Source organism: Rhineura floridana, chromosome 11 (assembly GCF_030035675.1).
Source record: "Rhineura floridana isolate rRhiFlo1 chromosome 11, rRhiFlo1.hap2, whole genome shotgun sequence".
Classification (NCBI taxonomy): domain Eukaryota; kingdom Metazoa; phylum Chordata; class Lepidosauria; order Squamata; family Rhineuridae; genus Rhineura; species Rhineura floridana.
Genome location: NC_084490.1, coordinates 9996725 through 10112262, shown reverse-complemented (window position 1 = coordinate 10112262; position 115538 = coordinate 9996725). Strand labels below are relative to the sequence as shown.

The 115538-nt window shown below is 40.4% G+C and overlaps 4 protein-coding genes and 1 pseudogene across 4 annotated transcripts; all 5 read right to left on the bottom strand.

The window, feature by feature from the left end:
- Positions 1-27529: 27529 nt before the first annotated feature.
- Positions 27530-38834, bottom strand: LOC133367308 (vomeronasal type-2 receptor 26-like). Its single transcript, XM_061591407.1, has 6 exons — positions 38623-38834; positions 34921-35212; positions 33216-34073; positions 31464-31691; positions 30275-30401; positions 27530-28431 (listed from the first exon to the last, which is right to left on the bottom strand). Exons 1-6 carry the CDS (start codon positions 38832-38834, stop codon positions 27530-27532), a joined length of 2619 nt encoding a protein of 872 aa, XP_061447391.1.
- A 3152-nt stretch (positions 38835-41986) lies between these two features.
- Positions 41987-49439, bottom strand: LOC133367307 (vomeronasal type-2 receptor 26-like). The gene is made up of 5 exons (XM_061591406.1): positions 49149-49439; positions 47299-48180; positions 46069-46296; positions 45692-45818; positions 41987-42888 (listed from the first exon to the last, which is right to left on the bottom strand). The coding sequence occupies exons 1-5, from the start codon at positions 49437-49439 to the stop codon at positions 41987-41989; spliced, it is 2430 nt and encodes an 809-aa protein (XP_061447390.1).
- Positions 49440-53313: 3874 nt separating this feature from the next.
- Positions 53314-65254, bottom strand: LOC133367306 (vomeronasal type-2 receptor 26-like; annotated as a pseudogene).
- A 12448-nt stretch (positions 65255-77702) lies between these two features.
- Positions 77703-89443, bottom strand: LOC133367305 (vomeronasal type-2 receptor 26-like). The gene is made up of 6 exons (XM_061591405.1): positions 89268-89443; positions 87772-88063; positions 85698-86573; positions 84671-84898; positions 81620-81746; positions 77703-78604 (listed from the first exon to the last, which is right to left on the bottom strand). Exons 1-6 carry the CDS (start codon positions 89441-89443, stop codon positions 77703-77705), a joined length of 2601 nt encoding a protein of 866 aa, XP_061447389.1.
- A 6253-nt stretch (positions 89444-95696) lies between these two features.
- Positions 95697-97874, bottom strand: LOC133367304 (vomeronasal type-2 receptor 26-like). Its single transcript, XM_061591404.1, has 2 exons — positions 97760-97874; positions 95697-96598 (listed from the first exon to the last, which is right to left on the bottom strand). The coding sequence occupies exons 1-2, from the start codon at positions 97776-97778 to the stop codon at positions 95697-95699; spliced, it is 921 nt and encodes a 306-aa protein (XP_061447388.1). The 5' UTR covers positions 97779-97874.
- Positions 97875-115538: the final 17664 nt, after the last annotated feature.

Sequence of the window (115538 nt, the reverse complement as noted above, 5' to 3'; positions counted from 1 at the left end):
AGTATTTTGGGAACAAAACAAAATACCACAGGGGGTAGGAAACAGGATAATGGTTATGTCTACAAAAGTGAATGTCTAATTAAATGCAATAAAAAAGCAACAATCGTTTGATATTATAGCTCACCTTCATGCTTTGGAAACCTCAACCAGACCCACATAACATGGAGGCTGTAATCAGGGCCAGTCCTAGGATAAGTAGCACCCTGCATGAGGGGCGTCCCCTCCCATGCTCACCTTTGCAGGACCACCCAGAGGGCTTATGGGGCCTGGTGCAGGAGTGATCATGGGGGCCCTGCTGCTTTCCCCTACAAGGCTCAATACATGTGTGTACAAAGCCACATGTGAAAATTATTGTATTTATGGACTACATGTGAGAATCCTCACCAGCAGCTCCTCCTTGCCCTGGGATCAAGCAGAATAATAGATATGCTTCATTATTTTTTCTTACATGGATGTAAGGAAATAGGGATTAAGTTATACTTTCCCTGAGTACCTCCTTCAGATTCCAAACCCTATCTGGCAAAGCTTCCTTCTGCTTCCTAGGGCTCAGTCTCACATGTTTACTGGATCTGGCCTGCTGCTGGCCTTCTTAACTACTCACTCATGAAGGATTCATCCCTTAAGGCCTGGCCTCACACCGCTCCTATGCCTTTCCATGTGCTAACTGGCACAGAAAATTACTCTCCGCTGGCACCTTGCCTGGAAATCTTCACCGGCATTCATTCATTCTTGAATTCTTTCTGCAGTGGGCCTGGAGTTCTTTCTGTGACAAGAACAGGTTGCCTATTCTGCTATAGAATCCCTTCTTGAATCTTGCCATGTTCCTTCTCTCCTTACAACAAGCTCTGTAAATGGGGCTACTTAGCTTGGGCCAATCATTAGCCTGCCTCAACAATCTTATCTCTGTTCTGCCTAGACATAAAGAAGGATTTTACCTTGCCATGATTGCCCTTACAGTTGGGCTGTAAGCCTTGCTAATAAGTAACCCCCCTTCCAGCCTCCCAAGGATACATTTTACAGCCAGCTTTAGCCTCAAATTAGCATATATTCTGTTACACAACTATGTGAAATATTTGCTTCATCATGGCCAGGGAGAGGTCCCATTATGTCACAATTATATATTGAGATTCAGTGCCATCCTTACACTCTGATATACCATTTCCTCTTGTTATAAAAACTTTAAACACAGTACCAAGAATTCTGGTGAGCAATGTGGCAGGGCCAAAAGGGTTAATGGTATGCACAGGCACTTAGGCGGGGGGTTTACTTTGTGGAGACTTGAGGCAAATGGCCCTAGTTGCCCCCCCCCCCACAAGCATGCCCTGCAGCTTTGCAGTGTTACCAAGTTGTATGGTTTCTGTTACCATATGGACTTCAAGTCAATCCTGACTTATGGGGACCCTATGAATAGGGTTTTCATGGTAAGCGGTATTCAGAGGTGGTTTACCATTGCCTCTAAGGCTGAGAGGCAGTGATTGGCCCAAGGTCACCTAGTGAACTTCATGGCTGTGTGTGGGGATTCCAACCCTGGTCCCCCAGGTCATAGTCCAACACTGTAACCACTACACCACCCTGGCTCATGACTTCTGTAGGATTGCAAAATGTAGCAGCTTATGTATTCCCGGTCTTTCCCCCAGCAATGCCCATGAAAAGGGACTAGAGTGAGCTATCTCTTATTTGCTGCTCTGCTTTCAGAGCACTCCTGGCTCCATTTCTAGGATCCCAATGAAGTCTCTGACATGTGGTTTGGCTGGCTGTCAAAAGACTCTCATGGAGTTGTAGGACCAGTGGATTTGTAGGTCTACATTCTTTATTATGTTCAGCACACACACAAATGGCTCCTGCTGCAAGCTCTCCTCCCTAATCTCCAACACTCTCTCCTCAGTTATTATATCTATACAGTGCTGTGAAAAAGTATTTGCCAATCCATGACACTGCCACCACCATGCTTGACCATTGGTATGACATTCTTCATGTGGAATGCAGTGTTTGTTTTTTGCCAGACATAACGGGGCTCATGTTGCCCAAAAAGTTCCACCTTTGACTCATCTGTCCTCCTGGATGATCCTCAAGAGTTCTGGAACAATGTTCTATGGACAGATGAGTCAAAGATGGAACTGTTTGGGCAACATGGGCCCCATTATTTCTAGCAAAAAGCAAACACTGCATTCCACAGGAAGAGCGTCATACCAATGGTCAAGCATGATGGCAGCAGTGTCATGGTTTAGAGATGCTTTGCTGCATCAGGACATGGACAATGCCATCATTGAAGGAACCATGAATTCTGCTTTGTATCAGAGACTTCTACAGGAGAATGTCAGGACATCCATCTGTCAGCTGAAGCTCAAGCACAGCTGGGTCATGCAGCAAGACAATGATCCAAAACACACAAGCAAGTCAACATCAGAACGGCTGAGGAATCAGAAATGTAAAGTTTTGGAATGGCCTAGTCAAAGTCCAGACCTAAACTCCATTGAGATGTTGTGGCAGGACCTGCAACAGTTCATGCTCGAAAACCCACAAATGTCACTGAGTTAGAGCAGTCCCAATCCCCTCATGTGATAAATCATGACAATGGAACTTTGTCAGTGATGAGCCATTACCTGCCAGGGTTGCAAATTCCAATGGCTTAGTCTTGTTCCATTACCCATTCTTCTGTAGTTGGAGCTAGTTGAGTACATGATATCTAAGGCATGTGCCACAGCATAAACAGCATTATAGATACTGTAACTGTGGCCTGTCATCTTCAATTGGAAAATTTGCCAAGGAAGGCTCTCTAGCTTCTCCTCACCAGTACACATTTCAAAGATAGGCTCACTGGACTGTGGAACAAAGCAGTCAAATGCCTGCTCCCAGAAATCTTTGATAAAACCATCTCCTTTTGCTTGAGCAGGGTTTATACGCTGAAGAAATGTTTGGAAACCTGGAGGATCATTAGAAGGAATTGTGAAGGAAATAGCACCATGGAACATTTGGATGTCCCAGCTCCTTTGTAGTACAAACAATGCAAAATCAATCTGGGCTGTCGTAATCCATACCTTTCCAAAATATGTCTTCTCAATGTATTGAAGATCAGCTGCAAGAGACTCCTTTATGCCCAAGATAATGGCGGCCAACCACCTAACGTTTGCAGTTTCTCCATATATAACAATTGCATTTGCTTCACTGGCCCTGAAAACTGGAATACTATCCATAATGTATTTGTTCATTTCACTCATTTGTAATATACGCATATAAATTGGAACTTTATTTGTGAAGGCTGAGCAGATTCCATTCTTGGAAAGTATTGGCTCCATGGTCTGCAAGAAATGTTCTCCACCATCATCATCAAAAGTCATCAGCCCGACCCATTTCCAGCTGAAATGCACAAGTAACTCAACCATTCCCTGATACTGGAGGGCTTCATTGGGGACCATGCGATAAAAGGAAAGGAAACCAGTTTGATCATTCACTGCTGGTTGAAATGAGCCATATGAAAACTTAAAAAAAAAGGACAAACTTTCAGTATAATAAAAACCTGATTACATTTTTGCATTGCACTCTGTAGAAATGTTCTTGGTGTTTCCATGGCCAGGGAGACACTTTGAAATATACTCAGAAATCAATTGGGAGTCAGTTGAGTGACTTACAAACAGCTGTTCTATGTTGTGTAGGGTGGGCACCCAATAAAAATATGACTATTGGCCATGCTGTAGTTCAATTTGCATTTACTTGTTTATTTTATTTGTTAGTTGCCTCATACCTAGTGGTCTCTAGGTGACATACAACACATTTTGAAAATATACAATAAAAAACTAATTTTAAAAGCATATATGTGTTCTGAAAGTCATCAAGACATGAAGGGCAGAGATCATGGTTATCACTGGCGCAGCAGTCAAGACTGCTGAAAAGAGGGTTAGGAGAGGCATTCTTTTGCAAACTTCAGTTTGATTATGTATTTTCCTGGAGTCCGCTATGCAATTTGGCAAACAAGATACATATTTTACATAAAAGATATATTTAAAATGTGTATTTTACTGGTGAATGCATTGAAAATATTGAAAGGTGTGCATTTTATGTAAGTGTACACATAAGAAGTCTACACAAAATGCATATAATGGTAAGGGTTAGGAATAAACATAATGAAATATCATGCAACTGCATAAAACAGGATGGAGTGGGATGGAACAGGCTTATGATTTAGTGCCAGCAAGGCTTCAGTGGGATGGACTTGGGTATTTAGCCCATCCCTAGTATGCTCAAACACAAATGCCATCTGGGCATCCACAATAATATTTGACTGAACAGCACCTTCAGGATGAGACAGCAAACTAATCCAAACAATGCTGAATGTCACCTCCATTATTTATTTTTATTTATTAAATTTATATCCCTCTTTCCTCCCAGAAGGAGCTCAGGGTGGCAAACAAAAAGCACTCTAAAACATCTTAAAAACAAAAGACTTTAACAAATCTTAAAACAAAACATCTTTAAAAACATATTTAAAAAACCATCTTTTTTATAAAAGCATTAAAACATCTAAAAAAGAAATTCCAACATGGACATTGCCTGTGATAAAGTCTCTACTTAAAAGGCTTGTTGAAAGAGGAAGGTATTCAGTAGGTGCTGAAAAGATAACAGAGATGGTGCCTGTCTAACATTGAAGGTCAGGGAATTCTAAAGGGTAGTCACCACAACACTAAAGGTCTGCTTTCTATGTTGTGCGGAACAGACCTCTTGATAGGATGGTATCTGCAGGAGGCCTTCCCTTGCAGAGTGCAGTGACCGACTGGATATATAAGGGGTAAGATATCTTTAAGTATCCTGGTCCCAAGCTGCGTAGGGCTTTGTACACCAAAACCAGAAACCTTGAATTTGGCCCAGTAGCTAATGGGCAGCCAGTGCAATTCTTTCAGCAGCCTGGTAACATGTTGGTGATACCCTGTCCCAATGAGCAGTCACGCCACCACATTTTGTACCAGCTGCAGCTTCCGGCCGAACTTCAAGGGCAGCCCCACATAGAGTGCATTACAATAATCCAACCTGGAGGTTACTAGTGCATGGACAACAGTGGTCAGGCAATCAACGATCAGTTGAACAATCTAACTACACTATCCACATCTTACATGGTTTCAGTTTCTGTTTTTTTAGTTTCCCTTCATCCTATCAGTGACTCAAGACATTTTTTCAGAGCATTGCTTCATCTACATAATATGAGTAGCAGCAATGGAATTTTTACTTCTGATGATCTTACCAGTTGTTTCAAGTAGTTGCTACACCTTACAAAGAAAACCTAGCAGACCTAATGGCACTGAAAATCACTGCAAGGTCATTGAGGTCTGTAAGGTCATTGAGGTCTGCAAGGTCTGCAAGAGGCAGACTCCTCCACAGAATTGTTGTGGGTAGTAATACCATGCCCCATGTGCAATCTAATTTAGTACGTGGGATATTTTATCTCCCCCTCAATCAGAATGCTCAGGGAGATCTTGAGATGAGAAATGAAACTGAGGAAGCATCCAAACTAGGAAAAGTTGTAGTAATGGGTAACTACCCTGACCTAGACTGTCTGCATATGTGTTCCAGTCACGACAAAGAAGCAAAATATCTAGATACTCTAAATGACTATGCCTTAGAACAATTGGTCATGAAACCGACCAGAGGGATGGCGACTCTGGACTTAATCTGGCACCCAAGAGCCAGTGTGAGATGTATATAAATGTTGTTGAATGGATTGGGAGCAGTGGCCATAGTGCTATTAAATTAAACATACATATAAATGGCCAGTTGCCAAGAAAATTGGCTTCAAAAGAGGAAATTTCCCAAAAATGAGGGGATTGGTAAAAAGAAAGGAAAGTTGAGGAAATCACTCCAAAATGCTTGAGATCTGTTTAAAAACACAATAATAGAAGCTCAATTGGAGTGTCAGGAAAAGTATTTAACTTGTCCCTCAGATTTGCCTCTATATCTGAGGATTTGGAAAGTAGCCAATGTAACGCCAGTCTTTAAAAAAGGGATCCGGGGGGATCCTGGAAATTACAGGCTGGTTACCTTAATGTTGTCCCAGGAAAATTAATAGAAATTGTTACTAAAGACAAATCAACCAAGCACACAGAAGAACCAGGCTTGCTGAAGCAGAGCCAGCATGGCTTCTGTAAGGAAAAGCCCTGTCTCATAAACCTATTAGAATTCCTTGAGTGTCAACAAACATACAGATAGAGGTGATCCAGTGGACATAATGTACTTAGGCCTTTAAAAAGCTTTCCGCAAGGTACCTCACCAAAGACTACTGAGTAAGCTTAGCAGTCATGGAATAAGATGAGAGGTCCTTGTAATGTTCCTCCCACTGGCACCACCTGTCAGGCTCCCACCCGTGGCTCCCACCAGGGAGAAACGTAGTTTTTATTTTTCTTTAGCTCACCCTAGCACAGATCTCACAAGATCCCACTGCTAGGCAGCAGTACCAGTCACTCCCTGTAAACAATACTGCTAGAGACTTTGCCTAAGTCTCTCTATAGCTTGTTACTTTGTGTCTGGGTGCTCTTGCTGTCCACAACCCCCTTGTATCTTTGTCTATATAGCATACAATCCTGGGTTGCTCTGGATACTTGACATTGTTACAATATCTCCCTTCACCACTGCCTCAATATATTTGATACTGTTTCCCTCCACCCTTGGTAATTACCCTGCCCTCCCTTCTGGTCTATGAATCCCCAGCCAAGGATCAGGCTTTTGGTAAACCAATAAAAAGTATTTATTTGATAACACCAGGAAATAACAAGATTACTTTAGGAATGTTCAGCAAGCGTATGGTTTCATATAGTGTCACTCTTTATGTTTCCAGTCATATATATTCTGCCTAAATACCAGCCAAATATAATCCAACCCACAACCAACTCCAATCCACACTCCACAACCAACCGCCAACAACTCCCCCACCCAACAGAACCCTGAACCAACTGTCATCCTCTCATTTATACCTTCAGCCACTCAAACGCTCAGCCAATCATCATACAGCATTCTCCAGCATTCCAGCCCATGTACTCCCCCCTCTCACTCAGTCACTTACCATATATTGCCTAATAAACCTGCACTTACCATATTTACAGATATTAAAATACAGGGACATCACAGTCCTGTTCTGGATCAGGAATTGGTAAGTAGCAGGAAGCCAAAAGAAGGAATAAATTGACAGTTCTCCCAATGGGGGGCTGTAGAAAGTGGAATTCCCCAAAGATCAGTATTGGGACTTGTGCTTTTAACTTGTTCATAAACAGTCTAGAGTTGTTTATTATTATTATTATTTAATAACAACAACAACAACAACAACATTTGTATACCGCCCCATAGCTGAAGCTCTCTGGGCGGTTTACAACAATTAGTTAGGGGTGAGCAGTGAGGTGGCCAAGTTTCCTGATGATACTAAGTTGTTCAGAGATTGCAAAGAGCTCCAAAAAGACCTCTGCAAACTGAATGAATTGGCAGTAAAATGTCAAATGAAATATTGGAGGGAAAAACCTTTAATTTCACAAATACACTCATGGGGTCTGAAATGGTGGAATGAAACCTTGGGGTCATAGAGAATAGTGCGATGAAGATGTCAACCTAGTGTGTGGTAGCTGTGAAAAAGGCAAATTCCATGCTAGGGATCATTAGGAAAGGCATTGAAAATAAAACTGTTGATATTATAATGCCCTTGTATAAACCTATAGTGCAGCCTCATTTGGAATACTGTGTACATTCTGGTCACTTAACCTAAAAAATGATATTGTAGAGTTGGAAAAGGTTCAGAAAAGGGCAACCAGAATGATCTAGGGGATGGAGCAACCTCCCTATGAGGAAATGTTGCAGCATTTGGGGCTTTTTAGTTTAGACAAATGGCAAGTCAGTGGCAACATGACAGAAGTGTATAAAATTATTCATGGCATGGAAAATGTGGATAGAGAAACATTTGTCCCTCTCTCATAACACTAGAACTCAGGAACATTCAATGAAGCTGAATGTTGGAAGATTCAGGATAAACAAAAGAAAATACTTCTTCACACAGTGTATAGTTAAAATATGGAACTTGCTCCCATAAGAGACAGTGGTGGCCACCAATTTGGATGGCTTTAAAAGAAGATTAAACATATTTATTGAGGATAAGGCTATCAGTGACTACTAGCCATGGTGGCTGTGCTCTGCCACTATAGTCAGATGCAGTATGCTTCTAAATCCCAGTTGCCAGTAGCCAAAGGAGGGGAGACTGCTCTTGCACTCAGGTCCTGTTTGTGGGCTTCCTATGGGCATCTGGTTGGCCGCTGTGAGACCAGGATGCTAGACTAAATGGGCCACTGGCTACATCCAGTAGGCACTGATTACATTTTTTATGTTCTTATATTCTTTAGAATAAGCAGGGTTGCATCCCCACCTGACTATCTCCGAAATCATGCCATTCATAAGCATAACACTAACTATAGCCATTGCAAAACCTGGTCTAAAATGAGAATGATTATTTGCGTATGATTAATGATACTCTACCTGGTAATTTAGGCAAAGGTTTAACAAGAAATGTTGCTGAGTGAGCTCTCTATGCATGAAAAGCCTCCATCTCCAATAATCATTATAATCTGGAATCTTTTATTTCCTCTATAGCTTACATTTTCTCTGAGAAAAGTTGCACTTCCATCACTCTTGAGAAACATGTACAGAACCTCCTTTGACAACCACTTCACCAGATACAAATCCCTAACAACTATGAAGCAACCCTTTTCTGTTTATTCTATTTATCTGCCATCCATATAGGCTTCAAAGCACTTTACAAAAACCAATTACACAACCTTGTTAAAATACACAACAATTAAAAATGCACAATTAAAATACACAGTATAACAATCCCATCAAAATATTAAAGTATAAATGTTCAGAATTTAAATAAGTACTAAAACAATCCTATTAAAACAATACAATGTTAAAGCAGGAGACTCAAGTAGATAGATCATTGATAATACAGGTGAGCAATGCATCACTAATTTCTCAGCAGGGAGTTTCACCTCCTTTTTGTTCCGTTCATAGCTTTGTCTCCAATTGAACAATTAGATTGCTAGCAAAAAGATAAAAGAAGAATGTACTATTTCATATAAAGGAAATCCATAGAGCCTACCTGTGGAACCTTAAAAAGACCTAAGACATTTGCCATCTGTGAGGAGGTATCTGAGCTAAGTCCACCAATGATTCCCATTAGATTTGTCTGGGTGCCACATTTGTAATTAGGGAGAAAATGATGTAATTTGAAGAGAAGGTCCAATGTGGTGCGGTAGGTCATCCTTGCATCATAGTAACTGTCATAGATGTGGGATCCAAGACTGATGTTTAGCAAGATATTTGGATTCCCATTTATTTCATGGATGGCAAATGCTAAGGCAAGAATGTGCTGGTAGAACTTCGGCACCATCCTGGAAATAGATTTACAAGCTTTTTTATGAGAACGTTCAGCAGTGCATTAAATTATGGGTCCACTCTGGCTCTAAGATAATTTAGCTGCTTGAATGTTAATGTAAGTCTAAGTGTAAGATATAGTTCCCCCCTCCCCTAAATAGTCATGACTAATATTTCCATTGGACACAAACAAAATTTATTGTGGCTCACTTTTGCTGAATTGTTCTCCTAGACATATATACAGGAACACAGGAAACTTACTTACACTCGGTCAGACCATTGATCCATCTGGTTCAGCATTGTCTACACAATGACTTTTATCAGCTCTCCTGGGTTTCAGCCCAGGTTCTCTCCCAGTCCTATTTGGAGATGCTGGGAATTGAACTATGGACCCTCTGGCTGCAAAGTAGACCTTCTGCCATATCATATGTGCAGAGCTTGGAAAAGTTACTTTTTTGAACAACAACGTCCATCAGCCCCAGCCAGCATGGCCGCTGGATTGGGCTGATGGGAGTTGTAGTTCAAAAAAGTAACTTTTCCAAGCTCTGCATATGTGTCGGACCATGTACATTGTTTAATTTTCATATAGAATGATATTCTTCCTTCAGGTGCCTCTGTGCAAATCTCTTGTGCTCTTCACAGCATAATCAAAGGCCAGAACAGGGGATATATTATTTTCCAGCTCATTTTAGGTAACAACAAATATATGCTGTGCAAGAGGGCTATGCTAGACTGAAAGCAACTACTTCATAAGCAACTAAATCCCTGTATTCCTTCAACATCTCACTGTTTATAGCTTAAAACCCATGCAGCAACAAATAGGTGAAATTGTGTGTAATGTTTTACTGCTCTGGTTCTTAGTGTTCCTGTAATAGTTCTTTTGAAGCCACAAGCAGTTAAAACCATCATTATCTTGTATTTGTTATTCTTAGAAGTTCCACAAGAACTGCTGTAGTTGTCTTCATAAAACACCCAATTCCCCAGTAGCCATCTTCCTCACTTATCACATACTATGAAATACAAATAAAGGAGTAAGTATTTCTCATTTTAAGTTCGAAATTGGTAAGAGTAACTAGGGGTAGTGGGGTGTCAATTTCGGTAAAGAAAAGAGCTGCATCCCATTTACAAGTTACACCCATCCAATGTATGTTTACTCAGAAGGTACAAAAGTTAAAAGTTAAAGTCTGTTCTTAAGATGTTTTGGAGTGTTTTTAGTGTTTTTGCTTGCCATCCTGGGCTCCTATTGGAAGGAAGGATGGGATACAAATTTAACAAACAAACAAACAAATAAATAAATAAAATAAGTTCCACTTAATTCCGTATACCTGACTCTTAAGTAAATAGGCTTCGACTGTAGCCAAGTATCTGTCCTACTGAGTGACAGCTCCTTTTCAATATTGCTTAGGCAAGCATTTTAGGTATGTATGTAGAGATCTTGATAACAGTTGTGATATTGATAGATAGTGTGATCATGTCATATTGACTCCAAGGGAATAATTTAACTGAGTAATTTAATATAGCAGCAACTTAATACAGCTTTTCTACATTTTATGGAGGCTCTGCCTCCATAGGCGGAGGTGATATGCTTCCAAATACCAGTTGCTGGAAACTACAACAGAGGAGAGTGCTCTTGCTTGCCAACTTCCCATGGGCAGCTTGTTGACCATTCTAAGTACTGACTGCTGGAGATGGACCATTGGCCTGACCCAGCATGCTCCTCTTATTTTCTTACGTTCTTTCACTTTATTTGTTTAGTTATTTTGCCAGTTTTTGCAAATGCAGAACTATAAAAAGTAGCACATCTGTACTGTGTAAATATTTTGTGCAATTTAAAAACAGACAGACCAAAGTTACCATGGTACTTGGCCAAACATTTCAGATATGAGAAAAGGGTGGCCACTGGATATTAAATCCAGTTAGCTCTGAGTAATTTAGTTCTTATTGCTTTTCTAGCAGACTGAGTGATGTCTACCTGGAACTGAAGATCAATCATTGAATGAAAATAATGGTAATAGAAAACACTCAAGGAATTTACAAACTGATTTTTAAAGCATTTTGTTTTAACTATGTATATATTGAACTTTTTTCTAGATACTGTGAAAGGAAGTATAAAAACATCCTTGATTATGTGTTAATTTTGTATGAGTTAAAAAAAGAACGTAATAAGACATAAGAACAAATAAGCCAACAAAAAAAATGTCCATGCCCCTTCTCTACTAAAATGGGAAGACTCAGCATATGTGCCTATCACCTTGCTGGAGTGAAATCAGCTTATAGTCATTCAGTGATTCAAATGTCCTCTTAACAGTGTACATAGAATCAGTGTGTGCTGTTCCTTTTCAGCATTTCATCAATCACATTAACAATGCATACTGGCCAATATTAATTTACTTTTTGCAATCATAAAAATATAGAGACACACCAAAATAAAAGCAAAGCTTGTTGGTGTGGAGGAAAAAAATAAGTCCTTACAGTTGGGCATTAATCTCCTCTTCCGAAGGATGTTTCACGAAATAAATGTCAGGTAAAAGAAAATAGATATGAGACATTATTCCACCAATGAGGATTTCATTTGACTGGTGCCATTCATGCGGAATGTGTACTGGATCGTTTCCAGTGCAGTTGGAATTCTGTACTTCGCAAGCCACGTGAGGTAGCAACAGCAGTAGCAGCAGCATCACAAATCCCAGCCTTCTGATGCTAAGAGCTACCTTTGGACCCCGATTCCTTTCTGATACTCTACAGCATGATTATCATTGCCAGCCTGGTTTGAAGAAAGTAGCTTGGATGCCTGCCTCCTCTGAAAATACACTTCTTGGAATCTTAGTCCATTTCGTCTTTGGGTGAATGCCCCTTGAATGTCTATTGTGAGACAATGATTTGAATCTTGAACTGATAGATGTCAAGCCTTAACTCCTAATTCCTAATTATAGCTGGCAGTTGTGCAGTGGGGTTTATAAAATAATTTCAGACATGCTTATTTACTTACTTCCCCACCCTCCACCCCTGGAAAGCCCCTGGAGCTAATTATAGGGCAAATAATCACTATTATTATTATTTTTGGCTCTAAGTGTCATTGGCCTTTGCAAACCCTTTGATGCAAAACATGTTTATGAGATGTCAAACCAACCTTCTGGTTCTTCCTAGTGGAACTTCAACTGAATAGTGACTTGAAAGTGACCCACAGTGGTCCCCAGGGATGGAATAGGTCTACAGAGTGGAATATTTATATTAAAAATGGTAATGCTGCAATCAGACTCCTCCACTCTAATGACACCACAGCAGGTAACAAAACATTCCAGATGATATGTCACTATTCCCATTCCCCAGCCTGTCTTCAATTTCCACTGGGCATTGCAAGCTAAATCCTCATTTTGAAATGTACCTTAAAATATATTAATGTACTGGAGGAGCGCAGAATGGCAGTCCTGGGTGATTTCAATGTCCATGCTGAAGCTGCCTCTAGGGTTCAAGCTCAGGACTTCATGGCCTCCATGACAACCATGGGACTGTCTCAAGTTGTCACCAGTCCAACACATAGGGCAGGGTACAGCCTCAATTTGATTTTTGCTCCACATGGAGGAAAGGGTTTTCTGGGGATGGGGATGGTGGATGTCATTCCATTGTCATGGTCAGATCACTGATGAAGTTTAGACATATAGCTTCAATCCTCCCCTGCAGTGGTGGTGGACAAATTAAGATGATCTGCCCCCCGAGACTAATGGAATCTACTAGATTCCTGAATGACCTGGGTTAAGTTTCCTATAGATAGAGCAGGTGACCCTGTTGAAGCCCTAATGGACCTTGGTACAACAATGAACTAAGGACAATGAAACAGGCTGGATGAAGGCTAGAGTAAGTGGTGAAAGACATGCTATGAGGCTGATTGGGCATGACTAAAATATTGTAACCATGCCTACTGTGTGACAGTGAGGAAAGCGAAGAAGGCCCACTTCTCTGCCACCATTGCATCCTCAAGTACCTGTCCAGTGGAGCTGTTTCTTATTGTCAGAGATCTGTTAACATCAACTCCAGGAAATGGTGCTTTAGACTGTTTGGAAGCCCACTGTGAATTTTTTGCAAGGCACTTCAAGGGTAAAGTTGCTCGCCTCCATAGCAATCTCGATGCCCTATCTACATCTACTGTAGTCCCCAGTGAGGTGTCTGGCAAAATGTCTGCTGTAACTTCTTGGGATAAGTTTCAGTTGATGCAGCCTGATGATATGAACAAGGTGCTTGTGACAATGTGGACAGAAATATGCCTCTCAACCCTTGCCCTTCTTAGCTTATTAAAGTTTGCTGAGAGACTATGACCAAGTGGATCAGGGTGTGGTCAATTTGTCTTTGTAAGAGGGAGTGGTCACACACCCTGAAAAATGTGGTGATCTGACTGCTCTTGAAAAAATACATCCTGGACTCATTGGTTTCTTAAAACTACCACCTGGTCCCAAATACTCCCTTTTTAGGGAAGGGGATTGAGAGGATTGTGGCACAGCAATTGCAAGTACTCTTGGATGAAAGATGATTAACTTGACCCATCCTAGTCTGGATTTAGGCCTGGTTATGGGACTGAATTGGCCTTGGTCGCCCTTATGGATGACCATTATTGGGGGAAGGATGGGGGAGTGTGTCCCTGTTATTCTTACTTGATCTCTCAGCAGCTTTTGATACCATTGACTATGGTATCATTCTGGACTGACTTGGTGAGATGGGTATTGGAGGCACTGTTTTACAGTAGTTCCGATCCTATCTCCAGGGTCATTTTCAGAGAATAACATTGGTTGATTGTCTTTCGGACCCCTGGCAGTTGTACTGTGGGGTGCCACAGGGTACCATCGTGTCCCCCATGCTGTTTAACATCTATAAGAAGCCCTTGGGAGCAGTCATCAGGAGATTTGGGCCAGGGTGTCAGCAGTATGCTGACGATACCCAGCTCTATTTCTCTCTAACATCTGAATCAGGAGAGGCTGTGCAAGTCCTGGACCAGTGCCTGGACTCTGGTGGGCTGGATGAGGGCCAATAAACTGAGTCTGAATCCTTACAAGATGAAGACGCTGTGGATTGGTGGTTTCTGAGTTTGGATAATTGGTCAGTTGTGTGCTATGGATGGTGTCGTATTCCCTCTGGAAGAGCAGGTTCGTAGTCTAGGGGTGCTCCTGGAACCATCTTTGTTGCTAGAGGCCCAGGTGACTTCAGTGGCTAGGGGTGCCTTTTACTAGCTTTGGCGGTAAGACAGCTGTGGCCATTTCTGTACCGGGATAGCCTGACCACTGTTCTTTGTATATTTGTTTTTAATTGCTGTAAACCACCCAGAGAGCTTCAGCTATGGGGCGGTATATAAATGCAATAAATAAATAAATAAATGATGGCGCCTGTCTAATATTTTAGGGGAGGGAATTCCAAAAGGTTGGTGCCACTACATTAAGGTCTGTTTCCTATCTTGTGTAGAACGGACCTTCTGATAAGAAGGTACCTGAAAGAGGCCCTCACCTGCAGAGTGCACTGATCAACCGGGTATGTAAGGGATAAGACAGTATTTATTTATTTGAAATATTTCTATCCCACCCTTCTACTCTATAACAGGGAACTCAGGGAGGCTTACAATAAAATCGGACATGTACATAATAAATATTGTACACCATAAAGATCACAAAACATTAAAATAAATTAAAATATATAAAATATCTCCAGCCACAATCTTAGGTCACCTCACCCCCAACAAAATATCTCCTTGACATCTGTTCTGGCACCTACATCACTTCCACAGCAGATGGTTTGTATGGAGGGAGAGGTTAATGTCACAACAGCCACAGCTCCCCTGGCAAACAGTTTGGGTGGCTCCTTGGTGGCGAATCTTGGGTTCTCCAGGCCAGACCCCTTCCTCCTTGCCATTGCCATCTGTGTGATGCGTCCCTCCCCCTGGGTGACCACTTGTTACAGAGCACTAAGGAGAGAATTTGGAGAGGGGAGTGCATTGATATTTTTATACTTTTGTTTTAAGAATCTGAGGTTAAACCAAAGGATAGGAGGGCAAAAATAAGGAGGTGGCTAAAAAGAAGAGAGTTGACAGCATTTGGCCTAATTGGCTCAATGCATATAACATTTATATGAGAGTGATGACGCAGGCTTACCCTTCCTGTTCCCTGTCCATGATAAAATATCAGGACATAATTCACCAGGCTTTTAGGGATTTCTCTGGTACAGCCTGGTTGAGATATGATGAGAATTTTAGACAGCAGGCAGCTCTGGACCAGACGTTGCGCCGGGATGTCAAACATCCAGGTTTCTGGCTATGTCCCATGACCTCTGCTAGGCCAGCTTCAGGTGATAGGGCAGATAGGAGCATTCCCCTAGCATCTATTTATATAAAGGGAAAGAGAATTATTTCATCACTTTTTAAGTCCACTTTAGAGACCTCCAAACTATGTCTAGCAGCTCTGAACTCCAACACTCACCCTAGGCCAGGTCTCAAACCACTGGCTTCTGTTATGTTCAGCTTTCAGTCAGATCTCAGTGTAACAGGAGATGAAGAAATATGTTTGATGAATACTCATATTTTAATCTTTTAGGAGGTACTTTGGGACCTTACTTAAGAACACCACCCATTTCCCACACCACTACCACTCAGAAAGAGTTAGAGACATATTTATCAGAATTCTCTCTTATAAACCTTATTTGTTTATTGCTGTATTCCAAACAGGAAAAAGATGCAGGAGAAAGAGAAATTTGTTTATTTATTTATTTATACTATTTCTATACCACTTAATATATAAAAATATCTCTAAGTGGTGTAAAAAAAAACCCCACAAGAAGTATTATAAAAAATACACAACAAAGCCATAATACAAATAACTCATGCTTAATACAAATTACTAACAAGTAAATATACCAACACAGCAAATTCCATCACACCTCCCCACTTATCCCCTGCCACGGTCTGTTCCAGCAACTTGGAAGAGAGTCCTGCTGTAAGCCCTGGTACATTCAAAGAGGCTACCCTTCCTCTTCTGTTGTTTCAGTCTCCAAGTCAGCTTTGCAGTACTCCACCTCCTTGAGAAGGAGACCGTCTGGTGGCACAATGGTGTTCTGGGGGTAAGCCATCAGGTCTCTGGTCTCCAGGAGCTCCTCTACTTGGTGAGGGTGCAGCCGGTTCTGGCCAACAGACCACCAAAATGCCGGCCATGCACCTCACCAAGGGTCTCCCCACCCCACCGTGCTGGGGTCTGTGAGTGCAATGAGGCTCCGGCCGCTCCACTTCCTGCACCGCAGGAGTTGAAAGAATTATGTCAAAATCTGTATTTCCTCCCCTCTCAATATTGTGAGAGAAGCAACTCAGCTATGGTACATAGTATGGTGGGTCTAAAATGTGCCCTAAATAATATGTTATGTGGGTCACAAGTTGCCTACCTAATAATCTCTAGTGAAAGAAAAAAATGCTCTCAGCTTTTTCATTCAAGTCCTCTCACACCAGCCATTAACTTTTTTTATGGAGTGAAGAGTGGGTGTGTACATGTGGCGGAAACACTGAGCATGGTGATACCATTCAATGCTCCTTTCTTTTGCTAGATATTATCAAGGTGTTGAGCAGAGTACACACACATTGAAGGGAGCCACATATCTTCTGCAGTGTTAATTGGCACCCAAGAGACTGGCTAACATCTAGGAAGTCTCCAATTGAAATGTCACCTCTGTAGTGTTGTTGCTGTGGAAATGTGTATCCATGCATATGGTATCCATGCACTAGGCATTTTCTCTCCCTCCATCTTCAGTGACAACAATATACAAAAATCCCTTCTACAGTAGGGCCCCACACATATGGCGTGTTACGTTCTGGACCCCCACCAAAAAGCGAAAACCGCTGAAAAGCGGAACTCATTGAATAGGATGGCGTGCGATGCCCCAAAACTGCTGTTAAAGGTGAACAAGCACCATATGAGTGGGGCTTTAGTCTAATTGCATCTAACTGAGACAGCCGCATTAGCGAAGTGCCATAAAGCAAAGCACCATACAGCGGGGCCCTCCTGTACTTTAAAAGTTTATAATTATAATCAATGCAGTGTCAGATGTAGTGAATATTTGACAGTGCTATGTCAAGTTTTACTTCTTTGGTGCATGTGAGGAAAACAGAAAAGCTGTTTCAACAGAATAGCAAATGATCCAACTTTGCACAGACCCACTTATTTATTGCCAACACACCACGGAAGACTCGTGACACATATATGGTTGAAATGTTATATTTATTAAAATATAACACATAAACAAATCAAATTCCAATTCCAATTCGCCAATTAATAAATATAAAATCCTTCGGGCAGGTGAGGCTCCACCTATCTATGAGGGTCTATACCCTCCAAACCAGGAGGCAAGTCAGTCACATTGAACTGCACTCCCCAGACAAGGATGTGGGAAAACTTCTCCCTCCTTGCAATTGGAGTCAGATATGTGGTTCCAACCTCCGCACCCTGGCCCCGCCGTACAGGCATTCACCATGATGCGCAAGCCGGTCCCACGTGGACACCCCCCAAATCCACACCAGACCTTACGCCTTGATGTTTCACCAGGGGTGCCCTTTACCAAAATGCCTCATCCACCTCAATTTTAACCCCAATTACCTCACCTGCCCGAATTCAACGCCACAAGAGGGGATCAGCTCAAGCTTGGTCCCCTCAACCCAAAGAAAACAAAGCCCCCAAACCCAACCTAAGATCCTCCAATAACAAATCACACCCAGCATCCGAGAGATGAACACCATCATCGCGAAACAGATGAAGAGCGTGAAAACGAATCCTGTCATGTGGAATATAGGCCCCTCCCAATGACAAGACCAAATTCCTAACCTTCCTATTCACCCACTTCCTGGCCCTATCGATCCTGTTAGGATGCACAGGACCCCTCCAGACCGGTCTCACAAGCATGTCAGACCACACTAAAACAAGGTCCGGATATGACTGGATGAGTGTATTAAAATCCCGTGTGATCTTAAGCAGCAAATCCATACTGGACTGCTGCACCAAATCATTCTCCCCCAAGTGAACCACCAACACATGTGGCCGGCTAGGCGAAGCCATCAGCCGACCCACCACAGGCATGAGCGCATTCCATAGCATGCCTCTCTGAGCCTCCCAGCTAACCATAGCGCTGAGTGAAAGCTGCAGCTGTGTCCCGGCAACAGTAGAAGAGGCTCTCCGATGGGCCCCAAACAAAATCGAGTGGCCACACAGGACGACCCTTGCAGGCACCGGAAGGCTCCTCATACCTAAGAAGAAAGAACAACATTACAATCAATATCTGATGTAGAACCTGAAAGCGGAAGAATGCCACCTTCCAATCGCCTGGATATCCTCCATGCTCATGCCCACGAGGGCGGCGGCCGTAGCCGCCCCAATCCGAAATGAGTGCAGCCCATAGACTCCAGCGTCACGACCACTGGCCAACAAGGCCCGCCGAACAACAGCCCAAAATTGAAATTGAGTCAGGGCAGAACCATCCGCATGTACAAAGAGATAACGCTGGCTCGCTGGCCTCAATAACATAAATAATTGCACTGCAGCCACAGGGCATAATTCAGGAACCTGGCAAACTTTCAATGAAATAATACTGCCATGGCCCTTTTGATCCGTCTTAGAGACTTGAAGGGAAAGCCTAACTATATCTGCACCTAGCGTGCAATCGCCAAAGCAAAAGGCTCGATAGGACACATCGCGCTTTGAGGAAGCTAGCACTTCACTAGGGCGAAAAGCACCATAGAACATCGTCAGAGTTACTGCGGCGAACAGGTGCGACTCATACTGAGATGAGCACAGAGACCTAAATAAAGGCAGGATCTGAAGGAGAACATCGGGCGTGATTGGCCTCCTTCGGTCAGTGGGCCTGTGAGTGGAACGCAACCAACCCTGAAGGACCTTCCTGACCCTAAAGTTTACAGAATGATCCTGCATTCCTCTTGCCTGGGAAATAAAGGCCAGCGCAGAGAGGTGTCCGGCGATGGTAGAAATATGAGATTGCCCATTCAGATATAGATAAACTGCAGCCAATGTGAACAAGAATAGGCCATACAGGAGGCAAAGCACTAATGGCACGGAATGCCTGGAACGTCCCCAAGGCAAGCTGGTACATCCTCTGAGTGCTGGGAGCAAGGGCAGAAGTTATAGCTGAAGAACGCCACATGCCAATCACCTGGACATCCTCAATGCTCAAGCCCACAAGGGCAGTGGCCGTAGCCACTCCAATCTGGAAGGAATGCAGCCCATAGACTCCAACATCGCAACCACTGGCCAACAAGGCCCGCCGTACAACGGCCCAAAATTGAAACTGAGTCAGGGCAGAACCATCTGCATGTATAAAGAGATAACGCTGGCCAGCTGGCCTGAAACACAAACATTGCTGCATAGCGGAAAATGGGCATAAGTCAGGTACCTGGCAACTATAAAGAAGCAGAACTGCCATGGCCCTTTTGATCAGGTACCTGGCAACTATAAAGAAGCAAAACTGCCATGGCCCTTTTGATCAGTCTTATAGACTTTTAAGGAGAACCTCACTAAATCTGCACCTAGCGTGCAATCGCCAGAGCATAAGGCCTGATAGGACACATCGCGCTTTGAGGAAACCAATAATTCATTAGGGCGAAAAGCACCATAGAACATCATCAGAGTTACTGCGGCGAACAGGTGCGACTCATACAAGATGAGCACATTGACCTAAATAAAGGCAGGATCTGAAGGAGGACATTGGGCATGATTAGCCTCCTCTGGTCAGAGGCCCTAGGAGTGGAACGTGACCAACCCACAAGGACCTTACTGACCCTAAATCCACAGAATGATCCTGCATTCCTCTTGCCTTGGATTAAAGGCCAGCGCCGAGAAGTGTCAAGCGATAGTTATGACAGAATTAAGTTTTTGCCCTTTGAATACAGCATAAATAGCAGAATACTTCCAGAACACGTGCCCACGATGGCAACTGTTACAGCTGCTCCTGTATGAAAGAAATGTAATGGCCTTGCGAATAACATAGCAATAATCAAAACTGAATCAATGCGTAGCCATTGATACATGAAAAGGTAGTACTGGCCCACTGGCCTAATCAGAGAGAAAGGTCCCTCAGCAAACCAGGGACAAAGAGGGTGATGGGCAGCCCCTCAGCTTCACCACTCAATCACAAGCCCACTGGTCCGTCTTAAACATATGCGCTGACAACAGCACAGCAATATAAGTGCAGGGCTCAAATATTACAATGACTTGCCCGGAAAGCTAATTTTACCAGGGCAAAAGGCTCCCTAAATTATTGGTAAGGCCACCGCCCAGGATAACCGGCCTGGAAGAGGGGGGGCACTAAGAATCATCGAAGGCAGGAACATCAACAGTATAACAGGGGCCACATAGGACCCGGCGGTATCAGGGTGGAATGCGACTAGCCTCATTTGGTTTTCATAAAATGGGTTCTTGAATGCCTTTGGCCTGAAAATTAAAGAAAAAAGGCAAAAAAGAGGCAGGATATATTCCCAACGGTAATGTCCTGCCCTCCTTAGTAGAGCATGGGCTGCAACAAGGTGTACATCAATCATACATGGGGGGGATGGCCTCATAGGATCAGGCGGCATTCGAGTGGAATGCAACGGTACTTTGCGGAATAAACGCATACACAAGGCGCATAGCTCAAATCACGTTGAGGTTCTGGGGATTTACCACATAACCATAGCCAAGTGCTGCACTGAACGTATCATGCGGATCAGAAGGGCAGAAGGACACATATATACCGCAAGCACTGTTGGAAAATAGTCCAGAAATTAAAATCTATTGTGAGCCCCAGGCCCCTTAAAAGCAGCCAGCCATTATTCGGCACACCCAAGATCCTAAATTGACACCAAAATACCAACCACTGACTGCATCAAAGCTTACCTACAGTTCAAGCTACAGGAGCAAGTCCTTTGTTCTTGAAGAAAGAATGGCCGTTGAAGTCACATCTGGCCAGCAGCACTTGCACAACCCAGTAGAAGTGATCAGGATCTAGGTGACAACCTGGCCATAACGCAAAAGCCCACACAACCTATGCAGGTTTCCCACAGAAGGTTCTTCTTCATATGATGTAAACAAGTGCTGCCATCCCGACGTATGAATGAATGTGAATCTAACATGTAGCAGCGCCTAGTATGCACGAGACCGTATAAGCAGCTGGCGACGCAATCACCGCAGGTGTGGCAACCTCAGAAGTAACCGGAGGATGAACTTGCATATCAGGGTGACCTTGCTGAATTTGATCCTGAGGAATACCAACACCAGCACTGACCGGGGAGCCGGAAGAGATGAGTGCCGAAGGCACCCCTGACGTGCCAGCTTGGCCCGAAGGGACGTTGGGGTCATCTCTGGGTGCAGCCGCCTCCAGGTTACCAATTCTGGTGACCAAATCAGAGAGAATACCCGATTTAGACGCTTTGGCAGCCAAACATGCTGACTTCTTACCTGAAGGGGCAGTGCTAGGCCCAGCTCCTGGCTCAGAAGGACGGCTGCTCTCTCTCTCTCAAGGGCCTCCACTCTTGCAACCAGAGCTCAAATTGTCCCCATGTCGTCTTCATCATCTGAAGAAAGACACTCTTGCCGTGAGGGGGGGCACTTAGCCGCTGGCTTCACCACTTGAACCCCCCTCTTTTGTTGAACCTTCTTTGGAGGCATGTTGAATTCCAGCAAAACTTGACAATAGTAACAACAATAACAACAGCAATTATAACAATATACAATGCAACCATAAAACGCAAAGGAAGTAGCCAAGAATAAAAGGACCCCAAACAGGAATTATGAACAAACAATGGCACCCAAAATCCAAGGCCAAGGAGTGTTTTGAGGAAATGAAATGCTAATGAATTCCCAATATTTATTATTTATTTATTTATTAAAAATGAAATCCTTAATTTATATCATTAACACCACGTACTAATTATAATTAATTAACTATATAACCCAATTAACAATTAAGTTTTATTTCATTTTATTTTATTTTTATTTATTTATTTGTTTTATATTTATTTTATTTGTAAATTATTTATAACAATTCAAAAGACCAATTAATTAATATCACAACAACAACTATAACAAATGAGAAGGGGGGACGTTGTAAGTGTATATGAAGGATCAACTGAAACTGAGGATTCACACCAAAAGCAGGAAATTCAAACAATACAAACGGCTGGAGGCAATCCAAGGAAAAGCCTCCTGCACCGCCTTACAGCTGATCCAGCCACCCAGCTGATTCGCGGAGAAACAAAGCTAATGGAGGGGGTGGGTTTGAATTAAGCTGCTCTATGCTCTTAAACCCAATCGGCTGAACTTCCAGTGGCAGCAGAACAACAAATGACAAAACGACGGTCCAACAAACAACCAAGCCGGAGACAAGCCCTGTGCAGCGACTTTAACGGCTGCCCGCGATGCAAGCCAGCCGCTCGCGGGCGTCACCCCTCAGTTAACGCCGCAATTAAAGCTTCCCACTCAAGCGCGGCAAGCCTGCAATGCCGGAAATAAGGCAAGGGCTACACTATAGACTCAAAAACAACAAAGCGCAGATCAACGAACGACGAACTTATATTATTCGTATTATTTTTATTTTATTTTCTTTTATTTCCATTCATTTATTTACTTATTTATTTTTGTAAACAGGAAATACGCAGGTCCACGGAATCAACCTACAAAACAAACAAACAGGCTATAGAGCTAAAAATTAAGGGAAAGCTCGGGGGATAACGCTACGCTTACTTCAATCCCCAGCTAATGGATGGAGAAACGAATATTGCGGGGAGGGGGCGGGGGTTATAGATTAAAAGGGGGGGTCCCCCCTCCCACGTAAACCGCAGAATTAGATATGATAAACAACAAATTAGAAACAATAAAACTCATCACCCAATACAGTCCAACGAATCAGGAGCTGAAAGAAGCACAAGGCAGTGAGATCAAGAACATTCACAGCCTTTCCAACGTGCCGCAAGGCAAAAAAGGCGCGTGCCTAGGGTGGAGCAGTCTATATATAGCTGCTCAAACCCTTGCCCAATTGGACAAGGTGCACCACCTGACCTATTACAAACCTGAAACTTGGCTTCATTGAAACTGTCTGGCAACTACCTGGCTAGGAAAGCCACAATGAAACTGACAGCAGCGAGAAAGCCCATGTAGCCCAAGACAGAATAGAACATGGTGACCAACTCTTCATTACATTCAGCTATGATTTCTCCATACACTGAATTCATGTCCAAATCTGGGAATGGAGGAGAAAACCCCAACCAAACAGCACAAATGACAAACTGGACAAGGGAACAAGACAAGACAAGACCATGTGACAATCTTTTCCCCATCCATTTCCTGAAAAAGTTTCCTGGCTTGGAGGCCATGGAAACTACAACCACTGTAACAGTTTTTGCCAAAACAGAAGAAACAGCAATTGAGAAGATGATGCCAAAAGCTGTTTGTCGGAGGAGGCGGGTAAACTTATTGGGCTGTCCAATGAATAACAAAGCACACAGGAAGCAAAGGAGGAGAGAAGGTAGGAGAAGGTAGGTGAGGCTTCAGTTGTTGGCTTTGACGATGGGAGTGTCCTTTTGCTTAATGAAGATTCCAAGCACCAGAGCAGTGATCAGGAAAAACAGAAGAGACAAAATAGCTAAAGTAACCCCTAAAGGATCTTCAAAAGACAGGAAACTTCGAATCTTGGGAATGCAGTGATCTCTGTGATTATTTGGAAACTGTTCTTCTGGGCATCTGATACAGAAATCCAAGTCTGGAAGAGGAAGTGGATATACAGTATCTATTGTAAATAAAGAACCCACTTTCTAATAGTCTGGCTTAATCAGTAGTTGCAACTCTTACTGGAAATCTCAGAGAATATCCAGGAATTAAATATCTGGACCTACCAGTGAACTTTAGCTATACATTGAAATGAGAGTCACAGAGTGAAAGAGCATTAAAGTGGCATATATAATTCAGGGTAAGTAAGTATAAAGTGATACCCAAATACATTTTTGGGGTTTAAGCTGGCAGTGATTGACCAGGAATGAGACCTTATGCTCATAGTGAATAGCTTGATGATGATATTAACACAATAAGCAGCAGCTGTGAGAAAGATGAATTCCATGTTAGGGATCATTAGGAAAAGGATTGAAAATAAAACTGTCAATACAGTTAAACAAATCTATGGTGTTACCTCATTTAGAATAGTTTGTATAGTTCTGGCCAGCACATCCCAAAAGGGATATTGTAGTTCTGGAAAAAGATCAGGAAAGCACAATCAGAAAGACCAAGAGTTGGAGCCATTCCTCTAGGAGGAAAGGTTACATTTGTGACTATTTTGTTTTTTAAAAAAGCAAGTAAGTAGAAACATGATACAGGTATACAAGATTATGCATGCTGTGGGGAAAATGGACAGGGAGAAGGTTTTCTCCATCTCTCATAATCCCAGAACCCAGGGCAATCCAACAAAGCCAAATATTATGAATTTCAGGATAGACAAAAAGAAAATCGTTCTTTGTACATCACATAGTTAAACCCTGGCATTTGCTATGACAAGATGTAGCAAAGGCCACCAGCAGGATAGCTTTACAAGGGGGTTATGGAGGAATTCATGGAGGATAAAGCTATCCATAGCTACAAGCCATGATGGGTGTGCACTCCCTCTTCTGTGCCTCACCAGTTGATGGGTATGACAAGGGGGGTGAGTGTTGTTGCACTCATATCCTGCTTGTGAAATTCCCATAGGCATGTAGGCCCCTGTGACACTATAGTGACCAACCAAGCTTATGTTCTTATAGCAACATTTCTCTCCTTTTCCTTTCTCTGTGCTTCCTATTTTTTCCTTGTGAACTTGTTCCTCACTGTTGCAGTCAGCTTGAACACCCCCCACAAACACCGCTGACACCTCCACACCTCATACTGATTGTAAGACATTCTGGGGCCTGATCTGCTAGCAGCCACCCTGTGACATTAAAAATTGTGATGTGGAAACCTACTGTATTCAGTGGTTGGTTGGCTTTTTGCAATATTTATTACAGCTAGTTTTGAGGAATTCAGAAATAACCCTTATTTACACATCAATTTTATTTGTAACTGTGTACCAGATTATTAAAAAAATATATATTGGGGCAAACATGGCTTTTCTGGTCATTTTAAAAATAAATCAATAGCATGGCATATGGCATGCTGCTGCTGCTGCTATTATTGAAGTAACCATGTCATAGGTACACTTACAAAATTTGATCTATCTATACCATTTTCCCCATAGCTAGGATACTTCCAGACTCACATTGTTTGTGCAAGCACATATGTGCATTTTGTTCACCCTTGATTTCCTGACCTGCAACACATCAGCCAGCTGGGGCACTTCCTTCCATTTATAGTTGGGAGAAGAGCGGCTTCCTGTGAGGACTGTTGAAGAGGCAATTTTTAAGACCACTTTATATGATAAAGCTGCTATGAAATGTGTGCACCTTCACTTTTAGTCTCTCTATATTCTTTATTCACTTTAGTTTCCAGTTGGCTCTTGGTGTCACAGAATATGGGGATCTGTATTTCACAAACACCAGTATTTTGATAGCATAGGAAAGTTGGGTCCTTCTGTTGTCTCCATGCTGAAAGGGATTTCTATATTAATATATTTGGGGAAATGACTTTAATGACTAAAGATACATGACACCAGCACCCTGCTCAAGCTAAGCAAGTCTGTATGGTCAGTGCTTAGATGAGGGAGCACATAGGAACCATGGTAGTATGAATTAATGCTTGAATTAATGCTACTACCCATCTCACACAATGACACCATCCAGAACAGGTGTGGGGAATCCAGATGTTGCTGAACTACAACTCCCATCATCTTTGGTCACTGGCTGTGCTTGCTAGGGTTAATGGGAGTTCAGCAATATCTGGAGGACTAAAGGATCCAGATGAAGAGAACTGGGGGGGGGGTTGTGTGTGTGTACGAGATAATTCTCCCATTGTGAATCTCCTGTGTTTCTGCTGTATTCTAGAAAAGTATAATGCAGAGGAGAAAGAAGCTGAGGTGTGTGAATTCAGAATAGTGTCAAAGTCTGTCTACAGTGGGGAAGGAGTTAATTTTTACCCTGAATCACTGCTCAGGAGACTCTCATCTATAATACATGAGCTGGGGGGTGGAGGAGGTCCTAGAAATGAAAGGATTTAAGAGTAGAGTGGCCTAGTGGTTGTGGCCTAAATGTAAGGGATTCAAATGACATTACTTCTCCCATGCAATGTCTAGGGAAATAAGGAATAAGACAGAAACCATTGCTCTCATCTTTTCCCATCCTGGACTTCCTTCATTGATTTCCATTTATGAAGCAGAGAAAGGGTATGAGCACATTTATAAAACTGTGAGCTTAGTGGTATCTTGCAATGTATCTTTGTTTTGCTAGACATTGTCAGGAGATGCCCAGAGAAGATACAGAATGTTAACTACTACATGTCCTCTGTAGTGGGTAGTCTGTGACTAGGAGAGAAGATTGAGTTTAGAAAATGTGCAACAGAAATTTCATTTCCATCATGAAAAATAGTAGTGAGACTGTGTGTATCCTTACTCAAGGCACATTTTCTCACCTTCAGACCCTCTATCTGCAATTCTGGTATAATATAAAACAGCTCTAACTTTGGCATTTTAAGCTATAGCCCGCAATATACTTGTTTATGCCACTACTATGTACATATAAACATAGGAAGATGTGTAATACTGGGATCAGACTATAGCTCTATCTGGCTTAGTATTGTCTACACATACTGCCAATGGCTTTCAGGCAAGAATCTTTTCCAGATCTGAGAGAGGTTAGATTGGGCCCCTGAGACATCCTGTCTCCAGGTATAGCTTAGGTAGGATTTCTCTTTAAAATACTCACAACTCTTCAACACTTAATTCCAGAATTCGACAGCTTACCTCTAACACAGCAAGGTAGTGAGAAACAATCAATCACAGAGGAATGTGTTCTTCAGTCATACATATGAGGATTTCACTGTATCTATGTATCAGATTTTATTTTTTTGGTGTGTAGGAAGAGAACAGATAATACTTTAAAGAGGGTAAGATCAAACCTCACAGGCACACCTTTTTATATAACACTCTTCACAGGAAACAGAAATAAGAGTAAATGAAACAGACTAAAACATTAATATTTTCTTCTTATTAACTGTTCTCTTTTGTTCAAACCAGGTCTGAACACAATAATGTAGCATTTGGGGGCAAAGATGCAACACAATAACCCTGCACCAGATGATAAAATAGAGAAGATCTCCACAGCCACCATGTATTTTCCCTTGGTGCAGAGGTAGGTTGGAACAAAGGAGACCCAAACACTGCAGAAGACCAACATGCTGAAAGTGATGAATTTGGCTTCATTAAAACTGTCAGGCAACTTCCTGGCTAGGAAAGCCACAATGAAACTGACAGTGGCCAGAAAGCCCATGTAGCCCAAGACAGAATAGAACATGGTGACTGACCCTTCATTACATTCAGCTATGATTTCTTCAGTTACTGAATACATGTTAAAATCTGGGAATGGAGGAGAAGAACCCAACCAAATTGCACAAATGCCAACTTGAACAAGAGAACAGCACAAAACCACAGAATGTGCCAATCTTTTCCCCACCCATTTCTGAAAAATGTTTCCTGGCTTGGAGGCCATGAAAACTACAACCACTGTAACAGTTTTGGCTAGAACACAAGAAACAGCAATGGAGAAGATGATGCCAAATGCTGTTTGTCTGAGGAAGCAGGTCACATTACTGGGTTGTCCAATAAATAACAAAGCACAGAGGAAGCAAAGGAGAAGAGAAATGAGGAGAAGGTAGGTGAGGTTCCGGTTGTTGGCTCTGACGATAGGAGTGTCTTGTAGCTTGATGAAAATGCTAAGCACCAGAGATGTGATCAGAGAAAAGAGAAGAGACGAAGAAGCTAAGGTAATGCCCAAAGGATCTTCAAAAGACAAGTATCTTTGAATCTTGGGAATGCAGTGATCTTTGTGAGGGTTTGGAAAGTGATCTTCTTGGCATTTGATACAGTAATCCAAGTCTGGAAGAAGAGGATATATTAATATTATATACCATAATTATTCTGAGTAACAAGAACCATCTTTCTAACAATCCACCTTAAAAAAAACACCTTACTGGAAACCTTAGAGAGTATCCAATGATTAAATTTGCTGGATTCTATAGGCACCTTATGTGGTCTAACAGTAATCATTAACCCTTTAGCTATGCATTGAAATTAGAGAATTTCAATTCCCATTGCAGTGGCAGGATATTTCAAGACATAGAAATGAGTTAATTTCAATGTAGGCTGAGGTACACTGAACCCTTTCCAGAGTTGACATGGGCCTGCCTGCTACTTTTTTTCACCACTGGCTCTCCCCCAGGAAATAATAGGAAACTATGAATCCTACATGATGAAGCAACTTGGACCTGCTCACAAAGTATCTATGTAACAAGTGAGATTGGTAGCTGTGCAAGGAAAGGGGAAGCCCATTTCTATAATTTTTAAAGTATCACCTTAAAGGAGCTAGGAGCTCAATTCCAGTAGGATAAATCTTGCAAAAAGTTATAGCTGAGGAGCTAAGTCCTAGGGGTGATAAGTTTACAGAATCTTCATATTCAGCTCCTACCTAGCCAGAATGTATGTGAACTAGAACCAATAATTTAAGCTAAATCTCATTTGTTTAAGAGGGAGCATTAAAAAAAAGCTTTCAGTTCAGGTTAAAACCAATGAAAACTAGTTTAAAACTTCCTAAAGTCAAACCCTTATATTCCCAAAGAGGCTTCCACTGCCCACATTCTCCCCTACATTTCCATTTATTGTCCACCCCCTAACAAAATCCCCAGTCCTGAAGACTTAAATTAACTAAATCCACCATTAAAATTTCAACTGACTGGAATTCATTTTACCCCAGTGGTTAAGCCACACTTCCATGTGTTTTTCAAACAAGGACCTCTTGATCTAATTGCCTACAGCAACATCTGGGAGACGCTAACCAGGCTATAAACATAGAGCAACCTTGGGTGAGAACCTGTTTTATGAGCAAGAGGGTAGCTGAGACCCATTTGTTAAAACATTTTAGCCTCAGCAAGAAAGTGCCAAGGTAGCGAAAGAGTTAGGCAGCTCGATGGTTTAGGCAGAAAAGCCAGGAGGGCAGGGCACATTATGTCGAATATGGCATGAGACTCCCTCACATCAGTCCCACCACACCACACCACCAGAATGCCCCTTTGTGGGGATTAACACTGGTTTACAATGGCTTAAATTACACCAGTTTCAGCTGAGCTGGTTGAGTCCTGGCTGAGCTGAGCTGAGGAATTTATGTCAGTGAGGCTGGTTAAACCAGACCCAGCCAGCTCAGCCAGAGATGTGCCACATCCTGAATCTTCTCAGCCCAATGTTAATGCCAGTAGGAGTGTGGCCTAAGTGTTAAGGAAACTTATTAATATGGGGAAACAACTTTATTAAATATCTCACACAACTACCCAGGACTTAGCTAAATGCCACAAATCGAAGATATTTAAAATAAATTTTAAATTTGATCTAATTTTAATAATGTTTATTGTATTGTTGATTGTATTTTAATATTATTTTGTTATTCATTGTATTTTTATACTATTTTATGTTCACCGCCCAGAGAGCTATCGCTAGTCGGGCGGTATATAAATTTAATAAATAATAATAATAATAATAATAATAATAAAATATTTAAAATAACCTAGAGGTCACATCTCATGCCATTATTCTCAAAGAACTGTCCACACTTTTCATTAGAAACCTTGTGTGTTTGTTTGTTTGTTTATTATTTGATTTCTATCCCACCCTTCCTCCCGGCAGGAGCCCAGGGTGGCAATAGTTCTAATACAGTAAGTATTTCTCCTACCTTCCTGGTTTGAAATCCTCTCTTCTGGGCATGGAGAACAATCATAGCAACAAAATTTCTCCCCTTCCTTCTTTTTCCTGCTGTACCCAGGATAGCACTGATCATTACATAAGGACAATGGAGGCACCTATTCTTGGACAAAGGAAGGGTTTGTATTATATTTGGGGAAAACTTTGCTTTCCAAATAAATATCAGTAAGAAGGAGCTGTTCAGACAAAATATTAACATCTGTGGCTCCAGAAATGGCACATTCAGTTTAGGAAATGCTTACAAATAGGGAAACTTTAATAACAATAACAATAATACCATATTCTTGACCAGATCAACCTTTCTCGATAGCCAGCGGGGTACCTTAGAATATGTAAGGCATGATGGACTAAAATATCTGTGCTCTGTCGGCCACCAGCACAATATTCAAAGGTGTTACTTTTACTGTCATGGTGTTTTTCTTATAAGAATCCCATCCTACATAAAAAATTCTTGTTCTTTTTAGAAAGCTTTACAGAGCAATCTAATCAAGATCCACTGGGATGAGCAGAGTTTGGAATAGGTGGATCTCTGGCTGAGCTGGCTGAGCCTGGGCTCAGCCGGGGCTACGTCAGCTGAAGTCCCTCATCCTGGCTCAGCTGGAGATACACCAGAAAATGTCTTGGATGAGCCAGGACACAGCCAAGGATCAACTGGCTGAGCCCAGGGTAAGTCCCCCCAAAAGGGGCATTCTGGGGAATGGAAGGGGTGGGATAGGGGAAGACATACCCTATTCCAAACCTCTTTTAATGCAGTCACATGACCTAACAACCCAGCAGAAGTCACACTGGCAAAAAGGGTGGTGTAAGACAAACTCTATTTTTTCCTTTTCTAGGCTTGGGCCAGCTCAGTTGGCAGTAGCCCTACTCCTGAATTGACTACACTGGCATAAATACTCTGACATAAATTCACCTGGCTTCCTGTAGTTTGGATTGCTCTGTCCATTACTTGCCATTGCATTATGCCATCCCACTGAATGCCATTGATTAATTAAATTTTGTATGAATAATTGTTCCTATTTATTTTATCCCACCCCTGAAAGATGACTATGCATGTAAACTGCCCAGAGAGCTCAGCTATGGGGCAGTATATAAATACAATAAACAAACAAACAAATAAATATGCATATCATTCTTTGAAGGGCAATGACAATCTCTCATACCTCTGACAAATCTCTGTGCCACTTAAGTCTCTCCTCATTAATAGTGAGCATTTTTCCTGGAAGAGCCTGAGGATCCAGCCTTCCCACTCTGACTCTGACATAAGAGTTATTTGGGAAAGTGACTGTGTTTGTAATATCAAATCCAGCTGCAAATTCTCCATGTTGGTTAAGCATAACTTCATCTCCAATACTGTTGTTGAATGGGTTATTCCTAAGCAATGAATGGAGCTAGATGATGAGACAAATAGAATCAAGAGCATAGTAAATGCTGGAATATTCTCAATAAGATTTCTGTTAATCTGAGTTAATGGGAGCTATTTATTTATTTATTTATTATTTAATTTGTATCCCACCCTTCCTCCCAGCAGAAGCCCTGGGCAAACAAAATGCTAAAAACACTTTAAAACATCATAAAAACAGATCTTACAATACATTAAAACAAAACAGCATTAAAAACATTTAAAAAACACAACAACTTTAAAAAAGGGTTTAAAAGGTTATTAAAAACATATTGAGCAATTCTAACACAGATGCAAACTGGGATACGTCTCAACCAAAAAGGGTTGTTGAAAGAGGAAAGTCTTCAAAAGGTGCCGAAAAGATAGCAGAGATGGCGTCTGCCTAATATTCAAAGGGAGGGAATTCCACAGGGTAGGTGCTGCCACACTAAAGGTCCATTTCCTATATTGTGCAGAACGAACCTCCTGATAAGATGGTATCTGCAGGAGGCCCTCACCTGCAGAGCGCAGTGATCGACTGGGTATATAAGGGGTAAGTTGGTCTTTCAGGTATCCTGGTCCCGAGCTGTATAGGGCTTTGTACACCAAAACTAGAACCTTGAACTTGGCCCGGTAGCAAATCGGCAGCCAGTGCAATGCTTTCAGCAGCTGGGTGACATGTTGGCGATACCCTGCCCCAGTCTCGCCGCTGCATTTTGCATTAGTTGCAGCTTCCAGACCAACCTCAAGGGCAGCCCCACATAGAATGCATTACAGTAATCCAGCCTGGAGGTTACCAGTGCGTGGACAACAGTGGTCAGGCTATCCTGGTCCAGAAACAGCTGCAGCTGTCTCACCAGCCGAAGCTGGTAAAAGGCACTCCTAGCCACTGAGGTCACCTGGGCCTCTAGCGACAAAGATGGATCCAGGAGCACCCCCAGGCTATGGACCTACTCTTTCAGAGGGAGTACAACCCCATCCAAAACAGGCAAAGTCTGATTGGGATAGAACCAAATTATGTGTGCAAATGTTTTTCAGCTAAAGGATCATGAGAAGTGGCCCCTGACAGCATTCCACTTAAGGTACCAACCCCACCATATGTAAGGGGCAACATGGGGAAGAGCTCAGTGGTAGAGCATCTGATGTGCATCCAGCATCTCCAGACAGGGCTGGGAGAGAACCCAGACTGGAATCCTAGAGAGCTGCTGCTAGTCACTGAGCTAAATGGACAATGAACTGACTCAGTATAAGGCAGCTTCCTGTGTTCATATGTTAGTAACATGTTTGCCAATGTCACTTCACCAAAAGTGATGAAATCTTCTACAACTATTGATAAGTAAATAGGCTATAAAGCTATATGATAGAAACCATTTGATACAGTGACACCAGTATCTGGCAAGGATAGAAAGGAAAATTGTTCAGAAGTGTTCCAGATGAATGTTCTAAAGCATTTTAGAGACCAAAGGAACAGAAACCACTGTAATATTCTACCCCAAGTCATGATAATATATATTTGTGAATGATAAGATATTACCTGCCAGGGTCCCACTTTCCAAGGGGTTAGTTTGCTTCCATCGTCCATTTTTCTATGGTTGGATGAATGCCTGATATGTATAGTATGTGCCACAGCATAAACAGCATTATAGATACTGTAGCTGTGGCCAGTCAGTTTCAGTTGAAAAAATTGCCCAGGAAGATGTTCCAGCCTTTCTTCACAAGTACATGTTTCATCTGCAGGCATATTGGGATTTGAAATGAAGCAGTCGAACGCTTGCTCCCAGAAGTCTTTGATAAAACCATTTCCTTTTGTTTGAGTAGGGTTTACAGTTTGAAGATACTTTTGGAAACCTGGAAGCTGTTTTGCAGGGATTGTGAAGGAAATAGCACCATGGAACATTTGCATATCCCATGCCTTTTGCATTGTGTAAAGTGCAAAATCAATCTGGGCTGTTGTAATCCATACCTTTCCAAAAGAAGTCTTCTCATTGTGCTGAAGAGATTCTTTTATCCCCAAGATAATGGCGGCCAACCATCTAATGTTTGCAGTTTCTCCATATATGACAACAGCATTGGCTTTGCTGTCCCTGAAAACAGGAATACTATCCATAATGTATTCTGACATTTCATTCATTTCGAATATACGCATGTTAATTGGAGCTTTATTTGTGAAGGCTGAGCAGATTCCATTCCTGGAAAGCATTGGCTCTATGGTTTGCAAGAAGTGTTCTCCACCATCATCATCAATAGACATGAGCCCAACCCATTTCCATTTGAAATGCAGAAGTAACTGGACAATTCCCTGGTACTGAAGGGCTTCATTGGGAACCATGCGGTAAAAGGAGGGGAACCCAATCTGACCATTCACTGCTGGTTGAAATGAGCCATATGAAAACTAGAACAGATATTTCAGAGAAGAAATGATTGTGACAGACTCTTCAAGGAATCACTTCAATCTAACACTGACAACTTCCTGATTAGATTCTTGCAATTCAGTTGTGTGCATTTACACAGGATTTCCAATGGCAGAGACAACACATAGAATTGTATTCAGAATGAAATTAGGAAACCCAGTGAAGTGACTTCAGTTTGATTCTTACACATTCTGTGTAGTGAACTAAACCTCTCAAAAGTGAGGTGTAGTCAGAGCTCGGAAAAGTTACTTTTTTGAACTACAGCTCCCATCAGCCCCAGCCAGCATGACCACTAGATTGGGCTGATGGGAACTGTAGTTAAAAAAAGTAACTTTTCCAAGCTCTGGTTCTGAACATCTATTTTCAATAGTAGCCCCATACTAATTGTCATTTGATTATTAGAGAAACAGATGGCTGGATATGTGGTGGATATGCAGACTACACAAAGGTAGAAAGTGTCAGGAAGGAGTCAGTTCTTATGGTGCATGTTGGCACCGAAGCTGTGGGAAAATGTCGTTGTGAGGTCCTGGATGCATACTTTAAGCTGCAAGGTAGGAGGCTGGGAGCCAGGACCATTCAAAGTAGGGTCATGAGGATCAGCTAAACAGTCACAGCCATGTGGTCTTTATGGGTGGACGAGACTTATAGAGTTCTTTGGGAGTGTTTAGAAGCATATAGAATATAAGTGATGCAGTTGACATTGTGTATTTATACTATCAGATTTTTGTGTTTTTAGTCATTATTTTCTCTAATCAAATAATTAGATTGCTACCAGAAAGAGTAAGAAAGAATGTTCGATGCCCCACGAACTCCCTGCATAGATCCTACCTGTGGAATCTTGTAAAGGCCTAAGACATCTGCCATCTGTGAGGAGGTATCAGAGCTAAGTCCACCAATGACTCCCATTAGATGTGTCTTGCTGCCACATTTATAATTAGGGTAAAACTGGTGTGATTTAAAAAGGAGGTCCAGTGTGGTACGATAGGTCATCCTTGCATCGTAGTAGTTATCATAGATGTAGAACCCAAGAGTGATGTTGGGCAAGATGTTGGGATTGTTGTTGATTTCATGAATGGCAAACACCATTGCCAGGATGTGCTGGTAAAATTGTGGCACCATCCTGGAAACAGAAATTTACAAGCTCTTTTTTTATATGGGAGAATTTAACATTTTATTAAAGTAATGGTTTGCTCTGCTGACCGAATGTGAGAAGGTGCAATCCACATAAAATAGTATTACAGCACACACAGTATATCAAATCAAATCATTCTTTATTATGGTCAAAGACCAGAAATAGCATAAAATGAATTATCAATAATATAAAATAGGGGAAAAATAAATTAAGGTAATATAGAATAAGATAACATACCACTGGATAAAACAAGATATAGATATCTGCACAAAAATATTACAGAAATTCAATGGAAATCACAAGCTTCAGAAAATATGGTTGTAGTGTGGCTGAAATTACCTCTTGACAGATTTTACATGCTGCAATATAGAATTTAGCTACACTGAGAGAAGTAGCTGCATTTTGATTGGAGGGAAGTGAGGAGATATAAAATGCATCCAGTCATCCTGACAGTTTCAGTATGAAGGATTCAGTAATGATTTTGTGTGTAGGTCTCAATTGTAGAGACAATACAAAAGACCATGGATCACCTATTCGACCTCTCCAGAGTCACAGGGACAGTTGTGTTCACAGTAAGGGATTTGTTTGGTATCTTCCCTCCAAAATTGATGAAGGGAGAACACTAAGGTGTACCAGTGTAAAGGCTCTACAATAGGGTTGCCAGGCTCAGGGCCTGAGACTGATCCTGTATCTTTAGAAGAAGAGAAAGTCAGCCAAGTGCAGGTGTTCTTGCAACACTATAATGATAAAAACCACAAGGTGGAATTCTTTCTTCCCACTGCACAACTGTTAAAGATACAGAAGACCTCTTGGTTGCCAGGCTCAGCCTCCAAGAGGTCTTCTGTATCTTTAAAAAGTTGTGCAGGGGGAAGGGAGAATTCAACCTTGTGGTTTTTCCCATTACAATGTTGCAAGAACACCTGCACTTGGCTGACTTTCTCTTCTCCTAAAGATACAGAATCAGTCTCAGTCCCTGAACCTGACAACCCTACTCTACCATACTTTTGCACTGAGAGTATATGTAGATAGTTTGGTAGTTTGAGCACTTATATTATTTCAAGATAAATATGGAATTGGACAGTTTCATCATTTCAGTATTTCCTTCAATATTTCCTGTAGTCATCTCAACACTATGACAAACAAGTAGTACATGGAATATATTGTTTTTCATTACAGTATCATTGGAGACACACATTTTCTCTGCCAGAGGGCTATGCCTTTATAAAACTACTGCACCTTTTGGCTTGCTCCTGAGAGTGCAAATTTAGGTGAGCAATCATGATTAACTCTGCAACACCATTCATCCATGCTTATTGTGTAAAAGGCACTCAACAGTCCCAACAGAAGAAGGCAAATAAAGCTGCAATCTATTATACAAGCTCTGTTATAGATATTTCTAGCTTTTAACATCAGAATGCAATTGCATCCTGTAAATTACATGTTTGAAATTGCAAAACGCATAGAAAACATTCTGCATATTTGCAAAGAACTGCCTTCCAATACATTTCCCTCTCTGCTTTAAATGTACTGCAGAAGGTGTTGCAGAGGACGGAGATTCAATTGCACACTTTGAACAACATCAGTTCCTTCTCCCCTTTCATGCTGAACAGTTGATGATTGGAAGGGGAACCTCTGGGCCAGATGAGCGGTGTCCATCCTGCAAGGTGGGGGATCCTACTTTTGTTGTGAACCTTCAACATCTAACTGTTCATAGCTTAAAACCCCTGCAGGAAAAGAAAACAAACAAACAAAAGAACCAGGAAAGCTGTGTCATGGTTTGCTAATCTGATCCTGTTTTTATTTTAGCAAGATCTCTGCTTTCATGAATGGTACAAAATTTCATTACCTCCTCTTTGCTGCATTTTAAGTTGTCACAACAGTCTTCATTCTTCTAGTTTTTAGTCTAGCATGGTTTAACCAAGTTCTTTTCATAAGCGCATGTCTTTGACAGTAACCACTATCCCCACTGAAGTATACACTTCGAGGAGTAAAAAGTTGTCATTTTCCATTCCAAAAAACCTAAGGGTAACTGGAGGGGGTAAGTTGTCAATTTAGTTAAATCTCCCCCTCCCTGTTCATGGCAATGCACAGTCCTATCCATGCTTTGTCAGAATTAAGCCACACTGAATTTAATGATTTTTTTAAGAGATTTATTTTTACTTTCCAAAAGTGCTGTCAGGATTAGGGACATTCTTGGGCAATACCCAGGGAACTAGGCATTTCAATGCTGAGCACAGCTGGCTACCATTTTAATGCTGCAGTACTATTTACTTATAGCATATCTTTGGAGAGGGATGTTTAGAATGAATTCAAAAGAAATTACTCCTTGTTAAGTGAGTTTAGGATGCAATCTAACATTCCTTGAATTGGATGACAGCACTTTTTCAACATTGTTCAGCCAAAGAGAAAAGAGACCAATTACTTCCTATTGACTCCAATGGAACAAGTTAGCGCTGACTATTTTAAATCTCATTGATTTTCTAGGGACTTACTCATGACTAATTTTAACTGAAGTTCATTGTTCGTGTGGAAATTATGACAATAGATGAATACATGATAGCTAGACAATGATTTTGTTCCTTTTATTGACAATGCTTGATTTTGTACAAATTTGCAAATACTTGATTTTGTACAAATTGGATGTGATTTTAAAACAACACAAAACAAATCAACCAAAAATGTACTATGGGGCTCCCAGCTCTAGATATGTGAACATACTGTATATGTTAATAAGATGAGTGGAGAGAAATTGATTCATAGAGATTTAGGGAGCAACCCTAATCATGGAAAGCCACTATCTTTTATACTGGTTTTAGTTAAGGCAGTGTGAAGTACACCAGATCCAAATCCTATTCAGGAGTGGGGCTACTGCCAGCTGAGCCAGCCCAAACCTGATAGAGGGAAAACAAGCCTTTAAAATAGAGTTTGAGTTACACCACCCTTTTTCCTGGTGTAAGTTCAACCGGGCTGTCAGGTCATGTGATTGAGCTTACTGGAGTTAGGATCCATCATAAGTCTATCCCCTGCCTGGTCCTGCCTGCACCATACACCCTTTTTGGGACTTACAGCAGCCTCACCTGTTCTGCCTTCAGCTGAACCAGGATAAAGGACTTATGTTGGCATATCTCTGGTTGAGCAAGAGGTCAGCTTGGTCAGCCAGAGATCTGCCACATCCTAAGTTGTTCACCATGGCATCTCTTGGGTTTGGATTGCTCTCTTAATGAATGAAATCTCCTGCTGCCAATGTAGGTAGAGTTGATGTGTGCTTTTTCTTCTGAGCATCACATTTATCATATCCACAGTGGTTAATGCCCGATATTAATCATTTGTCATTTGCAGGCATAAAAATTAAAGAAACTCCACAGTAAAAGCAAAGCTCATTTCAAAAAGTTCCTTACATTTTGACATTAATCTCCTCCTCTGAAGGGTGTCTCAGGAAATAAACTTCAGTTAAAAGAAAGTAGATATGAGACACTATTCCACCAATTATGATTTCACTTGGTTGATACCATTCATGTGGAATCTGTACCGGATCATCTCCAGTGCAGTTATAATCTGGTGTGCAACCCATTTGAAGTAGTAATAGCAACAGCAGCACCACAAACACCATCCTCCTGTTGACTAGAGCTTCTTCCAGACCCAGATTCCCCTCTGATGTCCTACAACATGATTCCTATTGCAAGTTTGGTTTAAGCAACCTGGTTTAGGTTGTTTCCTGCTTCAAAATTGGGACCAAAATCCACCTTACCTTTACTATCTAGAAAGTAACTGAAGCGTCCCTTGAATGTCCATTGCGGGGCAATGATGTAAAACCTAACTAATTGGATATCTAGTCTTGCCTCTCTCTAAGCCTAATGACTTCTGGGAAATGCACCGTGGGGTTTATAAAATGATTTCAGACATGTTTATAGATTTTTTCTCCCATAGAAAACCACTGGTGCTTTGGCCAGCTGAATTAAGTATGGTAATTTGGGTAATTATAGGGCAGATAATCAGTACTTCAAAGTGTTTGGACATGCTGATGGAAACATGTCCATAAGATGTCTCTCAAAGTTTTGCTGCTCCTTAATCCCAAATGAATTGAGACTGATTCACAGTGATCCCAAAGACATATTAGGACAGTTCATTGGAATATGTGTATCAGAAAAGGCAAATAGCCTCCTCTTCTCCAAAGACATTATAGCAAATAATAAAGCATTGTTCATTATATGTAACCTTGCCCACTCACTCCCACCCTGTTCCAAATTCCAGTTGGACATCCTTAATAAATCCTCCATTTAGATTATTTACAATCATTGGAGGCCTCTAGATTTCATCAGGATAAGACTTAGCAGGTGGCAGACAGGGGGTTAAAATTGGAGAAAATTAGGTAGCTAGGAGATGTGTTTTAGGGGAGGCTTTTCCTTTCACATTTTTCTGTTGAGTTCTGTCACAGTCTGAATCTTGTGCCATGCTTCCTGCAGTAGGCAATTTTTTTCCCACCCACTTTTGGGGGATGAAGGCTGAGGCACTGTTTCATCAGTAGGGAACAGGAATTGCCCACTACTCTGTGGGAAGATGCTGGGAGCCCTCAAATGCTAGCCTATCATTCTTCTCCATGTTTCCCTCCCTCACTGCTTGTCTGGAGTGCCAGAGATGCCACTTTGGGAAATAAAAATTGGCTCATGCTAAGACCTTCTGGAGCTTGGCTGGCAATAACTAGGAAGAAATGGTCAATGGCAATGGAAATAAGAGCAATGCTAAATCAGCAGGAATTGGATAGGGGCTCTTTAGGACTGGATCTAAGAACTAATAAAACAAACTATCTTAAATAGTACACTTTTGGTTGCCTAGGAGGTAGTTTAATAGCTGGGGAGGAAACAAGTAGCTTGCAGAAATCATAGTTCTCAGCACTGGAGTATGAAGGGTTATGAGCAAGCTTCTAACACTGATTCTTGTCAAGGCCCAGGATACCAGGGCACTTCATGGATCAGCCTGTGTCTCATTATTTACACACACACTTTACTCAACACAGATTGGCAATGAATGGGCCCTGTATGATGGTGTTATCACTTGCACCCCCTACCCTTTGGGCCAGAGATCATGTATGAATCATTATCATCATCAGTGGTGACATGTATTATCATTGTAGTTAAAAATGCTAAATGAAGATTAGATAAATTGATATGGGATATGGCTATTAATGTCTACTAGTATTGATGGCTATATTCCAGGAGTGTGTACCAGCCACAACATTTTCTTTTCATCTTTGTTGGTAAGCAGCCCAATCTGTGTGGACTTTTTATTTAGGTCTGAATCAGATCTCTTAAATCCAATCTTAAATGCAATCTGTTTCACTCCAATTGAACACAGTTGGGAATTTTAGGCTATAAATGTTACTTTCCACAGGAGTGGGTTACATTTGCAGGTAAATGAGCCCATCTAGAAGCCAATTCAGTGTTCCTGCTAGCATGTTTGCACTGACCTCATCTCACCACCACCTTGCCCCTCCATTTCCCAGTATGTACCAGTGATGAAGTCAAAGGGAAGTCAGGTGAGTGGTGCATAAATTCTAAAGCTTACCTGAAATAGTTTGAACTGCCTGTTATGCATCCATGCACAGATTCAAGATTCATCACTTTTCCCTTAAGCCTATAGCTGTTTAGAGTCCTTGTATGTAGCAATTGCACTTGTCTGGGCTCATGCAGTGCCTCAGCAGTAAATCTAAACAGGCAGACTTAAGAAGAAACTCCCACCAAAAGTATCTCAAAACTAGGGATAAATCAGGATAAAAAGAATGGAATTCTGAAGGGATTTATGCTTTTTATTGACTACACATTTCTCTATAAGTGATATGAGCATACTTAGTCTGGTCAAAACCGGTAAATGAATAAATTAGAATTAACAACACAAAAATCAAGGTTATTAAGCAATATATTTTTATACAGTCTAGAGATCTTAACACACACACATATAAAAGAAAGTTTAAATCTCACCCACGGTGGCTTAGATGTCTCAGAATAAAACTCAGCAATTAGGCAAACTATGCAGCAGAATGAGGTAAACAGCTAAATTTGCGACATCTCTTTTATAGCCTCTCATCTAGATAATCTGACCTGCAACTACATCATCTTCCCATTCCCACAGTCTTTTTTCACAACCAAATGCATACAAATTCTCACAGACTTTTCATAAATATTCCTATGGGACATTCTTACAGATCACTCAAATCCTTCCAATCATTCTCACAGACTTGTCACAAACATTTCCATAGATCTCTATCTGAGATCTCACCTAAGGTTAATATAGGACATCTGGAGAAACCTAATATGGTGTTTCCCAGTCTCTTCAATTATTTACTTTTTAAGCCCAAACTTGTTGATGTAAAAGCTACTATCTTGGCTGTACACCCGGACTTCTTGGAGGGGGAAGAATGGGTACAGGAATGCTTATCTTTTTAAAATGCATTTCATTTCAACTCTGAAGGGGGCAAAACACTTTTACCCTATGGACTTATATGATACATACATTATTTTAATGAGCCTACTACTGCCTCTGTCACATCAATCTAGAATGGAATAATCCATTAATGAGGAATTTATTTCTCACTCATACATATGAAGATTTCACACTGCATATACAGTATATCAGACTTTAGTTGTTTAGATCATACATTTCAAGAGTATAGCCGAAAATCAGACTTTGCACAGGATCACTTTTGTACTTCTTAGGCTCTTCAGAAGAAAAAGAAAATAAGAGTAAACAGATCGAATGTTTGCAACATTAATATTTTCTCCTTATTAGCTGTTCCCTTTTGTTCATATCAGGCCTGGCCACAATAATGTAGAATTTAGGGGAAAAGATGCAACCCAGTAACCCTGCACTAGATGACAAGATGGAGAATATCTCTACGGCTACCATGTATTTTCCTTTTGTGCTGAGGTAGGTTGGAACAAAGGTGACCCAAACACTGCAGAAAACCAACATGCTGAAAGTGATGAACTTGGCTTCATTAAAGCTATCTGGCAACCTCCTGGCCAGGAAAGCCACAGTAAAACTGACAGTAGCCAGAAAGCCCATGTAACCCAAGACACAGTAGAACATGGTGGCTGACCCTTCATTACATTTGACTATGATTTCTCCAGACATCGAATGCATGTCAAAATCTGGGAATGGGGGGAGAGAACCCAACCAAATTGCACAAATTCCAACTTGAACAAGAGAACAGCATAAGACAATAGAATGTGCCAATCTTTTCCCAACCCATTTCTGGAAAATATTTCCTGGTTTGGAGGTCATGAAAGCAGCAACCACTGTAATGGTTTTGGCTAAAACAGAGGAAATAGCAATGGAAAAAATGATGCCAAAAGCTGTTTGTCTAAGGAGACAGATGACTTTATTGGGCTGTCCAATGAATAGTAAAGAGCAAAGAAAACAAAGGAGAAGAGATATGAGGAGAGCATAAGTGAGGGTCTGATTGTTAGCTTTGACAATGGGAGTGTTCCTATGCTTAATAAAGACTGCAAGCACCAGAGCTGTGATCAAAGAAAACAGAAGAGACAAAAAAGCTAAAGTAATGCCTAAAGGATCTTCAAAAGATAGAAAGCTTTGAATCTTGGGAATGCACTCATCTTTGCGGTGATTTGGAAACTGATCTTCTTGGCATCTGGTACAATAATCCAAGTCTGAAATAAAAAAGTATGTCTCCTTTAAAGGTATCATAGCTGTTTTCAGAAATAAGAGTCATGTTTCTAGAATCCACCTAAATCAGTACTTGCAACATTGGCTGATGACCTGACAGAATATACAGGGATTAAATATATTTGATTCTACATTAAAATCCTGTGACCTATCAGTGTTCATTAAACATGTTGAGAAAGCGAAGCCTATGGGGGTTGTTGGACATTTGGAGATAAGGAAACAGGAGTTAATTTCAGTGTAGGCTTTCTGAGCCTTCCCACCACTTTTCCAGGATAGACAAAGCCATCCTACTGAGAAATAAAAAGAAATACTAGTATTAATATAAGGAATCAACAGACCCCAAGAAAACAAACCCCACACTTAAGAAAATTTGGACCTTGCTCTCTTAGGAAAACTCATTGGACATAAGGGCTAAATTCACACTTGGGGTTTATTTCGTTTGTTTTACTGTTATAAACAATTGAGGCACTTCTGCCTCAATTTTGAATGTTATTTTTACACTACGGTACTGGTTGCATTGTGGGATGGTGGCCTTTTGATCGATATGCCACCATGTTGTGGTACACTTCATTCATACCAATGGGTATGGAGTGATAAAACAATGAGCATCAGACACATCGCTGCTCCCCCATGCTTTCTGTGGAGGTGTGTTTCTGTTCCTCCATGATTCTTCACCATGTGGTAGACCAAAATAGCATGCAAAATCTTATTACATGAATGATTGAGACCTTTGGGTAACAAGTGACTAACAAGTTTAATATATTATCATCATCTATGAAAAATGCAGGAAAGTTACAATATAAAATTCCCACAATATTCAGAGTTTGCAGGGTTGCAATTTTTTTTTCTGGAAACAATTAACATGGAAATGAGCACTAAACTTCCACTAGATTTCTGGAAGTGACTTTTATGCTGTGTGAAAGATAGCATAACTTTTGAAAATGAACAAGCAAGGAAATCTCTGGTAAACTGTATAAATTCCTCTCTGAATGCAGCCCCAGATTGCCATTTCTACCTCTCTGGCAGATTTTCCCTGCCCCATTAGAGGAGGAAGTCTTGAGAGACGTCATCTTGAAATGAGGAGGGTGAGAATTCCTTTGGTCCAGTGGACAAATAATTCCACTTCTGCAGAATCTGCTTTGGGTGGTGTTATAGTTAATGGATTTAACACTGCAACCAATACTCATATTAATAATTTCCTTCAAACTAATGTAACCCAATTAAACTTGTTATATTGTGAATGAAGGTATCATGTCCATTATACAGAGCACCATAGCAACATGACTTCCCTGTTAGGGCATGCAGAAACTGACTTTTTTAAAATAAGTTGAAATACCTTCTGTACCTCCCTCTCAGCAGCCCTGACCCTGAGTCATTCTTGGGTAAAGGACATTCCTTCAACCACTTTTTATTGGCCACTGGCTTTGGAAGCTCCTTGGTTTGGTGTTCTTGACAACTGTGCTGTGCACCCTACTGAATGCTGGACAGTTGTGGTGGGGTGTACAGATTGGCTCGTCATACCCATGGCTCTCCTATATGGGGAGGGTGAATGATTTGCTGCTCAGTACCCACTTGTGGTGATGGACCTGAGCTAGGATGGTTTTGCCTAGGTTTATAGGAAAGAGGCATTCCTTCCCATACCTATGTAAGTTCCACCTGCCCACACTACAAGAGTCTGGGTTAGTTTGTTTAATATAAACTTAAATAAAAGTCCTTCTCTTGAATCTTACTTCCTGGTATGCAGGCAAGGAGATTTGTCACCATTTGTTTGGCTGTTTGTTTGTTTCAGTAGTATTTATTGGAGCTAGCTCTGAAAAACTCAGAAGTATCACTTGGCTTTCCTGTCCATTTAAACTTTGTTTTACATGGCATGGACTGCCTTCAAGTCGATCCCAACTTATGGCAACCCTATGAATAGGGTTTTCATGGTAAGCGGTATTCAGAGGGGTTTTACCATTGCCTTCCTCTAAACTTTGCTTTATTGCATTGTAAATATCAATTATTTTGATTATGTATTATAAAGGTCTAATGTGTCATGCAATATGCTGATTATTTGTTGAAGCAGATAGCTTCAGTCCTACTAACAACTATTTTAATAATAAAGAGTAAGCTTTTTTCATTTCAATTTCAGTTTGGAAACTATTGTTCTTCCTGTGCAGTGACTTGCAAAATTCCATCCAGCTCAGCAATTTTTGTTCAAAGTCAGGATGTCATTTTTCCCCACCCCACCCCATCCTCTTCATTATGTGGTATATACAGGTCAAGGGGCTACAGAAGAAATCAAAGCAAATTTAGCCTATCCAGAGAAAAGGTTCCTGGTGAGGCTTCTCGCCTTACTATAAAACAGTAATTTGCCATAATGGATATCTCACTACTTTCCCCCCCTACCTAGTCCATAAATTCTCTTTTCTTCAGTATTCTGCAGTTTCTTTCCATTGTTATGATATATCAATACATTTGATTATGTGCATGCATTTATATCAAATGTCTTTTATTTGCCCAAATATATTGCCAGATTTATTTTACAAACCCTGGGACCCATTTTTGCTACTCAGGCTTCTTACCCACAATATATTCTGATACGTCTCCATATAACTTAAATGTTAAACAAATCCTTGGTAGTATGCATAATGTGGATACATTTTCTTTAGTCTCTATTATAATTGCCCAGGACTTGGCCAAATCATGTCAATAGAAGGTATTTAAAATAACCTATGTGTCAAATCTCATGCATAATTCTCATAGAAATGCCCTCATTTTTTAAATAGAAACATTTATTTCTCCTACCCTCCTGGTTTGAGATCATCTCTTCTGGACATGGAGAACAATCATAGCAACAAAATTTCTTTCCTTCCTTCTTTTTCCTGCTGTACCCAGGATAGCATCGTTCATTGCACAAGGAGAAGGGAGGCACCTATTATTGGGGTGGGGGGAGATAATTTTGCATATAATTTGGGGAATTTAGCTTAACAAATAAAGGACTGATGAATTTAAGCAGTAACATCTTTGACAGCCCAGACAGTACAGAAATTGTACTATTCGAATAACAGGAAAACATGGCAGGGGAGAGGGAGAACCCAAATAATTCTTTCAAATCTTATAACCCTCCCCCCAAGGATGAATGCAAATGTTATCATTTAAGATGCTATATCAGTGTTCTGCACCTGTAATAAGTCTCTGTGCCACTCAAGTCTCTCCTCATTAATGGTGAACACTTTTCCTGGAGGAGCCTGAGGATCCAGCCTTCCCACTCTGACTCTGACATAGGAGTTATTTGGGAAAGTAACCATGTTGGTAATATCAAATCTGGCTACAAATTCCCCATGTTCATTAAACAAAACTTCATCTCCAGCAGTATTATTGAATGAGATATTCCTAAGCAATGAATGGAGCTATATGGTGTGAAAAATAGAACCGAGGGCATAGTAAGAGTTAGAATATTCTCAATGAGATTTCTGTAATTGGTTTATTGCACATTCTTTACATACCTCTACTCAGAAATAACCCCCACAAAATTCATTAGGACTTAATCCCAAGTAATGCACAGATGGATAATCTTTTTTTAAGCCTGAGGCTCACAATCTCCTCTGGACAACCTTCCAAGGGCTGCATGCCACTGATGGAGGACGGGGAGGCAGGACACAAAATCGGGCAAAGCAACAAATGTAAAAATTACCTTTGTGCAAGTAAGCTAGTTCCGATACATATTCACACATCCTTCTGGTATCCTCCAGAGCTTGGAAAAGTTACTTTTTTGAACTACAACTCCCATCAGCCCAATCCAGTGGCCATGCTGGCTGGGGCTGATGGGAGTTGTAGTTCAAAAAAGTAACTTTTCCAAGCTCTGCCTCCATCAAGGCAAACAAGAGGCATTTTACTGTAAGAGTTCAGGGACACATTGCAACTGGGCAAAACCACTTAGGGTAAACAGCAGGGTCTGTGAAGGGTGTGGCATGCAGAGAGTGGGCATGGCTTTGGGAAAGTTCTAGGGGGCAAATACAGAGGCATGGAGAACCCCATTCAACTTAGTTGTGAGGTACCGAATCCAGAACATCTGTGGGGCAACATGTGAATCAATGTAAATTCACCAAAAGGGGTGTGTGAAATCTTCTTTAAAATCAAAGAAGGGTATACATAAATTTGACATTGTGACATCAATACATGGAAGTGGCAAAAAGGAAAATGATATGATGGGTGAGGCCACTGGGTTTGAACCTATGTTCTAAAGGGATTTATAGACCAAAGGCATACAAGCTACTGTATGTGACAGTGTGATGTTCTATCCCAAGTTATTTTATTTTGTTTATTGGTTTGTTTGTTTATTAGATTTATATCCTGCCCTTCCTCCCAGTAGGAGTCTCCCCATTGCATTACTCATTGCAAGGAGACATTACCTGCCAGGGTTCCACTTGCCAAACATTTGCCTTGCCTTTATTTTTCTTCTTTTTGTAGCTGGAGCTAGTTGAGTACATGATATGTAAGGCATGTGCTACAGCATGAACAGCATTATAGATACTGTAGCTGTGGCCTGTCATGCTCAGTTGAAAAAATTGCCCGGGAAGGTTCTGCAGCCTCTCTTCACCAGTACATGCTTCATGGATATCTGTGGAACCACCAGAATTTGGAGCAAAGCAGTTAAATGCCTGTTCCCAGAGGTCTTTGACAAAACCATCTCCTTTTGGTTGCTTCAGGCTTACACTCTGAAGAAATGTTTGGAAATCTGGAAGCTCATTTGAAGGAATTGTGAAGGAAATCGCACCATGGAATATTTGGATATCCCAGTTCCTTTGTAATATACTGAATGCAAAATCAATCTGGGCTGTTGTAATCCATACCTTTCCAAAAGATGCATTCACATTATACTGAAGATCAGCTGCAAGAGACTCTTTTATCCCCAAGATAATGGCAGCCAACCACCTAATGTTTGCAGTTTCTCCATATATGACAACAGCATTGGCTTTGCTGTCTCTGAAAATGGGAATACTGTCTACAATGTATTTGTTCATATTGCTCATTTCCAATATACGAATGTTAATTGGAACTTTATTTGTGAAAGCTGAACAGATTCCATTCTTGGAAAGCATTGGCTCAATGGTCTGCAAGAAATGTTCTCCACCGTCATTGTCAATAGACATGAGCCCAACCCATTTCCATTTGAAATGCAGTAGTAACTGGACAATTCCCTGGTACTGAAGGGCTTCATTGGGGACCATGCGGTAAAACAGAGGGAACACTGTATGATCATTCACTACTGGTTGAAATGAGCCATAGGAAAACTAAAATAAATAAACAACAAACAGATATTTCAGAGAGGCAATACATCTGACAGGCTCTTCAAGGAATACTTTCCGTCCAAGACTGATAATTTCCTGATTATTTTCTTGCACAGGTTCTAATGATTCCAAGCCCAGGGTCAGTACCTGAATTACACAAATCGGAGCCTAATGAAGTCACTTAAGTACAGTTATATGTTCTTTGCAGAGCTTGGAAAAGTTACTTTTTTGAACTACAGCTCCCATCAGCCTAATCCAGTGGCCATGTTGCCTAGGGCTGATGGGAGTTGTAGTTCAAAAAAGTAACTTTTCCAAGCTCTGGCTTTGTAGAGTGCACTGATTAAACCTTTAACTAGTGCCCTGACTATAAGTTCCAAACTCTTTGTATTGAAATAATCTAATAATTAGGAAGTTTTGAAGGCATGAAGGATAGAAGTATGGTGATCAGCCAAAAATGCATAAGTGAATTCTTGAAGAAAAATGCCACCTCCAGGATGAGGAGTGCAGCCTTATTTAATATAGTTGATTACCACCTCTTACCATCCCCATGTAATAGTGTTTCATGTATTTGATTAACTTTAATCCATCCTATTTGTTACACAGAAAACACATTTTCACTTGCCTCTATAGATTAGAAGAGGCAATGGATCTAGAGATCTGTGAGGACCTTGCAAAATGATTTCAGATACCCCAGCTGTTTAGAGAAACATGCAGTACCTCCTATTTCAGCCATTTCCAAAAACTAAAATGAAATTCTACACTCCCAAATGCTGATCTATCATTGATTGATCTGTTCTCCATATAGAGACACTTTTCAAAGCCTGTAAAGCCCATATTTACTCTTTTTGTTTTTCAGCCATATTATATCTTTTATCTGTTTGAAAAAAATAGATTACTATGAGAAATAAAAGAATAGCACTGATTATGTGCGAGATTAATTTTTTTCCATGAACTCCCTGCATAGATCCTACCTGTGGAATCTTGTAAAGGCTTAAGACGTCTGCCATCTGTGAAGATGTATCAGAGCTAAGTCCACCAATGACTCCCATAAGATGTATGTGGGTGCCACATTTGTAATTGGGAAGAAAGTGATGTAATTTGAAGAGTAGGTCCAGTGTGGTGCGATAGGTCATCTTTGCATTGTGGTAGCTATCATAGATGTGGAATCCAAGAGTGACATTGGGTAGTAGGTTGGGAATTTCATTGATCTCATGGACAGCAAAAGCCAATGCCAGGATATGCTGGTAGAACTTTGGCACCATCCTGGAAACAGAGGTTTATTAACTATCTCTTTTTAAAAAAAAAAATAGGGGAATTTTATCAATATATTGGGCAGTCCTGATTCCCAGATATTGAGCTTCCCTAGAATCAAGTAAGCCTATGGCCATACTACCCTGAACATGCCCGATTTCATCTGATCTCAGAAGCTAAGCAGGGTCAGGCCTTAGTACTTGGATGGGAGACTGCCTGGGAATGACATAGGCTTAGAGGAAGGTAATGGTAAAGCACCTCTGAATACCTCTTACCATGAAAACCCTATGAATATATCCAAAAAAAGATTCATAGGGTCTCCATAAGTCGTAATCGACTTGAAGGCATATAACAACAACAAAGAATCAAGTAAAGATGGGATCTACCAGAAATACTATCAGAGCATATACGTAACATCAGTATAATAATACGTGGAAAAATCATTTCTTTACACTAATAGTGAAGATAGCTTTTGGGGCCAAAGATCACATTGCCCCATGGGAAAGCTTTGGGGGCTCCATATCAGTACTGGTTAGGATGACACCCACATGCAATTTCACATTCTTAACACAACACTGAATTCCATTTGAGTTTTACCTTCAATTTCTTCAAAGATGTTCCCCCAAAAAGTTTGAAGAGGGCAAAATCTGGTTGTAAAGACATATGACCCTCAGGCTGGGGCTTCCCCATTTTGATTGAAAGCCTTCAACATATAGCTGTATCGTAGCCTTGAAACCCTACAAATGGAACAACTTAGCATATATGTCCCTAACCTGAGTAGAATGGTGATTGGTTGAGTAATTAATAATTTAAATCATAAAAAATTAAGGAAATGTCAAAATAAAAACAAGTCTCATTTTGACGGTGTGTTGGGAAAATAATAATGATTCCTTACAGGTGGGCAGTGATCTCTTCCTCCAAAGGGGGCATCTGGAAAGAAAGTTCAGATAAAAGGAAGTAGATATGAGACATTATTCCACCAATGAGGGTTTTGCTTGGCTTGTACCAGTCATGTGGAATGTGGACCGGATCATTTCCATTACAGTTACAATCTGTTAATTTGCAGTCCATATGAGGCAACAGTAATAACAGTAGCATTATAAAACCCATCTTCCTCTTGCGATCAAGCTTTTTCTAGATTTGGATTTTCTTCAGACCCTCTACAACATGATTATCATTGCAAGCCTGAACAAATTAGCTTAAATTGTTGTCTATTCTGGAAATGCATATATTGGGACCTGTATCCATCTTAACTTTTGTATCTACAGGGTGATCAGTGCATGCCTTGAATGCCCATTGAGAGAAAATAATTGGAAACCTTACCCATACAAATCAAAGGGGAACTATCAGTGTTCAAGCATTGCCTATCTTCAGTCCCTACATGTAGCTAGCAATGATACACTATAGTTTAAAAATAATTTCAGACATGCTGACTGATTTTTCCCTTGGTGCCTTCTGAAAAGTCACTGGAGGTTTGGGCAGCTGCATCAAATATAGCAATTTAGATAATTACAGGAGAGATAATAACTTCAGCAATTTTTGGTTCTGGGTGGCATTATCAATAGCAGACCACCTGGTGCACAAATATTTCTATGATGACACCTCTAACTTTAGCTGCTCCCTAGTGGGACTGCAACTGAGAGATGAGTTGAGGCTGATCCACGGTGACCGCAAGGATGGACATAGCAATATGTGTATCAAAAATGACAATTGGCCTCCTCTTCTCTAAAGATATTATAGCAAATAACAAAGCATTCTTCGTGATTTCTAACCATCCCTATTCCTCACTCTGTTTGTTGTCCCAAATTCTCACTGGACATCCTAAACTTAATCCTCATTAATACCCATTACCATGAAAACCTTATTCATAGGGTCGCATAGGTCAGAATCAACTTGAAGGCAGTCCATTTCCATTTTCCAGAGGTCTCTAGGAATGTATCAGGATAAGACTTAGCAGGCAGGGATTTTTAAAGACAGAGAAAATAAGTTTTCAGAGGAGGCTTTTTTCCTTTATATTTCTGTGTTGAGTTCTCTCATAGTTTGAGCCATGCTTGTACTGGGAGGCAGGTTTGATCTCTCTCTCTCTCTCTCTCTCTCTCTCTCTCTCTCTCTCACACACACACACACACACACACACACACACACACACACACACACACACACCTTTTGGGATATGAAGGCCAAATGCTATTGCAGCAGTAAGAAACAGGATAACTCTTGTCAAGCAAAGTGCTGACAGCCTAAAATGACTAGCTTTGGGGGTAGTTTAAAATTAGGGTGGGGGACCCAGTGGCTTGCAGAAAATTACAGTTTTCCCCAGCATTGGAATATAAGGGCATATGGGCAACCTTCTAATACCCACATTCCCAATCTCAGTCCACAGCACAGTATAGTGTGGTACTCCATGGATAACCCTGCCTCTAATGAATACACACACACACTTCAGTTGCACTCTTAGCAGAGAGAGGCATTTAATAGAATCTGTATTCACTAACAGGCAAAAAACCCTTGTGGTTTAAGAATGTCCCTGTAGCCAACAGATATTTCTATCAAACTTTAAAAAGCAGGAAAACTGAGCAGCTATAGTGAATGCACCAGGGGAGCAGGAGACTTCCTCTCTGAAATATTGTACTGCCCTACAACTTTGTAAAAATGCAAAGACAATTTGAGAAGGTCTTTCAGAGTCCAAACCACTTCCTGTGCAGCTTGGAAGAATCTGGTAACATGTGCCTCTGAGCATATGGTGAGTGTTGGCAACTGGGAAGTGAAGTTTGTGAAAGGTTCTTGCAATTACAAGAAAGAGACTGCCTTGCAGGTTGCATCTTCTTCCTGTTTCTGTATCAGTTAATGATCTACAAAAAAGACATTTCCAGTTACTCCATGATTGCTGAGCTTACTCAGTAGTCTTTAGCAAGAGACTTTGTCAAAAGCTTCAAGAAGATGTACCTGTATCATCACATACTATTTACCTGTATCACTACTGTCTATGTGCTTCTAAAAGGTCAGTAACTAAGGACTAACACTTGCAAAAGATGTGCTAGTTCTGCTTCAGCAAGAATGCTTTGAAATTCTATTTTTAACATAGGTTTCCATCATTTTTCCTGGAACAAGCTCACCCGTTTCATAGTAATTCAGATTTCACAAAGAGCCCCTGCACACTCCTAATATATATTAAATCCAGAAAAAGAAACTCACTGACTCTGGGTATCGTAACTAGGAAATTGCATTTGGTAAGGACTACTGGCATTAGGGCCTGCTCATGCTTTCCACACTATGGCCACTTTCGGAAACAGGACTTTGGACAAAATGGATGTTTGATTTCCAGCAGGACCTTTTATGTACTTAGCTCCTTAGAAAAAGCAAACATGAAGACAGCAATAGGCCAAAGACATGATAATGCAGCCACTGTGGCTGAATAGTAGGAAACTGCTAGATCAAACTTGAAGGGTGGGTCAGGCACTCTCTCTTTATAGACAATGGGGCTGGATGATGCTCAAGAGGCATCTTGTCTCTAGCTACTTCAGAGGACTGATTTTTCCATTAAAAATCAGAAGAAGATGAAAGATTAAAAAGTGCATCAATGAATGAATAAATAAATAAATATCACTGCAAGCTGGAAAGAAAGATTTGATTACAGAGGAATGTGCTCCTCAGACATGTATATGAAAGATTCATCCTTTGGCCTATCTGAGAAGAATAGTTCAGATTTTTCAAGAGGATAGTGCAAGATCAGATATTGCATGGAACTGCATATTTACTTCTTTGACTCTTCAAAGGAGATAATACAAGTGAAAGAAATAGGTGGAATATCTGAAAACTTAATATTTTCTCTTTATTAGCTGCTCCTTTTTGTTCAAATCAGGCCTAAACACAATAATGTAGCATTTAGGGGAAAAGATGCAAACCAGTAACCCTGCACCAGATGACAAGATGCAGAAGATCTCCACAGCCACCATGTATTTTCCCTTGGTGCTTAGGTAAGATGGAATAAAGGAGACCCAAACACTACAGAAGACCAGCATGCTGAAGGTGATGAACTTGGCTTCATTAAAGCTATCTGGCAACCTCCTGGCCAGGAAAGCCACAGTAAAACTGACAGTAGCCAGAAAGCCCATGTAACCCAAGACACAGTAGAACATGGTGACTGACCCTTCATTACATTTGACTATGATTTCTCCAGACACTGAATGCATGTCCAAATCTGGGAATGGGGGAAAAGAACTTAACCACATTGCACAAATTCCAACTTGAACAAGAGAACAGCATAAGACAATGGAATGTGCCAATCTTTTCCCCACCCATTTCCGGAAAATGTTTCCTGGCTTAGAGGCCATGAAAGCCACAACCACTGTAATGGTTTTAGCCAATACAGAAGAAACAGCAACGGAGAAGATGATGCCAAAAGCTGTTTGTCTGAGGAGGCAGGTGACCTTATTGGGTTGTCCGATGAATAGCAAAGAACAGAGGAAGGAGAGGAGGAGAGAAGTGAGGAGAAGGTAGGTGAGGCTTCGGTTGTTGGCTTTGACAATGGGAGTGTCCTTTTGCTTAATGAAGACTGTAAGCACCAGAGCTGTGATCAGAGAAAAGAGAAGAGACAAAGTAGCTAAAGTAATGCCTAATGGCTCTTCAAAAGATAGGAAGCTTTGGATCTTGGGAATGCACTCATCTTTGCGGTGATTTGGAAAGTGATCTTCTGGGCATCTTGTACAATAATCCAAATCTGAAAAAAAGATGTATATCCTTTAAGGATGACATAAGCATTATCAGTAATAAAAACAATATTTTATGAATCCACCTAAATCAGTACATGCATCCCTGACTGATAACTTGATAACTGAGAATCTCATTGATTCCACATGAAAATCCAGATGTCTGTCAGTGCTTTTTTGCCCTTTTGGGTGAATTGGGGTACAGCAGGATATTTGGAGATATGGAAGCAGGGGTTAATTTCAACTTTTCAAAGTTGGACAAAACCCTCCTGCTGGAAAATTAAAAGATGTTACTAGTACCCATATAAGGAATCAATTTTCTTTTCATTTCCCTCCTTCTGTGTTTTTCCACCCACCTAACTCTTTCATTAGGCAGTATCTACAGGTGAAGGTAATTTACCCTGTTCAGGGAAAGGGATGAAACAGTTTTTTGTTCTTATATCTCAATACTTCTTTCCTTCCAAGTCCAGAAATTTTTTTCAACATTTAATTGTTTCCTTCTGTTTTACTTATATCTTAGTACCAAATGGGTTTCATTTCCATAACTATATTGCCAGATTTTTTTACTCTTTTTGTACTCCAGGACAAATTTTCACTACTGAGGCAAGTAGCCAAAAATATACTCTGATGCATCTCAGTAAAATTGCTTGCCTTTCCAGCAAAATGTTTAGGAAGCTATTGGACGTATGCATCATATGGATACACTTTCTTTAATTTCTTTAACAATTGCCCAGGACTGGGCCTAATCCCATCAATAAAAGCTGTAAAAATAACCAGCTAGTCAAATTGCATGCATTATTCTCAAAGAGTTATCCTAAATTTTCATTAGAAACATATAAGTATTTATCGTACCCTCCTGGTTTGCGATCATGTCTTCTGGACATGGAGAACAATCATAGCAACAAAATTTCTTTCCCTCCTTCTTTTTCCTGCTGTACCCAGGATAGCATTGCTCATTGCATAAGGAGAATGGAGGCACCTATTAATGAATAAAGGAACAATTTTGCATTTTGCATTTAATTTTGGGAAAAAATATTTTCCAAATTATAATCATTAAAGAAAGGACTTCAACAAAAGAATGAATGTTTCCTGGCTTAGAGGCCATGAAAACCACAACCATTGTAATAGTTTTAGCCAAAACACAAGAAATAGCAATGGAGAAGATGAGCCCTAATAAATATATTATGTAATACTTCATTGGTGATGCTTTGTGTTTTTTGGGGGGGTTGTTTAAGTTTTTTGTGGTTTAATGTATATATGGTAAGTGGAATGTAAGGTGAAGTGCTAATGTGCATAGTTACCAGCCACTGTGCACATTCACCAGACCTCATGTAGAATGTGCAAATTTACATTCTGTGAATGTCCTGCATGATGTAGGAACAGACATTTAGTGTTGTGGCACCGAACCTTTGGAATTCCCTCCTCTTAAATATTAAGCAGGCACAATCTCTGTTGTGTTTTTGGTGCCTATTGAAGACTTTCCTCTTTCAACAAGCCTTTTACATAGAGATTTTATTCCAGAGTGCATCTGTGCTGGAATTGTTTTTAGATTTTTTTAAAAGATGCTTTTAAAGATGTTATGTTTTTAAGATGTTTTATATATATATTTATTGTTTTTGTTTGCTCCCCTGGGCAGGATGGGCTGCATATATAACAACAACAACAGGCCTTGGAAAATGAGAATGTATCAGCTGAATTTTGTACATTCTGTGGTTATTATGCATAATCTCCAACAGCCCTTGGGGAATATGAATATATTGTCTGAATTTTCTACATTCTTGGGCCATTATGCATAATCCCCAACAAACCATGGAGAGTGCATATATCTTGACTGCATTTTGTACATTGTCTGGGCAATATGACATTCTTTGGTCAGTATGCACACACTTCAAGACACCTGCCTTTTTTCTATCTCTGTTCAGAAGCCTACAGTCTATGCCCTTTGGGCTGCTTCTGCCCAATACCTAAATTTAAATGTCCCACAACGTACCTTCCCACTGACCAGCAAGAAGATGGAAAATAAAGATAAGCAATTAACATTTTGCTGTAGTCCAGCATGTGAAACCTTATGCATCATTCTAAACAAACAATCTTTACTTTCATTTGAAGCATAAAAGTATTTCTCCTACTCCTGGTATTTTAAAGTCTCTTTTTATGATGTTTTAAAGTGTGTTTAGTGCTTTTGTTTGCTGCCCTGGGCTCCTGCTGGGAGGAAGGGTAGGATATAGATCAAATAATACATACATAAATAAACAATACTCTCCATCTATTTGGGGCATGGCAAAAATGCTGTATCCAGGATAGAATATATCATTGCATAAAGTGAATGGAAGCCACTATTCTTGAACAAACAAGGATTTTGCATTTAATTTGGGGAAAGGATTGCTTTACTAGTAAAGGTCAGTAAAGAAAGGGCTGATGAATTGAAATATTGCAACATATAATATTTCACAGATAACATATTCAACAGAAGTGATATTTTTATCACAGAAGAATCTTCAAACAAGGAGAAATACAATAGCCAGAGAGACGTCTCATTATACTAAATCAATGACATCCATCAATTACTAATGCATTTCATGCATTATTCCCCTTTAATCTATTGCTCCCCACTGATGAGAACCAATGCTATCATTTGAGATACAGTCACTGTCTTCTGCACCTGAGACAAGTCTCTATGCCACTCAAGTCTCTCCTCATTAATGGTTAGCACTTTGTCTGGAGCAGCCAGAGGATCCAGCCTTCCCGCTTTGACTCGGACATAGGAGTTATTTGGAAAAGTGACCACATTTGTAATATCAAATCCGGCTACTAATTCTCCATGTTCATTAAGCATAATTTCATCTCCAGCACTGTTGTTGAATGGGCTATTTCTAAGCAATGAATGGAGCTACATGGTGAAAGAAATAGCACAGTAAGAATGGAAATATTCTCAGTAACATTTCTGTGATTGGCTTACAGCACATTCTATGCACATATACTCAGAAGTAACTCCCAATAAATTCATTAGGACTTATTCCTAAGCATACTTATGATAGAACAAAGTAATGCAAAGGTTGGAACATTTTTCAGCCCGAGGGCTACTTTTTTTACTGGAGAACCTTCCAGGGGTCATATGGCAAAGGTAGGAGGGGCAGGAACTAAAGGATTCAGAGCAACAAATGTAAATACCACATCCCACAAAGTAAATTTATGAAACTACTTTTTCAGTTGAAAAGAGAGCTGTTCTCTCTTAAGGAACAAACTCCATAATATCTGAAGGGCAACATGTGAATAAATGGCAGTTGAAATCTTTATATATATACTATATCCATATATTGCAAAATTGTGGATTTTTATTTTAATGTCAAATAATCTGGCATCAGTACATGGAAATGACAGAAAAATATTGATCTGAGACAAGCGAATTGGGCATATGTTCTAAAGAGATTTAGAGACTGAAGACATGCAAATCACTGTACATAACACTATAATGCTCTATCTCAAGTCATCACAAAAGATCTTTGCGACAAATGCGACATTACCTGCCAGGGTTCCACTTGCCAAGAACTTGGTTTGCCTTTATTGACCATTTTTCTGTACTTGGAGCTAATTGAGGACACAATATGTAAAGCATGTGCCAAAGCATAAACAGCATTATAGATACTGTAGCTGTGTCCTGTCATGCTTAACTGAAAAAACTGCCCAGGAAGGTTCTGCAGCCTCTCCTCACCAGTGCATACTCCATCAATATCTCTGGAGCCATCAGAATTTGTAACATAGCAGTCAAATGCTTGCTCCCAAAAATCTTTGATAAAACCATCTCCTTTTGCTTGAGTAGGGCTTACACTCTGAAGAAATGTTTGGAAATCTGGAAGCTCATTTGAAGGAATTGTGAAGGAAATAGCACCATGGAACATTTGGACATCCCAGCTCCTTTGTAGTATAAAGAATGCTACATCAATTTGGGCTGTCAGAATCCAAACCCTTCCAAAAGATGCATTCTGTCCAAGAGACTCTTTTATGCCCAAGATAATAGCAGCCAACCACCTAATATTTGCAGTTTCTCCATATATGACAACTACACTGGCATTGCTGTCCCTAAACATGGGAATACTGTTCATAATGTATTTGTTCATATTGCTCATTTCAAATATACGCACAGTAACTGGAACTTTATTTATGAAAGATGGACAAATTCCATTCTTGGAAAGCATTGGCCCAATGGTCTGCAAGAAATATTCTCCACCATCATTATCACGAGTCATTAAACCAACCCATTTCCATCTGAAATGAAGAAGTAACTGGACAATTCCCTGGAACTGAAGAGCTTCATTTGGGACCATTCGGTAAAAGGAAGGGAACCGTGCATGATCATTCATTTCGATTTGAAATGAGCCATAGGAAAACTAAGATAAGTAAATAAACAATGTTAATCTAACAAGCTCTTCAAGGAATGACTTCATTCTATCAGTGATCATTCTTGCAATGCATCCTGTATGCGGATTCTAATAATTTGCAAGGCCAGAGTCTGGAAAGAAACTGGGGCCCAATGATATCACTTAAGTAGTGTTATATGTTCTCTCTAGTCTGCACTGATTAAACCTCTGATCAGTGTCTCAACTCAAGGTTCTGAATATTTCTTTTTTTTAAAAAAAAGCACCATATAGTTTGCATCAAAATAATGTATTCAGTCATTCTGAAGGCATGAAGAAGACTGGATGCTTTTTACTGGTCAAATAGCTAAGAATGCTGGAGAAAATTCATGGAGAAAAAAACAACCTGGGCATTCAGAATCAGACTTGGTCCTGTATCACCTCCTACATGAGAAGTATGCCCTTATCTAATAAGGCTGAATGCCACCTCCATGATCAGATAAGGTACCGAAGAACACCATCCCCATCTTCAATGGATTCATGTATTTTAATTGCAGTAATCCATCCTATTACTTATTCAAAAATCCTTATTTCAGAGTCTCACCTCACCTAGATTAGAAAAGAAGAAGCAATCGATCTAGAGAGGCCTTCAGGGACGTTATAGCTGTGTCCCACTCCAGCGATGATAGCTCTCCTGTTATCATGGAGAACGATGGTCTCGGGGAAGGAGAGCATCCAGCCGAGGAACAGGGAAACGATCCCTTAGAAGGGACCCATTCCTTGGGGGATGAGCAGCTATCCTCTCATGCCGAGGATATATTTCCAGGGGGTGGAGGGATCCTTGTAGTGGGTGATTCGATCATTAGGAACATAGACAGTGGGGTGTGTGATGGGCATGTAGACCGCAAGGTGTTTTGCCTGCCTGGTGCAAAGGTTGTGGATATCGCCCGTCATTTAGATAGTTTGGTAGACAGTGCTGGGGAGGAGTCAGTGGTTGTGGTGCACGTTGGCACCAACGACATGGGGAAATGCAGCCGTGAGGTCCTGGAAGCAAAATTTAGGTTGCTAGGTAGGATGCTGAAAGCCAGGACCTCCAAGGTGGCTTTCTCTGAAATGCTACCGGTTCCACGCGCAGGACCAGCCAGACAGGACCAGCTTTGCAGTCTCAATGCGTGGATGAGACGATGGTGTTGGGTGGAAGGGTTTAGATTTGTTAGGCACTGGGGAACATTTTGGGACAAGCCGGGCCTGTACAAAAGGGACGTGCTCCACTTGAACCAGAATGGAACCAGACTGCTGGCACTTAAAATTAAAAAGGTAGCAGAGCAGCTTTTAAACTGACTGAGGGGGGAAACCTGACAGGAGCTGAGAAAGGTCCGGTTCGGAATAAACCTCCCCCCTGGGATAAAAACTAAATGATGAAATTTTAAAAGGGGTAGGCCTAGAAGTAGGCATTGTGAGAGCAGGGGCACAGGACATAAATTCAGAAGAGGAAAATTACCACAGGCCAAACCACAAGTGCCAAAGACACTTGAAGAGAGACACTGCTTACAAGTGCCTGTACGCTAATGCTAGGAGCCTCTGAACCAAGATGGGAGAACTGGAGTGCTTGGTCTTAGAGGAGAGCATTGATATAGTGAGCATAACGGAGACCTGGTGGAATGGAGAAAACCAGTGGGATACGGTTATCCCTGGATATAAACTATATCGGAAGGACAGGGAAGGATGTATTGGTGGCGGAGTCGCTCTATACGTGAAAGAAGGCATTGAATCCAGCAAGCTTGAAACCCCAAAAGAGGCAGACTCCTCCACAGAATCGTTGTGGGTGGTGATACCATGCCCCAGGAGGGACTTAATACTGGGAACGATCTATCGTCCCCCTGATCAAAATGCTCAGGGAGACCTGGAGATGAGATATGAAATTGAGGAAGCATCCAAACTAGGAAATGTGGTAGTAATGGGTGACTTCAACTACCCGGACATAGACTGGCTGCATATGTGTTCCAGTCATGACAAAGAAGCAAAGTTTCTAGATATTCTAAATGACTATTCCCAAGACCAGTTGGTCATGGAACCGACCAGAGGGACGGCAACCCTGGACTTAATCCTCAGTGGGGACCGGGACCTGGTGCGAGATGTAAGTGTTGTTGAACCGATTGGGAGCAGTGACCACAGTGCTATTAAATTAAACATACATGTAAATGGCCAATTGCCAAGAAAATCCAACACGGTCACATTTGACTTCAAAAGAGGAAACTTCACAAAAATGAGGGGATTGGTAAAAAGAAAGCTGAAAAACAAAGTCCAGAGGGTCACATCACTCGAAAATGCTTGGAAGTTGTTTAAAAACACTATATTAGAAGCTCAACTGGAGTGCATACCGCAGATCAGAAAAGGTACCGGCAGGGCCAAGAAGATGCCAGCATGGTTAACGAGCAAAGTCAAGGAAGCTCTTAGAGGCAAAAAGTCTTCCTTCAGAAAATGGAAGTCTTGTCCGAATGAAGAAAATAAAAAAGAACACAAACTCTGGCAAAAGAAATGCAAGAAGACAATAAGGGATGCTAAAAAAGAATTTGAGGAGCACATTGCTAAGAACATAAAAACCAACAACAAAAAATTCTATAAATACATTCAAAGCAGGAGACCATCTAGGGAGGCGATTGGACCCTTGGATGATAAGGGAGTCAAAGGTGTACTAAAGAACGATAAGGAGATTGCAGAGAAGCTAAATGAATTCTTTGCATCTGTCTTCACAGTGGAAGATATAGGGCAGATCCCTGAACCTGAACTAACATTTGCAGGAAGGGATTCTGAGGAACTGAGACAAATAGTGGTACCGAGAGAGGAAGTTCTAGGCTTAATGGACAATATAAAAGCTGACAAATCACCGGGCCCAGATGGCATCCACCCGAGAGCTCTCAAAGAACTCAAATGTGAAATTGCTGATCTGCTAACTAAAATATGTAACTTGTCCCTCGGGTCCTCCTCCGTGCCTGAGGACTGGGAAGTGGTGAATGTAACGCCAATCTTCAAAAAGGGATCCAGAGGGGATCCCGGAAATTACAGGCCAGTTAGCTTAACTTCTGTCCCTGGAAAACTGGTAGAAAGTATAATTAAAGCTAGATTAACTAAGCACATAGAACAAGCCTTGCTGAAGCAGAGCCAGCATGGCTTCTGCAAGGGAAAGTCCTGTCTCAGTAACCTATTAGAATTCTTTGAGAGTGTCAACAAGCATATAGATAGAGGTGATCCAGTGGATATAGTGTACTTAGACTTTCAAAAAGCGTTTGACAAGGTACCTCACCAAAGATTTCTGAGGAAGCTTAGCAGTCATGGAATAAGAGGAGAGGTCCTCTTGTGGAAAAGGAATTGGTTAAGAAGCAGACAGCAGAGAGTAGGAATAAATGGACAGTTCTCCCAATGGAGGGCTGTAGAAAGTGGAGTCCCTCAAGGATCGGTATTGGGACCTGTACTTTTCGACTTGTTCATTAATGACCTAGAATTAGGAGTGAGCAGTGAAGTGGCCAAGTTTGCTGACGACACTAAATTGTTCAGTGTTGTTAAAACAAAAAGGGATTGTGAAGAGCTCCAAAAAGATCTCTCCAAACTGAGTGAATGGGCAGAAAAATGGCAAATGCAATTCAATATAAACAAGTGTAAAATTATGCATATTGGAGCAAAAAATCTGAATTTCACATATACGCTCATGGGGTCTGAACTGGCGGTGACCGACCAGGAGAGAGACCTCGGGGTTGTAGTGGACAGCATGATGAAAATGTCGACCCAGTGTGCAGCAGCTGTGAAAAAGGCAAATTCCATGCTAGCGATAATTAGGAAAGGTATTGAAAATAAAACAGCCGATATCATAATGCCGTTGTATAAATCTATGGTGCGGCCACATTTGGAATACTGTGTACAGTTCTGGTCGCCTCATCTCAAAAAGGATATTCTAGAGTTGGAAAAGGTTCAGAAGAGGGCAACCAGAATGATCAAGGGGATGGAGCGACTCCCTTACGAGGAAAGGTTGCAGCATTTGGGGCTTTTTAGTTTAGAGAAAAGGCGGGTCAGAGGAGACATGATAGAAGTGTATAAAATTATGCATGGCATTGAGAAAGTGGATAGAGAAAAGTTCTTCTCCCTCTCTCATAATACTAGAACTCGTGGACATTCAAAGAAGCTGAATGTTGGAAGATTCAGGACAGACAAAAGGAAGTACTTCTTTACTCAGCGCATAGTTAAACTATGGAATTTGCTCCCACAAGATGCAGTAATGGCCACCAGCTTGGACTGCTTTAAAAGAAGATTAGACAAATTCATGGAGGACAGGGCTATCAATGGCTACTAGCCATGATGGCTGTGCTGTGCCACCCTAGTCAGAGGCAGCATGCTTCTGAAAACCAGTTGCCGGAAGCCTCAGGAGGGGAGAGTGTTCTTGCACTCGGGTCCTACTTGCGGGCTTCCCCCAGGCACCTGGTTGGCCACTGTGAGAACAGGATCCTGGACTAGATGGGCCACTGGCCTGATCCAGCAGGCTCTTCTTATGTTCTTATGTTCTTATGAGATCTCTGAGAACCTTGCAATGCTATTTCCGATTTCCCAGCTGTTTAGGAAGCATTCAGCCAGTTCCTCAAATATTAATCTCCAGAAACTTTAATGAAATCCTTCTCTCCTTTACGCTGATCTCTTCTTCATCGATCTGTTCTGCAGACACACACACACACACACACACACACACACATATTTCTTAGCCTATAAAATCCCACTGCATTTCTATATATTTCTTCTCTTTTTGTTTTTCAGCCACATTTTATCTATGTATTTGAAGAATTAGTTTGCTGCTTGAAAGAAAAGGGTAGAGTAGATTATGTGAGAATATTTTTCCCCATGGATTCCCTGTATGAATCCTACCTGAGGAATCTTGTAAAGGCCTAAGACATCTTTCATTTGCAAGGAGGTACCAGAGCTAAGTCCACCAATGACTCCCATTAGATGTGTCTGAGTGCCACATTTGTAACCTGGGAGAAACTGGTGTAATTTGAAGAGGAGGTCCAGTGTGGTGCGGCAGGTCATTCTTGCATTCATGTAGCTGTCATAAATGCGGAATCCAAGAGTGGCATTGGGCAGTATACTGGGAATCTCATTGATCTCATGGATTGCAAATGCCAAGGCCAGGATGTGCTGGTAGAAATTTGGGATCACCCTGGAAATAAGAGATTTATAAAAATAAAAAAAAATAAAAAGAGACTTCAACATTTTATTAATATACTGGCCAAACCCAACTCTCAGCTACTGAGCTGCTTTGCAGTCAAATAATCGTGGGGTTCATCAAATACAAGGCACAAGGAACCCAGCAGAAGAACACAAAAAAGTTGATGAACTACAGGCTTTTTCTTACAACTGTAAAAAGTCTCAAAACTCATAATGCAATTGCATCCTGAACATTTCATGCATGCCGTTTCAATATGCATGGACATGACATGTGCACAGAACATAAATTTGCTGAGACTGTCCCCTCTGTTTTGGCACTTCTGCAGTAGATCTTCTTGAAGAAGGAGCTGTAATTTTAAAACAAAATTTAAAAAATATGCAAGCAAACAAATGAGAAGGTAACATAAGCTTCCCACTCTCAAAATGGAATAATCTAGCATATGTGCTAATAAGGAGAGTGTTGCAGATACCATGGACCACGAAAAAGACAAATAAGTGGGTGCTAGAACAAATTAAACCAGAACTATCACTAGAAGCTAAAATGATGAAACTGAGGTTATCATACTTTGGACACATATTGAGAAGACACGATTCACTAGAAAAGACAACAATGCTTGGAAAAACAGAAGGGAGTAGAAAAAGGGGAAGACCAAACAAGATATGGATTGATTCCATAAAGCAAGCCACAGACCTGATCTTACAAGATCTAAACAGGGTGGTTTACAATAGATGCTACTCATAGGGTCACCATAAGTCATAATCGACTTGAAGGCAAATATCACACATACATGTGCTAATAGCTCAAGTAGAGTGAGATTGTCTCATAGATATTTAAAGGTCCTCTTGCCAGTGTAGGCAGAGTCAACATTTTGTTTTTTCCAATTTTCAAAAAATTGTTTTGATTATATTATTAAGCTATAAAATGTTTAAAGTTAGTAAAAGATCAGAAAATGAAGTAAATATTTATGTCATAGCAAGCAGGAAATGATTAGCATGCTGCAAAAAACAAACAAAAACAAAACAAAGGCTACCTATGATCATTAAAGCCATTGTTAATTAATTAATTGCTATTCCTGTATCTTCCAGCAATACTAAATCTCTCTCCCTCTCTATCTCTCTCTCTTTTCTACAGACAAATTATATCCAGTTATGATGCCATTTATTATAGTTGTATAAATTTAATTTAGTATATATTTTATTTATTTGGGGAAAAACTTGATTTGGGGATAGGAGCAAAATATATGAAATATATCAACATGTTAGCTACTCATACTAAAAATAAATCAACTAATTAATCATTTGTAGTCATGAAAACATAAAGAAATAGCAAAATGGAAGGAAAGCTCACTTCAGTAATGTGGGGGGGATAATTTCTTACATATGGGCATTAATCTCTTCCTCTGAAGGGGGCTTCTGAAAAGAAAGTTCAGATAAAAGAATGAAGATATGAGTGAATATTCCTCCAATGAGGATTTTGCTTGGTTGATACCATTCATGCGGAATCTGGACTGGATCATTTCCATTGCAATTATAATCTGGTGCTTTGCAAGTCATGTGAGATAGCCATAGCAAAAGCAGCATCACAAACAACATCCTTCTGATGGAAAGAGCTTTTTCTGAGCTGAGATTCCTTTCTGACACTCTAGATTATGATTACCCCTGATTACCACTGCCAGCCTGGTTTGAATAAATAGGTTTAGAAGGATGCTTACTCCAAAAATACTGATGGCTAGAGCTTTTTCACAACCTGCGTTATTTCCCTCTTATCCTCTACAGCTTAATTCCAGCTGCTAGCCTGACTTCAACACTTTGGCTCAGATGGCTGGCTGCTCTGGAAACACACTTCTTGAAACCTTTATCCACCTTTGTCTCCAAAGGATAAACAACGTACACCTCATATGCTCATTGAGAGAAAATAACTTGAAATCTAATCTATACAAGTCAAAAGGGAATTTTCCATTTTCAAGTGTTGCCTATCTTGAATCCGTAACTGCAGCTAGCAATAGCACAGCATGGTTTATAAAATCATTTCAGACGTCTTTTTTTTTCTACCGTTGCTTTCTTGAAATTCACTGCAGCTTTGCCAGCTGAATCAAATATAGTAATTTGAATAATTACAAGGGAGATAACTGCTATGACTTTTTTTTTTTTTTGCTCTGGGTGGCATCAGCATCAGCAGACAAGCTGATGTAAACATATTTTTGAGATATCTCAAATGTTTCTGCTGCTTATTGATAGGATGAGCTACAGTGTCCCTGAGGGAAGAATCAGTCTGCACATATTGATACTTGTTTCAGAAATGATGGTGTTACAACTGGCCTCTTCTTCTCCAGTGACATCATAGGGAATAACCACATTCTTTCTGATGTGTAAGACCCCCTCCCAAATTCCCCATTCTGTTCCTTCTCCTAAATTCCCACTGGGCATCTGAAAAAAATGGCATTCCCACCTGAAGCGGGCCGTGTTTATTTATTTATTTATCTATTAAACTTGTATACCGCCCCATAGCCGAAGCCCTCTGGGTGGTTTACAATAACTAAAAACAAATGCAATTTAAAATACATCTTTTAAAAAACAATTTAAAACACAATTTAAAAATTTAAAACAATATGTTTGCCGCCACCCGAATTCTAGAAGGCTCAGGAACCTTTTTCATGGATTCCACAGATGGTATGCTGGGGTTTCCTGACCAATGGGACATGAGGCTGGAGTGGGTTTAAAAGCCCACTCCTCCCTCTAAACTTTACCACTTTTTGCCTTGCGGCACCTGCCCCCCTTTGTCAATATGGGCTTCTCTAGTCACCAGTTGGGGCTGAGTAGGATTTTTTTTTAGGGATAATGATTTCAGAATTGCTTTGGTTTTGCCTACTTCATACTGCTGGGTTGATTTGATTGGCTTTTGGGGGGGTTGTGGATGTCTAGCTAATGGCTGACATGGAATTCGGGCAGGTGAGGAAGGTGGGGACAAAGTAGGAGAAGGAGGCATGATGTTCAAGGGCACTCCCTAGGGAACTACCAGTGCTGAATGACTGGTGGGGATCTGGGCGTGTCCTTGTGGGACCAGCTTGCACAGAATGGTGAATGCCCGAACAGCAGGGCCAGGCTGTGGAGGTTGGAAACACATACTTGGCTCTCCTAACAAGGAGGGACAAATTTTCCCACATCCTTGGCTGGGGAGTCACAGTCCGTTGAGACTGACATGCCCAGGGGACTGGGGGGAATACTCCCTTTCAGTCAGGTTTATCCTCACCTGCCCAAAGTAAGTTCACTTTGGATATTTGGATGTAATTTGCTGAAGCTTAATATTTGTTATATTTTAACAAATATAACATTATTCCATTGCAGTGTCACAAGTCTTCTTTGGTGTGGTGGCAATCAATACTGGAGGCGTCAAGGATATTATTTTCAACCCTATTGGACTTGCTCCCGATATTTTAAGTGATAATTTCCATTCTCCTTGGGCGGAACTTGTGATAGATAAACTTCTAAAGATAGGCTTCTCCTCACAATGTATTTCCTCTATGGGACCTGATGCAGCCTTAGTTAACGTACGCCAGTGCTTGAAAGACATTGATTATCAACAACAGCTAGTGTAAATTAAAAATCAAAGGCACAACTTCAAATTCTTTATCCCAATGCCATATTTATTGAATCTAGAAATTCCTAAATATCGCAAAGCCTTTTCTCGGATCCAAATGGACATTTTACCTTCAGCTGTTATGGATGGTAGATTATCCAAAACACCTTACAAAGATCGACTATGTCTTTGTGGGGAAGATGCAGTGGAGAACAACATACACGTACTCCTTTATTGTCCTCTTTATAGAACTTTAAGGCAACAATTAATCATCCCTCTGCTGTCTCCCTTCCTACGCGAATCTGAATATTTTTGGCTGGAACATCTTTTAGGTGATACGTCTTCAAAAACAACTGTCCAAATAGCAAAGTTTAGTGTTGCTGCACAAAAGCTAAGATGTAATATTCTAAAAAATTCTCTTAATTGTGATTAGTTGGACTCCATCTTGATGAACATTACCAAGTAATTATAACTTATGTTTGAATTGTAAAAACTCAATTATGAAAAATCTTATAAATTTTAAAAATTGCTGTTTTATATTTATTTTATACCTACTTTAATCTAAAATATATTCACTGTACTAAATTGGCATTCAACATTTATTGGATTGTACTGTCTATTTTATTATGTTTCTATGCTGACCAAGTGGTCGAATAAACTGATTGATTGATTGAAGGATATTATCAGAAAGAGGCTTAGCAGGGAAATTTTTTTTTAAAAAAAGTACATAAACAGTTAACATTTACAGCTACTTGGTGGACTCTGATAGTTTCATATATTAGGTAGACAGGATAAGTTGCTTTCTGTTCCTTTTCAGGGTTGGCCTTTTCCTTCACTGCATGTTTCATGATCTGAAACTGGCAACCAAATTTACACCAAATGCAACATCATTGCAGTAATGAATGTCTTCCAAAGGCCAGGCACTATATCACAACCTTTGCCATGAAGATGTTCTTGCAATGCATCTGCTACTGCAATGAGGTTCCCAGTAATTGAAAGGACATAGGTTGTACTGTACCTGTCAGTTCCTTTCCATTTTGTCTATACTGTTAATGTCTTGCCTTTCCCTCTAAAGAAAATCTGGGAAAGGAATCAACCTGGTGTGCCCTATTGCCTCATATGAATCTTAAGGAACCTTTGCCCCCTGGCAGAACAATAATCAAGGACCAATAAACTGAGGGTCAATCCAGTCTATTTGGTATTCCAGATGAAAGCATTCCATTGAATTCTCTCATGGTCTGAATCTGACAATGGCATTCTTATCACCTACACTTCACGAAGGGGCCAAGTTTGCTGCCATACCTGTTGCTGGGAATGAAGGCCAAGATGGTACAGCAACCTGTGTTCAAAGTGTTGTTTCTTTTAGATTAATTGGAGGGATGATTATTTATTTATTTATTTATTTATTTAACAAAATTTATATACCACTTAAATGTAAAGTGTACAAAAAAATCCTTAAAATGATCAATAAAACAATGAAAAGTTAAAAACTAGTAATTAAAAACACTGAAACAATTAAAACAGTTACTAATTTAAAAGGCTAGTTAGTATGTGTCTGGAAAGGCTTGCCTGAACAGAAAAGATTTAAGCAGACACCAAAAGGAATGCAGCAAAGGTGCCTGCCTGATGTCAATAGGCAAGGAGTTCCAAACATTACTGCACTGTGATATCCTGGAATTAAGACCACTGACCACCAAGCAGAATTATTTATAGCCATCATGCCTCCAAGGCATGATCAAGGGGTTGGGGGACAATATCTTGTGTTAGATACAGTGAGAAATAGTGAAGACAGTCCCATGTATACTGAGAGGGGGTCTAGGATGCATAAAGGGTCATGAATCCACAGCACTGCCAGAGGTGTGCTGTTTTCTGCAGCATTCTTAGTTTGTTGCAGCCTTTCTTGTATGCATAAAATTGAAGCATGAGAAGGGAGTATGGGATTCCAGTCCATCAGAAAAGGATGCACAAAGGGTGAATCAGGGGACTGGACACAAAACCCTATGAGGAGAGACTGAAAGAACTGGGCATGTTTTAACCTTCAGAACAGAAACTGAGGGGAGATAGGATAGCACTATTCAAGTACTTGAAAAGTTGTCAGAGGAGGGTCAGGATCTCTTCTCAATCATCCCAGAGTGCAGGACACAGAATAATGGGGTCAATTTATAGGAAGCCAGATTTCAACTGAACATCAGGAAAATCTTCCTAAATGTTAGAGCGGAATAATAATGGAACCAATTACCTAGGAAGGTGGTGGGCTTTCCAACACTGGAGGCATTCATGAGGCAGCTGGATAGGCACATGTTGAGTATGCTTTAAGTTCTATTCCTGCATTGAGCAGGGGGCTGGACTCAGTGGCCTTATGGGCCCCTTTAAACTCTACTATTCTTTGATTCTATGAATGTGTCAGAGCCCTTTCCTTTAAAGGAGATTAGATACCCTTAGGAATAAACTCTTCACTTCTCCACCCCCCCTAATGGATTTAGCAATATTGAGTCTGAGACCAAGGACCTGGATATATATGAGGCTACTAACATTTCTACAGTGTTGTTGATCCAGCTGGTTCCCAGTGTCACAAGAAATGTGGACATGAATGGGTTTTATAAGACTTCACTGAGGTGAATCCAATTTCTTCATTCCTCCACAGGAAAGATGCTTGTGAGTGAGCATCCTACAGTGTTTCACAAGTGGTTTTCTGAATGGGTTCAATTTCGCTTGGGGCTTGGAACTCAACTGAATCTGGTGCAGTTTGTTGTTATGTGCCTCCAAGTTGACTACGACTTATGGTGACCCTATGAATCAGTGACCTCCAAGAGCATCTGTCATGAACCACCCTGTTCAGATCTTGTAAGTTCAGGTCTGTGGCTTCCTATTGTGTGCGTTGTACAACTCCAGACACTCCTTTCGCATCTGTGCGCATCAGCCTCTGGGCTTCCTTTCAGCTTTGACCCAGCTGCGTCATTAGTCACAGTGCTACTCGTACTTGTCCTTTGTTCTTCCCCAGTAGCTTGGTGAGTGCCTTCTGACCTGGGGGTCTCATCTTCCAGCACTATCTCGTGTTGCATTTTTGATACTCTGTTCATAGGGTTTTTGTGGTAAGAGATATTCAGAGGTGCTTTACCATTGCCTTCCTCTGAGTTTGGATGCATCTTAGTCTGGTGTTGCAGCTTTGACCATTATGTAACACCTTATGTAATATAATGGATGCAAAATCAATCTGGACTGTTGGAATCCACACCTTTCCAAAAGATGCCTTCTCATTGTATTGAATATCAGCTGCAAGATATCCTTTTGTCCCAAGATAATATAGCAACCGCATTGGATTTGCTGTCCCTGAAAACATAGTATATTTGTTCATTTCAACAATTTGCAGTATGTGAAAATGATTTGCAACTTTATTTCTGAAGACTGAACAGATTAAATTTTGGAAAGCATTGGCTCAATGGTCTGCAAGTAATGTTCTCCACCAACATCAACTTTTTCTTTGTTTTTAAATATTATTTTATTATGTTCATAATATTGAAAAGTTGTTTTTGCTTGCTGTTGTATTTGTTGTTATGTTACTGTTTTATTAGGTTTTGTTATTAGGAAATTGCTATTGCAATTTTTTTTGAGATGTATTTCTGTCCACCTTGTAAGCTGCCTTGAGCACATTTTTTGTGGAAAGGTGGCATACAAATAAAATGATGAATGAATGAATGAATGAATGAATGAATGAATGAATGAATGAATGAATGAATGAATAGACATGAGCCCAACTCTTTTCCAATTAAAATGCAGAAATAGACCAACAATCCCCTGGCACTGGAGGGCTTCTTTGGGAACCATGTGGTAAAAGGAAGGGAACCCAATTTGATCATTCACTGCTGGTGGAAGTAAGCTATACAAAAACTAAAATAAATAAATAATTGGTAGGTGTTTTCAGAGACAAAACGTATCTGACAGACTCTTCAAGGATCAGCTCCACTCCGACACTGATAACATTCTCATTAATTTCAGTCCTACTTTATCTCTTTTTGAAGAAATAGATTGCTACTAAGAAAAGAAAGACCATATGTTAGATCAGAATAATTCACCATGAACTCCATCCAAATATTGTAAAGACTTAAGACATCTGCCATTTGTGAAGAGGTATCAGATCTAAGTCCACCAATGACTCCCACTGGTGCCACATTTGTAATTATGGAGGAACTTAATTTGGAAAGCAGGTGTCAAAGCAGGACATAGTTAAAGGTCAGCAGAAAATTACTGAAGAAAAAACCACACAGTTTAGGAATATCATTCTATAAATACACAAAAGGTTACCTATGATCATTAACTTAGCATTGAGCAGGGGGTTGGACTTGATGGCCTTATAGATCCCTTCCAACTCTACTATTCTATGATTCTATGAACTTCTTCTTGAATATTATAACATTGATAATGTATGTGGGTGAATATTTTTCCATTTTATTATGTCATTACATTGCAGACATACTTCATTTCTTTGTAGATTATTGTCCACCTTTCCTTACCCTCATTGTACTAGTTAATTTTACCATTTTCCAATTGCTTTATTTGTCCATTTAACAATAACAGAGTAAGACACTAGAAATACATACATTTATCCATTGAACAACAATGATGTAAGTCTCTGATGCTCTAAACTAGATTAAAACCCCTAAAGGTTTTTAAGGTCATATATTTTACACAGAATCAGCCATACCTGTGGTGTGGAATTCACGGCATAAGGTCTGAAACCAGTCATACTATTTTTGTTAGTGTCTGGCCATAACATATAAGAAGCTGTTTTTGTTAGAGCTAGTCTCTCAGTAACAGAAAATGCAATACAAAATGAGTAATTCTTTAAAACAAAAACGAGTCTTCAAGGGTCTTGGCCAAAACAATCAATAACTTCTTTTATAATGTTCTCCTTGGGATAGGCCTTCAACTTTTCTCTGTGGACACTCCACAAGCACAAGCCAGGCAATCAATCTTCAATCATTCATGAATGTAGTCAGGTTTCACCCTACACAAAGTGCTAAAGGACTGTTCAATTGTGCATGTTGTAAGTGGAAGAGAAAGTGCTGTAAGGATGGCCATTTAATTGGCAGGGAACATTTGGGTTCAAATGTGTATTCTACCCCCCTCACCCCTGCCAAGCCTTGCTGTTTTTGGATTGGACAGGAATAACACCAGAAAATTTGAGGAACTTCAGTACTGGTCAAACATTACAGGCTAGGTTAGCCTGGGTTAGCACTGCTGTTGTTATTTAAAGGGGAATGGGTTGACTTTTGGAGTAAGGACTGAGGACTTTTTTTTTTCTTATTGTGGCAGCAAGAATGGTTATTGCAATACCTTGGAAGTCAGCAGATGCTCTTAATCTAGAAAGGTGATGGGCACTGCTCTCTTGGAGAAGGTTTAGAACTACAGGAGGCCATGAAGACAGAGTTGGATTTCTATGAGCATTAATTTCATTGGCTATTTATTTATTTATACAAATATTTATAGTCCGCCCCCTCACATAAAATCCCTTTTTAGTCTATGGCTGTTTTTATTATATTTTAATGTTTTAAAATTAATTACTTGTTTCTGGTTTCATCGATAATTTTAATGTTTCTTATAAACAGCTTACATGTTTTTCACAATCAAGCGGTATATAAATTTCAATAAATAAAATAAAACAGATTGGTGTGGTCCAACAGTTCAGTAAGGCTCATGTTGCATATGTCGAACAATAATGGATGCATTTCTTTGGTACGACTTCTTTCCTACAACTCATACCAAGTAACAGATTCATCCCAGAAGTTTTCAAGTTGGTAACATTCTTGAATGGAACTGACATGGGCTTGAAAGTCAGTTTCTTCAGTGTGGTACATCTGAGATGGATTCATTCTACATGCTGTGTATGTGATTATACTATAGCCAGCATGGATTTTTCACATTCTGCAATTTAAATTGAAAATACCCCCATGCCATTCTGATGCTTCACATAAGCTCATTTCAAAACAAAACCTTATAAAACTTAGCATTCTGAACTCAGAAACACTTGCTTAACAACCCTCTAAATTTTCATGCTGATACACAAAACAATCGGGAGTTCAAAGTGTAAAAAGAAAAAAAAAACAGATCCCTTTTGGACTTTTTTTTTGAAGGAGTTCTCATAATTTGTTGAAATTAATCAAAAATCAGCCATGTTCACAGAGTACCTGTAATCCTATTACTGACATTGCACCATACTCTTGTTGGCGTGTGCGTGTATACATCATACAAGGATGGAATCCAAGAGTCGCATAGAACAGGAATAAGCCAGGCCAGGCAAGTTTCTTGTAAGAGTCTTTACTAGGCAAAGACATTAGACACAGTTCTCTTCACAGACAGCTTTTCCCCCACACTGAGCTTTTCCAAGAGTCCCTCCTTATCAGGCTTCCCAGCCAGCTACTGACCTTGGCAAACCTGGCGCTCTGTTCTCACAGCTTAACCCTTCTGCTTCAGGTTTCACTCTCTTTGCTAAAATACCCTGTCTGTGAGTCTCACAGCATGCGTCACTGACCAACAGCCCCCACCTGAGACTCACAGATTACAAAACTTCATGTTACAATTATTACATTTCTACAATATTAACTTTTCATTACATACATATCAGTTTGTTTCCTTACAGCTTCTATTTACATTTTCAGTTCAGTTCTTGTTTCTTTATTTCTTTATTCACACAGGTTTTTACAGAGTCATTTTGTTCACTTTTATTTGATAATACATTTATATTTCATTCCTCAACACAAAACTTCCACGTGAGATCCATTGTTTCTTTATCTATTGGTCCTTCTTTTTCCCATTCTACTGGATATTCATCTGTCTCATCATTCTGTTGTGTAACATTAAATGTGAATCTCTGAGGTGGTTGACCTTTCGTTTTTCTTTCTGATCTCCTAACATTATCTATTTCCATTTCTTCCTCACTTTCAATTTTACTTGGACCTGCACCTGTTCCTGCACTTGTATTTGGCATTTCTGTATCTTGCATTGCCATGTCTTCACTTCTCAGTCTTTTTACAGTACGTTTGCCACCGTGTATTAGATCAGTCAATGCAGTTCTTAATGGAATTTGCTGCCCAAAAGGAACATCTGCTGCTTCCTGCTTGCTTGCACTATCTAGGATAACTGTTTGACTGTCTCTCCAAGTTTTATCTATCACCTTTATGCTTCTGCTTAACACTACTTGTTGTTACTCAGGCAACCAAACTCTATAATATGAATTCTGAAATCCCAAAATGCGTCCTGCCTGAGCTCTTGAGCCTAATTTACCATGCCTTTTCTGTTTTGCAACATGTACCCAGCATTTTGCCCCAAAACGTTCTATGTGTTTCACCCTGGGCTTTCTTCCAGTCAGTTTCTCATAGGGAGACCTGCCTATTGTTCTGTGCATAAGGCGGTTCTGAATGTAAACAGTGTACAGAATACATTCACCCCAATAAGTGTTATTCATATCAGCATCTGCTAGCATGGCTCTCATTGAATCCTGCAATGACCAGTTCCTCCTCTCTGCAGTTCCGTTGGAGGATGGGCTGAAGGGAGCAGTGAGACTCTGTATTATTCCCTTCTTTTCCAAATATGTTTTAAATGAATTACTGGTAAATTCCCCACCTTGATCTGATTTGATATTTTTGATAACAACCCCATATTGTGTCTCTGTCCTCTGTATAAATGCCTTCAATTTCTCTTCTGCTTCACTTTTCTTTTTCAATAAGAACACATGTGAAATCTGGAGAAATCATCCACAATCACTAAATAAAACCTTGCTCCACCTTTTGAGCACTGGAAAGGTCCAGTCAAATCCACATGTATGAGCTGATAGGGTTCAGTGGTCGTGCTTTCACAGCTCTTATTTACTGGAGTCACAGTCATTTTTGTTTTATAGCATACCTCACACTCATCCACATGCTCACAATGTGTTAATTTCAAATCTTGACTATGCTTTGGGGTGTTTTGTACCTTTTCGAAATGTGCGTGTGCTAATTTTCTATGCCATTCATGTAAACAATTATCATGTTTATTTTTATTAACTCCTATCCAAGCACACGTGGATTTATCAAGCTTGCACTCAACCATAAACATTTGGTTCTGTAATTTCCCTTGCATACATATTTCACCATCTTTTCTCACAAAACATCTATCCCCTTCAAATGTAACTTTACAACCTATTTGAGCCAATTTTCTTACTGATAGAATGTTATATTTTAAACCAGAAACCAATAACACATCTGTTAATATAGTTCCCAAATTACTCAACCTGAGCGTGCCTTTTGCAATCGCGTCCTGAGTCGATCCGTCAGCCAGATAAAGCTTCTCCTGCGTCAACTTTGAAGTGTAAAATAAACTAGAGTCTGTGATTAGGCAATTAGACGCTCCACTGTCGAGAAGCCACTTAGAGTTAATGAGTTTATTGTCCTCCTTAGTAACAAAGTTCACGCTTGTTCTCTGACTTTCAAAGTCCCTGTTATTCCTCTTCTTTATACAATGTCTCTGTATATGTCCTCGGGACCCACAAAAATAACATATTTTATTCTCTTGCCTGCTTCTTTGATTTTGTTGTTGTTGTACAGCCACAGTCTCTTTTAACTCTGTTTTCTTATTCTCTTGTCTTCTATTCCACTCTTGTTGAAGTTTCTGTTCTACAAAGTCCAAACTCAGATGTCCGTCTGGTAAAGTTTCCAGACTAGAGACCAGGACATCCCATTTTTGATCAAATGAAGATAACAGTATATAGACCATCTGAATGTCACTATGATGCACTCCTCTATCTTGCAGCTCAGCATTTAATCTACGAAATTCAGCCAGATGCTCTGTCATAGCCACTTCATCTGTAAAACGCATCTGATAAAGTTTCTGTGCTAAACACAGCCTGCTCCCTGCAGTTTGCTGCACATGAGCGGCTCTTAGCTTCTCCCACATCTGATTAGCTGTCAGCTCATTACTCACCAGCAACAGTTGTGAATCAGACAGCCCCAGAGTAATAAAAGCCTTCGCTTTCTCGTCTTTCTTCAACCACTCTGCTGAAGGAGCTGCCGGAGGGGGGGTTTTCTACGACATCATTCAAATCTTCTTTAATCAGAACTGCTCTCATTCTCCATTTCCAGCTGGAGTAGTTTACAGCATTCAGCCTCTCCATCGGCATCCCGGATAACAGGTTTACAGCCATGTTGTCCACTCTTACTTGCCTCTTACTTGCACTTTGTTTCTCTCTGCAACAACGTCACGTCAATGGCTCTCGAACCCGTTACCTTGTATGATAAGCTGGGCCCATAACCCCTGTTGGCGTGTGCGTGTATAGATCATACAAGGATGGAATCCAAGAGTCGCATAGAACAGGAATAAGCCAGGCCAGGCAAGTTTCTTGTAAGAGTCTTTACTAGGCAAAGACATTAGACACAGTTCTCTTCACAGACAGCTTTTCCCCCACACTGAGCTTTTCCAAGAGTCCCTCCTTATCAGGCTTCCCAGCCAGCTACTGACCTTGGCAAACCTGGCGCTCTGTTCTCACAGCTTAACCCTTCTGCTTCAGGTTTCACTCTCTTTGCTAAAATACCCTGTCTGTGAGTCTCACAGCATGCTTCACTGACCAACAACTCTGACCTTCATCTTCTGCAGTTTAAAAGTTAAAAAAATGCCTGACCAATTTTTAATTAATTTAAAAAATTTAGCATTGGAGTCAATGTTAAACCTGGGCATGCTCAGTAAGAGCCAACTGTCAGTGTTCTAAAAGCCAGACTCACAGCTGCTTGGCTTAGCTAAAAAGGGGGGCACATTCATGCCACACATTTATTTCACTTTAGACAGTCATGTCTTCCCTTAAAGCATCCTGGGAAGTGTAGTTTGAGAAGGGTGCTGAGAGGAGACTCATGTTCCCCTGACAGAACTCCAGTGGCCAGAGTGGTTTAACAGTCAGCTGCTCTGATTTAAGCTCTGTGAGGGGAACAGGGCATCTCCTAGCAACTCCCAGCACAATGTAAATGTGAAGATTCTGCATAAAGTCTAGTGGATCTGCACAGTGCTTGGTAACTATGCACATTAGCACCTCAACTCAATATATTTTAAAAGATATTTAAAGATATGCTTTTTAAAGAAATATCTGTTGGTTATAGGTATGTTCTTAAACTGAAGGGGTTTTTTTGCATATTAGTAAATATTATATGTGTTTGGTGTGTTTGAGAGGAATAGCTTAGATATTTCAAGATAGACCAAGAGCAGATATTGCAGTGGGCAATTTATTTAGTTATTTCACTCTTCAAAGGAAATTAGACTACAAATAAAAAAGGTTGAGTATTTGAAACATTTTTTGTAAATTTCACAAGTCATCGTTCCTAATTAAAATGCTTAAGTTGGTGTTGTTTTTGTCTTCCTTCTTTATTTCCCTGTCTCCTAATGCAAATAGGTTGAATATTTGAAACATTAATGTTTTCTCCTTATTAGCTGCTCCTTTTTGTTCAAATCAGGCCTGAGCACAATAATGTAGCATTTAGGAAAAAAGATGCAAACCAGTAACCCTGCACCGGATGACAAGATGCAGAAGATCTCCACAGCCACCATGTATTTCCCCTTGGTGCTGAGGTAGGAAGGAACAAAGGAGACCCAAACACTACAGAAGACCAACATACTGAAAGTTATGAATTTGGCTTCATTAGAACTGTCTGGCAACTTCCTGGCTAGGAAAGCCACAGTGAAGCTGACAGTAGCCTGAAAGCCCATGTAACCCAAGACACAATAGAACATGGTGACCGACCCTTCATTACATTCAACTATGATTTCTCCAGACACTGAATGCATGTCCAAATCTGGGAATGGGGGGAAAGAAGCCAACCAAACTGCACAAATTCCAACTTGAACAAGAGAGCTGCACAAGACAATAGAATGTGCCAATCTCTTCCCCACCCATTTCCGGAAAATGTTTCCTGGCTTAGAGGCCATGAAAGCCACAACCACTGTAATGGTTTTAGCCAAAATGGAAGAAACAGCAACGGAGAAGATGATGCCAAAAGCTGTTTGTCTGAGGAGGCAGGTGACCTTATTGGGTTGTCCGATGAATAGCAAAGAACAGAGGAAGGAGAGGAGGAGAGAAGTTAGGAGAAGGTAGGTGAGACTTCGGTTGTTGGCTTTGACAATGGGAGTTTCCTTTTGCTTAATGAAGACTGTAAGCACCAGAGCTGTGATCAGAGAAAAGAGAAGAGACAAAGTAGCTAAAGTAACACCTAATGGCTCTTCAAAAGATAGAAAGCTTTGGATCTTGGGAATGCACTCATCTTTGCGGTGATTTGGGAAGTGATCTTCTGGGCATCTGGTACAGTAATCCAAATCTGAAAAAAGAAGATATGTATCCTGTAAAGATAACACAATGGTTAGCAATAAGAAAAAGAACCTTTCTATGAATCTACCTAAATCAGTACCTGCATCCCTGACTTATGACCTAAAAGCATATCAAGAAATTAAATCTCATTCATTCTATGATTATGTGGAAAATCCTATGGTCTATCAGATAGGAAACTTTGGATCTTGGGAATGCACTCATCTTTGCGGTGATTTGGAAAGTGATCTTCTGGGCATCTGGTACAATAATCCAAATCTGGGGGGGGGGGGGAGAAAGATATGTGTCCTATAAAGATATCATAATGGTTAGCAATAATAAGGACCTTTCTATCATTACACCTAAATCAGTTCTTGCATCCCTGACTCAAAAGCTGAGTCCAGGGGTTAAATCTTATGCATTCTATATGAAAATCATGTGGTCAACCAGTGCACTTTAACCCTTATTAGTGAATAAAGATTTGTGCTACAGCGGGATATTCTGAGATATGAAAAGAGGGCTTAATGTCAGTGTAAGTTCTCTGAGCCTTGCCACCATTTTTCCAAAGTAGACAAAGGCCTGCTGTAGGGAAAAGGAGAGATGTTATACGTAGCAATATAAGGAATATTTATTTCATTTCCCTCCTTTCTGTTTTGCATTTTTCCCTTTCTCACTGCTTCAAGCACCCAACAGCCCATATTTAAGGTATTCTTATTTATTTATTTATTCATTCATTCATTCATTCATGCATGCATGCATTCATTCATATATGATATGATATTATTTATATCCTGCCCTTCCTCCCAGCAGGAGCCCAGGGTGGCAAACAAAAGCACTAAGAACACTTTAAAACATCATAAAAACAGACTTTAAAATACATTAAAACAAAACATCTTTAAAAACGCTTTTTAAAAAACCTTTCAAAACATCTTCTAAAAAAAGATTTAAAAACATTTTAAAAAATGAGAAGGTTTAAGAACATATTAAAAAGCAATTCCATCACAGACACAGACTGGGATTGGTCTCAATTTAAAAGGCTTGTTGAAAGTGGAAGGTTTTCAACAGGCGCCAAAAAAGATAACAGAGATGGCACCTGTCTACTATTTAAGAGGAGAGAACTCCACAGGGTAGGTGCTGCCACACTAAAGGTCCGTTTCCTTTGTTGTGCAGAATTGACCTCCTGATATGATGGTATCTGCAGGAGGCCCTCACCTGCAGAGCGCAGTGATTGACTGGATATATAAGGGATAAGACGGTCTTTCAGGTATCCTGGTCCCAAGCTGTGTAGGGCTTTGTACACCAAAACTAGAACCTTGAACTTGGCCTGGTATCAAATGGTCAGCCAGTGCAATTCTTTCAGCAGTGGGGTGACATGTTGACAATACCTTCCCCAGTGAGCAGTCTTGCTGCTGCATTTTGTACCAGCTGCAACTTCTGGACCAATCTCAAGGGCATTCCCTGCCCCAAGAAGCCTGCTTTGCTCCCTCCCTGATGGTCTTCCGGAAACTTGTAAAAACTATTTTGTTCCGGAGAGCCTTTGCTTGGGACTGAAGGGTCAGCCTGACACTTTTTTTTAACTTTCTATATTTTATTTTTATCTTTTAAGTTCTTTAATTCTCACTTTCTTATATGTGTGTATGCACATATATACATGTTTGTATGTGTATGCATAATGCATTTTATATGTATGTGCATAATGCATTTTATGCATTTTAATAGTATTTCATACATTTTAATTTACTGTAATGTTGTATGTTTTGTGCATTTTATTATATATGTGTGCGATTTTATTGTAGCCGCCCTGAGTGCCCTATTGTAGGGTAGAAGGGCAGGATAGAAATATTTTAAATAATAAATAAATAAATAATAAATGAATAAAAACAAAAAAAAACTTTCAGTCTCCAAAGTCTTGCTTTTTCTGTGGAGTGAGTTGCAATATTGGACCCAGCTATCTGATGCTTTTAAAGCAAGGACACTATCATTCCAATCCACCCCACCATTTCATTATGTGGCATGTACAGGTCAAGCACCTACAGAAATCAACACTAATTTAACGTCTTCACTGAAAGGGATCCTAGTGAGGCTTCTCGACTTACTACAAAGCAATAATTTGTCCTTATGATATATCCCTACTTCTTTCCTCCCTAGTCCATAAATCCCCCTTCCTTCAATATTTAACTGTTCCTTCTCTTCTAGTTTTATGTTGGTACATATGACTGTGGATCACACCCACAGCTGCCCCTAGGCAACAGGAAGCAGGGCAGTTGCCCCGGGCCCCATGCTTTGGGGGGGCCCGCGCTTGGCGATCTGCATATAAAAGCAGCAGCCACATCCTCCTCAGGGCCACAGTAGCGAGCTGAGGGGAGCGTAGAAATGAGCCAGGAGGAAGAGGTGCAGTGGCGGACTCCTGACAGCTGCGGTAGCGAGCCAGGAAGGAGAAAACCTCGCAGTGAGAAATGCTAAGTGAGTCTACAACAAAGGCTGCAAAAAAGGGAGCCGCAGCCGAAAAATACAAAGCTGCTGCCGCCGCCACCAATAAAGGCTGCAAAAAAGGGAGCCACAGCCAGAAGTTCCTAGCAGCCGAAATACAAAGCCTCCACCACTGCCTGGAAGAAAGGATATAGAGAGAGAAAAAGAATGTTGGGGGGGGCAACTATGCTTTTTCCCTGGGCCCCGCACATGCTAAGGGAGGGCCTGGTCACACCAAATGTGTTTCATTTCCATAACTACATTGCCAGATTTTATTTTCATACTCCAAGACACATTTTTAGTACTCAGGCATTTTACCCACAATATAGTCTGATATGTCTCAATTAATTTGGCCACCTTTCCACCAAAACATTTAACAAATTATTGGAACTATGCATAATATGAATACACTTCCTTTAATCTCTCCCAGAATTGCTCAGGACTGGGCCTAATCCCATCAATAAAAACTATTTAAAACAACCTGCAGGTTAAATCTCATGCATCTTTCTCAAACAACTTTCCTTAGTTTTCATTAGAAACATATAAGTATTCTTCCTACCCTTCTGGTTCGAGATCATCTCTTCTGGACACGGAGAACAATCATAGCAACAAAATTTCTTCCCCTCCTTCTTTTTCCTGCTGTACCCAGGATAGCATTGCTCATTGCACAAGGATAATGGAGGCGCCTGTTGTTCAGCAATGGAAGGGATTTGCACTGAATTTGGGATTTTTTAAAATTTACCAATAAATATTAGAAAAGGAACATAAGAACATAAGAACATAAGAAGAGCCTGCTGGATCAGGCCAGTGGCCCATCTAGTCCAGCATCCTGTTCTCACAGTGGCCAACCAGGTGCCTGGGGGAAGCCCGCAAGCAGGACCCGAGTGCAAGAACACTCTCCCCTCCTGAGGCTTCTGGCAACTGGTTTTCAGAAGCATGCTGCCTCTGACTAGGGTGGCAGAGCACAGCCATCACGGCTAGTAGCCATTGATAGCCCTGTCCTCCATGAATTTGTCTAATCTTCTTTTAAAGCCATCCAAGCTGGGGGCCATTACTGCATCTTGTGGGAGCAAATTCCATAGTTTAACTATGCGCTGAGTAAAGAAGTACTTCCTTTTGTCTGTCCTGAATCTTCCAACATTCAGCTTCTTTGAATGTCCACGAGTTCTAGTATTATGAGAGAGGGAGAAGAACTTTTCTCTATCCACTTTCTCAATGCCATGCATAATTTTATACACTTCTATCATGTCTCCTCTGACCCGCCTTTTCTCTAAACTAAAAAGCCCCAAATGCTGCAACCTTTCCTCGTAAGGGAGTCGCTCCATCCCCTTGATCATTCTGGTTGCCCTCTTCTGAACCTTTTCCAACTCTAGAATATCCTTTTTGAGATGAGGCGACCAGAACTGTACACAGTATTCCAAATGCGGCCGCACCATAGATTTATACAACGGCATGATGATATCGGCTGTTTTATTTTCAATACCTTTCCTAATTATCGCTAGCATGGAATTTGCCTTTTTCACAGCTGCCGCACACTGGGTCGACATTTTCATCGTGCTGTCCACTACAACCCCGAGGTCTCTCTCCTGGTCGGTCACCGCCAGTTCAGACCCCATGAGCGTATATGTGAAATTCAGATTTTTTGCTCCAATATGCATAATTTTACACTTGTTTATATTGAATTGCATTTGCCATTTTTCCGCCCATTCACTCAGTTTGGAGAGGTCTTTTTGGAGCTCTTCGCAATCCCTTTTTGTTTTAACAACCCTGAACAATTTAGTATCATCAGCAAACTTGGCCACTTCACTGCTCACTCCTAATTCTAGGTCATTAATGAACAAGTTGAAAAGTACAGGTCCCAATACCGATCCTTGAGGGACTCCACTTTCTACAGCCCTCCATTGATGCTTTGATGAAGCTTTGATGAATATAAATACTAACATCTCTGACTGTGGAGACAGTATAGAGAGGGTGGGCAACGTTTGCTATTTTAATAATAGGAAAGCCTGAACAAAGTCTCTATTTTTGGCCAACCAAACACTCCAGTGTTTTCATCACCTTGAAAATGCCTTAGAAAAAGATCAAGACGTAATGGACTAAAATATCTACACTCTCTTAGCTACTAACATTAGTATCCTGCACTGGCTGCCTATCTACTACTGACCCATGTTCAAGGTCTTTGTGCTAACTTACAAAGCCCTATCCCTCAGAATCAATGCCACCACTCAACAGCTATTGAGCAGAGGTAGCAACCCTGCATGGTGCAGAAAAGTCACTTGCAAAGCAGCACCTACTCCTCAAAGGACCTATGCCTATACTGAACTGCTGTGGCATTGAACCTGTGAGTTGGGTCTCAGGCAGGCAGGAGAACTATGGCATTGGGCCTATCTTCTTCTAGAATGATGTGGCAGGTAGATCTTGGCATTTTTGTGGGTTTTCCCACCTGATGCCTGCCTCTCAATCCTGCGTGATCCTCCAACCCAGCCCTAGATCTCTCTGGGCTCAAATGATTTGACGCAGGCTTCACCTGACTCTGGTGCACAGCTCTAATTATTTATTTATTTTATTTATTATTTTATTTATACTCCGCCCTTCCTTCCAGCAGGAGTCCAGGGCGGCAAACAGAAACACTAAAAACACTTTAAAACATCATAAAAAGACCTTAAAATACATTAAAAACAAAACGTTAAAAACATTAAAAAAAACTTTAAAAACATCTTTTTTTTAAAAAAAGGGTTAAAGATATTAAAAGACATATTAAAAGCAATTCTAACACAGATGCAGACTGGGATAGGTCTCAACTTAAAAGGCTTGTTGGAAAGGGAAAGTCTTCAAAAGGCGCCGAAAAGATAGCAGAGATGGCTATCAAAAAGTTCTGTAATACTTAGTTGATGATCTTTTTAAAATGTGTTTTTATTGTATATAAATTAAAGGGGATGTAAGATGAGTGACTTATATGGGAACACTGGAGTCTGAAATAATAGCCAGCCATTGTGCAGTCACCAGGCCTCGTGCCAAATGTGTACATTAATGTTCCATGAAGAGGGAATTGTACACATTTCCCAGTCTATATACATAATCTTCCACCAGACCTTGGGAAATCTGAATGTAATGCCTGAATTGTGTACATACTCCGGTCATTATGCATAGTCCCCTTTGGGATTTTCGGAATGTGCATATCTTGGATACATTTTGTACATTCTCTGGACAATATGCACATTCTCTGGTCAGTACGCATAATCTTCAAGACACATGTCTTTTTTCCTATCTCTTTTCATAATTGTACAATTTATGCCATCTAGGCTGCATCTGGCTCGCTGCCCAATCTTACATGGCACACAGCATACCCTCCCACTGATCAGCACAGCAGCAAGGGGAGTGGTTAAGATTAACAATGAATATTTTTATGCAGTCCAGCAGCTCAAATCCCATGCCTCATTCTCAACTAACAGTCTATATTTTTTCATTAAAAGCATATATTTATTCCTCTCCTTCCTTTTCCTGCTGAATCCATGATAGCACTGATCATTACTGTATTTCCCTTAAATCTAACAGCCCCATTAATAAAAATGCATATTTTCATTTGAGATACAGTGACAGTTTTCTACACCTGAGACAAGCCTCTGTGCCACTCAAGTCTCTCCTTATTAAGGGTTATCATTTTGTCTGGAGGAGCCTGAGGATCCAGCCTTCCCACTTTGACTCGGGCATAGGAGTTATTCGGGAAAGTGACCATGTTTGTAATATCAAATCCACCTACTAATTCTCCATGTTCATTAAGCATAACTTCATCTCCAACACTGTTGTTGAATGGGCTATTCCTAAGCAAAGAATGGAGCTACAAGGTGACAGAAATAGAACAGAGAGCATAGTAAGAACTGAAATATTCTGTTACATTTTTGTGATCAATTTACAAGTACATTCCATGCATATCTCCTCAGAAATAACTCCCACGAAATTCATTTGGACTTATTCTTAGGTAAGTTTACTTAGGATAGAACAAAATAACACAAAGGTGAGAACATTTTTCAGCCTGAGGGCTGCATTTTTTTCCTGGAGAACCTTCCAGGGGCCACATGGCAGTGGTGGGAGAGGCAGAAATCAAAGGGGGCAGAACACCAAATACAAATTTTACTTTGTACAGGAAACTACTTTAAACACACCTATCTATCCTCTGTGCAGGCAAGCAAGATGCATTATTAGAGTTCAGGGACACACTTGGGGTGCAAAGCAGGTTCAGTGAAGCATGTGGCCTGGGGGGAAAGTTTGAGGACCAGATAGAAATTCCTGGGGGGCTACATTCGATTTCCAGTCTCAAAGTAAATTTATGAAAATGCCTTTTTAGTTAAAGGCTAAGGAAAAGGGACAACATCTCCCTTAATGTAGAAAATCCACAATGTCTGAAGGGCAAGATGTGAATCACTGTTAGTTGAAATCTTCATATTATTAGAAGAACACTGTGGATTAGTAAACGCGCAATAAATGATTTAGTACTATGGCATCGATACATGGAAATGGCAGAAAAGAGACTGACATCATGAGTGAGACCAGGAGATATGATTCATGTTCTAAACGTATTTAGAGGCCAAAGGCATGCAAATTATAACAATAGATCTTTGTGACTAACGAGACATTACCTGCCAAGGTTCCACTTGCCAAGAATTTGGCTTGTCTCTGTTCTCCATTTTTCTGAACTTGGAGCTAGTCCTGTACATGACATGTAAAGCATGTGCCACTGCATAAACAGCATTATAGATACTGTAGCTGTGGCCAGTCATCTTCAATTGAAAAAACTGTCTAGGTATGTTTTGCAGCCTCTCCTCACCAGTACATGCATCATCTGTGGGAACATTGGAGTCTGAAACAAGACAGTCAAATGCTTGCTCCCAGAAGTCTTTGATAAAACCATTTCCTTTCGCTTGAGTAGGGCTTAAACTCTGAAGAAATGGTTGGAAACCTGGAATCTCATTTGAAGGAATTGTGAAGGAAATAGCACCATGGAACATTTTGATATCCCAACTCCTTTGTAATATAAAGAGTGCAAAATCAATCTGGGCTGTAGTAATCCATACCCTTCCAAAAGATGTCTTCTCATTGTATTGAAGATCAGTTGCAAGAGACTCATTTATTCCTAAGAGAATGGCAGCCAACCATCCAATGTTGGCATTTTCTCCATATATGACAACTGCATTGGCTTTGCTGTCTTTGAAAACTGGAATACTGTTCATAATGTATTTGTTCATATCACTCATTTCAAATATACGCACAGTGACTGGAACTTTATTTGTGAAGGCTGAACAAATTCCAGACTTGGAAAGCATTGCCTCAATGGTCTGCAAGAAATGTTCTCCACCATCATCATCAAATGTCATCAGACCAACCCATTTCCATTTGAAATGCACAAGTAAGTCAACAATTCCCTGGTACTGAATGGCTTCATTGGGGACCATGTGATAAAAGGAAGGGAACCCAGTTTCATCTTTTGCTGCTGGTTGAAATGAGCCATATGAAAACTGAAATAGATAAATAAACAATGGACAGATATTTCAGGGAGTCAGTACATCTGATAGACTATTTATGGAATCATTCCAACATTGATAGTTCTTAATGCATTCTATGTGCAGGTACTAATAATTTACAAGGCCAACATCAATACTTGGAATTATACTGGGGAGAAATTGGAACTCAATTAAGTCGCTTAAAGATAGTTGTTATATGTTCTCTGTAGTGTCCATTGATTAACCTCTGATCAGTTCTCAACTTTATGTCTGGAATATATATATATATATATATATATATATATATATATATATATATATATATAGTATGTTAGCAGCTGATGAAGACGGAAGCTGAAACGTTTTGTTAATATAATAAAAACCTCTGTTTGATTAATCACAATTATGTTTATATATATTTTAGGTGATTAACGGAATCCTTATAGGGATCCAGAGCAAGCTTGAGTGAAGTTCTGTTTGTTGCTTTCAAAACTGTCTTATATATATATATAAAAATGGCAGTCCCATTTAGGTTGCATAGCAATAACCTATTAATCAAATTATGAAGACATGAAGGACAGTGGCATACTAATTACTAGTCAACTAACCAGGACTGCTGGACAGAATATTTGTAGAAAAAATACCACCTTGGCATCCAGAATTAGTTTTGGTCCAGAATTACCCCCTAGATGAGTCTAAATACAACCTTCATGATCAGATAAAGTACCTAGGAGCTTCACCCCTATCTTTTATGGATTCATGTGCTTTCTTAGCCTCAGTCCAGCCTATTTGTTACCCAGAAAACACATTTTCATTGTCTTGCTTCTATAAATAATCTACAGAGTACAAAAGAAGCAATTAATCTAGAGATCTCTGAGGATCTTGTAAAGGAATTTCAGATTTCCCAACTATTTAGTGCACATTTGTCCCATTTCAGTAATCATCTCAAATATTAATCTCCAGAAACTTTAATAAAATTCTTCTTTTCCTCACATTGATATGTTATCCATTGATCTGTTCTCTATATAGAGATAGCCACTTTTCTAATGCTATAAAACCACAATACATCATTACATATTATCCCTCTTTTTATTTTCCAACCATACTTTATCTATTTGAAGAATTATATTGCTACAAAGAAGAAAAGGTAGAGTGGATCATGTGTGAGATTAATATATATGCCCCCCCCATGAACTCCCTGCATAGATCCTACCTGTGGAATCTTGTAAAGGCTTAAAATATCTGCCATCTGTGAACAGGTATCAGACCTAAGTCCACCAATGACTCCCATTAGCTGTGTCTGGATGCCACATTTGTAACCTGGGAGAAATTGATGTAATTTGAACAGCAGGTCCAGTGTGGTGCGGTACGTCATCCTTACATTGTGGTAGCTATCATAAATGCGGAATCCAAGAGTGGCATTGGGCAGTATGTTGGGAATCCCATTGATCTCATGGATGGCAAATGCTAAGGCTAGGATGTGTTGGTAGAACCTTGGGATCATCCTGGAAATAGAGGTTTATAAACTCTTTTTAAAAAAGAGATTTCTACATTTTATCAATATACTGATGAACTCTTAGATACTGAAGTGCTTGACTGTAAAAAAAAGGTGGCGTTCACCAAATACAATATCAGATCAATAAAGAATGTGAGTGGGAAAACCCCTGTTCATGAGGAGGAGGAATTTTTTGAGCCAACATCCAGATTGCCTGGTTTTCTGGGTTGCGTACCAGTATTGGCTGAGACAATGCCACATATAAATATACATTCTTAAGATGCATGCAAGTTTTTTACACAAGTTTCACCTTCCGTTTTTCCCCACAGTTTTTGAACACCATTCAAATTGCAAAAACTCATAATTCCAGCAGAAGAATGCAAAAAAGTCAATGAAATACCATGTTATTCTTACAACTATATAAAGCCTCAAACTTCAGAATGCAATTGAATCCTGAAAATTGCATGTATGCAGTTGCAAAATGCATGAACAACATTGTGTTAGATACAGTATTTGCAAGGAACATTAGTCTGCTGAGACATTTCCCATCTGCTTTTACCTTCTTGTCAAGGAAGGAGCTATATTTTTTAAACAATGAAAAAAATATGCAAGCAAACATAGGAAAGGGCACCATAGCCCTTTCACTCTAAATACAGAATGACTTAGCATATGTCCCCATAACTCGTGTAGAGTGAAATAGTACCATTGGAAATTAATGAATAAAGGTCTTCTTGCCAGTGTAGACAGAGACAGCATGCATTATTTCTTTTTCCCCACTTGGAAAAAAATGTTTTGATGATACAATTAAGCTATTTTTTAAAGATCATAAAAGATTAGAAACCGAATAAAATTAAACCATTCATCTCATTGACAGCAATAAAGGGAGGTGGGACCAAGAGAATTATCAACCCCAATGAGCTCAGGCATTGGAGAGGCTCTTATGGGAAGATAAGGTCATTCAGACAGCCTCAACCGAAGCCATATAGGGCTTTATAGGTCATAACCAGTACTTTGAATTTTCTCGGAAATAGACCGGTAGGCAGTGAAGTTGTTGTAACAAGGGAGTTGTGTCCTCCCTGTAACCAGCCCCAGTTAACATTCTGGCTGCTGCTTTTTTGCCGAACTGAAGTTTCCAAAAATTCTTCAAGCATAAAGAAATACCAAAATGACAGCAAACCTCACTTCAGTTGTGTGTGGGGAAAATAATTTCTTACATTTGGCCACTAATCTCTTCCTCTGCAGGGTCCATCTGAAAAGAAAGTTCAGGTAAAAGAATGAAGATATGGGTGAATATTCCTCCAGTGAGGATTTTGCTTGGCTGATACCATTCATGTGGTATGTGCACTGGATCATTTCCATTGCAGTTACGATCTGGTACTTTGCAGGCCATGTGATGTAGCTGTAGGAAAAGAAGCATCACAAACAGCTTCCTCCTGATTTGAAGAGCTTTCTCTGAGCCCAGATTCCTATCTGAAACTTTAGATATTAATTGTCCCTGATTACCACTGCCAGCCTGGTTTGAATAATTAGCTTAGATGGCTGCCTATTCCAAAAATACTGATGGCTACAGCTTCTTCAAGACCTGCATTACTCCCTTCTGATCCATTGCACCATAATTTCTGCTGCTAGCCTGGCTTCAACGCACTGGCTTTGATGGGTGCCTGCTCTGGAAATGCACTTCTTAAGACCTGTATCCACTTTTGCCTATAAAGGATAACCAAAATATGCCTGGTATGTTCAAGGAGAGAAAACAGTTTATCCCTAACTGTAGCTAGCAATGGCACACTGTAGTTTATGAATTCATTTCAGACATGCCACTTGCTTATTTTCTCCTGTTGCTTTCTGGAAAGCTACTGGAGCTTTCAAAAGCTGAAGTAAACACAGTAATTATATATAATTACAAGAGAGATAATCACTATGGCATTTGTTTTATTTCTTTTTTTTGCTCTGGTTTGGCATCAACAGTAGATTGGCTGACGCAAAAATATTGTGAGATGACATCTCAAACTTTTCTGCTCCCAACTAAGCGGTGAGTTGAGGATGAGCTACAGTGACATCAAGGGTAAAATTAGTCAGCAAATGGGGATATTTGTATCAGAAATGACAATACTAAAACTGGCTTCCTCCTCTTCACTGGCATTATAGTAAATAACAGCATTCTTTGTTATGTGTAATTCTCCCCCCTCCAGTTCCTCACTCTGTTCCTTCTAAATTTCTACTGTGCATCTCAACATAAATCCTTGGACTAGATTAACAATCAATTACTGGAGGCTTCTAGGATATTATCAGGAAGAGGCTTATCAAGGAAATATTTTTAAAAAGTAGATAAACTATGGTCCAGGGAACTATGGGAGATATGGGCTAACATTTGCAGCTATTCAGTGGCCTCTGATAATGCCATATGTTAAGTAGGCAGGATAAGTCCCCCCCCCTTTTCTTTCATTTTAAGTGTTAGCTTTTTACTTCATTGAATATTTTCATGATCTGAAGCTAGCAAACAAATTTGCACCAAAAGCAAAATCAATGATTACAAATGACTATACAGATTAAGTGTGCAATACTGGCCCAACAAGGACCAATAACCTGAGAATCAATCTACTGTATTTGGTATTCCAGATCAGGGTGGGTGCCAGAGGGCAGCCAGCTCAGGCCCTGGCTAAGGGCAGCTGCAGCCCAGAGAGGCCCCTGAGGGGCCCTTCCTTAGGATGGGAGGGTAGTGCTCCCATTCCACGATCCACGGATCATGGAGAGGGAGCTCCCACGCACTCCCAATGCAGTCAGTGTGGGCTTCAATAAGCCCACACCCCACCTATTTCTCCCATCCCTGTGAATGATGTGTATGCTGCCCATGCATGCCCGCCACCAACCAAAATGGCAGCAGAGGCTTCCCTAAGGGTCTGATGTCCCTACTGCCATCTTGATTGATTGCAAGCATGCACATGCAGCCCGCACGTCATTCACAGGGATAGGAAAGGTAGGTGGGACACATGGGCTAGCTTATTAGCACTGTGCTGCCTGTATGGGGGTGTTGGGCTATGGCGCTGTGGGCCCACGGCAGGCTGGTGCCCAAGGGCCCAGTCATACCTGGCATTGGCACTGTTCCAGATGAAGGTATTCCAGTGAGTTCCTGCATGCTCTGACCCTGACAATGGCACTTTTAGCACCTGTACATGACACAGGAGGTGATTTTGTCTTCACAGTGGGAAGTAGTGAAGAAAGTCCCATCTATATTAAGAGGGAGTTCTAGGGTATATAAAGGGTCATGAATCCACAGCACTGCCAGCGCTGTGCTGTTATCTGCAGCACTTGTAGCTTGCTGCATCTTTTCTCGCATGAACAAAATACAAGTATGAGAAGGGAAGTGTATGGAATTCCATTCTATCAGAAGATAATCATATTTTTCCCCACACCCTCAAAGAAGACTCAAAGGCATAGCTTGGATGAATGTTATATTTATTAAAAATATAACAGATTTTGGAGGACCTGCAGCCCATGTAAACCAAATTTGCCACCACACCAAAGAAGACTCGTGACACAGATCTGGAATAATGTTATATTTATTCAAATATAACAACATAAAGCTTTCCAATTATAATCCAATAGCCGAATTGAACTTACTTCGGGCAGGTGAGGATAACTAACTGGGAGGTAATCTATCCTCCAGTTTGTCTGGGCATGTAAGTCAGAACCTACCTTGACTCCACAGCAATGAAAATGGGTGAAATTAACCCTCCTTGCTGGTAGAGCCAATCACATGGTTCCAACCTCTGCATCCTGGCCCCGCTGTACAGGCATTCACCCTGATGCGCAAGTTGGTTCCACACTGACAGTCCCAGATCCCCACAAGCCACGCATGACCATTGGTTCTCTGGTGAGTGCCCTCAATTAATATGCCTCAGTTACCTTCTTTATATCCTCACCTTCCTCACCTGCCCAAATTCCATGCCAGCCAACGCAGGACAACCCCCCCCCATAATGGCCAATTGAATTAAAAAACCCAAGCAGTATGGAGTAGGCAAAACCAAGGGGATTCTGAAATCAGGATCCCCCCCAAAAAATTCCTACTCAGCGCCAATATTTGGTGACTAGCAAAGGCCCATACTGACAAGGGGGGGGTGCCGCAAGGCAAAGAAAGGCGTGAAAAAGGAGGAAGAGCTGGCTTATAAGCCTACAAATTGCTCCCCCTCATTGATTGAACCAGCCCACCTGACCCATTTTAAACATATCCAGAATGTTCCCGAGCCTTCTAAAGAACTATGGGTGGCGGCAAACACGCCCTTCTCATAATGCAGGAACACCATAATCAAATTTGACCAAATCCAAATGTGCAGGCAGGTGAGGCTTGAACTATCTGGTAGGGCATCAACCCTCCTGACCTCTGGACATGTAACCAGCCATCGGCTGTGGCTCCCTGGCCAAGAATGGGGAAGAACGTCCTCCCTCCCTGCTTAATGAGCCTTGGGTATATGCCCAACTGGTGCATCTGGGCTCCACTGTACTTGTGTTCACTGGAATGTGTGAGTGAGTCAAGTCACAAAGGGCAACCCCTGGTTCCCCCCCAGGCATAAAGCACTGTGAGATTCCCAAAGGGTGACCTTGTCCCCAGAATGCCTCAGTATACCTCAAATTCTCCCCCCAACCTCCTCATCTGCCAAAGGCTAGCTATACCAGTCCATAAGCCAAATTAATTAAACCCAACAGTGTGGAGTAGGAAAAAAATGAAAGGGACCCCCACCCCAAATTCCTATTCAGCTCTTAAGCAGCAACTAGCAGAGCTCAAACTGTCAAGAGGGAGAGTTGATCAGAGCTGGTTTATAAACCATGCTCCCCCAACCTTCCCAATTGGCTGAGGAGAGACCACGTGCCCCCACAACTACTTAGGCAAAACCAACCCAAGTCCCCTTTGAAGGTAAGGTGTGGGTGGAGGTAAACATGCCCCCACTGAAAGAAGGAATGACATTCATAATGTATTTTGCATGACTCTGTTTCTTCATGTATGAAAAAGATTGATGCAGATAGGTGATGACCCAACGGGGGGGAGAATGTGTATTTGTTTATTGATCTGTATTTGTTGTCATACAATTAATAAAAAAGAAGAAAAGGAGGCACAAAGTTTGGATGTGTCAGAACTTTTTTGTTTATTGGAAATTAGATATTTTTAGGAATAAATTCTTCACTCCTCCACCCACCCCCCAATGGACTTAGCAATACTGAGTCCCAGAGCAAGGTACTGGACATACGGTATATGAGGCTAGTGCCATTTCTACAATGGTCACTGTTGATCCAGTGGGTCTCAGGTGTCAAGAAAATGGGGGGGGTGCAAGAGATTTCTAGGACTTGTAGGAGATGACTTCAGTTTCTGCATTCCTCCACAGGAAAGCCACTTGTGAATGAGCAACCTGCAATGCTTTTCAAGCAGTGGTTCTAGAAAACCACCCTCTAAAGGAGCAATCCTGATGAAATATATCAATATAATATTAGTGGTTTGTAATGAATTAACATGGGTGGGGCATGGGTGGTATATGATGAGGCATTTAGGATGCAGGTGGTCTTTCCAGCCTTAGGTGGGATAGGCAGGAGCCAGAACCTTGGCTACAGTTGATCTCAGGGTCCAGGTTCATAGCGGGGGACAGATCACTTGGTGTCTAAATAGCAATATACAAACATGGCCCGTGCTAGCATGGGCCAGGTGGTTCAACTCCACTTACTATGTTGGGAATATAGTTCCAGGGGACAATGTGGCAGGAACCCATGTAGCTTCAGACATGAATGCTCCATATGCCCCAGCCCCATTAAATTAGCAGTTTTACAAGTTTTGTTGAAGGATTATCCCAACATTGTAGGATGGTGAGTTCTTATTGGAAGATTTTAGAGATGGGTTCAGGATCCCTTATCAGGTACCCAGGATTATGTGTTTTAGCAAGAACTTGAAATCAGTAGAGGGTATGGAGGATGTAATCAGGGAGAAGAACCTAAGAAGAAGCAGAGAGGTGAGTGTGCTGGCTCTCCAAGGCCTAGGAAGCCTAATGAGACCTTAGTAACTTAGCCAAAGCAATGGGAAGCTGGAATATTGTTTGTGTGTGCGTACAAGTCTGGGAGGCATTTCTTCCCTAGCTTGTTTAAAACTTTAAAAATATATCCTTTCAACCTGGTTCCATTTCAAAATGGTTTTGAAGAGTAGAGTATGGCCAGAGCTTTAGTTGTGTTAAGAAAAATAAGAAATAAGAAAAATTTAGCCCTTGGTAGTCCATAGTATCTCCTTATGAATACTATTTGCAAGAATAACAGTCCAATGCTTTAGGATTGTGCAAAGTCCTAATGACTTAAGGGAACTTGCTTAAGATGTTTAACTGCCTGGAAACCATTTGTCTTAAAGCTTGTGATGCAAAACCACAATGTGTTTGAGAAACAGTGTGGTTAGCAAGGCAAAAGAATCTACTACTGTGCTAAGAAGTAGAAATGTTAACAGTTGGGAAAAAGGGGAACTAATAAACAAAGCAGGGGTGGTGAAGCAATGCAAAAGGAAGAGGGGCTCTAATGAAATTAACTTGTGTAACTGTGAAAGGTATAAAAAGCCTTCTGCTTGAAGGGGTGGGCGTGCTCCATCTTACCTCACCCCTTGTGTGATACATGGTGTGCCTTTATTGCAATAAAACTCAGAGTGCCTTGGACTCGAAATACCCGTGTAAAGTGGTTATTGTCTCTGCCTGGAAGGACCATAAGTCATCCTTATGACAGTTGCAACAGTTTTAAACCTCCACCCAACTGTGCAAATCATTATACAGAAAAAAAATCATCTTATTTATCTTTTCTCATGACAACTTATGCACTACCAAAACAGGGAGTGTGACATCTGCTAGTAGATCCATCAGAAGCAGTGTTAGCTGGCTGACCCAGGGCCTTTCTATAGAGCAGAGATAGTGTGCTTGTACAGTAAGTTCTAGCACCTGGAGAATCTATAGTTCCTATGTGACATACTGTCAAGCATTTCCTTATGAAAAGTGATGTTTATAGGTATTAATTCAATTTTTAAAGTGAAACCTCTCTTAATTGCTTTCCTGCCATGGCATAGGAAACCAGGGTAGTTTGTTTCAGGAAGCAGCTGCCTCAGGAGAACTGAATTCATGGTTCACGAGCTTACTAAAACATTGTACCTGTACAAGGAAGGGTTTCCACATGTGTACACTTTGCATGCTGCAGAACTCACCTTTGGTGCATCTAGTGCCATGTGTGAAAATTCATTCTCAATTTTGATACATGTGTTGACACCATATATGTGTTCAATGCTTCATCACAGAAAAACAAACTTAGTAATCTTGGCTTTTGAAAGTAACATATCTGAGGGAATTTCAAGTGACAAGTTCCTCTGCAAGTTTGCAGAGGAATCACTGCACATTAGACATTATTAACAGTCCAGATCATTATGGTAGGATGACTTGTAAGATATACATTTACTTCCTAGTCACTGTTATTTAGTTTACACAACTATTTTGCATGTGGAAAATATTGTATTTAAATTGATTTGGTTTTTTGTAAATTTCACAACTCATCGTTCCTAATTAAAATGCTTAAGTTGGTGTTGTTTTTGTCTTCCTTCTTTATTTCCCTGTCTCCTAATGCAAATAGGTTGAATATTTGAAACATTAATGTTTTCTCCTTATTAGCTGCTCCTTTTTGTTCAAATCAGGCCTGAGCACAATAATGTAGCATTTAGGGGAAAAGATGCAAACCAGTAACCCTGCACCGGATGACAAGATGCAGAAGATCTCCACAGCCACCATGTATTTTCCTTTCGTGCTGAGGTAGGAAGGAACAAAGGAGACCCAAACACTACAGAAGACCAACATGCTGAAAGTGATGAATTTGGCTTCATTAAAACTGTCTGGCAACTTCCTGGCTAGGAAAGCTACAGTGAAACTGACAGTGGCCAGAAAGCCCATGTAGCCCAAGACACAATAGAACATGGTGACTGACCCTTCATTACATTCAACTATGATTTCTCCAGACACTGAATGCATGTCCAAATCTGGGAATGGGGGGAAAGAAGCCAACCAAACTGCACAAATTCCAACTTGAACAAGAGAGCTGCACAAGACAATAGAATGTGCCAATCTCTTCCCCACCCATTTCCGGAAAATGTTTCCTGGCTTAGAGGCCATGAAAGCCACAACCACTGTAATTGTTTTAGCCAAAATGGAAGAAACAGCAACGGAGAAGATGATGCCAAAAGCTGTTTGTCTGAGGAGGCAGGTGACCTTATTGGGTTGTCCGATGAATAGCAAAGAACAGAGGAAGGAGAGGAGGAGAGAAGTGAGGAGAAGGTAGGTGAGGCTTCGGTTGTTGGCTTTGACAATGGGAGTGTCCTTTTGCTTAATGAAGACTGTAAGCACCAGAGCTGTGATCAGAGAGAACAGAAGAGACAAAGAAGCTAAAGTAACACCTAATGCCTCTTCAAAAGATAGGAAACTTTGGATCTTGGGAATGCACTCATCTTTGCGGTGATTTGGAAAGTGATCTTCTGGGCATCTGGTACAGTAATCCAAATCTGAAAAAAAGAAGATATGTATCCTGTAAAGATAACATAATGGTTAGCAATAAGAAAAAGAACCTTTCTATGAATCTACCTAAATCAGTACCTGCATCCCTGACTTATGACCTAAGAGCATATCAAGAAATTAAATCTCATTCATTTTATGATTATGTGGAAAATCCTGTGGTCTAAGTGACTAAGGTGTTGTGGTGCAGCAGGATATTTGAAGATACTAGAAATGGGTTAATTTCAACTTTTCTAGTGACAAAGACCTGCTGTCAGGAAATCAGAAGGAGTAGCGAATATCAACATAAGGAGCTAATATTCATTTCATTTCCCGCCTTCTGCTTTTTCTATCCCCTCCCCCCTTTTTCTCACTACTTCAGGAAGCTTCAAACACCCTCCAGAACTCCCTTCCTTGTGACATTAGGCAGTCATCTTCCCAGTACTCTTTCTGATGCCTGCTTAAATATTTTTTTCATTAGAAAGTTCTGTCTAGACATGTTGAAGGGGTGTGTGTGTGTGTGTTGGTAAACTGCTTTGAGATTTTATTCCAGTCAAGTAGTATATAAATTTTGTTAAAGAAAATAACAAATAAACAGACCCAAGCTTAAGGCATTCTAGAGCCATCAGTGTTGGTATTCCTGATTCTTCAGTATAGTGGGTGATCATCTTGGGGCTGATGCTCCCTTTATAAGATGTGTGATGTCCTGATCTCTTCCTCTTCATGCTTTTCAGCATACCACCCACCTACCCTTGGGCTGCTAGTTGTCTTTTGGGGTTTTAGCAGGATTTCTGGGTGCTCCTCAATTGGATTTTGGTGCACCTTTTTTGCATACTCCAGACTGTCCTTTTTCCTTATTGGCTCATAATGGATTTTTGACATGTTTAATTGCTTATTCTTTTTCTATTCCATTTGGTATTCAATGTGGGCAGCTTAATGTGGATTTAGCCACAGCTTTTTGAATTATTATTATCATTATTATTATTATCCAGTTGCTACCCACAATCAGTAAGACGCAGCCAGCTTGTGTGTTTACATGTATTATTATTATTAGCCAGCCAGCCAGTCAAACATTGTGTGCATATCAGCATGCTGGGTTAAGAACTACTCTCATGCACCATTCTCAAAGAAATGTCCTTATCTTTCATTAGAAACGTAAATATTATTCCTACCCTCTTGGCTTGAAATCATATTTTCTGGACATGGAGAACAATCATAGCAACAAAATTTCTTCCCTTCCTTCTTTTTCCTGCTGTACCCAGGGTAGCATTGCTCATTGCATAAGGAGAAGGGAGGCACCTGTTCTTCAACAAACAAAGGATTTTGCACTGAATTAGGGATTATTTTACTTTACCAATAAAGATCAGTAAAGAAAGGTTTGATGGATTTAAATATGGGCAACATTTGTTATTGCAATAACAGGAAAACCTGTGAAAATATATATCTTTGGCCAATCCAACATTACATTGTTTTCATTACCTTGAAAATGACTTTAAAAGAGACATTTGGTCTTACCGTGAAACAGTCTTCTCTGTGCATGTTAAAGATGATGTCAGATAGATAGCTAGCTCAGCCTAGCTGTTGAAGGCAGAAAGAGTTCAATTTTGCAGGGACTTCTTGCTCTCTGCAGGTCCTTGCTACAGTTCTTAATGATAAACCAACTAGACAAGTAAAAGATAAAACAGTGACAACAGGGAGCTGCTGAAGAAAAACAAACAGCACTCACACACTCTTTGCTAAAGGCACACACACAGAAATGATGGCAGCCCAGCCCTATTAGGGAGTGGCCCTGAGGTTATCTTTGACATGCACAGAGAAGACTGTTTCATGGCAAGACCAAATGTCTCTTCTCCTGTGCATGGAATGATGACCTCAGGTGGGACATATCAAAGCTGATCCATGTAGGGAAGGAACCTAGCTGGGCTGTAAAAACATTAGTGTTGTGGGAAAACGTGCTGTAGCACTCTCGTCCCAAAGGCCGCCTCAGTGGACATATAAGTATTTATTTTGTAATGTTTGATAAACGTGTTAAGAGTAGCCCATGTAGCCACTTTGCAGATTTCTAGGAGAGGGGCATTGTGGGAAAATGCTGCTGATGTGGCTGCCACCCTAGTGGAGTGGGCCACTATCTTGGCCAGACAGATCAGCTTTAGGGAGGCATATGCCAAGGTAATGCATGCTTTAATCCACCTGGCTAGTGTCCAGGTATAAACCTTCTTACCTAATGAATCTGGGTGAAAGGACACAAACAAGCTATCTGTTTGGTAGAAGCGTTTTGTTTTTGTGATATACACTTTTAGGCTCTTCTCACCCTAAGAAGACAGTGAGTGTCACACATTCTCTGTGGGGTGCACTGGGTTAGGGCAAAAAGAAGGAAGCACAAATTCTTGTTGACAGTGAACGCTAGACAGCACTTTAGGATGGAAGGAGGGGACAGTGCAGAAAATGACCCTATCCTTATGAAACACACAGTCACGCTTGTCAACAGACAGAGCATTCAGCTCAGACACTCTTTGAGCCAAGGTAATGGCCACAAGAAACAACACCCTGAAGGTGAGTAGACACATGACAGACACTCTAGATTTTATTTATTTATTTATTTATTTTATTAGATTTTTTTAAACCGCCCTATAGCTTTCTAGCTCTCAGGGCGGTGTACAAAAGGTAAAAACAGATTAAAATACAGTAAACATGATAACAATACACTGTAAAATATAGAAACAAAATCAAGACAAAGACAAATTAAAATAAAATTAAATTAAAATGCCTGGGCAAAGAGGTAGGTCTTTACCTGGCGCCGAAAAGATAATAAAGAAGGCGCCAGGCGTATTTCATCAGGGAGGGCGTTCCATAACTCGGGGGCCACCACTGAGAAGGCACTAGCTCTGGTTATTACTCTCCGGGCCTCCATATGCATTGGAACCCAGAGAAGGGCCTTCGATGTCAAACGTAGTGAACGGGCAGGTATAGAGCGGGAGAGGCGTTCCACCAGGTATTGCGGTCCAATGCCGTTAAGGGCTTTATAGGTAAGAACCAACACTTTGAATCTTGCCCAGAAACATATTGATAGCCAGTGCAGCTGGGCCAGGACAGGGGTTATATGATCATATTTTTTAATCCCAGTAAGAACTCTGGCCGCAGCATTCTGCACCAGCTGAAGTTTCCGAACCGTCTTCAGAGGTAACCCTACGTAGAGTGCATTACAGTAGTCCAATCTAGAGGTTACCACAGCATGGATAACTGTGGCAAGGTTCTCCCTGTCCAGATAGGGTCGTAGTTGGGCTAGATGCTGCTCTTCTGGGGAATTCAGACTCAGTGCTTCCATTGCTTTGAACTGGAGGGAAAGAAAGTGAGCTTCTTGGAAGATTCTGTTGGTAGAGACCTCTGTGGCTTTCCAATCCCCACTCCACTCTTCTTCATCCTACACAATCAACTCATTCTCTGGGTTAACGCTCTGGTCTGCCCTGAGTAGCTGCATGAGGATCTGGTGATACATGGTTGGGTGGCGGTGGTCTTGTGACTGAAGATGCACATGGTGGGTTGGAATCCTGTCCCCGCTGTGACCTGGGATCACATCTGGGTGGACGGTCTAGCAGCACCTGTATCTTCTCCAGGAAGTTGCATAGGAACTGAAGAAGCCAATAGGTCTCTGGCCAAATCCACTAGAAGGGATTCCTTCAGTTGTTCCTTCAACTGTTGTAGCATCAATGGTTAAAACTGTGGCTGAGCATGACAACATTGAGGTTGTGAAAAAAAAACCCTTCCAGGCTCCTGCAGGGATGGGTGCTGTCTGAGGGCTTCTTGAAATCCTGAGAAGACCTCAGGAGAAGATGTAGCAGAGAAAATGTAGTTTAAGGGAGGAGCGGGTTGCCCCCCTTCCTCCCCAGAGAGGGGTTCCTGGTCTCTTTGCAATCTACAAGTTGAGCTGTGGGTGTCTTTTGCAGCAGCTCTCCCTGTACTGACATCATCCTTCCATGCATTACATTACATCCTATTCATTTTTGAGTATGAGTCCTCAGATAATACCCTGCCTGGTTGAAAATGTGCCTCAGCAGCCTCCTGCCTGCCACTGGAGGGACGGGCTATAAGCTGGCTCTGGTGGCCTTGAATGGGCAGGAGCAGTTTGGCCTTCTTGGCGGGAACCACAGTTTTTGTTATTGCTTTCCCCATTGGGAGCTACCTACAGTGTGGGACTTATCGGGGTGGCAATGCTGTGAGACTATAGGAGGGCAGGTTGCCAGATGGCAGGTGGTGGCCGTAGACATCTCCATAGGGCCTGCCACGGTCTGAGCTGAGGATCCACAGTGGGGGAGGGCGCTAGTGATGAGGTGCCTGTTGGTGGCCTCAAACAGCTCCATTAGGCCTGTGCAGCTTGAGCTGAGAATGGGTGGGGGGGGGGATGCACAAGTGGCAAGGTGGCTGTTGGTAGCTGTGAGCGGCTACATTGGGCCTGTTGTGGCCTAAGATGTGAAGGTACGGTGTGGAAATAGGTTGCCAGATGGCTGTTGGTGGCTGAGATGCTGTTCTGCTAGACCTGTTGCAGCCCCCGGTGAGGTGGTAAGAACTAATTGGGGGAGAGACTATTTCACCACGAATGGGGCCGCAGCAGCTGGCATGGGGGGGGAGCCGGCACCTGTCACTCTGGAGCCTCCAGGGCTTGAAGTGGGAAAGCCACTATCTAGCACCTGATGTTGCGATGAGACCTTCGCTTGGGGAGGGAAGGCTTCCCTCCCTTGCGGTTGAAGCTGCAGTGCCTCTCTTTACTTACTTACTTACTTACTTACTTAATTACTTAGCATTACTTAGCTTCTGCCAGTGAAGCCCCTCTGAGCATTCCATCCTCAAAGCTCTATAACTGCCACCTTGGTAACAGCATGTGTATGTTAACAGCGGATGAAGGCGGAAGCTGAAACGTTTTGGTAATACAATAAAAACCTCTGTTTTGTTCATCACAATTGTGTGTGTGTGTGTGTGTGTGTGTGTGTGTGTGTGTGTGTGTGTGTGTGTAGCCACACCCTGAAACAGAAGGGAAGACCCAACAACAGAACAAACAAACACAGAAAGGTGCCGGCTTGAACCAAGAGAGCAGAGAGCAAAGTCAATCATCTTTGGTGTAGGCAGAAAGAGAACTGTAGCAAGGAGCTGCAGAGAGCAGAAAGTCCCTGCAAAATCAAACAGAGCTCTTTTTGCCTTCAACCACTACGTAGAGCTAGCTACCCACCTGAGGCCATCTTTCCATGCACAGGAGAAAGAGCAAGACACGATAGACTAAAGTATCTACACTATCTTAGCCACCAGAATCAGCATGTTGCAGTGGATGCCTACCTCACCAGTTTCAAGGTCATTGTGTTAATTTACAACACGCCATCCCACAGGATCAGTGTCACCACTCAACAGCTCTTGAGCGGAGGCAGCAATGTTGCAAGAAAGCCACTTGCAAATCAGCATCCCTCCCTCCCCAAGATCTATGCCTGTGCTTAACAGCTATTTCACTGCTCCTATGGTGCTGCCCTGGAAGGGTGGGGGAGAGAGAGAGAGAGAGAGAGAGTTTGGAAATCAACAAACAGAACTAACTAACTAACTAACTAACTAAATAAATGTGGTGCCATCAATCCTGTGGGGCTCAGGGAGTAAGAAGCACCACGGGTCTGCCTTCTCCCACCTGATACCTTCCTCTTTTTCCTGCCTGATGCCCCACCCCCTAATAGCCCTGGATCACTCTGGGTCATCGACTCATAGTGATATGTGGCTGTCGCAACCTGACTCAGCTGAGGCCCCAAACCCACTAGACAGGCCATTTTGGCTCAGGCTTCAGACGCATGAGGTGCTCAGCCTTAATTAACAAGTTGTGTCATACTTAGTCGGTGATTTCTTTTTTTAAAGAAATGTGGTTTTTATTTTGTATTTAAGGTGCATAATAACTAGCCACTGTGCACATTCACCAGGTCTCATGGAGAATGTGCCCATTAACATGCCATAAAGAAGGAATTGTGCACATTTCCTAGCCAGTACACATAATCTTAAACAGGTCTTGGGCAATGTGAATATATTGCCCGAATTCTGAACTTAGTCCAGTCATTATGCATAATAGCCAACAGGCATGTATTGTTTGAATTTTCTATATTCTCTGGCCAGTATACATGATCCCCAACAGACCTTGAGTATTGTATATACCTTGAGTTGCATTTTGTACATACTGTATGCACCATGGACATTCTTTGATCACTATGCCTTCTTCTCTATTTCTTTTTTCTATTTGTATTTCCTAGAAGTGTACAGTCTGTGCCCTCCAGGCTGCTTCTGGCCCATTGCCTCATCTTACATGTCCCACAACACACCTCCCCCCCGATCAGCAAGGTGGGGGGGATTCTTCTTGAATAAATGAAGGATTTTGCATTTAATTGGGGTGGGGGAAGAAAATGTGCTTTACTAATAAAGAAAAAATGAAGAGAAAAATCTCTATACTTGGCCAAACCTATAGTATATCTTTCTCAAAACCCAGACAGATGCCTCATTATATCAACCCAATGCATTCAATTAGTTAATAATGCATTGCATATATAAACAATAGTTTCCATTTATTTCTCTTACATAGAATGCCCTCAACTAATGAAAATGAATGTTGTCGTTTGCGACACAGTGGCAGATTTCCACACCTGAGACAATTCTCTATGCCACTCAAGTCTCTCCTCATTTATGGTTAGCACTTCATCAGGAGCAGCCTCAGGGTCCAGCCTTCCCACTTTGACTCGGGCATAGGAGTTATTTGGGAAAGTGACCATGTTTGTAATATCAAATCCAGCTACCAATTCTCCATGGTCATTAAGCATAACTTCGTCTCCAGCACTGTTGTTGAATGGGCTATTCCTAAGCAATGAATGGAGCTACAAGGTGAGAGAAATAGAACAGAGAGCATAGTAAGAACTGAAATATTTTCAGTAATATATCTGTCATTGATTTACGTGCAAATTCTGTGCATATCTACTCAAAAATAACTCCCACAAAATTCATTGTGACTTATTCCTTAGCAAGTGTATCTAGGATAGACAAAGTAACATAGAGATGGAAACACTACATTTTTTTCTGGAGAACCTTCCAGGAGCCACATGGCAGTAGAGGGAGAGGCAAGAACCAAAGGGGGCAGAAAAACAAATGCAAATGTCATCTTTGTACAGTAAGCTAGTTTCAACACACACATGAGAATTAATGTTGGGTGAATATATGTATGGTATTATTGCATCAATATATGGAAATGACAGAAAAAAAGATAAATATGATGAGTGAAACCAGGGGATCGGACATATGTTCTAAAGATATTTAGAAACCAAAGACATGCAAATTTATTTATCTATTTATTACTTGATTTATATCCCACCCTTCCTCTCACCAGGATCCCAGCGTGGCAAAGAAAAGCACTAAAAACACTTGAAAGTATCATAAAAACAGACTTTAAAATACATTAAAACAGAACAACTTTAAAAACTTTTTTAAAAAAGCTTTAAAGACATCTTTTAAAAAAGGTTAAAAAACATACCGTTTTTTTTTAAAAAAAGTTTAAAAACATATTAAAAAGCAATTCCAACACAAAAACAGATTGGGATAAGGTCACAACTTAAAAGTCTTGTTGAAAGAGGAAGGTCTTCAATAGGCACCGAAAAGATAACAGAGATGGTACCTGTCTAACATTTAAAGGTAGGGAGTTCCACAGTGTAGGTGCCACCACACTAAAGGTCCATTTCCTATGTTGTGCAGAACAGACCTCCTGATAAGATGGTACCTGCAGGAGGCCCTCACCTGCAGAGTGCAGTGATCGACTGAATATATAAGGGATAAGACGGTCTTTCAGATATCCTGGTCCCAAGCTGTATAGGGCTTTGTACACCAAAACTAGAACCTTGAACTTGGGCTTGTAGCAAATGGGCAGCCAGTGCAATTCTTTCAGCAGCGGAGTGACATGTTGGCAATACCCTGCCTGAGTGAGCAGTCTCGCCGCTGCATTTTGCACCAGCTGCAGCTTCCAGACCAACCTCAAGGGTGGTGCACACAGAGCTCATTATAGTAATCCAGCCTGGAGGTTACCTGTGCATGGACAACAGTGGTTAGGCTATCCCGGTCCAGAAACAGCTGCAGCTGTCTTACCAGTCGAAGCTGGTAAAAGGCACTCCTAGCCACTGAGGTCACCTGGGCATCTAACAAAAAATATGGATCCAGGAGCACCCCCAGACTATGGACCTGCTCTTTCAGAGGGAGTACGACCCCATCCAAAGCAGGTAACTGACCAATTATCTGAACTCAGGAACCACCAATCCAAAGTGCCTCCATCTTGCTAGGATTCAGACTCAGTTTATTGGCCCTCATCCAGTCCACCACCAAGTCCAGGCAGCAGTCCAGGGTTTACACAGCCTATCCCACTTCAGATGTTACAGAGAAATAGAGCTTGGTATCATCAGTGTACTGCTGACACCTCACTCCAAATCTCCTGATGTTCGCTCCCAAGGGCTTCATATAGACGTTAAACAACATGTGGGACAAGATGGCACCCTACAGCACAACTGCCAGGGGCCAAAAGAAAATCACCCAATGCTATTCTCTGAAAATGACCCTGGAGATATGATTGGAACCACTGTAAAACATTGCCTCCGATACCCATCTCACCAAGTCAGCCCAGAAGGATACCATGATCAATGGTATCAAAAGCTGCTGAAAGATCAAGTAAGAGTAACAGGGCCACACTCCCCCTGTCCTTCTCATGATAAAGGTCATCCATCAGGGCGAACAAAGCTGATTCAGTACCATAACTAGGCCTGAAGCCAGAGTGGGATGGGTCAAGGTAATCTGTTTCATCCAAGAGTACTTGCAATTGCTGCACCACAACCCTCTCAATCACCTTCCCTAAAAGGGGGGTATTTGCGACCAGTCGGTAATTGTCACAGACCAATGGGTCCAGGGTGGGCTTTTTCAGGAGTGGTCAGATCGCCACCTTTCAGGGTGGCTGGAACCACGCCCTCCCGCAATGATGCATTGACCACACCCTGGATCCACTCAGTCAACCCCCCTCGGTAAGCTTTAATGAGCCAAGAAGGGCAAGGGTCGAGAGGACATGTCACTGGCTGCATCATCACAAGCACCTTATCTATGTCATCAGACTGCAACAACTGAAACCGTCGCCAAGAAGTTGCAGTAGACGTTGCACTGGACGCTTCATTGGGGACTACAGTAGATGTGGATGGGGCATCAAGACTGCTACAGAGGCGAGCAACTTTACCCTCTTACTGTATGTGACACTATAATGCTCCGACTCAAGTCATTACAATAGATCTTTGGAACTAATGAGATGATACCTGCCATGGTTCCACTTGCCAAGAATTTGGCTTGTCTCTGTTGTGTATTCTTCTGAACTTGGAGCTAGTCCTGTACATGACATGTAAAGCATGTGCCACTGCATAAACAGCATTATAGATACTGTAGCTGTGGCCAGTCATCTTCAATTGAAAAAACTGCCCAGGTGTGTTTTGCAGCCTCTCCTCACCAGTACATGCATCATCTGCGGAAACATCGGAGTCTGAAATAAGGCAGTCAAATGCTTGCTCCCAGAAGTCGTTGATAAAACCATTTGCTTTTGCCTGAGTAGGGCTTACACTCTGAAGAAATGTCTGGAAACCTGGAACATCTTTTGAAGGAGTTGTAAATGAAATAGCACCATGGAACATTTTGATATCCCAGCTCCTTTGTAAAATAAAGAGTGCAAAATCAATCTGGGCTGTAGTAATCCATACCTTTCCAAAATATGTCTCCTTGTTGTATTGAAGATCAGCTGCAAGTGACTCTTTTATCCCCAGTATAATGGCAGCCAACCACCTAATATTTGCATTTTCTCCATATATGACAACTGCATTGGCTTTGCTGTCTCTGAAAACTGGAATACTGTTCATAATGTATTCATTCATATTGCTCATTTCAAATATACGCAGAGTAGCTGGAACTTTATTTGTGAAGGCTGAACAGATTCCATTCCTGGAAAACATTGACTCCATGGTCTGCAAGAAATGTTCTCCACCATCATCATTAAATGTCATCAGACCAACCCATTTCCATCTGAATTGCAAAAGTAACTGGACAATTCCCTGGTACTGGATGGCTTCATTGGGGACCACGCGATAAAAGGAAGGGAAACTAGTTTCATCTTTCACTGTTGGTTGAAATGATCCAAATGATAACTGAAATAAATTGGTAAATAATATACAGATATTTCAGAGAAGCAATACATCTGGCAGGCTTTTCAAGAATCACTTCAATCCAATACTAATAATTCTTACAATGCATTATATATGCAGCCACTAATAATTTCCATTGCCAGAGTCAGTAACTGGAATTACACTGGGAAGAATGAAGGGACTAAAGTACAGCTGTTACATGTTCTCTGTAGTGTGCATTGATTAAACATCTGATCAGATTTTCAACTGTAAGTTCTGATTTTTTTTAAAAAAAAAATCCTTCATATAGATTGTATTGCAGTTATCTATTCAGCTATTTATAAAAACATAAAGGACAGTGACATGCTAATTATTGGTCAAATAGCCAAGAATTCTGGAGAGGGATTTTTTTGGAGAAAAATACCACCTGGGTATTTAGAATCAGAATTGGTCCAGGATCACCTTCTAGATGAGGCTTAAAACTATCTTCATGATCAGATAAACTGCTCAAGAACACTGTCCTCATCTTCTATGGATTCATGTATTTTCTTAGCTTCAGTCCATCCTATCAGTTACTCAGAAAAGACATGACTTCCTTCTTTTGATTATCTATAGTTTAGAAAAGAAGAAGCAATGGATCTAGAGAGCTCTGGGGACCTTGCAAAGCTATTTCAGATTATTTATTTATTTTATTTATTTATTATACTTGTATACAGCCCCATAGCCGAAGCTCTCTGGGCAGTTTACAGTAACTAAAAACAAATACAATTTAAAGTATGTCTTTTAAAACACAATTTAAAACACAATTTAAGACAATTTAAAAATTTAAAACAATATAAAACAAGATTTTCCAACTATTTAGAGCACATCCCTCCTATTTCAGGCATTCCCACAAATATTAATCTTCTGAAACTTCAATGAAATCCTTCTCTCCTTTATACTGATGTGTTCTCCATTGATCTGTTCTTCATATAGAGAAATACACCTTTCTAAGCTTTTAAAACTCTGATGCATCACTACATATTTTCCATCTTTTTGCTTTTCAGCCATACTTTCCCTATTTGAAGAATTAGACTTCTACTAGAAAGAAAAGGGTAGAGTGAATTATGTGGTGGTTATATTTTTCCCATGACGGTCCTGCATAAATCCTACCTGTGGAATCTTGTAAAGGCCTAAGACATCTGCCATCTGTGAGGAGGTATCAGGCATCAATCCACCAATGACTCCCATTAGATGTGTTTGGGTGCCACATTTGTAATTGGGGAGAAACTGATGTAATTTGAAGAGCAGGTCCAATGTGGTGCGGTAAGTCATCCTTGAATTGTGGTAGCTATCATAAATGCGGAATCCAAGAGTGGCATTGGGCAGTATGTTGGGAATCCCATTGATCTCATGGATGGCAAATGCCAAAGCTAGGATGTGCTGGTAAAACTTTGGGATCATCCTGGAAATAGAGGTTTATAAACTCTATTTAACATCTTACAGATATACTTATCAACTCTGACTCTCTTATACTGAGAAAAATTGAGCTGCTTGACTGTAAAAAAAAAAAAAGTGGAATTCACCAAACATAATATCAGAACTGAAGCATTACTTTGCCATCAATACAGAAGGTGGGGTGGGATGGGGAAATCCCTGTATACGGGGAGTGGACAAACTATCCTGGAAATCAAAGCATATAAACTCTCTTTTTTTAATAACTTCAATATTTAACAATATACTGATCAACCCTCAAATAAAGTATTTACCTAAGGCTTCACCTTTCATTTTCTTCATAGATTTTTTTGCAGATTTTGAAGAAAAAGCTCCCTAACACCATTCATCCAAGCTGTAAGAACTCATAGTTCTAGCAGAAGAATGCAAATAAAGTCAATGAAATACAAGGTTATTCCTACAACTACATAACGCCTCAAATGCCAGAATGCAATTTCATCCTGAAAATTGCATGCATGAATTTGCAAAATGAATGTACAACACTGTTAAGATACATTCAAGGAACACAAATCTGCTGAGACATTACCCCTCTGCTTTGTCCTTCCTACAGGACATCCTGTTGGAGAAAGAGCTGTAATTTTAAAACAAAATGAAACAAATATGCAAGCAAACAAATGCAAGGGTACCATAGCCCTCCCACTCTAAAAATGGAATGACTTAGCGATTGGAGTGAAATTGGCTCATAGAAATTGGATGAACTGAAGATCCTCTTTCTAGTGCAGGCAGAGTCACCATGTGTTGCTCCCCATACCATTTTTTATTATTTTATACAGTTAAGCTGAAAGAAACTAAAGATAGTAAGAGATCACAAAATGAGTAAAGTAAAAAAATATTCATCCCACAAGGAACAATAAACAATTATCATGCTACAAATATACAAAGGCTACCTGTGATCTTTAAAGTATTCCTGGATGATAGTATATTTTCAATAATATATGTGGATGAACATTTTATTGAGTTCTAATACATCAGGACTTGACAAACATTCTCCATTTCCCAATAAACTGATTATTCACTTGTCTAGTATCCCTTAATCACATTATGTCTCTTAATTTTCACCAAACCCAGGTCCTTGGAATGTTTACTCCCCCCACCCAGTTAAGGCATCATATGAGCCAATCTCTCTCTCTCTCTCTCTCTCTCCCTCTGGTCCACAGTCAAATGATATACAAGTTTGATGTTGTTTATTATAGTTTTATTTATTTCATTTAGTATATATTTTATTTATTTGGGGGGGAAACCCTTGATTTGGGGACAGCAAAATATATGAAAGATATAAACACACTGGCTTTGGCATTATCAACACATACTGTTTATTCCTGTATATAACTGGTAAAGCCTTGCAGAAGTATTATCAGAAGGTAATTTACAAAAGCTTTCTATTTCAAGTCAATATTTTAAGGCACATCCATTTACTTTAGCCTTTGACAGTTGAGAGGTATATTTTTTTAGGAGCACCCTATTCTTGTGATTGTGATTTGTTTTTACTTGTTTTTAATTTTGCATCTTAAATTGTTATAACCCATCCTGGTACCTTATGGTGAAAGGCAGGTAAATAACAACAACAATATCCAATATTAATCAGTCAATCAATTATTTGCAGTTATTAAAGCACAAAGAAATATGAAATACCAAAATGAAAGCACACCTGGCTTCAATAGTGTGTGTGGAAAATAATTTCTTACATTTGGCCACTAATCTCTTCGTCTGTAGGGTGCATCTGAAAAGAAACTTCAGATAAAAGAATGAAGATATGGGTGAATATTCCTCCAATGAGGATTTTGCTTGGCTGATACCATTCATGCGGAATGTGTACTGGATCATTTCCATTGCAGTTATAATCTGGTGCTTTGCAAGCCATGTGAGATAGCCATAGCAAAAGCAGCATCACAAACAGCATCCTCCTGATGGAAAGAGCTTTTTCTGAGCTGAAATTCCTTTCTGACACTCTAGATTATGATTACCCCTGATTACCACTTCCAGGCTGTTTGTGATAAATTGGCTTAGATGGATGCCTATTCTTCAAAACCTGCATATACCGTTCTTATCCTCTATAGCTTAATTACCACTTTTAGCCTGGCTTCAACACAGTGGCTTAGATGCCTGTCTGCTCTGCTTCTTGAGACCTGTATCTACTTTTGTATATAAAGGTAACCAAAATATGCCTAGTATGCTCTTGGAGAGAACATAGTTTTAAATGTGACTTGTACAACTCAAAGGGGAACTATTAATGTTCAATCACTGCCTATTGTGAGACTCTCTATAGCTAGCAATGACAGAGTGTGGTTTATAAAATCATTTCAGAAATGCCACGATTTTTTTTTCTCCTTTTACTCTCTGGAAAACCACTGGAGCTTTGGCCAGCCAAAACAAATATAGCAATTCAGATAATTACAAGGGAGATAATCACAATGACATTTGTAGGGGGTTGCATCATCAATAGCAGACCATCTAATGCAAAAATACTTGTGAGATCTCATCTCAAACTTTTCTGCTCCTTAGTGAGATTGCAACTAAGTGATGAGTTGAAGATGAGTTACTCTGACCCCAAGGGCATAATCAGTCTGCAAAAGAGGGTATTTGTATTAGAAAAAACCCTGCTTTTCTCCAGTGATATTATGATGAACCACAGAATGATGTAAACTCCCACCTCAATTCCTCACTCTATTCCTACAACTGAATTTCCACTGGTCACCTCAAAATATATCCTTCGTTATAGTTTAGCATTCAACCACTGAAGGCTTCTAGGATATTATCAGGAAGAGGATTGGCAGGCAATTTTTTAAAAAGTAGAAAAGCTGTGGAACTATGGGAGATATGGGTTACCATTTGCAGCTACTAAGTGGATTGATAATGTCAAATGTTAGATAGATCTGATAAGTTTTTGCTTTGCTTTTCAAGGTTAGCCTTTTCCTTCTTTGCAATTTTTTTCATGATCTGAAACTGGCAACCAAATTTGTACCAAATGCAAAATCATTGATTGCAAATGAATATACAGATTAGTTAGTGTGCATTATTGGTCCATCAAGGACACATAAAATGAGAGTCAATGCAGTTTATTTGGTATCCCAGATGAAGATATTCCACTGAGTTCTGTCATGGTCTGAACTTGACAACACTCCTCCCAACTCTTTTTGTGTGGATATGAAGGCCAAGAAGGTCAATGGTACAGTAACCTGTCCCAGTAGACTGATACTATATTTCCTTATGGTTTGTGTGTTAAATAGGAATGGGGAACAAATTTGATTCAGTTCACATTTAAAGAGAAATCTCTCCAATTCACACTCTCTGACACCATATGAGAACCAAAACACAGCCATCCTTCAAAATTTATATTTATCCAAATTTTGCAATGCAATTCTCTAGCCAATGTTTACAAAACGGCATATATTAAGACAAAGTGTGAATACAAATGCGTATATTTGTGAAAATAGCATACAAATGATTTATATTAGATGAAAATGCTTGCAAAAATGTGTACATTACTCTAAACCATGCAAAAATGTGTTTATCAGGAGAAATTTGCACTGAAATGCTGAAACATTTTCATGAGGATTTTGTTTTTAAAAAATGCTGTATAAATGTGGAGAACTGAATTTAAGACTGGAAAAATGAGAAACAGAGAGAACTGAAATGGACAGCTCCTTCCATCCCCAGTGTTACATATGATTCTTCTCCCACCTTAATTGAGAGCATTTTTTTTATTATGCACTAGATACAATAAGGAATAGTGGAGAGAGTTTCATCCATATTATGAAGGGTATTGAGTCAATAAATGGTTTTGAATCCACAACACTGCCAGAGCTATACCATAACTTGCAGCACGCTGATCTTGCTGCACACTTTCTAGCATGCTGAAGTTTAGCATATTTGGGGGCATGCAAAATGTGAAAGGTATGAGGCCAAGGAGCAGGAAGGCAGCACCTTCTGAGAACTATGGAGGTCTATTCTGGTCACTGCCTGGATAGGTGAGCAACCACTTGTATGCTGCCTTGTGTTCCATGACAGAGGAAATGTGGGGTATAAAGGTAATAATGAATAAATATATGCTTGAATGAAGACCCCAGACCAGCTCCTACCAGAGCTTGGAAAAGTTACTTTTTTGAACTACAACTCCCATCAGCCCTAGCCAGCATGGTCACTGGATTGGGCTGATGGGAGTTGTAGTTCAAAAAAAGTAACTTTTCCAAGCTCTAGCTCCTACATCCCCACCACTCAGAAGAACATAATAGCTTTGGACAAAATTTTCCCATTATAGTTTTAATTTGCTCACTGCTCACAAATAATTTTTATTTATTTATTTGTTTATTTGTTTGTTTATTTATAACCCATTCTTCTTCTCAATAGGAGCCTTAAACATTATTTTGTCTTGAATCACTACTTAAGATAAATTAAACTATAGGATATGGGAAAAGGGCCCTAGAGGACAAGGGCTTTGTGAATAGATTGGCATAGTGGTAGCAGCCAAAATGAGATCTTAAGGGGTGGTGGTCACATGGCTTCACATTCTTTTTTTTTTTATATATAATTTTTATTCAAATTTTTCCAAAAAACAAACAAAACAAAGTAAGAAAAAACATAACAATACTACAACAAAAAATAAAAATAAGATGGTTGACTTCCGATTTGTCACAGATCAGCTATAAGTATATAATATACATCAAACCTGTCCCTTAATATGTACATACAGAATCCCTTTTCTCCATAAGCTGTCTTAATTAATCATCAAATCCCAGTATCATCATTTTATTTTGATCTTTCGACAAAAAGTCTAAGAGAGGCTTCCAATCCTTAAGGAATGTATCTGTCGATTTTTCTCTAAGTAAACACGTCAATTTATCCATTTCTACTAAGTCCATTAATTTCAGTAGCCATTCTTCCATTGTTGGTATTGATTCCATTTTCCACTTTTGTGCATATAATAATCTTGCTGCCGTAATCATATATAATAATATTCTTCCATATTTCTTTTCTATTTGTTTATCCATAAAACCCAGTAAAAAAAATTCTGGTTTTGACTGAATATTTATCTTTAAAATTTTTTGCATCTTCCTACCTATCTGTGCCCAGAATAATTTCGCCTTTTTACATGACCACCACATATGATAAAAAGATCCTTCTTGTTGTTTACATTTCCAACAAACATTAGAGACATTACTATACATTTTTGACAGCTTTTCTGGAGTCATGTACCAACGGTACATCATTTTATAAAAATTTTCTTTAAGATTATAACATAATGTAAATTTCAAGCCTTTTTTCCACATATTTTCCCATTGATCCATTTGTATGTTATGACCAAAATTTTTTGCCCACTTTACCATGCACTCTTTTACTTGTTCTTCCTCCATATCCATTTTCAATAAAAGTTTATACATTTTTGCAATTATGTTTTCATCATTTGTATACAAACCTATTTCAAAATCAGATTTACTTATTTCAAACCCATACATTTTCTTGTCCATTTTATATCTTTCTAACAATTGTAAATAGGCAAACCAATGAAAACTATATCCTTCCTTTATCAATTGTTCTCTCTCTTTCATTGTGTATTCTCCATGTACATTTTCTAATAGTTCTTGATAAGCTAACCATTTCTCTTTTCCAGACATTTCTCTTCTATAAAACGCTTCTTGACTTGAGACACATAATGGTATTTTCGAATAAAACCTTGGTTTGTATCTATTCCATATTTTCAACAGAGAACGTCTTATAAAATGATTGTTAAAGTCTACGTTTACTTTTACTTTGTCATACCATAGATATCCATGCCATCCCCACTTCAGATTGTGGCCCTCCAAATCCAATAGTCTTTTATTCCTCAATAAGATCCATTCCTTTATCCAGACTAAACAGCAGGCAGCAAAATAAAGTCTCAAATTTGGTAATCCCAGTCCTCCTCTTTCTTTAGCGTCTTGAAGTAATTTAAATTTAACTCTTGGTTTTTTTCCTTGCCATACAAATTTAGAAATATCTTTTTGCCATTGTTTAAAAGGTAAATCAGAAGATATTACAGGTATTGTTTGAAACAAAAACATCATTCTCGGTAATACATTCATTTTTATCACAGATATTCTACCCATTAATGACAGTTGTAGTTTATCCCATCTTAGCAAGTCTTTCTTAATCTCTGTCCATAATTTTTCGTAATTATTATGAAACAGCTTTGAGTTTTTATTTGTCATGATGATGCCTAGATATTTCAACTTTTTTTCTATTGTAAAATCTGTCTTGTCCATTAACTCTTTCTGTTCCCTTAAAGTTAAATTTTTCACCAACATCTTTGTTTTTTGATTGTTGATCTTAAATCCTGCTAACGGTCCAAATTCTTTTAATTTGTCCATCAATATATGAATTCCTTCCAAAGGGTTTTCTAGTACAATTATCAAATCATCAGCAAATGCTCTCAATTTATATTCTTCTTTTTTTATTTTTAATCCCGAAATCCTTTTATCTTGCCTTATATCTCTAAGCAGCACTTCTAAAACCAGAATAAATAAAAGGGGAGATAATGGACATCCCTGTCTTGTACCCTTTTGTATTTCACATGAATCCGTTAAGTCTCCATTAACAATTATCTGGGCCTTCTGTGATGTATAAATCGATCTGATCCATTTTATAAAGTTGTCTCCAAAATCCATTTGCTCCAAAACCTGGAACATAAATTTCCAATTCAAATTATCAAATGCTTTTTCAGCATCTAAAAAAATCAAAGCTGCTTGTTTATCATTTCGTTGTTCTAAATATTCCAACACATTCAAAACATTCCTGACGTTGTCACGTAATTGTCTTTTAGGTAAAAACCCTGATTGATCTTCCTGAATAAATTGTTGCAATATTATTTTCAATCTTTCAGCCAAAATCATTGTAAAAATTTTATAGTCATTATTCAGTAGAGATATTGGCCGATAATTTTTTGTTTTAGTTAAATCTTGGTCCTCTTTAGGTATTAATGTTATATTAGCATTTTTCCAACTATCCGGTATCTTTCCCTCTTGCAAAATAGAATTCATTGTAGACTGTAAGGGTAGCAAGAGTTCTTCCTCCAAACATTTATAATACATTGCAGATAGCCCATCTGGTCCTGGCGCCTTTCCTAATTTAATTTTATTTATAGCTTCAGATATCTCTCTTGACGTAATAGGGCCATTAATAACTTGTCTCTGAAAATCTGTAATTTTCGGCAAATTCTGTTTAGATAAATACTCTTCTATTTTTTCAGATGGAATTTCTTGACACTTATACAATGTTGAGTAATATTGAT

Bases quoted from the DNA above. Each gene is read 5' to 3' on its own strand.
- LOC133367308 (XM_061591407.1), bottom strand. From the start codon at position 38,834: ATGGTGTTTGTGGTGCTGCTGTTGCTATTACTACTTCAAATGGGTTGC. The intron at 30,402-31,463 runs GTATGAGAGATT...GTCCAAGAATAG, and splicing joins GGCACAGAGATTTGTCAGAG to GTGCCTCCATTGTCCTTATG. The intron at 28,432-30,274 runs GTAGGAGAAATA...CTCTTCTTCCAG, and splicing joins GAGGATTTCAAACCAGGAAG to ACTTGGATTACTGTATCAAA.
- LOC133367307 (XM_061591406.1), bottom strand. From the start codon at position 49,439: ATGGTGCCAAAGTTCTACCAGCATATCCTGGCATTGGCTTTTGCTGTC. The intron at 48,181-49,148 runs GTAGGATCTATG...TATTTATTTTAG, and splicing joins GCCTTTACAAGATTCCACAG to TTTTCCTATGGCTCATTTCA. The intron at 42,889-45,691 runs GTAGGAGAAATA...TTTTTATTTCAG, and splicing joins GATGATCTCAAACCAGGAGG to ACTTGGATTATTGTACCAGA.
- LOC133367305 (XM_061591405.1), bottom strand. From the start codon at position 89,443: ATGGCCTGCAAAGTACCAGATCGTAACTGCAATGGAAATGATCCAGTG. The intron at 81,747-84,670 runs GTGTAGAAAACT...GCTGAACAACAG, and splicing joins GGCACAGAGGCTTGTCTCAG to GCGCCTCCATTATCCTTGTG. The intron at 78,605-81,619 runs GTAGGAAGAATA...TTCTTTTTTCAG, and splicing joins GATGATCTCGAACCAGAAGG to ATTTGGATTACTGTACCAGA.